At 47.1% G+C, this 129,479-nt stretch overlaps 13 protein-coding genes, 1 long non-coding RNA gene and 1 other non-coding gene across 25 annotated transcripts in view; 9 read left to right on the forward strand and 6 right to left on the reverse strand.

The window, feature by feature from the left end:
- The window catches only part of trib3 (tribbles pseudokinase 3), an 8,795-nt gene extending 6,465 nt beyond the window's left edge, over nucleotides 1-2,330 (forward strand). Inside the window, exon 4 of the mRNA XM_066702181.1 lies at nucleotides 1-2,330. This exon is cut by the window's left edge and continues 80 nt beyond it. Within this exon, the coding sequence (XP_066558278.1) occupies nucleotides 1-392 (392 nt within the window). The 3' untranslated portion in view covers nucleotides 393-2,330.
- Nucleotides 2,331-4,727: 2,397 nt separating this feature from the next.
- maf1a (MAF1 homolog, negative regulator of RNA polymerase III a) lies at nucleotides 4,728-11,406 on the reverse strand. The gene is made up of 7 exons (XM_066702185.1): nucleotides 10,600-11,406; nucleotides 10,067-10,195; nucleotides 9,666-9,834; nucleotides 9,193-9,314; nucleotides 8,606-8,725; nucleotides 7,959-8,057; nucleotides 4,728-7,622 (listed from the first exon to the last, which is right to left on the reverse strand). Exons 1-7 carry the CDS (start codon nucleotides 10,680-10,682, stop codon nucleotides 7,601-7,603), a joined length of 744 nt encoding a protein of 247 aa, XP_066558282.1. The 5' UTR covers nucleotides 10,683-11,406; the 3' UTR covers nucleotides 4,728-7,600.
- A 689-nt stretch (nucleotides 11,407-12,095) lies between these two features.
- Nucleotides 12,096-21,337, forward strand: rbck1 (RanBP-type and C3HC4-type zinc finger containing 1). The gene is made up of 13 exons (XM_066702182.1): nucleotides 12,096-12,407; nucleotides 13,687-13,751; nucleotides 14,281-14,425; nucleotides 15,120-15,216; nucleotides 15,411-15,609; nucleotides 16,241-16,395; nucleotides 16,892-17,065; nucleotides 17,239-17,399; nucleotides 17,521-17,632; nucleotides 18,320-18,499; nucleotides 19,155-19,253; nucleotides 19,432-19,575; nucleotides 19,702-21,337. Exons 2-13 carry the CDS (start codon nucleotides 13,709-13,711, stop codon nucleotides 19,780-19,782), a joined length of 1,590 nt encoding a protein of 529 aa, XP_066558279.1. The 5' UTR covers nucleotides 12,096-12,407; nucleotides 13,687-13,708; the 3' UTR covers nucleotides 19,783-21,337.
- Nucleotides 21,338-21,702: 365 nt separating this feature from the next.
- tbc1d20 (TBC1 domain family, member 20) lies at nucleotides 21,703-29,134 on the reverse strand. Its single transcript, XM_066702184.1, has 8 exons — nucleotides 28,671-29,134; nucleotides 26,797-26,982; nucleotides 26,503-26,583; nucleotides 25,729-25,915; nucleotides 25,026-25,127; nucleotides 24,649-24,790; nucleotides 24,259-24,443; nucleotides 21,703-24,115 (listed from the first exon to the last, which is right to left on the reverse strand). The coding sequence occupies exons 1-8, from the start codon at nucleotides 28,732-28,734 to the stop codon at nucleotides 23,848-23,850; spliced, it is 1,215 nt and encodes a 404-aa protein (XP_066558281.1). The 5' UTR covers nucleotides 28,735-29,134; the 3' UTR covers nucleotides 21,703-23,847.
- A 5,701-nt stretch (nucleotides 29,135-34,835) lies between these two features.
- LOC136748452 (E3 ubiquitin-protein ligase RNF182) lies at nucleotides 34,836-44,325 on the forward strand. The gene is made up of 2 exons (XM_066702186.1): nucleotides 34,836-34,936; nucleotides 41,122-44,325. Exon 2 carries the CDS (start codon nucleotides 42,590-42,592, stop codon nucleotides 43,373-43,375), a length of 786 nt encoding a protein of 261 aa, XP_066558283.1. The 5' UTR covers nucleotides 34,836-34,936; nucleotides 41,122-42,589; the 3' UTR covers nucleotides 43,376-44,325.
- Nucleotides 44,326-50,576: 6,251 nt separating this feature from the next.
- LOC136748898 (regulator of G-protein signaling 9-binding protein) lies at nucleotides 50,577-52,887 on the forward strand. Its single transcript, XM_066702916.1, has 3 exons — nucleotides 50,577-50,756; nucleotides 51,432-51,690; nucleotides 52,168-52,887. The coding sequence occupies exons 2-3, from the start codon at nucleotides 51,483-51,485 to the stop codon at nucleotides 52,701-52,703; spliced, it is 744 nt and encodes a 247-aa protein (XP_066559013.1). The 5' UTR covers nucleotides 50,577-50,756; nucleotides 51,432-51,482; the 3' UTR covers nucleotides 52,704-52,887.
- Nucleotides 52,888-53,536: 649 nt separating this feature from the next.
- Nucleotides 53,537-57,129, reverse strand: ube2c (ubiquitin-conjugating enzyme E2C). Its single transcript, XM_066702187.1, has 7 exons — nucleotides 56,974-57,129; nucleotides 56,068-56,264; nucleotides 55,501-55,528; nucleotides 55,311-55,397; nucleotides 54,315-54,519; nucleotides 54,076-54,135; nucleotides 53,537-53,882 (listed from the first exon to the last, which is right to left on the reverse strand). Exons 2-7 carry the CDS (start codon nucleotides 56,166-56,168, stop codon nucleotides 53,845-53,847), a joined length of 519 nt encoding a protein of 172 aa, XP_066558284.1. The 5' UTR covers nucleotides 56,169-56,264; nucleotides 56,974-57,129; the 3' UTR covers nucleotides 53,537-53,844.
- Nucleotides 57,130-58,430: 1,301 nt separating this feature from the next.
- Nucleotides 58,431-65,188, reverse strand: LOC136748454 (deoxynucleotidyltransferase terminal-interacting protein 1). The gene is made up of 13 exons (XM_066702188.1): nucleotides 64,780-65,188; nucleotides 64,361-64,431; nucleotides 63,831-63,927; nucleotides 63,338-63,436; nucleotides 62,938-63,006; nucleotides 62,734-62,790; nucleotides 62,506-62,564; nucleotides 62,356-62,401; nucleotides 62,172-62,230; nucleotides 61,548-61,608; nucleotides 61,041-61,112; nucleotides 60,693-60,748; nucleotides 58,431-60,182 (listed from the first exon to the last, which is right to left on the reverse strand). Exons 1-13 carry the CDS (start codon nucleotides 64,849-64,851, stop codon nucleotides 60,074-60,076), a joined length of 927 nt encoding a protein of 308 aa, XP_066558285.1. The 5' UTR covers nucleotides 64,852-65,188; the 3' UTR covers nucleotides 58,431-60,073.
- A 138-nt stretch (nucleotides 65,189-65,326) lies between these two features.
- trnat-ugu (transfer RNA threonine (anticodon UGU)) lies at nucleotides 65,327-65,399 on the forward strand. The gene has a single exon. It is a non-coding gene; the product is annotated as a tRNA-Thr (tRNA).
- Nucleotides 65,400-66,058: 659 nt separating this feature from the next.
- pcif1 (phosphorylated CTD interacting factor 1) lies at nucleotides 66,059-80,116 on the reverse strand. Its single transcript, XM_066702189.1, has 16 exons — nucleotides 80,031-80,116; nucleotides 78,085-78,223; nucleotides 77,635-77,759; nucleotides 77,064-77,210; nucleotides 76,367-76,509; nucleotides 75,979-76,133; nucleotides 75,584-75,731; nucleotides 75,328-75,411; nucleotides 75,122-75,221; nucleotides 74,754-74,916; nucleotides 72,929-73,101; nucleotides 72,354-72,440; nucleotides 72,018-72,202; nucleotides 71,728-71,821; nucleotides 71,298-71,473; nucleotides 66,059-70,079 (listed from the first exon to the last, which is right to left on the reverse strand). Exons 2-16 carry the CDS (start codon nucleotides 78,206-78,208, stop codon nucleotides 69,761-69,763), a joined length of 2,223 nt encoding a protein of 740 aa, XP_066558286.1. The 5' UTR covers nucleotides 78,209-78,223; nucleotides 80,031-80,116; the 3' UTR covers nucleotides 66,059-69,760.
- LOC136748456 (uncharacterized) lies at nucleotides 80,104-81,145 on the forward strand. The gene is made up of 2 exons (XR_010816586.1): nucleotides 80,104-80,484; nucleotides 80,722-81,145. It is a non-coding gene; the product is annotated as an uncharacterized LOC136748456 (long non-coding RNA).
- Nucleotides 81,146-85,637: 4,492 nt separating this feature from the next.
- Nucleotides 85,638-96,179, forward strand: pltp (phospholipid transfer protein). Of its 3 annotated transcripts, none has more exons than XM_066702199.1 (16): nucleotides 85,638-85,854; nucleotides 89,259-89,382; nucleotides 89,477-89,576; nucleotides 89,843-89,971; nucleotides 90,352-90,507; nucleotides 90,757-90,820; nucleotides 90,927-90,990; nucleotides 91,245-91,336; nucleotides 91,461-91,637; nucleotides 92,094-92,153; nucleotides 92,250-92,414; nucleotides 92,603-92,670; nucleotides 92,872-92,914; nucleotides 94,162-94,225; nucleotides 94,446-94,522; nucleotides 94,906-96,179. In XM_066702199.1, exons 2-16 carry the CDS (start codon nucleotides 89,274-89,276, stop codon nucleotides 95,005-95,007), a joined length of 1,470 nt encoding a protein of 489 aa, XP_066558296.1. In that variant the 5' UTR covers nucleotides 85,638-85,854; nucleotides 89,259-89,273; the 3' UTR covers nucleotides 95,008-96,179. The 3 variants fall into 3 exon arrangements, with proteins under 3 accessions (XP_066558296.1, XP_066558298.1, XP_066558297.1); XM_066702201.1 differs by lacking the exon at nucleotides 85,638-85,854 and adding an exon at nucleotides 85,957-86,057; XM_066702200.1 differs by lacking the exon at nucleotides 85,638-85,854 and adding an exon at nucleotides 87,996-88,269.
- A 186-nt stretch (nucleotides 96,180-96,365) lies between these two features.
- ctsa (cathepsin A) lies at nucleotides 96,366-106,549 on the reverse strand. Of its 2 annotated transcripts, XM_066702202.1 has the most exons (15): nucleotides 106,404-106,549; nucleotides 105,209-105,369; nucleotides 104,178-104,289; nucleotides 103,699-103,749; nucleotides 102,135-102,221; nucleotides 101,754-101,909; nucleotides 101,191-101,282; nucleotides 100,800-100,884; nucleotides 100,181-100,272; nucleotides 99,870-99,948; nucleotides 98,942-99,090; nucleotides 98,577-98,652; nucleotides 98,260-98,349; nucleotides 97,958-98,059; nucleotides 96,366-97,610 (listed from the first exon to the last, which is right to left on the reverse strand). In XM_066702202.1, exons 2-15 carry the CDS (start codon nucleotides 105,367-105,369, stop codon nucleotides 97,527-97,529), a joined length of 1,416 nt encoding a protein of 471 aa, XP_066558299.1. In that variant the 5' UTR covers nucleotides 106,404-106,549; the 3' UTR covers nucleotides 96,366-97,526. The 2 variants fall into 2 exon arrangements, with proteins under 2 accessions (XP_066558299.1, XP_066558300.1); XM_066702203.1 differs by lacking the exon at nucleotides 106,404-106,549 and having other exon boundaries at nucleotides 104,178-104,342; nucleotides 105,209-105,349.
- A 4-nt stretch (nucleotides 106,550-106,553) lies between these two features.
- neurl2 (neuralized E3 ubiquitin protein ligase 2) lies at nucleotides 106,554-109,889 on the forward strand. Its single transcript, XM_066702204.1, has 2 exons — nucleotides 106,554-108,642; nucleotides 108,969-109,889. Exons 1-2 carry the CDS (start codon nucleotides 107,865-107,867, stop codon nucleotides 109,082-109,084), a joined length of 894 nt encoding a protein of 297 aa, XP_066558301.1. The 5' UTR covers nucleotides 106,554-107,864; the 3' UTR covers nucleotides 109,085-109,889.
- Nucleotides 109,890-110,426: 537 nt separating this feature from the next.
- ncoa5 (nuclear receptor coactivator 5) lies at nucleotides 110,427-121,178 on the forward strand. Of its 8 annotated transcripts, none has more exons than XM_066702191.1 (11): nucleotides 110,427-110,551; nucleotides 112,656-112,932; nucleotides 113,876-113,983; nucleotides 116,018-116,081; nucleotides 117,751-118,002; nucleotides 118,261-118,370; nucleotides 118,546-118,681; nucleotides 119,001-119,203; nucleotides 119,328-119,532; nucleotides 119,618-119,709; nucleotides 119,828-121,178. In XM_066702191.1, exons 2-11 carry the CDS (start codon nucleotides 112,770-112,772, stop codon nucleotides 120,592-120,594), a joined length of 2,100 nt encoding a protein of 699 aa, XP_066558288.1. In that variant the 5' UTR covers nucleotides 110,427-110,551; nucleotides 112,656-112,769; the 3' UTR covers nucleotides 120,595-121,178. The 8 variants fall into 8 exon arrangements, with proteins under 8 accessions (XP_066558288.1, XP_066558290.1, XP_066558291.1 ...); XM_066702193.1 differs by having other exon boundaries at nucleotides 119,004-119,203; XM_066702194.1 differs by having other exon boundaries at nucleotides 118,549-118,681.
- The last annotated feature ends 8,301 nt before the right edge of the window (nucleotides 121,179-129,479 follow it).

Raw genomic sequence — 129,479 nt, forward strand, 5'->3', positions numbered from 1 at the left:
GCCCGGCCTACGTGGGGCCCGAGATCCTGAACTCGCGGCACTCTTACTCTGGCAAGGCGGCGGACATCTGGAGCCTGGGGGTGGTGCTGTACACCATGCTGGTGGGGCGCTATCCCTTCCAGGACGTGGAGCCTGCCGCCCTCTTCAGCAAGATCCGCCGGGGCATGTTCTCCGTGCCCGAGTTCCTGTCCCCCAGGGCCAAGTGTCTGGTGCGCTGCATGCTGCGCAAGTCCCCTACTGAACGGCTGGAGGCCTCCGAGCTCCTGCTACACCCCTGGCTCACTTGTGGGGGGGCACCTCCTGCCACCCCCTCCGCAGGCCCCACGGACAGGAGCGGCTCCGACCAGGTGGTGCCGGACTTCGACAAAAGTGAAGATGCTGACTGTTTATAATTCTTTCTTTTTAAAGGATAAGATAATAAACAGACAGACATATAAAATGAACAAGAAAACATGGCAGGGCTGCACCCGGACTACACTCCGCTCTCCCCTTCTCTCTGTTGCCGGTGGCAGTGTTCTCGGAGAAGGCCGATGCAGAGAGAGGAGAGAGAGGGAGCGTCGTGCAGGGCCAGGCCAGGGGACACCGGACCAAGACTCGGCACCGTCCCGGGCCACTGAGCCCCGCAGAGAGGTGCTGCGGCGCGGACAGCGATCTGCCGAGAACTGAAATCTGTAGCAGTTACACTAGTGGATAACGTCGCTGCGGGACTGTGTGTGAGACTGACAGACTTTTCAGAGGTACAATCTGAGGTTGTGAAAGGCCTTGAAGGTGCCTGACATAGCGACATACAATTTTGTTCATGTCCTTAACGCATTGAACATGGTAGCAAACGCGTGTCCAGCAGGAGATGACAGGACTGCGGTGTACACTGCACCAGGAGGCCGGTGATGAAGACACAGTAGAGACTAAGCCAAGCCAGGGCCATTGTGTTACATAGGCATACAAATATCTATGAAACAAATATTTTAAAATCAAAATTAGTTTTGTACAGAAGCTGGTGGACACAGTGGAACAGTGGACAGACCCTGTTGTTGTTTTTTTCTTTTTCTTAAAGAACATTGCCTGGTTTAAGATAACGATGACTTGCTTGCTGGCATTAAGTTCAGGTGGAAGCTGAGAAGCATCCTTCAGCACAATTCAGAATGATAGTATTTGTTTTATTCGTACGCATTACTGTCCTGGACACCGCTGACCGGTCGCTTCCTCCTCCTGTGTGGTCAACGGGCTGCGTACGTCAGCTGCGGCCCGCCGGTGCCTCGTGCGGTCATGGCACCGCCTGTACATAGCCGTGATTCATTACCAGTATTCCCCTTTGCATAAAGCTACATTTGTGACGAGCACAGCAGTGTGAAGAGAGCGCGACAATACGCGAGACGGTCGGGGGGAGCCTCGCCGAGGACAGGGAAATCGGCGTAGCATTACTGACGTCAGATACCTCCGAAACTGAATCGAATCCTGGAACACTTGAAGCACAATATGTTTAGTGTGCCTTTTGTCTTTGTGCTGTTTACATATTATTTGTAGTGGAACCCCGGGCCCAATCTTTTGAAGTGCCTTTATTACAGCGGGTGGGGGGCGGCGGGACTCCCAGATTCTGTTTTCCACTCCTCCTCCTCCCCCCTGCTCTTCTATTTCCTCCCTTCCGCCCCCATCCTGAACCACATCCATTAAGGAGTTTTGTACCAAAGAGTCTTTCTGCAGCCCCTCCCGTCTGCACCGCACATCCGGACCCTTTTTTCTTTCCCCTCATTAAAAGGTCAGCAGTGAATATTTTTCCGCCCTTAGCATTAGCATTGCAGACGCATCCCCCCCCACAAGTCTCACCCTTTCCAAGGTGCATCGTTCCTGTTAATGCAAAGGACGACGGATCATATAATTGGAAACGGGAAGGTGGTTGTCGGAAAGGTTAGACGGGGCAACAGCTTGTGTGTGAGTGTGTGTGGAGGGTGGTGGATAGAGATAGTTGGATAGAGACTGAAGAAGATACCAGATTCTTGTTTGCTTAGATCTACAAGAATCCCCATATAAGGGCAAGATGGCATTAAAATCCTGTCGACCTATGGAACAAGCACGAGGCATTGTGCAGAGCCGACCCAATGGCCCCTTCGCGTGGCCCCCGTGCCACTGAGCGTCTGTGCTGCACGTAAACTCATTTGTGAATTTGTAAATATGGTTTTGTAATTTTTGCAAGAAATGCACACACTACATTGTTTTGTTTTTTGGGGAGGGGGGGGGTTATTTTATTTTTTGTTTATGCAAGAGAAGTGATTGTATTTTTGTTGTTGCCAATACAAAATAAAACCATAATAAAAAAAAATTAAAAATACAAATGTCCTGGATTTTAATTTTAATGTGTGCACATCTTCAGTTTCAAAACGAGTGCAGGTCTACAAAAACAAAAGCCATCTTTATTTTTCTTCTGGAGTAGTTTAAACAGGCTTAACAACTACTGTAGCGGAGGTCTAGCGCAGTCTGTTGACTCGTTCCAGATGCGGATTTCAGATTTCATTATTCCAGTTGCTGGACTCCTCACACCATCCTCGAGCACAACAGCACCCATGCAGCTGGCTTTAATCGCTTGCGTTTCTTGGCCCACATCAGTCATTCTGTTAATGTATGAAACTATTGCCTTTTGAGTCTGAGCTGCATTTGGAAGGAACTCCATGAATTTCCTAGAAACGTGACACCCTGTGGCAGTTCTGCTTCCAATTAGTTAGAAACGCAGACCAACAAGGCTGCCTGGCATGCTGCACTGTTACGCGCCGGAGGAAGGCTGTGCTTTGTATTGTTTTAATGCAAAAACTACTGTCCCACTCGTCACCAGCCTCGGATTGGGTTCGGCTGGGCGGCAGAGAGGACGGTGGTACCTGAATTGGCAGCTCGAGAAGTGTGCGCTGACTCATTAGCTTTTCATCCTTTTAATTTAGGAAATTGATGACGGATCTGCAGCAGAAGAACATCAGTGCAATTAAATATAAATAAAAAAACAGAAAAAGCCTCTTGAGATTATGCAATAACATTAAAACCATGTGGAAGGAGTCATCCGCTAAGCATTCGGTTTTTCAAACGCTCAATCATTCGCTCAAATTTCAGGTTTTCTGTTCCCAGAGGTCTGATGGTGCCACGAAAAGGAACTGTCAGACCCTGGACAGAAGGCCAGTTCATCACAAAACATATACACATGAGTGCAGGGCAATCAACCTAAGCACCCTGTCTTTGGGATGTGGGACTAAACCTGGACATGGGGAGAACAGACCTACTCCACACTGGCAGAAACCCTAGACCTGGACTCAAACCCAGGTCCCAAGAACTGTGAGTCGGCAGCGCTAATCACTGGACCCCCGTGCTACCCGTTATTTAAGTCACAACTTTTGGATTCACTTTTATGATTCATGAATGTGTGGCCAATTTAAAAATAATCCAGTAGCAACCTTGTTTATAAGAAACGGTTCAAGAATTCATCACAGACTCGTACTCGTACTGTATACTCTGCTCCAACCTGGCACGATTTCCCCTGCGCTCGAGTTTACTTAAGACATGCATGTCTGACAGAATGAACCACAGGAGAGCCCTGGGACGAGCAGAGGTTCCACTCCAATTTAAACATTGCCAGGACCTCCCTACAGCCACCCCTCCCAACTCCTTCACAGCACAGAGGCACAGCACTTTCAGTTTCTAAGGGGGGGCTCTCAGACACAACAGGGCCGCTCTCGAAGTGAACACGCCTGGGCAGGAAATGTGTTTAACAAGAAAAAGAAACTGAACAAATAAAAGCCTAACACTGCTTGCTCAATATTGGGAATGAGGAGTGAACTGTGGCCCAGAGGGACTGTTTGAAGCACATATCGGAGAGGAAAACTCCACATGCACATATATTGTGCAACAGAAATATGAAAGGGGGATTTTTGTGCTTTTCTTTTTTGAAATCTCAGCACACAGGTGGGTCACAGGCTGGTCAATGGTGCTGCTTCAGGCGGGAGGGGAAACGAAAGCACTAGCCGCTAACGGGGACTGACGGGAAATGCCACAGTGACCGCCGGGTTTTCTGGCATGGGAGATGGAAAGTCAGTTCTCTCTGATAGAGTGGTGACCCCCCACCCCCACTCCCACAGTAGCTGAAGAGTGTTCACTGCCGCCATTTGATCCCTGCAACCAAGGAAAGCAACGGAAAGTTAATTCATTCTTGTATTCATTCACTATTGGCGTCGCAGGCTTCATAGGCCCTGACCTCAACTGGCAACAATCCCGCACACATCGGCGACACCAGAACCCTCGTATGGCGTTCCCGACGCCCTGAAAGCAAATCGGCGTGGACCCAGCTGGAGGGCAGACGGGCATACGGAGTTAAATCCCCCCCAGCAGCCAACTCCGTCGTCTCCACAGGTGTGTTTCGGGAGGGTCACATGCCAAACCTCAATCTAGGTTCCTGGTTATTTGTTTCCAGATGTGAAAATAGGAAGTGGACTCCAATCACTGTCAAAAGGGGCAAATGTGGACTTGACTGATTTCTCTGGAAACCCCCCGAAACCAGATCCATTCCCCCCCCCCTCCCCAGTCTTGTGACTCAAGAATCACATCTTAACTTCCTGTTGCGCTGCTATGTGGCAGCGGCCGAAACACCCGAGACAGAAACCACTAATTGCAGATTTTTAATTATCAGCTGCAGCCAAATCAATTCTTAACTGTAGGGTCTCCTCATTTTACCAACACAATAAACATCCACTTCACAGGTTTTTCAGACGTTTATTAAATTCACAGATGTGACAGAAACCGCCTCCATTAAAACCTTTTATTGATTAATTTTATTTAACGAACAAATAACAGTAACCTTAGCCAACGGATACTTCCACATGAGCCGCCTTGAGAGGAGAAAGAAAATGAAAGGACATAAAAACAACATCTCCACACGTCTGGAATCCACCGATTTTGAAACAGAAAAAAAGTGCCCCTCGGGGGAAAGAAAGAGAAAAAAAACGATAATCAAGAAGCTGGATTATGTGGAATGCAGTCTTGCAACGATGATATGCACATGGTGTACATGCGTTTACTATCCGGATGATCTGCACTTAAGTCACCTCTGACAAAGCGAGATAAGATTAGCTGCTGGAACCGCAGCCTGGCACCGACGGCTCTTCATTTTCCTTGTGCATTCAAGCTGTGACTCAACAAGGCTTATTTGTGACAGAGATAAGCAGACACATCAAACCAGGGCTTCTGATGGCAAATCTGACGACAGCTCCGCACATCAGAATCAGCCCCAAACTCAAATGCACAACCAGAGACCTCTTTATTGAGTAGGGGGGTTGTTTTCATGCAAGCCTTGCTAAAACAAGAGGCTGGTTCACCACAAGGTTATGCTAAGTCACATGCTTTTAGATCTGTGCTGTTTTAGCCCAGACTTCATTACTGGTCATAAAGAAAACAAAAAGAAAAAGAAAAAAGAAAATACAACTGAGTCTGGCTTCAGGAATCCAGCCACCTCAGATATTTTATTATCATTATTAATAAGACGACGACTTTTGTAATCTGTAGTTTAGCTGAATCAGTAATAACATCACCACATTTTCCCCCTGTACTGGGTAATCCAGCGCCACCAGTCTCATCCCAGACCCCCCACCTGGTACACATGTCCATGCCTGGCGTCAGACCAGAAAGCAACCTCCGAAGACAGCGCGGAGCTGCGTTCGGGTCTGGAGGCCGACTACCTAGTCAAGTTGTACAACTTAATGCCGAACTGATGCAAGAATGCTGAAATACAAACATCTCGCGATGAAAGAACTTCACATTTAGATGAGTTCACTGATAATCACAGCTGACTGGAGCGTATTAGGCGAGCACCACACAACAACTGTGCGCGTCAACTCGGCTCCACTACTGGTCTACACACGAACACCTGAAGGTACAGAAACACGTTATCAGGCGCACTTTGATGTTCACATACAGATGGCTTTTCAGTGTGCGTTTTTCCACTATAGATCACCACAGCTCCATCTCTGGCATCGGACTCCAAGACGTTCCACTGCGTCACAACTTTGCTTAGCAGGACGACAGGGGGACTGAACTCTGAATAAAACTTCGCATTTCCACAGAGCCCTTCCAATTAAAAACGAGCACCCCCTCCACCCTCCCCAATCAGGCTCTAGGCAATGCACAAGGCCGGGTTACCCATGAAGGCTGCATTCGAGCCTGCTCTGTTTTGTGCTGGGTGTTGTGTCCCAGCTTCCTCTCTGTCGAGGATGTTCTATAGCCGAGACTCCGCTGTTTAACTGCAACTCTCTCTTTGTGGGGCTACCGTCTCCTGTCTTTCACACTCCCACCACCCAAACACTCAGCTACTGAATTAGTCTACTAATGTGACTGGTTAATTGGACACATTTAACACTAGTTTTCCCCCCAAAAAACAAATACAAAAAATACAACAAAAAACACACGCTCCTCTCGCAAACTATCAGAAAAACTGGTTATAAAGAATTGCCCTCTCTTACAGCAGAGCCTGTTATACCTCCTCTCCTGCGCTCCCTGTGACCTGGAAGGAAAGCCGGGACTTTCCTCGTCTCGTTCGCATTCCTCTTCAGGAATGTTTCTGGAAACCGACTCTAAGGAGCGAGAAACATGGAATTCTAAAGCGTGCGCAACTTCAGCCAACCCCGAAATTCACAGTAAAATCAGAGCTCTTCAACAATAGTAATCGCCCTTCGAGTCCACACAGATGTAAGGAATATAAAAAACGTAGCTGCTGCCTGAATATTAAACAACACTGGTGTGGAAGTTTGCTGACTCCTAGTGTCCAGATCGTTGGAACTACACCCTCTTATTTTTTTTGTCTCTTGCTCTCCCCCCTTACCGAGATAAATCTTAACTGCTTTTCAATTTGATCATGGCCAAAAACAGGAATCAAAATCAAAATTAAAAAAAAAAAAATGATGAAAATACTTTCACGTAGGAATCTGTGTGCAACCTGAACACAAGGGTTTGGAATAATAAAGCTGGTGAAACAAACAAAAACTAAAAAACACTGGAAAATATAAACACTCCCACAAAGTCACACAACATGGACATTGAAACACAATGACATGAGCACTTCAACCCCCTACACACACACTCCTTTAGTCAGAAAGTGAATACATTTCTGAATGAAGCATTTTGAGCTAGACTACACTCATAAAGCATCAGTGGAATTTGTAATCTAAGCTTATTGAACACAGCTGGCCTCCCCCGAACGGGCACTGGAGGACCTTGTTGTGTTTCTATGTTTCGCTTTGCTAAGCCAGTTACCCAATGCTCATAAACACATGGCTCTCAAACATCAAATATACAGCTCTGGAGGAACTCAAGCCAAAAAGTGTAGAAACCACAAAATAAAATTAAAAATTTCAGAATATTGCAAGAAGTGATGAGGTTTCAACCCGGAGCTGCTGCTAGCTTTAGTAATGTGACAGTCGTGCATTTCTGCATGCAAAGGTAAGCTCTGCCCACAGATGCCAAAATATAAAACGAAATTGCAAGTTAAATGAAATGCTGGTGACCTATAGCTCTAGCTGCAGTTATCTCAAACTCTTCACTCCTCCGGGATGTATGGCGATCTCTCCACACATCTGCTTCACGCACACAGTGCACCGTACCTACAGAGAGCCAGAGAGAGTGTGAGGGATAGATAGAGAAAGAAAAAAAACAGCAATTGCAACATTGTGGCTTCTCAAGATATACTCAGTCAATATCATATTTATAGTATAATTCGATAATCATACAAACACACAGCAGCAGCTATAATCAGGTGCCTTGTTTTTTAAATAGGCAGCTGTGTGTTTGTCTAGGCCAGACCGCTGTGCAATGATTACTGCTCTTTCGAAGGTGACCAATTGACCAGCTGATGATTTCTCCACCAGTATCGCGTGAGGCCCAAGGACCAGGCTTGAGTTACAGGCCACTGGCCAGCCTGTCCCCCCGGCTCAGCTCACCTCTCCTCGTCCATGTTCTCCTCCTCTTCGTAGCTGCCCTCCTCCAGGTCCAAATCCAGCTCGTTGCCCAGGCCCGAGTCCCGGGGCGCCATGAACACACTGCACACAGAAAGGGCAGGAGTCAGACACACGGACGCACACAGACACAGAGAGAGAAACAGACAAAAAGCACAAAAAAATATTCATACACAACCAAGACCAAACACAGACAAATGTATACATGGGGCACACACGCACAAGCACACACACTCAGCACATGATCCTCCACCGAGCGTTTTGTATCAGTACAGTCCTGAAAGGGCTACTTTGTTAAGACTGGTCAATTGATCATTCATGACAGGATTAAATCTGAGGCAGCATTTTAAATCACACAGAAGGGGCGGGGGGGCAGACAATCTATCTGTATCGGCTGCAGATTGTAATCTTTCATCCTTCGGTTCGTGGGGAACCAAACGAGCCAAGACTTAACACCCAGCGCCGACAGGCCCAACAAACACATCGCAGATATCTGGCAGTAATGCGACATCTCCTGTCTGAATTGGCAGCAAACAAGGAGCTTTACATTACGTTCAATTTATATGTCTGCTGGCAAGCGTCCTGCGCTCTTTAACAGCTCGCTCTGAAGCAGCCCGGGGACGCAGCATCACCTGACTGAGCGGCACGTGAAGAACACAATCCTCTTCAGCCTCTTGTTGTAGAAGAAGTAGTTAAACGACCACAGGTTGCCTTCCTCCCCGTACGGGTCGGAGTCAAGGTCCGGGTTGTAGCTGCGGAAAAATCAAAGAAAGGCGGGATTGTGTTACGCAAAACCTGCTGATCCCAGAAACTGAAAAAACAGTTTCACGTCTGAGGCAACTTAGGAACTCGACTACAAGGGACATATTGTACATTCTTACACAGTGCACCACTTATGTAGTGCAGCACAGATCATTAGATTAGTTCTATAAAAGAGAGAGGGAAGGGGAAGTGAAAGATTAACAATGAATGGAGAACTGGGGAGGGTACAGAGCGATTGTCGGACAGGGTATAATTCACATCCTGTCTGCCCTGCAGTGTCACACAAGGTCTCTCTCCCCAGCTCCTTGACTAAACCAAAACACAATTCGGGGGCAAATCCACAACCTGGTGACAAAACCGCAGGGGCGACACACAGCACCCTGGGGTCTCATGAGCGAGATCGAAAGGAGGGACAGCGTTCTCATTCTTCCGCCTTATCTGGCAGGTGTTGGGATACCTGTAGATGTCGCACTCTGACAGGCAGATCTCGTCGTCGATGGCCTGCCACAGCTGCGGCTGCAGGCGGCTGAACTCCCCCCCCGCGGCGGAGGACAGGCTGCTGTTCACAGCGTTCAACACCTGGATGGGATACACACACACACACACACACGTCAATAACTACACAATCAGAAGTTTTTAGGAGGGCACAGCAATTTATTTTATGCGACCCGCTGAACAAGATAAGTATCTTCTCGACCAGAAGAATATGAACCTCGGCTTGTTATAAAGAGGTAAACTCCTGCACTTCATTCCTCCCCGCGCAAGGTAGCCATGTAGTCTGCTTAATTAAACCACTTATGATTATGGATTAATAATGTCAATTAATCTTTTTGCATGGACATCTAGGACATAGCAGTTGAATTACAAATGGAAAAAGCAAGGTTGGGCTCCTGCCCTCTCTACACATTTGGCCCGAAGGTGCCCTCTTACCCAGTTCAGGCTGGGCTCTCTGCTGAAGTCATGGCTCTTGGCGCGACTGAAGTCGTAGTCGGGCCGGAAGGAGGCGTTGAGCGTGGCGATCAGGTAGAACAGCGTCTTGCGGCTGCACTTGTCCGAGAGCGGCCCCTCGCCCTCGTCTCCGCTCTGGCTCTGACTCAGCCTGGGGGGCACACACACACACACACACACACACACACACACACACGTCAGGCTCTGTCGCAGCTATTGGATTATACTGGATTGCACTGCACTGATTACAGCAACAGATTTAGAAGATATGGTTGCTCTTGTTCAGCACCGGCACACACATCCCTTAACTACACCAGATGTTCACGTCAGGCCAGTGGTTCCAGCCGAGACCGTCCCGGCTGGAGGAGAGATGCGGGTCTTACTTGTTGGGGCTGACTCCGGTGGTCTGGGGGGGGGACAGAGCCTCCAGCACGTGGGGCAGCCCCTCCTGGCAGAACTGCTTGAACATCTGCTTGTCCTCCCCAGCCATCTTGCACGAGTAGCTCTCGATCCTGCAGACAGAGACACAACAACAGACGTGAGACAGATCCGCCCAGTTCTGTGGCCCCTGTTAGTTAATACTGTCTTTATATGCACAAGAATATACCTTTATTGATTCTTGCAACTTCATTTCCGCACTGTTGCACAAGCATGTTTTTATTGAGTATGCACTACATTCAAATGATGCCCCATTCAGAAGTGTCAGACATAGTTTAAATTGCACTCTGTGTATTGCAAGCAACGCTAGTTTGTTTTGCTGTTTGCCTTCACTCTGATCGCGCTTGAAATACAACACTGGCTAGTGGGCATAAGTATCATAATACAGCAATATGCAAAATACCCCACAGGCTGCAAGCGTGTCCTCTGTTGTCAGTGTAGCGCCGGGTGCCGTGTGTCTGTTTTGTGTCTAACTCACCGTCCTATGATCTGGCAGTCCCCCGTCTCTATGGTCAGCTGGCTGTTTATCGCCTCGAAACTGGAATTCTCCAAAAGTTTCATCTCGTCCAGTTATTGATCAGGAACAATTTAACACAAAAATAGTCGTTGTTTACTAGTTCACCACCTTAAAACGAGCCGAGGTTCATATTCGTCTCGTCGAGAATATACTTATCTTGTTTACATTCATTTTGTTGAGTTTTTTGAACATCAGTCGATTCCCAATAATCCTTAAAAAAAAAAAAAACACGAATTGATTTAGTTATCCCTCAGCTTGTTTTTATAAGTCCTGGACTTTAATTCTCGTATTTTGAACCGCTGCAACTTCTGGGCCTTCTGTCCTCCCGAAGCCGCCTGCTAGATTTTTACGCCCGCCGAGTTCAAGGCTCTCTCTGGCCGATACAGCGTCTGCGTAACAACCGCTCTTTTCTCAACAGCAATACAAAAGATAAGGCTGGCCGCCTGCAGTAACAAAAACAAAAACAGCAACAAAATACCAGTTTATGGACGCGGACACGATCTCTGTCGAAGGCTTAAGACACTTCTGTGTCTAATAAAAATGTCTTCCTTTTTACTGTGAAATTTCCAATACCTGCCATTAAATAAACTGAAATTGGACACAGAAAGACACATCCCAGCTCTTTAGACGGGATCCGAACTCAAATCCCCGGCTTCTCGGAGCCCCTGGCCTGCGGTAAACAACCTTTTGATGTTGTTATTGTGATTCTGCTACCTCTGATCTAAACCGACGTCCTTTCCAATAACCTCCTCTGGCTTTTGCCTATTTCCTTTCTTCTTACTGATCCTGCTAAGTACAAGTTCTGCCTCTACCACAAGATGGCGACCACGACTAGCAATATTATATTTTTTATCAAGTTATTGCATTTCTATTCAATCTCCCGTTATGAAACCAATTTTCTTCTCTCCATATTAAGAGGGACATGTACTCTAGCACTGCTTCAGGTATGAGCAGCTGTTCCAGACGCCCCACGTATAGTTTTCATATTAAGCATTTTGCTGTAATACAATCAATACAAAACACAATAAGCATAGGCCAACATCCTATACAAATGAGCTAATAAGTGCAGACGTAGGTATGTGCTAAGGCTGGGGCATCCCTGTTTTTTCAGTAGAGGGCCACCTGATCAGAAAAACATATGTGTGCGGGCCACATTCATATTTTTATTGATAACAATGGTGAAGTATAGCCTGATAGCTATTCCAAAATATGTCGGGTTTGTTTAGCAGTAATACAAAAGCTTTATTCATAAAAGTAGTGCACAGTTAAAGGCCTAGTGCTAGTCGATGAGAGTGCTGGTATTGAACAGACTGGTCTATTCTCGATAACTGGAGTGGAGTGCAGCCAGGGAACAATTCAAATCAATTAAAATCGTGATGGGAAAGCACAAAGTCTTGACTAATTGGTGATTTCAGAGTGAACTATAAGCTCTGATCGATAGAGGCCGGAGCCCCTGTTGCATTGCGTCTGTGTTATAGTGTCTTGCGTTACAAAGTTGCGCTGGATCGGTTTCAGTGCGCAGCGGGAGACAATATAGCGCCCTGTCATCACAGGCAGATTTCCCTTGTTAACCTCACGTAGGCTTCGGTCTGTTCTTCTTTAAACAATGACTTCCTGGACTTAAGTTTCGTTTCGCTTTCAATTTCATATCTCTGCCTGACTGGCAGTGCTGGGAGGTCCACCCGACACACACATACGATTCATAGCAAGAGTAGGATCGATGCATTCTCTGGACTAACATTTGCGTGATGGTTTGATCCAAGAATAAGGTAAGTGTGGGCACATTCATCTGGAGGCGGAAGTAATAATCGTGCTAAACGCAAGGCGGGCGTGTGGTCCGGTCCGTGTGAGCCGCTGCAGTGCCGCAGTGCCGTCTGTCCCGTCTGTCCCGTCTGCGCAGCCGAACTCTGCGGCACCAACGTTCGCATTCGATTCATTCTCAAGACCGCGAGGAACAACGCAGATTGTCTGGTTTCTCGGCTGAATTGGCGAACACACATTTGCTCCCAATAGTTGTTTTTACTCACAGTTTCGCCTTGAATCGAAAGTATCACTCTGTAATATTGTTTTGCTAATAGTTGATCCGATTACCATTGTCGTGAATGTTTATAATAAACCACTTCTTCCCTGTCACTGTCCACTAAATATGTGTGTGTGAGTGATCACTCTCATCAAACCGCTTGTAGAGGGCTGTGGATAGCTCTCCATATATATATTCTCAAAGTGTCCTTTTCAAAATCACCACCAGAACTACGTGGGACACTGCACGTTTATGCAAAGTAATGCAAACCTGGTTTTATGTAGTTTTCTATGTATTTAAATGTTTAATTCCTTGTGCAATCATTACACATGAGCTGGCCAACAGTTTGTACACGTATAGATTCCTTTGGGGACTTTCCATTTATGCTGTTTGTTGTCGTTTTTTAATAAGTGCTGGTGCATAATAACACACAAACTATGGTATGTTACAAATTATGTAATATTACGGATATGACCCTAGGGGGGTTTATTTACTTGTTTTTACGTTGCCATTGTTCCGCGTGTTACACATTTTGCCTGTAGATCACGAGGGCAGGATTCCCAGCATAATGTTTTGATGACGTCACTCTTAAAACGGAGTCCTTACTGGATGTGTTTATACGGTATTCTGTGCGGTTGGTCAGTTTTTTTCCTGCAAACGAATGGCTGTTTATTATGCATCTGGATGTCTGAAATTTCTTTCTATTTATGTATAATAGGTGGTTTTATTTAATTTAAATATTGTATACCAAACATGTCACACACACACACACACACACACACATTTCTGCATGGTTCCTGCAAATGAACCCCTTCAGGGACAGGAAGGAATCTAGTGGGATTTTCTTTATATGCATTAAAGTTGCTGTCTAACCAACAGTATCATTATATTAACCCTGCATGATAAGGAATGATGCATTGGCCTAGTTTTTTTTTTGGATATGCTGTGGTCAGGGTTATGAGCCTTCAAAATGTCCATATAGTCCGTCAGACTGCATCATTCATTAAAATGTGACTGCATCTTTTTAGGAGAGGTAATCCGTAAATTAAAATGGCCACTCCTGACCCATCTGGATTAAAGACATTGGAAGAAGGTAAGGAGACAAATATTAATAATAAAAGGGTCAGAAACTGCTCTGACACCTTCACCTTTACATATTATATTTAACTTCAGGAACAGTTCACTGCACAACAGGACAGAACATAACCCTGTTCCTTCTAGTACTGTAATGCTATGGCCTGCATGTCATCTGAGGGGAATCACGGTCTCCGCTGGTTCACTGAAAACATCTGCATGGCCTGTCCGCTGCTCCAGGGGTGTCCATACATGCGTGCACACAACCCCCTGTCTCTTCAGGAGACTCCAGGAGTCTCAATAGTGCAGGGCGGGGTGTTGACTGTCAGTGAGCATGGCCTGAGGTTAATTAATGATAGTAGCTGGGGAAACGGAAAGTAGATTCCCTGGGCTGGAATGGCAGCAGAACCAGCAGGATCTGGGGGAAGGGTTCCTCTAAATGTATAGTTTATAATAGAATATAGGACAGATAAAAACCATTTCAATAGTAAACGCTAATATAAACAATGGCATGTTGACCACGCTCTTTGCTGCTTGCCCCCCGGCAGCGGAGGAGCTAGCCCAGTGCCTGAGCGTGGCCCTCAGCGGCGGGGACCAGGAAGAGGCCCAGCGCTGCGCGAGGGAGCTGGCCAGGCAGCAGCTTCCAGTCAGCGTCAGGATCTGCCCAGAGGCCTACCCCGAGGGAGAGATCCGGTGAGCCAGCCAGTCGAGAGGGACGGGCACACAGCCCAAGTCTGAGAGACTGGATTTGGTGGTGGTGGTGGTGGTGGTAGTGGGGGTGGGGTGGGGTGGGGTGGGGGGGGGTGTCAGTCGGTCCTGGAGAGAGGTGGGGGATGGAGTTAGGTGGACCATTTAGTGTTTAGTGCATGTTTGAAACCTTATTTGAAAACTCATCAAGGCTCTGACACGTTAGTGGATTTCTTAGGGTTCTGTCCCTGGGAGGTTAAGTGGTGTTTAAAAGTGGAGAGCTAGTGGTACCAGATGCCAGGATGTGGGCACACAAGAGGGCAGAGAATTCATACCTGCTTCATCCCCACGTTGAAGGGTGATGGCCTGGCCCCTGTGTAAGATACTACTGACATACAGGGTGAGGTCAGGTGTCTGTTGTTGGATTCCCATCCACAGCAACCGCACGCTCAGTGAGTCAGTGCTGCTCTGCTGCTCTGGGCCAGCTGACCAGCAGGGGTGAGAGTTAGCTGGCACAAAACGTCACTGCCTGGCACACATTGGGAGAGGCAAAAAGCATTTCTGTGTTTATTGTTCCTGTTTCCCTGTTCCTGACCAATGCTGTCAATGCTTTCACAGCACAAGTAGTCATGCCAATAAAGGTTTTCAGGATTTGAATTTGAAAGTTCTGACTGGCGTGTGTCTGATCTCGGTCCTGCAGCTTCAAGGTGGGGGTTGAAGATGCCCAGTCTGAGTCCTCCATTCCCATTGCCATCATAGTGACCTCTGATATGACCGTGGCAAACCTTAAAGAAAAGGTAAGAGACGTGTTCTTAACTCTCTCCCAATTGATTGATGACGGGTCAGAACGACAATATTTATCACTTAGTTTAGTTTTTTTTCCATGTTTAAATGTGGCCTTGTTTTTCTCTTCTCAATTTTTTGGGAACCACTGCCTTATGTGATTTCTCCACTGGTTCTGAGACCCATTCTCCTCCCTCTGGCCCCACAGGTGAACAGAGACTACGGGTTCCACCCCTCCCTGCAGACCTGGGTGATTGGGAAGCGGCTGGCGAAGGATGCCGACACGCTGTACAGCCACGGGGTGCGGAAGGACGGGGACCCCGGCTTCCTGTACATCAAGTCGGCCCAGCAAGCCCAGCTGACCCGCGAACAGCTGCAGCACGACCAGGAGGAACGCAGGCTGTACGGTGAGAGCTGACCCCTGACCCCTGCACAGGGTTCTAGAATCCGAGGACCACAATAAAACTCCAGTGGCCAGTTGCCCTGTATACCTTCACTATTAAAAACCCACCAACTTTTCCCCTTAATTAAGTGTATTGAGTGTTTGGAAATACTTTGCTCACCCCCCTTAAAGGGAAAGTTCAATTTAAAGGAGGCAGTAACTTTGTTTGGCCAGTGGCATAAAACACCTTGAGCAAACACTGATAGGCTGTCGTTCTGTGCCTCCTGACCTGTACCCGGTTGCGGAAATCTAAACATCAAGAGCTTCATTACTCTTTGTTCCCTGAACTCTGTGCCGAATGTCTGAACATGGAAAAGTACTCCCAACACACTACTTATGTGCTGGGTGTGTTTATCTGGCTCATAACTTACTTTTCAAACACTGAAGCACCAGTCCCCGCCGCGTGGACTTAGATATAAAAATCACAGCATCAACAGTGCCTCAGTTTCCTTTCCCCCTGTGCTACAGACTCGTGCACACACCACAATTTTGAGAACATTTTCTTTGTGTTCTGTTTAGTTTTGTGAATGGAAAAAAGTTATTCGCTGCCAGGGCCCTTATGCTGCGTGTCTTGGTATCACTTCTCTTCCTTGTAGATATCTTGAGCCTTCTGGAGCCCAGGGGGATAGTGGACCCTTCCTGCCTGAATAAGAAGAAGGAAGAGTTGCTCAGGAGGCCCAAGAACCCCCCACCCCCACTGCCACCAAAACATGTTCTACCGATGCCTCCCCCACCCCCACCAAAGCCAAAGGTAGGGTGGGAGTACCTGCTGTTCGGGACAGCTGCTGTGGAGAATATCCTGTTTCGTCATGGGGATGTGGGAGGGGGCATTGATTGGGATTGTTCATTATTAAGGGTGCACTTTTGGTATTCAAATCCCCACCCCCAACCCCCCTGACACACGCAGTGCCGACCGTTCAATAATAAAAACTGTTGAGATCAATAAAACAAGAACTGTTACTACCATTGAAAAATGCAAGCGCAGGAGAGTAACCTAAGCCATCCTAATGCGAGTGGGCCTGGTAGAAGAAGGCTAGTAGCAGTACTTTTTAAGAGAAAGAATAAAGTAGTAGTAGTAGAGTAGCAGTGGTAGTAGGAGACGGCATTCATTGTAGGACCAACACAACAGTAGTACTGGTGCTGTTAGACAGGACCGAATTAGTAAGTGTCTTGTTTGTGTGTGGCTAAGAAATGTGTCCGTGGTGCGTCGCTGTGGGTGATGCCCCTGTGTGTCTCTCTGCCTCCAGCTGGGCTGGGATTGTCCCGAGTGCACCTTCCACAACAAGCCCACGCGGCCGGGCTGTGAGATGTGCAGCGCAGCCCGGCCTGCTGCCTACCAGGTGCCACCCATCTACCAGCCCGATGAAGACGAGGCCCGGTGGCTGCAGCAGGAGCAGGCGGCCTGTCTGCAGTTCCAGCAGGTATGTCCGTCAGGCCTCCAACCAGTTTGCTTTCCAGAATCTACAACCTCGCGTGGCCTTGCTCTTGGTGTCCCCTTTCTGGTCAGGCATTGCACAGTTTGTAATTTGAGGTGCCTTGCCGTGATAATGCTCCAGTAGTGTGGAATTGAAAGAGGTTTCTCTTTCGCTGGCAGGCCCTGGAGAAGGAGCGCACCACGAACTTCCAGGAGCTCCTGCAGACGGACCAGCACAGCCTGGTGGCCAACTCCCAGCTGCTGGACTGCCCCATCTGCTTCGGCAGAATTGAGCCGGGGGAGGGGGCCACACTGCGCGAGTGTCTGCACAGCTTCTGCAAGTAAGAAAGCAATGTTTATACAGAAGGAAATTATTCTTTAAGCGGCCCGTGGACGGTTCACTTCACTGTTCTCTGCTCTGTACGTCAAAGGCAGTCTAACAGGCCTATGTCCCCCACACAGAGAGTGCCTAAAGGGAACCATAACCAACAGCATGGATGCGGAGGTGGCCTGCCCCTACTCGGACGAGGACTATGCATGCAACTCCAAACTGCAAGACCGGGAGATCCGAACCGTAAGTCCTCCTCCGCTAATCCCGTGGGCTGTGTCTCCTGACAGCCCAAGCCACGCTGGAAGCTGTAAGATGGCACTGAATGTGTTTGCAATTCCAATCCCCAAGCTCAGAACAGAGTAAACCCTAGCTACGCAGTAAGCAGCGTTTTGGCTCTCATGTTTCCTGAGAGGTGTGACCCATGGGAAGATTTTTAACCCACAGAGCATTGAGCTGATCTGTGACAAATTTCCACCCTGTTTGAGGAAGCTGGTGTTCATATAGAAAATGTATTCTTAAATCCACTCCTCTAGGTACCAATACATTCCCGGTTTTCATTCCACCTGAGCTCTTTAATTAGTTAATTGAACTTGGTGGAATTTAGGACTAGACCAAATCAAAACTTTGATCAGTACCCTATCACGGTTTAATTTGTTAGAGACCACTATTTATAAATCAAAAGGTAATGAGATACAGTTTGCACTTAATGTTAGAGGGTGGGTACATTTTGTGATTTGGCCTAGCCCTTAATCTGAATATATTTCATGCAGTTGGTCATTTGAAGAGCGCTATAAAACCTGCCGGATCGTGGCCCTAGAGATCAGGGTTTGAGGAATGTCAACACGGCACATTACATGACAAACGCACTGCAGGGTCAGGTCCTTCCACCCCAACCCTCTTGGTGGTTTCTCTTTCCATCTTTCCCTGCAGCTGCTGTCAGAGGACGAGTACCAAAGGTTCCTGGAGCTGCGTCTGAGCATCGCCGAGAACCGCAGCGCCAACAGTTACCACTGCAAGACCCCCGACTGCGCGGGCTGGTGCATCTTCGAGGACGAGGTCAACGAGTTCCTTTGCCCCCTCTGCCAGAAGACCAACTGCCTGCTCTGCAAGGTCTCCCACCTCCTCTCCTGCTCTTCTCTCTCATCAATAGACTCGTCTTGTGCCCATTACAATATTGTTATGATTACTATATTTCTTTATCCAGGGCGACTACCAATCGTTACAACACATGACATTATTTTTATACAATGACCTATTTATACAGCTGGGTTTGTACTGGAGCAATCTATGTACAGTACCTTGCTCAAGGGTACAACAGCAGTGTCACACAGCTGGGATTGGGAGCCTCCACTCAGAGTCCAGAGCCAGGACCACAACTCCACTTGTTGGCCAGATGCACCCAGATGTAGCAACCATGGTTTGTCAGCCAAGCGAATGTGACACACAGGCTTGCAACATTTCGACTTGTTTAATGTTTCATAACACAATCGCTCAAATGGGAGTCATGTCTCGTGTTGAGCCCATTGGGCAATGCATGATGGGATTTCCACATGGCTGGGTTATGAAACTCAAAGCAGATGGCAGTGTGGTTCCCTGAGCAGCACTCATGGTGTCCTGGTGTGTCTTGAAGCACCCAATCAGCCTATCGGCAACAAACCTGAAGAATGCACATCACTATTGGTGTGACCCAGTTGTTTTCTGTTTGAAAAGCTGATCTGTCGGGCTTAGGGTCAACAAGGTCATTGCTGCCCTGTCTGTGTTCCAGGCCATTCATGAAGGGATGAACTGTAAGGAGTACCAGGACGACCTCCGCATCAGGGCTGAGAACGACGTTGCCGCCAAGCAGACCACCGACATGCTGAAGGTAAAGGTGCCGGGGCCAGAGCAGTGCAGTCTGGGATACGTGCACGTCACCAACCACTTCCCTAAAGAGGGTATTGCCTCACAACTGTCACCTGCTGCAGTCGTGCTCGCTCTAGCAACAGTGACTCTCTGTAGTTATAGCAATGCGCTCTCTCTCTCCACTGTGTGCCCCCCTGCAGGAGATGGTGGCCAAAGGCGAGGCCATGTACTGCCCGCAGTGTCAGGTCATCGTGCAGAAGAAGGACGGCTGTGACTGGATCTGTTGCCTGATGTGCAAGACTGAGATCTGCTGGGTGACCAGGGGCCCACGCTGGGGGCCAAAGGCAAGACTCCGGCTTATCCCTCTCTTCTCCTCGATTCATTCCATAGTTCCTTGGCTTGATAAATACATTGAATATGATAAACCCCCACCTAGGCTGCCCACGTGACACTGTGCTGTTTCTCTGCAGGGTCGTGGGGACACCTCGGGCGGCTGTGGCTGCAGACTGAACGTGGCACCCTGCCATCCCAACTGCCAGAACTGCCACTGACACCCCCCCACACCCAGCATGAAGGATCAGACGCCACCGCACATGCCTACAGCACACTGAACTCAGGCCTGGACGAGGCCATCACACACTACAAGAGGGACATGCCACACGGATCATCCCAGGACGAGGTCCCCCATCTCCCTGAAGCTGACCCTCCAGTCAGTGTGCCCACACCCTGGTCTGTAGCCTCCCTGTGCCGCTTGGCTCACACTGCGGGTCAGGGGTCTCCCACCCTGGAGCCCAAAGAGCAACCCTACGTCTTCACCGTGATCTCTAATAAGACGCTGCAAGCTCTCCAGGAAAGGGTTAAAGATGCCTACTGCAGGGGCAACCAGGTGTCCCTCTGTGGATCTGCAACCAGGCCGCCCGATTCACTACATATTTTTTCAGTCCTGTAGGAGCCCTGGCCCTCTCCTCTCCGGCCTTGAAGCAGCACATTTTAATACGATGTCTCTGCATGGAAATATGGGGGATGCAATTTGTCGTGATTCCTCTGAGGACGGGTGATCTCCACTACAGGAAGCAGAGATCCCCCATCGCGGCTTCTTCGTGGCACTCTCGCAAGGTGGTGCGATTCTCGTTCTCGCCAGGCACAATGCCAGCCCCCACCACCATCGTCTCTGCGTCCCTGGGTCTCTGAATCCCGTGTTCAAAAGGCGGTGCACCGCTTGTAAAAGTAGCAAATGCAAATATGGATGATAGGATGTCACTTGTGTGAATCTAATTCCTGGAATGTATTTTCCCCATTTAGAAGACTGCATATGAGGGGAAATGCAAAGTTTGTAGTAAGATGCAGAAGTGGAAGAAAAGCCCCAGATTGAATAACTTAATCTAACTTCACAATTCTGCACTACGCCGTTTCTCTTGCTCATGCTTTGTGACACACCGATTTTGGGGATGTTTACCAATTTAAAAAAGTAAGAACAAAGCATATTTCAGGTATGGAAATATATACGTTTTTAATTTGCTATATGATGAAGGGCCGGTAAATGAGCATTAATATATAGATGACCTTTTGTAGCAGAGCATATATAGGCCTATATAGTTTTGTATTTAAAATTGCACATCTGATCTCCTCTGCCCTGGCAGACTGGACTTCTCTTTATTTCCTATCTAGCTATGCTGCAATTAAGGGTAATTATCTCCCCAAAGACCTCTTCTACTTTACTACTACCAGCATTAACTGCAACCCTGTGTTGGTTGGATAATTTTTTCCTAGATGCTATTTATTTACCCATCATGCCTTGTACACCACAGTGATGCAGACAGGGTTGTGGAATTATTGCAGTGTTTCTTTTCTTTCCCAAAATTAGTTTGTTTTTTCACACCCGATATCGCTATGCTTTGCTAGCCCTTCTGTCATTGTCATTTCCGTCAAGTCTCATTTCCTTTCCCCTGTGCCCAGCGACCCCTACTGGGAAGATGTTTACAAGTTACTCTTGCTTAATCTGGTTTGTAATAACTTGACAAGATTACAACGATGGGGATAACACTCTACTTCTGGGTGAGATTTGATTCAACAGATCAAAAATAAAGTTTTTATTTTTATTTTTGACGGCATAGAACTGTCTGTTTTGATTTCACCATGCCTGGAACAACACAAGTGTCTCTCAGCTCCTCTCAACACAAATCAGCCTGGTCAACATCTGCACACTGAACCACCCTTCCTGCCCAGCCTATATTTATGCTTTTAAATATAAATACTGTGTAAAGTCCCACTACACTCTCTCTTAAAAAACATAAAAACAAAGTGAGAGGAGAGGCGATGGTGGATTAAATGTGAACTGGCTCTGGACCAGAGCTGAAAGTTTCTTCATAGAACTGATCTGCCCCACCCACACCCCCCAGCCCAGCCTGGAAATGCTGGCTCTGGGTGTGACGTAATCCATGTACAAAGAAAATAAGCCCCTTTCTGTACGGTTTATTTTAGTGGTTTTTAATGTGATTTTCACGGAAGAGCAAAATATCAGAAAGAGAAGATGACAGATTAGATTTACAAAGGTCCCTTGATTAGTCACAAATCACGGTTCAGAGACACGGGAGTGTCAGTCTGGGACACCGTAAAACAACTTTTTTCTAGTGTGTGTGAGAGAGAGAGAGAAAGAGAAAGTGTGTGTGTGTGTGTGTGTGTGTGTGTGGAAGTACTATTTAAAATCGTTTTCTTTTTCCCTGTAAAAATCACTGCCAAGCAAAAAGCAGCCTTGAGTAAGTGAGTGTTAACAGTACGTGCTCTATAATTGTAGTAGTAAATTGATATGAATCCACTGTTAAACATAACTGAACCAGAGGAGAACCTAAACTAACTTCCATAGGAAATACTGCCAAGGGCCACGCCTGGTGAAGGATATGGCGGATGTGTAGCGTCGGCTGTCTTGGGGTAAACCCTGCAGCACAACCCGCTGCAGTCCAAACCAAAGGTCAAGTATGAAGTAGCCTCGAAGAATTGGCCACCTGCTGGTTTCAGACACTGCCCTGCCATGACACGGCCTCCATGATCCAGAGAATCAGTTATTTTTAGTAGGTTAGTGCTGTGAAAAGGTTGACACAGTCTCTTTTTCTGAAATACTCTTTTAGAGGTAGATTAATAATCCTCTGCCCAGTCTTAGTTTCTGTTGTAACAGCACACACACACGGAGAAATGAGAGACACAATCCACGTTTACATCATAGACTCCTTTTGGAATCACGGACATAGTGACTCAACTCGACCTCTACTGTACACCGAGCACCTACCCTTTTCATAATATACATACACCTACATGGTATAATTTATGTCAGTCATAACCAGGCCAGCGAAATTAGCAGATCGCCATGGCCTTCAATGTAACCGTAGGGAGAATCTGTTGAACCGAAACAAAAACGGGTTTGTTTTACTTTACCCATGGTGCACTTGCAGCAGCAGGGGGCGATGCGTCCGGTGCAGAACGCAGCCCAGCAAGCCCAGGAGAGCGACTGTACTGGACTGAGGGCTGAGAATCTGTGATGGGCGTGGGGGGGGGCAATGGAAAGTCCCTTAAGTGCCCTGAGACCACTTACTCAAAAAGGCAGAAGTGCTGTGGAAACACAGGCCATTAGTGTAAAAGGAACGATCTATATCTTAATGCTTGGCTCTGTTTTGAAATCATTATATAACCAAAATAAGTGCAATTAAAAAAAAAAAAACATAAAACGAACTTTAATAATGCATGAGACCGAGGGAGAGGGAGGTGTTTTTGGTGGTGGGGGGGTTGGATGAGTGCAAAGAGCAAATGAAAATAAAACAAAAACCTTTCTGCAAAATAAACCTTATTGGCTAAATATACAAATATTTACTTTATTCATGTATTCATTTGGTCTCAGTGTGTAGAAAGCTCAGGGAGATAATAGGAGTTCAATAATGTAGTTGGCATTAGTTTGCTTGGCTAAATATCACTGCTGCTCCAGAGTGCAAAATCCACACTTCTCCGGAAAGGCACAGGGACCCAGGAGAGGCAGGCGCTGTCAGTGCAGACGGAAGAACTTCATTTCAGTAGAGGAGAGAGTCCAGCTGTGCTCTGTCCTGATACCGTCACGCGGTCAGGCAGAACCCGGGTCTGAGCCACTGGGACCGACACGCCCCCCCGTGCCCGAGCCACATAGCGCAAACTGGCAATTAATCCTCTGTACAGGATAGCTACTGCAGAGCACGCCCCCGGCCCCCATTTGGACTAAGAGGATGGGCTCTTCTATAGCCAGCAGGGCCCCTTATCCTGCTGGCAGCTCCTTCAACCAATTGCCAGATCTTAAAGAGAGCCACCAGCTTTTTATATATAAAACCCGCACACCACATCTTTAATTGATCTGTGTGGTGGACATGATCATTATTTTCTTAATTAAACATAAAAAAAAAAAAAAAGAAAAAATGTCCTGGGGTCAAGATTTGTTTTTACCGCCGAAAAGAAAATATATATATTTAGGTTTCCATCTTCCCCCAAGAAACCTGGTACTTTTTCTATTTAAAGTGTCTAAGCCACAAAAGAAAAAAAAAAATAACATCCTTCCTTTTCATTTTTTCCACCCTTCTCTCCTCTATGGTGCTTTCCAGGGCTCAGGGGAAAAGCTGCAGGTCGATTTTGGGCGCCCACTCCAGCGCAGTGTTCACGACAGCCAGCGCGGCCGCCCCTAGAGCCACGGTCAGTCCCATCACAGCCAGCCTGACGAAGCGCTTGGCCCGCGGCTGGACCGCCACGGCGTTGCTCTTCACCACCGCCGTCGCCGCCGCCCTCGCCTGCTCCCGCCGCCGCCTCCGGAGCACCGCGTCGGGCCGTTGCTGCGCCGAGACCAGCTCGAAGTCCTTGAACGTGGAGGCGGCTGTCCTACAGGGACACGGAGCACAGACAGCGCCGTTACCAACAGAGGGAGAGAGAGCGAGAGAGGGACAGCTATACGAGCAGTTAGAGATGGAGGGAGAGAGGAAGAGAGATACAGACGACGGAGATGCAGGGAGGAGAAGTCTTACTGCTGGCTGTGCTGCTGCGTGGCCTCTCGGGCAAGCTCCGAGGGCGGGAACTGCACGAACAGGTCCCCGGCACGGCTGATCAGCAGCTCGTACGGCAGGTCCTGCGGGATCTGGGACAGGAGGTGGTGCACCGAGGCCATGTCACACTCGCACTCCAGCACCTCCTCCTCGCGGTGCAGCACGATCTGAGCACACAGCACACAGCGTCAGTGTCCGCACACTAGCATTGTTCATAGTTGCAAGCATCTGCGGCCCCAGTGCCCACCAGGACAGAAGCCCAGTGAGAGGATTCACAGAAGACAGACAACATCTTTCACACCCTTAAAAAGTACAGGAAGCTGGCAACGTCAGCTACGCAGATGCTGGGTTAGAGAGGTGGCCAGGCCTTACCACAGCAGCAAAGTAGATGGGCATCAGGGGGTGGCAGGCCAGGAAGAAATCGTACAACCGCACCACATGGCGGAAGTCTGACAGCACATGGCCAAACCAGGTGATGAGCCAGCTGAGGGCGAAAATGGTGCCCACCTCTGCCCTGGGGAGGGAAAGAGCAGAGCCGTCACCACACACACGTCCTGCAGAACTGGGCCAGGGTTGAGTATGTTCATTTGTTCATGCACTACTCTGCTGTGTATTGATGAACAGAATACAAAGTTGCCAACTGTTCAGAAACAGCGGAGTCTGAGCTGCTGGCTAAATCCAGAAAGAAAATCCAAGAAAGATAGAAAGATCATTCACAGGCTCTCTACTACAGCAGGTCCATCCTTTACCTCTGCATGAAATCGTGCACCTCTGGATTGACTCTCTCTATGATGGGCATCAGATAGTTCAGAATGTGTTTTGTGTTGTCCATGGTGGGGTCCATGAAATCCCTGCAGAGGAGAGGAGAGGCCGTCAAAGACACTGAAGACCTGGTCAAGGGCAAAGAGCCTGTGGTTTGATGCATTAATAAATTCATACATCATATTCTGATTACATACACACTGACCCAATGAATGCATACTGGTACACTGAAAAAGAAAGGAAGACAAGGAAAGAAAGCAAGGAAATAGAAAGATGCCCAGATCATCAGCTCAGCAGCCAGCCGTCTTCATAAACACTCTTCTGACTCCAGTGAAACAGCCCTAAAGGCCTGGCTCTGTAGCCAACCCCTCTGGGACCGCAGCTGAGTGGGTCACAAGAGCACTACGGGGAGAGGAAATCCCTCCTGCACATCACCACTGAACCACTTCCGTTCTGGTCACAAGTTCAAGGTTGAAAAGCTTCTAAGTGGCACAAGAGGACCTACAGAGTCCCTCATAATCATGCGAGACTTGTGCTGAAAGAGTCAATTTATCTATTTAATGATGTGCAGCTGCAATGCAAACAAAGCAAATGAATATGGCATATCAAAAACACATCTATATATTCAAGAGTATTTGCAATCTGTATTTTATTTTAATAAGACTGGCTGCAGACCCCAGGACCTCCTACCTGAGATGGTGGGTGGAGAGCTTCTCCACCAGTGCGGTGGCCAGCTGCTCTCCCAGCACCAGCAGGAAGGTGACCACGATGTCATGGTAGCCCTGGTAGTAGTGCAGCTGCGGGTTGTTGTGCAGCACCTGCAGGATGATGTTGATGAGCTCCTCCTGCAGCCCCTCACGCTGCTCGTCCGGCATCCCTGCGCACAGCACGGGCGGGGGGGAGGTCAGCGCCAGCTCTCGACACGACACACAGATTACCACAAACCGCCCAGCACAACACACGCATCTGGTGGCTATTTATAGATTATTTCTCAATTTCTTCCCTTTAAAAACAAAAAAGACTTTCCATGTCAAGCAGCGTGAAGAGTACCAGGGATTCACACACCCCCACACCACATAAGGACAGAAATCTAAAAATAAAACCTCTTATCTACTCATTCCCCATATATAGCCTAGCCATCCAGAACCAAAAATAACAAACTGAATATATAACCATTTACATTATGTAAATACACATGCTGAAGGCACCACCATCAACAAAACAAGTCATGCAGATACTGAGCAAAATATCAGATGACCTACAGTTTACAATACACCATACCTACATTCCCCAAATACACTGTTACAACATGAAAGATACATTATCACAACACAAATGTCATTTCAGTGCTGCTTTTCCAATACAGACGAGCATTTCTACACTGCACTCTTCATGAGCGAGTGCAAACACTGGAGTCCGACTGCATTCAGATAGTGGACAACCTTTGACCCCAGAGACACTCACCGGGGGGGAACCTCCGCAGCGAGCGCCGCACATCCAGCAGGACCTGATGGTAATCCTTGTTGTTTTCACGCAGCGCCTCACCTGTTCGAGGCAGGAAGAGAAATGTTCTGCTGGATGCGTCTGGCTCAATCGGCAGCAATCGCACAGTTGAGAAAAACATGTATATACATACATACATACAAGTTGTGTGAACGATGTGTTAATATATGTGCTGGCTTCTCTTGTTCGTGGGAAAGGTTTTGTAACCCATGCGCAATGACTTCCCGGGTGAGCGCTAGGTAGGGTTCGGGTTACCTGGCTTCTCGGGCAGCCGGTCGGTCTGCACGTTCAGCAGTTTGGGCCAGACTTTGCAGCGGATCTCGTCCGTCAGCAGCCCCCCCTCGCCGATGGCCATCCTGCGCAGCACGGCCACGTCCACCGGACTCGCGCTCAGCGCCTGGGAGATCTCCAGCACCTTCCTCTTCCGCTTCGGATCAAAATCTGAGGACATCACAAAAAGAAAAGCACGGTCAGGCTACTAAGGCTCACAGTGCAGTACAGCTCTCTCGTTTAAAAAAAAAAAACGTTTTAAAATAAAGAAAAATTAATAAATAATAATAAAAAATAAAAAAAAGCCCAATCGCTACAAGAGAGGATTGGCCACTCTCTGGGAATAAGTCTTAACCTTTTACCTCAATTTAATGAAGCAACTGCTGGATTTGGGGCCGGATTTGGCAGCTCCACACAGCACTGGGCACCGAAACCCTGTGCAGACTGGCAGCAGCTCAGATCTGGCACACAGACTGGCAGAGCAGCCCCAAAGCAGTGGGGATTGGGAAAGATGGGACATTCTCCGCAAAATTCCAGCCGTGGCCCTGGACAGGAACAGCAGCTGACTTGTCCTGGGGCTTGGCCTTTATGATACAACAGGTATAGGTCTTATCCTGTAGCGGCCACTTAGAAAAGATCTGTGGTTATATGCTAGATGATGTCACATCCACAGGTGCTCGAGCTGAGGCTTTGCTTTGCATAGCACCTTATAGTGCCTAAACAAATAGAGCGGCAGAGCACAAAAAAAAAGTGGTTTGTTAATGCCGAGCCATCAGCTGGGGGGCATTTTAGCATGGTCAGGGGGTGTGTGTTCAGACAACTGAACATTACATCACCTGTCCAGGGGCTGTTGTCCTGCTATCTCAGAACTTCCACCCCCCCCACCACAACACAATACAATGACTGTGTCTAAATCACAGCATCACCGACAAAACCCACAGCTCTGCTGCCCCTGAACTAAGCAGAGTATCAGTCTCTGGCAGCAGGGGGATCACAAGACATGAGGGAGGAATCGAGAGGCACTTTCAGTCTTTCATTGGAAACTGCAGCAGGAAGGTTTCTGGGCAAATGATATAGCTGAACAAGCATTTGCACTGCACTGCATTGCATATGACACTTGAAGCAGCTGACTAAAATAAAAGTCACATGAAGGTGTTTGGTCAGGATAATGTGTATAAATCGTGCTGATGCTTTAATATAAAAGATAACCGACTTAACCCCCACAGGCGTCTCCACACTGAGCAATTAGGTCAGCTACCATAACACAGTCAGACATGATCACTCCATCTTTTAGTTTTACTGAGCACTGAACCCAACACTGTTCAATAACCTGAACCCTGCAGACTAACCTACACAGCAAACCCACCTCGGTGCCTCCACTGTACTGTACTGGACACAGGCTCGACGTCAAGAAGCGAGATTCCCTACAGAGAAATAGTCCATCTGTATATAATATATAGGCGATACACCCAACAGCAGGCTGGCAGGCAAAACCACCTCCAATCCACCCCCTGACTGCCTCCATGGCTTCATCCGACACACCCACCCCTCTTGCCGTGCTCGACAGGCAGGGAAAGCAAAAGTAAAACACGATTTCAAATACAAATCAATGCATTTCACACTTAACCAGAAACACTGGCCCACGCCCGCCACCGGCCAGGGCCCCCGCTATCGGGACGTGTGGCACAGCGACATTTCCACAGCAGCAGGGCTGCGGCTCTGGCACAGTGCACCCAGCGGTGTTGCCACTCTCTCCTGAAGATGAGCACGCAACGTCATTTCCACGTAAGGTAGAAGCTAATTGATGATAATGATAATAATAGGGTCACAGCTGAGGCGAACAGATGACACCAGCTCACCTTGCCTGCCGATCCCATTTAAGGGGGAAGAGGCGCCGACACCGGGGGCTTTTTTCACATCCATCTTCCTGTGGCTCGGCTCATCGCGGGCCGCGTCGCGAAACTCTCTCCCCGCCGCCTGCGTTTTGCACTGACATTAGGAAACCAAATAATGGCGACACTACATCTGAACCCACGCTGTCCCGCAGGCCAACTGCTCGCCTGTCAGTATGAACAGCAGTGCGACGCTGACATCCCCTCTCGGTCTCTCTCTCCCTGGACAGGCCGACGTCGCCGCCGGTCAAAAACATTCACTACAGGCGCTACGTCATCGCGTCACGCCGGAGCGACCTCTGACGCCGGCCGCCCCAAACTTCGTCTAAACAGATTGATTTCAAACCCGAAAAGCGCTGTGGCAATTATACGCGTGTGTGCGCGCTTAGGATGTCGTATTTGAACCCACGTCTTGCTTACACGGTTTGTTTCCAATGTGTCGCACGTTTACTAGAAGGCGACGTGGCTTGCGTCACGTTTGCAGCTGATCGACTGTTGTCAAGAGCCGCAGTGCCTCCTGGGACTTGTAGTTCCGACACCGGCGGGTGTAACGTTAGACCGGTTTATTCATTAGTATGTTTTTATTTATGTAAATCATTCATTACTTTAATTACTTCAGTGCCTTCGCTGCTTGCTGTGATGCTGCCAGCCTTTCCTCTCCGTGCTTAATAAGAGATATGTCGTTAATCGTATTTATCTCAGTTGCTCACCTAGGGCGCTCATGTAGTTAGTAAGAGTGGCCGCGGTGGGGAGGCAGAGCTACACCATCGCAAACTGACAGCGACAGGAGAAACACGTCCACGTTTGGCCAGCAGATGTCGCGCAGAAGCCCTTGCATGTTAGCCCATCACCGGTCAGCTGTAGATATGCAATCACACAGTAAGAAGAAAAAGAAAACTCACACATACAACTGACCAGAGCCTTCCAACCTTGCACACCTGCACAGCTTACATTATATATACATATATAGGCATACACACAACTAAGGCCTACCTACATGCATGCATGCATTCATTCATACATACATAGGCCTACATACAGTGAGGGAAAAAAGTATTTGATCCCCTGCTGATTTTGTACGTTTGCCCACTGACAAAGAAATGATCAGTCTATAATTTTAATGGTAGGTGTATTTTAACAGTGAGAGACAGAATAACAACAAAAAAATCCAGAAAAACGCATTTCAAAAAAGTTATAAATTGATTTGCATGTTAATGAGGGAAATAAGTATTTGATCCCCTATCAATCAGCAAGATTTCTGGCTCCCAGGTGTCTTTTATACAGGTAACGAGCTGAGATTAGGAGCACTCTCTTAAAGGGACTGCTCCTAATCTCAGCTCGTTACCTGTATAAAAGACACCTGTCCACAGAAGCAATCAATCAGATTCCAAACTCTCCACCATGGCCAAGACCAAAGAGCTGTCCAAGGATGTCAGGGACAAGACTGTAGACCTACACAAGGCTGGAATGGGCTACAAGACCATCGCCAAGCAGCTTGGTGAGAAGGTGACAACAGTTGGTGTGATTATTCGCAAATGGAAGAAACACAAAATAACTGTCAGTCTCCCTCGGTCTGGGGCTCCATGCAAGATCTCACCTCGTGGAGTTTCAATGATCATGAGAACGGTGAGGAATCAGCCCAGAACTACACGGGAGGATCTTGTTAATGATCTCAAGACAGCTGGGACCATAGTCACCAAGAAAACAATTGGTAGCACACTACGCCGTGAAGGACTGAAATCCTGCAGCGCCCGCAAGGTCCCCCTGCTCAAGAAAGCACATGTACAGGCCCGTCTGAAGTTTGCCAATGAACATCTGAATGATTCAGAGGAGAACTGGGTGAAAGTGTTGTGGTCAGATGAGACCAAAATCAAGCTCTTTGGCATCAACTCCACTCGCCGTGTTTGGAGGAGGAGGAATGACCCCAAGAACACCATCCCCACCATCAAACATGGAGGTGGAAACCTTATGCTTTGGGGGTGTTTTTCTGCTAAGGGGACAGGACAACTGCACCGCATCAAAGGGACGATGGACGGGGCCATGTACCGTCAAATCTTGGGTGAGAACCTCCTTCCCTCAGCCAGGGCATTGAAAATGGGTCGTGGATGGGTATTCCAGCATGACAATGACCCAAAACACACAGCCAAGGCCACAAAGGAGTGGCTCAAGAAGAAGCACATTAAGGTCCTGGAGTGGCCTAGCCAGTCTCCAGACCTTAATCCCATAGAAAATCTGTGGAGGGAGCTGAAGGTTCGAGTTGCCAAACGTCAGCCTCGAAACCTTAATGACTTGGAGAGGATCTGCAAAGAGGAGTGGGACAAAATCCCTCCTGAGATGTGTGCAAACCTGGTGGCCAACTACAAGAAACGTCTGACCTCTGTGATTGCCAACAAGGGTTTTGCCACCAAGTACTAAGTCGAAGGGGTCAAATACTTATTTCCCTCATTAACATGCAAATCAATGTATAACTTTCTTGAAATGTGTTTTTTTTCTGGATTTTTTTGTTGTTATTCTGTCTCTCACTGCTAAAATACACCTACATTATAGACTGATCATTTCTTTGTCAGTGGGCAAACGTACAAAATCAGCAGAGGATCAAATACTTTTTTCCCCCACTGTACATAGGCAGAGTATGGAGCTTCAGACAGCACATTAATAGAGTCTACTCCATAAATTAAGAGAGTCTACTCTGTATCGCTTGCTTTTAACTATAATTCGAGATAACTGAAAGAACATGTCCTGTGGCCTGGTGCTTCTTATCATCATCATTATGTTGATTCAATTAAACAATTAAGATCTCGGCTGGAACACAGCGCAGAAGTATCTGGTGACACCGGAGACTCAGCAGCAGCAGCCCTGGATACCAAGCGAGGTGCAGCTGCGTGTCATCGGTGCGGCGTGACGCAGGGCTGCACAGGTGCTGAGGTCAGCCTGCAAAACAGCATAATAAGTCAACCAGCCTGGATTCATTCTCCTGTTCGGAATAAATGCCATTGTATTTTGGATTCAAAACCAAACCTACGCCTACATAAATATACCCAAATGCGAGTTTTGTGGAGTTGTATAATAATCACAGTGTTTAACCACATAGTGCGTGTGATTGAGTGCCGGTTTGCTTTGGGAAAGGCATTATTTGAAGTTTACATCGATTATAAATCAATAGTTTTTGATGATAATAGCGGTAAAAGCTCATGCAACCGATTGTATATGAGGCAGAATCATATTGGCATGATATTCATGACATGCATGGAAAATGTACACGTTATCTACCGATAATTGACTTGAATACTGCACAACCCGAGGTTAAATAAATGCGATAATCAGCACCCACCAATAAAGTTATTGCAGATTAATATAAAAGCATGGAAGACTTTTTACATTTTACGACTTTTATTCAATGTCCCACCAGGAGGGGGCAACCCTGTAACGTGTCCATTTTGAAGTTGACCACCTGGAATCATGCAATTCTCCCTCATAAAAAATATTCAAGCCAAACAAATGTATAGTAACCCACCCAGACCAGCCACTGTTGAATATGTATTAATATTATATAGTCCCAATCCCCCCTCTCTCCCTGCCAAATTAAAAGTGTGTCAGTGTTAGTGGCGCTGCCCAGGGACGGTGGCAGATGGCGATGCGGTGCCTCCTAGGCCCGGTCAGGCGCACAGCTCTGCGCTCCACTTGCAGCTCATCCCGGGAACACTACTTTTGGCTTGACCTGCGATATAAAAATAGGACTTCTTCTTTTTCTTTTCGTTTTTTTGAGCCCCTGAGCAACAGAGAGCTGTATCATCAGTCACGGATGTAGCACTGTCTTAACCCAGCTCTACTGTTTCACATTCCTGTCTGTGGTCTATTGAGTATGCAAGGAAATGTCCACAGTCATGTTTTAATAAACATATCCATTCTTGTAGAAGATAAAGTCAGAGAGTCCCAATGCCCCCTCTGCTGTGCCTCATCCTGCATCTTTTCAGACGAGGAGCATGATGAGTAGGCCTGTGGGGACTTTAGCTTTTACAGCATACAAAACAAAACAAAAAACATTATGCCGGTTAGTTTTTTACGGTGGAAAGATTGTTTGTCTGTTGTTTGTTTGTCCTCTGGTGCCAGAAGACTAACTCTGCCTCCTCTCCACTCCCCTTCCTCCAGAGCCGCTCCTTCTCATCTCTGGCCCCTGGTGGTGGAACGACCTTCCTATTGAAGTCAAAAGAGCAGAGTCCCTGACCTCCTTCCGGCGCTTACTCAAGACACATATACAGTACTTGTAATTTAGTCATTTACTCTCCTGTAAGAGTGCACTTATACAACGTTTTATCATACTAATTGCCTTGCGTTACTAGTACTCATATTGTTCTTTTGATTCTCCTATGCTCCCCTTCCCTCGGCCCTCGACTGTGACCTAACATCTTGTCCGCTCTCAGCTTCCAGGATGTAAGACCTCAAATATTGTATACACTTGTCTAAATTGGAATTTGTGAAATGTATTATGGTTTGAATTGTTTTGTATTATGTACATTTGTATTTGTAATGTTTTATGCCTTGAACTGCACTGTATTTTTACACATTGTATTGCGCTTATATCTTGTAAGTTGCCCAGGATAAGGTCGTCTGCCAAGAAATAAATAAATAAATAATGGGCCAAAAAGTACAGTTTACAGTTGTACAAGCATACGTGTTTCTGTCACCCCTTAGTTGCAAAGGGTAGTTGCAATGCATACGTCAAAATTAAAAGAATATTGCAAAACTGCCCTGCCTTCACACAGTAAGGTTCAATAGGTCTGGTGTTTGAGTGCTAGCTGAGTGCTAACTCAATGAACAGACTCATGTAAAGTCCATTCTTTAAACAAGCGACGTTCTGTGTCATTATTGTGTGTTGTGTATAGTTAGCCTGTAGATATGCGTTATGTTTTTTGTGAAAATGCTGTCAAAGCAGTTAGTAATATATAGCCCTCGGAATACAAGGCATGACGCTCTATTAAAACACTTGTATTGAACATCAGATAATGAAACCGAAATGTGTATATATGTGTGTGTGCGTGAGTGTGTGTGTGTTTGAGTGTGTGTGTGTGTGTTTGAGTGTGTGTGCGTGAGTGCGTGTGCTTGTGAGTGTGTGAGTGTGTGTGCATGAGTGTGTGTGCATGAGTGTGTGTGCGTGAGTGTGTGTGCTTGTGAGTGTGTGAGTGTGTGTGCGTGAGTGTGTGTGCATGAGTGTGTGTGCGTGAGTGCGTGTGCATGAGTGTGTGTGCGTGAGTGCGTGTGCTTGTGAGTGTGTGAGTGTGTGTGCGTGAGTGTGTGTGTTTGTGAGTGTGTGAGTGCGTGTGTGTGTGTGCATGAGTGTGTGTGCATGAGTGTGTGTGCGTGAGTGTGTGTGCGTGAGTGTGTGTGCATGAGTGTGTGTGCGTGAGTGCGTGTGTTTGTGAGTGTGTGAGTGTGTGTGCGTGAGTGTGTGTGCATGAGTGTTTGTGCGTGAGTGCGTGTGCATGAGTGTGTGTGCGTGAGTGCGTGTGTTTGTGAGTGTGTGAGTGCGTGTGTGTGTGTGAGTGTATGAGTGAGTGTGTGTGTTTGTGTGAGTGTGTGTGTGAGTGTGTGAGTGAGTGTGTGTGTGAGTGTATGAGTGAGTGTGTGAGTGTGTGTGAGTCGCATATAGCTGTGTGCACTGTGCAGTCTTGTGATGTTCAACAGGGGAGTGTTGCTCTGTAACGGAAACTACAACAACAACATACAGAAAGACAGCAAACGGGAGAGAGAGAGAGAGAGAGAGAGAGAGAGAGAGAGAGAGGGAGGGAGGGAGAGAGAGAGGGAGGGAGAGAGAGGGAGGGAGGGAGAGAGAGAGAGGGAGGGAGAGACAGAGAGAGGGAGAGAGAGAGAGGGAGGGAGGGAGAGAGAGAGGGAGGGAGAGAGAGGGAGGGAGGGAGAGAGAGAGAGGGAGGGAGAGACAGAGAGAGGGAGAGAGAGAGAGAGAGAGAGAGAGAGGGAGAGAGACAGAGACAGAGAGAGGGAGGGAGGGACAGGCACAGACGGAGGGAGGAGAGGGTGCAGAGCGGATAGATACAGTGTGTCAGTGCGCCTCAGCGCTGTTGCCACAGTGACGGCGGGGGGCGCAGTGACTCACGCACCGGGAGCCACAGAGAGGCGGCGGGGGGCGGCGGGCCGGGCCGGGGTCGGGTTCTCTGCCGGGGCTCTGTGCCGTTCCGCAGCGCTGGGCGAGCATCCTTCAGCCAAAGACAAACCGGGTGAGTCCGAAATCGGTTCTACAGCCGAGCAACAACCCTAATGATCATCCCAGCCATCTGAGTAGATCATCATGTGCCAGTAATGCTATTTAGTGGTCCTTGCAGTCATCTATTTCCAGCTCATCTCATGTTGTACAATATGGACGTGTCTATTCATCTAAATGTCACTGACCCATCAATTGAATCAATGCGGTCAAACAGACAGAAGCAATGGGGCATTCGCCGCGTTTCCAGTATAGACGGGTCCTGCAATCATCGTCTTCATCAAACGACAACAACATGCCCGCGTCGGGTGCTGTGTACTGCCAGTCATAACCAGCTGCGCTTCACTGGGTTTACTGGAGCAACACATGGGGGCCGTGTTTATGGGGAGCATCACTGTCGTCTGCGCTTTCATCTGCTTAATCCAAACCGGGGGGAAAGTGCACAACCTCATTCACTTTGACGTGGCAATATTTTAATCAAAACTCCGGTTTTAGGCGACAGTGGGTGATTTATACATAAAACACGTAAACATGGCTTGTTTTCTGGTGATGATGGTGATGGTGTGTTTCATTTTTAAGCCATTTTAAATGTGTGTGAAAGATTGTGAGAGAGAGAGAGATGCGTTGTGCGCAACCTACAAATCATCTGCTGTTCTTGTTAATGCACGGCAGTCCTATAGACTGCTGCTATTGTGAAATCATAGTATTACACTATCACTAAAACACAGACACATCTAAACCGTTTACAAGATCATCTCTCTGTTGTCATTATTATTATTATTATTATTATTATTATTATTATTATTATTATTATTATTATTTACTGTGTTTAACTTATCAGGGTGCTATATTGTATAACTGAGATAACTTGAACAAGCTATAATGTTGTTGACAATTTGCTTTGAAAATAACACTCTCTGAAAGACTGTTTTCTCCAGTTACTGTTGAGGATAGAAATATTTACTTTATTTCACATTCATGCGGTTTGCTGTGCCCAGTAAGTTTTCATTTTACGTCACATATTCATAGCATGTAGCACAGGCGTAACATGTACAGTTTAATATACAGGTCTACTGCTATTATTAATACTTACTTCTATTATGAATGAATCATTTACAATTCAAATGGTATAATAATACTAATAATAATAATAATAATAATAATAATAATAATAATAATAATTAGTATCATTAAACAGGCTTGAATGGGTCTGCTACTGCAGTATGGGAGACACGCAGCAGCTGGCACAGAAAAGCCGGGCAAAGCAGTCCGGCACCCCCTGGCAGCAGCGCCCCAGAGCCGGGGACAGACACCTGCTGCGGCCGGGCTGCGCCTGCGTTCACAGGATGGCTTTGCTGGCCCCCCGCCACGGTGCCGCTCCACGCAGCAGTGTGTCAGAAGCAGCCATTTATTAAAATTAAAAACAGTCGATAGTGATTATCCAGAGCCAGAGGCAGAGTGCTCTGTCCTTAAGCCCGTCTCACTGGGAGCTGGGGGAGGGGGGGTACTTGAAAGTCACTTTACATTTCATTCTTGATGTAAAGTATAAACTATTTCTATTTATGAATTTTGAATGGAAAGTGCTTTGGGAGGACAAGGCCTGTATAAAACACATTTAATTGATTGATTGATGAATCATTCCTCCTTGTGCATTTACAATATGTAGGCCTATATTATTGCCTTTTTTTCCCACAATTCAATAGGCAATGTTGCTGATAGGGGCTGTATGTCAGGGCAGGAGCCCCCCAGCCCTTCCAGCATGCCGTGCGCTAAAGGTCTTGCTTGTTTATCCTGGCAACAGTCACTGGCAACAGTTTGCATCTTGCGCTCATCTGTGGGGGCCGCGTACTTTCACAAGCACACACTGACGCCTGAGAGCCACTTACACCTGATGAATCGAGCTGCACGCGCTGACAATTTCTACGGAAACAGTCCAGTAAATCAGCTCTAAAATAAGCATTAGACATGTAGTTTCAGGCAGGATCAGAGCTGTCTGTCTCTCTTACGTCCCGTGGCTCTCTTGCATGGCTGCGTTCTGCATCTCTCCATCTTTCTCCTACATTGCAACAGTGGCTGTAGTAACTCAGCATATCGGCTCACATCCCTCTGGAGAAAAAGGAAAAGCTGTTTTTTGATTCCAAATCTCCCACTGTGTTTCAGCGTCGAAGGCTGATTCGACGTGTGTGTGTGTGAGAGAGAGAAAGTGTGTGTATGTGTGTTCACATGCTTGGATGTGTTTTTTCTTTCTTCTTCTGATGATCATTTTATGAGGAAGAGTTTTTAAATGACAGACACAGTGTGATAACCATGAGGCTCGTGGAAATTGAGAAAATACAAAAATGTTTTAAAAGAAAGATGAAAAAAAGTCTGAATCATGAGAACACAGGAATGGACAGGAAACCTAGCAAAAATAATATACACAAGCAACACAGTCAAATATAATACAATAGTGTCACATAAACAGGCGCGGTGGATAAAGGATGGACATGGACAGTTTTTTCTGTATCTCAAAACTGACCTGTCTTTAGGAGAGAGCCGCACATGAGATCCTGGGAGAGTAGAGTCCGACTGCAGGCTGCCAGTGCTCTCCCCGGCCTTGAGAGGCTGCCCATGGCGTGAGGGATGGCAGAGGGCAGGGTGACAGGTGGTGTTTGTTTGTGTTCCTGCCACCCTTCTTCCCCCCTGCCCCACCCACCTCTCTGCACATGCCCTGTACCTGCGCCACACACACCTGCCCGAGGACAGTGAGAGACAATCTGCTGCCCAGCACGGCCTCATCAGTAGCACAAGACACCAGAGCAACCCCCGGCATCCCGCTCAGACAGCAAATGTTTCCAAATGTATAAATAACCCTAAGATGTGTTCAACACACACACAACATGAAAAGCACACATGGGTCACCCAAACCGAATGACCACAGTAGCCACGTTCAGGACAATGGGGTGGGGAAGGGTGTCAGAGAGCAACAGCTGCATTAGATGCTTGAGAGAGAGAGAGAGTGAGGCATGTGGGGATTTTGAAGGAGAGTGAGGGCATGGGGGGAGTGAGGAGGCAAGGGAGAGGGGCAATGAAGGGCAAACAGGCACTTCAGACTCCAGGAGTGAACAGCAGGACATGTGGTGGAGGTGTCACTGCAGAGAGCGAGAGAGAGAGAGAGAGAGAGAATGAACACAAACCTAATTGATGTTCTGACCTGCAAACAGATAAGAGAGTCCATGAGAGCGAGAGAGATAGAGAGAGGGGTGGTGGTGGGGGGGTGTGTGAGAGAAAGCGAGGCCAGGGGAAAGGGGAGGGCTGGCTAGTGTAGCGAGAGTCTGAGACAGGTGGACAGGTGGTGGGCGGGCAGACGCTGGCGGATAGACAGATACCCCTGTTATCTTGAGCAGCATGCAGCTGGTTGTGTGAGTAATGCGTTCTCTTACAAGGTCACTATTCAACAGCACTTTTGTGTTCTGAGAGTAACCTAACTTCATTCTCCACAGCAGCGGCTAGCTTGCTGGTGGATAAACAGTGATCCGAATCCCCACACTTGTTTACCGAATGTTTTAGGTTAACCTTTTGCGACAAAATGGGCGGTTTTGTTTGCGGGGGCTGACTGGATCCTACAGCCCCCCAATGTCCTGTGTTGAGGGGCACCAGTGTGTTGGTTTTTTGTGTGTGTGTGGAGGAAGAGGAATAGAAAATCAGTTGCCATATCTATGTTTGAAATATAAGTTTGAATTAAACACAATAATAACAACAATAATAATGACAATCACAACAATAGCAGGAAGCAGATTAGCAATTTTGAACTGGGAAGCACTTGCAGTCCCAGACAATTTGCACGTGAGCTCTGCATTGACGAATCTGGGGGAGGGACGCAAGTTGACGGTGCTGAATGAAGAGAAGGCCATGGGGCGGGAGGGGGAGTGGAGGAGGGTTGGGCTGGGATGGAGAGGGGTGCCTGTCGGCCATAATGAGATTTCGCCAAATAACCGCACGGTCATCGGCGCAAACACGGCCGTCTCCCTGTTATTTATATAAGCCTCTCCTCGCGCTCCCCACCAGCGGAGAGGCAGAGAGAGACGGCCTGACACAGCTCTAGACCATAGGCAGCTATCGGAGGGGGTGGGGGGGTGGTTATATAAAAGACACTGTCCATCCTCCAGCTACACATCCTGCTATTTATAGAACCATTTCATATTTTAACAGCCTGACTTCAAAACAGATACACTGTTGCATAACCAGGGCAGGGAAAGGAAAGGAAAAGTGAAGGAAAAGGCAAGGGGAAAAAAAAAACGATCATGGGAGATTGACAAATGTGTTCAAATGTTTGCGCTCGGGGAGAGAGGCAGCAGAGGAATAAATGCTGTTGAAATATTTTACCTCGCGTTTGTATGGTGTATCGGATTACTTGCCACTCTGGCAGGCATTTAAGTGGCATTCAGCATGCGTGTGTATGTGTGTCTGTTTATGTAATGGAGGAATAAGAAAAAGGAATATGATCTTCGTCAGGAAGTCATTTAATTTATTCTGTTCGTAGAGGCAACGTTAATATTGCATTTCTGACTGTCGTATAAACAAACAGCAAAGGAACAGTCCATGTATGAGGGGATACTGTGCAACACGCCTGACATTTCAGTTAAGTCTCGTCTCTGCCCTCCCCTGTCTCCCCTATTCCTGCCCGTGGTCCCAGGCTGTAACACATCATGGGCAAGGGACCACCTTGGATCGCCTCCATTTGCTCAGTGTAGTGGTAGCCCCTCCAGCCCCCAGGTATCAATTGTAGACCCTCTTCCCCACAGACTACCTCCCTGCCCCCCAACCCCCCCCATTGCATCTCCCAGCCTCCCAGGACAGCCCCCTGCCTCTGTGCAAACATCCTCCGGCTTCCTCAGCTCAGTAGGATATAGGGGGGCGCATTCATTTCAGCGACAGAGGGGAGTGGCCATAAATAATGTGAAAATGACACAGTGCGTCTGCTGGGAACGTGCCTGGAATGGGTGTGCTGTGTGTGTACTGTCTATGACGTGTGTTGTGTGTATACTGTGTGTTTGTGCAACATGCATCAATTTCTAGGGTTGTATTGAGTTACACTTCATATGAGGAAATCAGTCAATGGAAATAAATTAATTAGGCCCTTAATCTATGGATTTCAAGTCTCACGTTTTGAGGGAGCATATGACTGGCAGTGCTGACTGCAGGTCAAGGACGACGAGCCGCAGATGAGCTTCCCTGAGACGGTTTCATCAGCTGTCTGGGGGGCTGGTCTCAGGTCCTGAGCTGGCTGGTTTGTAGTTGTGAGGCAGGTTGGACGTGCTACCAATTTCTCTAAAATGACGATTGGAGGTGGCTTATGGTAAAGAAATTAAGATTCAGTTCTCTGGAAGCAGCTCCGGTGGACATTCCTGCAGTCAGCATGGCAATTGCACGCGCCCTCAAAACCTGAGACATCTGTGGCATTGTGTGTGTGACAAAACTGCACACTTTAAAGTAGTGGCCTTTCATTGACCCCAGCACAAGGTGCACCTGTGTCATGATCATGCTGTTTAATCATCTTCTTGATATGCCACACCTGTCAGGTGGATGGATTATCTTGGCAAAGTAGAAATGCTGACTAACACGAATGCAAACAAATGTGTGCACACAATTTGAGAGAAATATCCTTTTTGTGCGAATGGAAAACGTATGGGATCTTTCATTTCAGCTCATGAAACTTTACATGTTGCGTTTGTAATTTTGTCCAATATATGTGCTGTATGCTGTGTGTGTATGCATGTTTGTACACTCTAGACTTAGCACCCCAGACCTGAGTCCGTGTTTCTCCCCCCGGGGTGACAGACATCCTTCAGGTTCAGGGCAGGTGTGTTTTGCAGTAGGAATGCAAAAGAGTCTGATGCAGAGAGAGACTAGCAGATTATGTCTCTTACATGGGCAGCATAGAAATGTGACAGAGTGCAGCTCAGGTTTGTGGAGGTGTGAAGCGGATACAAATTATGGATAGTCGATGTGGTCAGTCTATATTTCCGATTTCTGAGGTTTTTGTGAGATCAAAAATTAGACCAAGAAATAAAGGCAGAGCTAGGGATTGGAATGGATACGTTGTGATTGATTCCCCTGTGCTGGAGAATGGCGCTGCTCTTGCCTCACCTCTCCCTGCTTCCCTGACTGGGGTGTTGGCGGCCATGTCAGACTGTGTTCTGTGTCTTGCTGTCATTGCAGAGGAGAGGCTGCCAGCTGCGTGGGACCCTGGGACGGACGCCGTGTCCTCTCTCACTCATTCTCTCCTACTGTCCCTGCCATCTGGGGGGCAGCTCTGCAGTCTTCACAGTGGGAGTGAAGCCAGCTGACTGGGCTAGTGTCTGCTCTGGGTAGTGAAAACCGCCTCCCCCACAAACGCAGCTCCATCTCCGCTTTGCTGCTCCCCCAACACTCCCCCATCCACTCCACGCTCACGGACACGGGCCTTCCACAATACCTCCTATTGTTGCTTCTGTTTGGCTTTTTCTTCTCCCTGCCCGTGTGGACAAAGACCTACTGCAGGAAGCTCACCTCACAAGAAGAGCTGTGGGAGGAGAGACAAGTCTTCATTTGTTCTTTCTGATGTTTGTTTTAGTTTCTTTTAATCATCAGCAAGAGGAACGACCAGATTTCATCCAGGGAAAGCATCTAGTATTTATAATATATATATATATATATATATATATTTGTTTGTTTGTTTGTTTGTTTTTATTTCAAGCAAAATACCCCCAAACGTCCCTCCTTTCCAGTTTTGCACTTCAAGCCTGCACAGTGAGTGTGAAGAATAAGAGACACTGTTTCTGCCCCTGGCTCGGCTCCTGTTTTGCTCCTGGAGCAGTGCAAGCATGAGTGCTGAGAGCGGCTGGCCAAGCACTGGCTGTAGGTGCCACTCTGCTCCTATCGGGGCAACAGACCCTGGGGCTCTCAGCTCCTGTCCCAGGCCACAGTCAGGATACACACTATACTGACTCTCATCGTAAGTCTCTATTAACCCAGTGTGGCGTTTATCATGCTTCGTGCAGCAACATCAGAATGAATCCACAGGGAGAGGACTAAAGCGGAACAGAATCTATTAAAATAGCCACATTTAAAATAAATACCAGCTGTGATAAGAAAACAAACAGTTTGCATATCCTTTTCAGGTACAACAATGCAGTCTTAAGACTTGAAATTTGGAAAACCAGGAAGAACAAAAAAAAAAGAAACAAAGTCACAGATTTTGTTTCTAAGTCAGGTTAAGCTTCAGCTGAAAAGACCCACTTTGGGCTGGCTTATTGTCTGTTTGTGTGCGTGTTTGTTTCATGCGTGTGTGTGTGCTTTTGTGTGGTTTAACTACAGGTTCCTGTCTGTGGAACAAACACAGTGTTCAACGGGCGTTTGTGCCAAGAAGTGGGCTGTTAACCAGCTTGTGGCTTTTCTGTGTGTTTTGCAGTCTCTGTCACAACTGATCGCACTGTCTGTGCCGTACAAATACAATACATTTAAACACAAGTGTGCCAAACTAAAAAGAGAGAAAGAAGGAAAACAGAAATAATAACAATAAAAAAACAACAAGAACATCTGAAAGAGAGACAGTAAGGAGCCCCGTGTCCAGCCCCCCACGTGTGTGCGTGAACGTGTGTCACCCTCCACATTTCCTGCTTTGTGCCTCCCCCCCCCCACTCCCAGGATGAGTCTGAAGACGGACTCGGAGGGCGAGAGCTCCCAGCCACTCGTGTACACCCTGGAGGAGCTGGAGTGCAAGATCTGCTACAACCGCTACGACTCCCGCACGCGCAAGCCCAAGGTGCTGAGCTGCCTGCACCGCGTCTGCGCCAAATGCCTGAAAAAAATGGTGGATGTGGGTGACTCCTCCCCCAGCATCATCAGCTGCCCCTTCTGCCGCCACGAGACGCAGGTTCCCGATGAGGAGATCTGGCTGCTGCAGGACGACAGCAATATCCTGGCCATCCTCACCTACCAGGACCGGGCACGCAAGAGCGGCTCCACCACCCCAGGCGAGGTGGTACTGACGCCCAACAGCCTGGGCGGGGGGGGCGGGGGAGGCGGGGTGGGCGTGGGGGGCACCTCAGGGGAGCAGTCGCACAGCTCCTCGGACTGCCTGGTCATCACCATCATGGAGATGCCGGGCGACACCCCGTCCTCCTCAGAGACCATGAGCATGCTGAACATGGTGCGTCTGTACCGGCCGCCCAGCCTGGACTCGCTGCCCTGCCACCTGCCCATGCAGAAGTGCAGGGCCTGGACCTCGCGCACCTTCCCTCGCTTCCTCATCGGCGTGCTCTGCCTCATCTACTTCAGCTCCCTGCCGCTGGGCATCTACCTGCTGATGATCCAGCACCTCACGCTGGGCGTCATCCTGGTCAGCCTGGTGCCCTCCACCCTCGTCCTGTGCGTCTTCTACGGCTTCTGCCAGTGCCTGTGCCACGAGATCATGGAATCCATCGCCACATGACCCCGGGGGGAAGGAGGCAGGAGTGTGGGAGGGGTGGTGGGTGAGGTTTGGGGTTCTCCTGCAGTAGACCCAACTAGACTGGACTAGTGGGAAAATCCAGCAGCCAGTGCATCGTCAACCCCTTACGTCGGCCTTGCTTTGTCCCCCGGGGCCGATTCTCTCCACGCGCCGGCAGCTCCAGTAACCCCACCTCTCCTCTGTTTCCCATCCTCTGCCTCCTCCCCCTGTTGTTTTGCTGCCCCCGGCCGGACACAGATCTGGAACTTTAGCGGAGTGAGGCGAGCCGAACCATACCCGGCCGTGCCCTGCCGTTGCCAAGCTGTGGTGGCATGTGCTGCGTCCGGGCCTGGGGCCTCTTAGAGCCCACCACAGAACCACAGCTGCGCTCACTGTGCATGCAGACAGCTCCAAGGTTGCTATCAGGAGCTTCCCCCTGCAACGGGGACACGGCTCCCCATTGTCATCCAGTCCAGTGTGGAGAAAAGCGACGGCTGGGGTGTGATTGGCGTGTGCTTATCTCTGGAAAAAGTCCTTAAATACAAAGGTGAATTAAGAAATTCAAAATGAATCAAGATTTTGTAGTATTCCGTTCTCAGACCAAAAAGGGCCTAAATCCCCATCATGATCATTCAGCTGTGATGTTAGATAATACTATGAAATTATCCATCTTGCCTTCTGCCACGTAAAACTGCATACATGGGGTGCAGAGCTCTGGGTGGAATTGGAAGAGTGGCTTAATATCAACCCAGCGGGCACACAGCGTCCGTCTGCACATCTGTACATGTATGGTGTTAATGTACTTTCTGGAGGTTTAAATCTGTCGGCATGTCTGCACCATGGTTTTGAGCAGAACAGCAACGTCTGCCTTTCTCTTTGCTGAGCAAGACTAGAGTGACACCCAGAACCGCCAAACTGTTATCAAACCCATTTCAATAAAGAACCAGAACACATTGCTGGGGTACTTGGTGTTTTTTTTAATCTTCGTGAATGAGTGGTTAACTTCCAAGCAGTGTGTGAGAAGGCTTCCTTTACGTGTTTGATAGTTCATGTAAATCCTGAGATACTGGCCTACTCGCCCAGTTCACTGCTCTTCTCAAAGCAGGCGGAGTGCTTTTAAAGCAGAGTTATGGAACAGAGCACACTGGAACCCGGGACTCAAACCACTGCAGGGCACACAACACAACAGCAACGCCAAGAATCGGCACACAAAGCAAGGGAGATCAAAGGACCACATGTCCTTAAAGTCAGTGCTGTGGCTCAGGTTGTCCATCTGTCACATTAAACCTCCCCAGGGCTGTGGCACCCATAGGCGGTACACACATACAGTAGGATTAGGGTGAGTGTTATGCCTGGGTTGAGAGGCACAGTTGCACAGATACTCAAGTTATGGATGCTCAGTAATATAAGCAGATGAGTGGGGTCAGACTTGGGCCCAGGCGGCCATCCCAGCCAGGGAGCCATTAACCCTCCTGAGTCAGGTGCCCCTGCAGTGCCCTGCCTGGTCCTCCTCCCACAAGGCGGGCACTGCGCACAGTTCATGACGGAATAGAAAACCCACCAAGCCGGACTAATGCCACCGACCATCCCACATTCTCCAACTTAATCCATAACCCCACACCGCTAGACTACCACCGAAAGGTGAAGCAATACAGAAATGTTGCCAGAACTTCAACTCCTTTGGGGACCCACTGGGTTTGACCTCAATTTAGCTGTTGCTGCACAGAGGGGCCACAGCAATAATACATTAAAATGGCTCCTGCCACTTCAAGTCTTAATGCAGTCCGTGCTTGGCCTGTGGATGAGAAAAAAAGTGCGACTTAGCCAACAGTTCCTGGTTTGTTAAACGCACTTATTTTTATATCCCTGAGAAGCTTTATTTGTTTTTTGCTGCATCACAAGATTTGTCTAGTTTTTTCCGGAAGACATTACAATGTATAGGAGGAAAAGAGGAGCAAATTGTATATTCTGGGTTAAAGCCCCAGGGGCAAGATGAGGAATTAAGTAGAAAGAAAGTGGCAAATCTCGTATAATTATATTGTGTCATATACATATATAATGCACTGGACATTAAACGTGTGTGTGTAGGGGGGGCGTGTTGGTGCAGAGAGTACAGACACTCTTACTGCAGTATTTGTAACAGGAGGGTGATGGATTATGTTTACAATTGACTTGGTAAAGCAGAGTGGACAGGGAAACAACTAATAAAAAACTGTTAACTTAATCAGCCTTAAAATATAACCACAGCACAAATATACCACAGAAACTAGAGACCAACTGACCGACTGACAGAGACAGACAGACAGACAGACAGACGATAGGTAGAAAAAGGAACAGAATACAAAAATTCGGCGGAGTCCCTGCTGCACTTGAGACGAGTTCTGAATATTGATCTGAATCTGTGCTGGAATGAGCCTTCCCTCCAAAACGCAACCGTTAACGTGTGGTTTATGCGCGCACTTTGGTCAATGAATATCAAGTGAAAGTACTATGCATAATTTAGAAAGGTAGGCTTTATTAATTCATTACTGAATATATAATAGATGTTAACCGGGGGTTTACTGACAATTAGCAGCCCTGCTGGGGGCACAAGGAGGGATTGTGTTGCGCTGTTCAGCACAGATCTCAAGCACAATAAACTAGCCTGTTGTCAGTTAATTAAAGATCTATGAGCTGAGGATGCTTTAAATATTAATTGTGAGGGGTAGCCACTGCTGCCATCCACAGGTGCTGCTATTAATAAGCAGAGAATGAGAGGGAGGGAGTGAAAGCAGAGGTATGTTTCTCTGTCAGTTTTCACCATCCCTTCCTCCTGACACAGACAGAGGGAGGAGATGGACTGAGCAGGAAGGAGAGAGGGAAACAGTTAAAGATGGTTTGAGAGAGAGAGGGAGAGATGGGAGGTAGATTGAGGAGAGAGAGAGAGAGAGAGAGAGAGAGAGAGGTGAATGGAAAGAGACTGTGATGCTGGCTGTAACTTGTACCCAGCTCTGGGCAGTGCCAGCCTCTCCCTCTCCCTCACCCCTATGCCAGTCTGTCTCCGTGTCTCAGGAGCAGGCACAGTGCTGGAATGGTAAGGGATGTCAGAGCGGAGGCTGTGAGCAGCGATCTCCCTGCTGCCTCCTGCACCCTTGGGCCCTGTCTCTCACACGGAGGCGCATGGGTGGGCAGACAGCTTTGACTGGGGAAGAAAGACAACGAGCGAAGCGCAGAGACAAGGAGGGGAACACTGAGAGAGTTAGCAGAACATCAGGGCCCTGGGTAGAACACTGGAACAGGGCCACTCTATCTTCGTAGACTGAGCCACTGGCCTAATGCCTGGAAATTCAACTGCATCCTCTTTATAAATGAGTTATTAACCACAAAGTCCGTTAAACAATATTCATGACAGGTCCAGATTGAAGATGGGGATGGCAGAGCCTCAAGTTAATGTCTGAAGGATGCCCCTGAGATCCTGAATGCCTTTAAGTGGCACATCACCAAATAGGGCCCTGACCCGGTCCATCAATCAGTAAGCACGAGGAATAAAGTCTTACAGTTATGACTCCCTCCTAGCCTCGGCCACTGTAGGGTCTTTCAAGATTGGTCGGTTCCTCCAGCGAAGAGCCAATCAGCCCAGCTTGTCCGTGTGTGACTAATGAGGTTGGACGCCTGTGACCTCTCTCCCCATGGGGTCAGATCCTTTCTGTTTACATCACCGTGATGTCACCGCGACTTCGCTGACGTCGCGGGAGACAGGATTCATTACGGCGCATCTTGAGGGATGACAGTCTTTGTGGACGGGAGCGATATGTCAGCCGCGAAAGTCTGTATTCTTGCCATTATGTATATGTACCGTATACATCTGTGAAGGCATTGCACAGGGACATGGGGTGCTATATTTAGGATTACAGCAACAGCTGCAGCTCTCACGGCAGGAGGGAACGGAAGGGATGGGGGGGTTGGGTGACTCCTCCAGAGCCTAGAGCAAAGGAATGAAGCTTTTTTTTTTTCTCTCTTTTTTTATCTGTCGGGCTCTCGCACAGCACACACAGCTGAGGAAGAGGCTTAAATATTTCAGCAGGAGACTGGGATGAAGGGGTTCGCACGTATTGATTGCATCTAGATATCTGATGGATACAGTTGTTTTTTCGGCAGCGTCGGCACACATCTGGTTTCTGTGCGTGTGCGCGTACATGCGTGTGTGTGTGTGTGTGTGTGTGTGTGTGTGGCGAGGGGGTGGGGGGGGTGGCTGTCACTTGGAATCCTGTGCTGCATCTTCACATCACTGCATTAATCTGTTCTGCTCCAGAGCTGACTTACATAATGAATGAGGGAGAGAGGAGAGAGGAGAGAGGAGAGAGGAGCGAGGAGGAGGGGGCAGGCTCGGTCCTCTCTGCTGGGCCAGGCAGCGTCCATCTTCCAACAAGCATCTGTACGGCATGCCAAGCCCCACCCCCTGACCCCTGCTGGGAGGGGTTTGGCGTGAAAGCATCGGGCAACAGGACCGCGAGAGTCCCGTCACTCAGAAAAGCACCGTGAAAGAAAGGTGCATCTGGTGGGAAGGGCCTCCTGGAAAGAAAACAATAGTGTGATGAAATGGGTGTGATAACTGTGCAAGTTTTCTGAGGTATTTCATTTTTTTATTTCCAAGGGTAGCGTTGTCCCCCTGCTCTGCATCCCCAAGGAGCCTCTGTGTGCGTTTCTGCACCAGCTGTGCCAGGAGAAACTGGGGCAACTCCAGGGAAGGGCAGCGGGGACCGAGAAGCTGCAGATAACATGACGATTTGTGGGTTTAGAAAAAGTGCGCAGTCAGTAGTAAATATTACCACGCAGACATATTTATTGGTAACTGCAGGTCCTATCGGCATCAGAGCCTCGGGAGAGGAAACTGAGATCAGCCACTTTCAGGACTGGAAACGACAGGATCTGTTTTGTTTTCGTTTTTTTTACACAAAGAGTTGTGAGACTGGGCCTGGCAGTTGTTGCTGACTCTCTGGGTTGCTTTCAATGGGTTTTGCGGTCGATTACACACTGGCAGCCAACTGATAGAGATCAGCTGAATATCTCGTAACCTTTGTGACGTTCTTGTGTTCTGATTGAGGCAGGGAGCCACTCAAGGGGTTAAGGTTACTGGAAGAGCTCAGAAGGGCCCAACACCAGATCTGAAGACACAGAGCACTGGCCCCACACACCACACACTCTCTCACACTCAATCACACCAACATGCTCCCTCACACTCACACTCACTCACAGGGCTGGCGGCCTCAGCTGCTCTCCTCACCTAGTGACAATTTACTCACTTCAATCAAGATTAACAGGCTCCCTTCGCAGCGCTCAGCCCCTCTAATTATAACGAAGGGCCTGTCTGTGAAGTAAAGTGGTAATTATCATTGACCTGGCCGGCCCCAGGCCCGCTCTGGCCAGATGTCATGTTCATTTGATGGGAATAATAAAGGCCCAGATTAAATCACAACATTGAACCGCCCACTTAACGGCAAATAATAATCTAGCTGCGTCACAGTGGCCTCACACTGTGAGGAGGCGAGAAATACTGAGCTGTGTGTGACGGGATACTGGCTGGGTTTTGCTTTCTGTTTAATCCAGGCATTAGTCTTCAAAGGTTTCATTTCCTTTTCTTTCTACTTAGAAAGCCTGCACGGAGCCTTCAAACACAACTTCCTTTTCATCGACACAAATCTCCAGCTTCCTTCTTATTACCTTGTAATTTTACAAATGCACAAGAACAATGAGAAGGAATCACACATTCGAAACAAGATATTAAAGTGTTTAACCCAGCACAGAGAGACCCACAGAGCAGGCATCCTGTGCACCGGCCTGCTGAACTGGAATGCCCCCTGGTGGACAGTAAGTGGACCATGCTGTTGAGACCTTGAAAACGTACAGCTCTGCAGTTGCTTTAAGATTGGAGAGACAATGGGATTCCCTAAATTGGTGGCAGAGCGTGAAAATGTGCCGATGTCAGGAGGCTGAAGAATAAGCAAGGGTTAGGGCCGTGGAAGATGAACGCTTTTAAGATACAGCTTCCCGACAGCAGCGTGCTACTGCAACACCAACAGAGTGAGCCTGTGTTGGGATTTAGGATTCCTACTGCATTATAAACCCCGAAGCCCAGCTCTAGCCCGCAACACAATTTGCACCTAGCAAACATCAGCTGTAAACCAAGCCCAGAGCCACACTGTGTGTGTGTGTTAAGTGGACAGATGTGTTTTGTTTAGATCTTCCTCCCATTGAATCATTTTTATGAATGGTAACGGAGGGGGCTGTGACAAGGGAACAGGCTGGAAGCGAGGGATAGAGGGGTCGAGTGCAGGTCACCTCCGTTCACAAGTTCAGCCCTGGCTGGCAGGTAATTGTTTTGCTCGCTCGCCGGGCTAATTTTAGCTGTAGTTGCTGCGGAGACCAGGCACGGAGGAGCCGTCTCTTACATGACCTCTCGCCGCTCTCCCCGGGGCTCTCAGGAAATCAGCCTGGCCGCCCGGGGACGGCGCGGGGCCCCAGGTGCACCCGGGTGGTCCCAGCGCTGCGCACACTCGGCAGGTAATTAATTAAAGCGGCACGCTAGCACACAAGCCTGGGGAACCAAAACACCATAAAGGTCAAATCAGAATCACACTTGAGTTGTTTGTTTTCTTTTTCCCACACAATGCCCCAGCCCAACCCACCTCATATTAGAGGCTTAACTAAGCTGTGCATCTTCTGGTTTTACTCAATGTGACTTGAGACCAACACGGTATAAAGTCAGTGGTGGGGTCTCTGGGAAGTTAACTGGTGCAGAAGCAAGCAGAGGGGATACACATCTTAAATCTGTAAAAGAATACGTTACACAGAGAAATAAGGGAAATGACTGCCAGCAGAGATGAGAACACCCTCATATACACACACACAAGATGAACACACTCACTGACGCATACACACCCAGACTCACTCTCTCACACATTCTCTCTCTCTCACTCACACACACACACACACACCCTGCCTCCCTCTCTGTGAGGCTCGAGCACAGTACCCACACGGCCTGGAGCCGCACAGCCCTGGGCCGCAGCCGTCAGCCTGGGTAATTGAGAAGCAGTGGGTCTCTGGAGGAGAGCAATACAACAATGATGTAATAATGAGCGGTACGGTTGGGATGTGGGATGGGAGGCGGGAGGAGGACTGCATGGGCGGGGACGGGGGAGTTTGTAAACCGACAGAGAGTCATTGGGCCCTTAGAGTAGACAGCTGAGCCACCGGCGCGGAGCCAGGAGGACACCGCTGAGAGAGAGGAGAGGAGAGCGGAGACCATTCACGGAGACGGCAGCACAGAGCCACCCCAGCTCCAGCTCCTCAGCCATACCAGGCACCGGCCCAGCATGGAAGCCCACCGGACCAGCTAAAGAAACAGGTACAACTATCCATACTTTGAGTCTTAAGATGAGCAACCTGCAGGGAGTCTGTGGCAGCTGTGAGCTGTTCCAGATAAGGGCTGGTCCTCTCTCTGGTTGTGACACTGGTTTCGATGATAAATGTTGGCTGAGACGTGAGGGAGACAGGCGTGTGGGGCGGAGAGGATTTTGGAAACTCTCCTGTTCGAGCTGGCCTGACTCAGCAGCAGCTCTTCCGAGGGAGTTTGGCTGTGAGGAGCCCAGGGATGCCGAGACTGGAGAGTGTGATATAAGAGCCATACTGCTTTACATCGCATTGCAATTTTATCATCTGATATGCTAGCGATGGTTTATATTTAAAAGAAGAAAAAAACGTTTTATAATTGTGCAATTTAGATTGTGTCCTAGATTGAGGTTTAGATGCACAAATGACACTTTTGCAAAAACAGGAGGGGTCTCTGAATCTGTGCTTGGATATGGCCTTTCCATTAGAACAGGCAAAGGACCCGAGTGCTAAATATATCACTGTCACAGCGCAATTAAGAAAACTACTCTGGTGTCGATGCAGATCTCTAATCGCTCTCGGCCACCGGGAGGCTGTGGAGCGTCTCCCATAGGGGAGGTAGTTACTGCTCTGAGTCTACAGCAGCTGGAACGGGCAGAGCAAATGGGTTTTAACACTTTTCTCCCTCAAGGGATTTTCAAATTGCCTTTTAAAGACGGCAGCGTCCTGTGTGTGACCAGGAATGGCGAAGAGCCTATGGCATCGGACAGTGGGGGAGATCACGGCCGCCCGGGGATCTGTTGGGGAGTGCCAGAAGGCCCAGGCTGCCCTGACCCGAGTGACGGCGTGTTTCCAGCAGCTGGCGGTGGGCGTGGGGAGCAGCACGGACTGCAGCCACCTGAGGGAGGAGCTGGAGGAGACGCGCGCCCGGGCTCACCACATCTGCACAGGTACGCACATGCGTCTGGACTGGGAGGGGACCCGGGAACTGCATGATCTCCATGCAGAAACTTACGGTCCTGATGAAGTTACCGAGCGCTGTTTTTAAAAGATGAATGAACATCTAATGGTATTTGTTTGGTTTGTTTCTTGATAGTGAAGCATTTAGTTCACTTTTGCTGACTGACAGTAACGAGACTTTCCCAGGTCCTTCACGTGCGTCTCATTTGGAAGAACAGGTGTGAACACAGCTGCAGTCTTGTGAACACGGCTTTGCAGCTGTTAGACAGGGTTGTTTCAATCGGTTATCTTTTTAGAGTAAAATCATATATACAGTGCCTATAGAAAGTCTACACCCCCTTGAACTTTTGTCATGGTTGTGCCAGTGCCTCAGAGTGCATTTCATTGAGGATTTGTTCCATTTACCTACACACTGTACTTCATCCGGTTTAGGCTGCGTTTTACCTGTGTGCGTCTCCCCTGGCCAGGTCTGCGTCGCCGGCTGATGGCCATACTGACGTGCTCTGAGCTGGGGTCTGAGGAGAGGGAGAAGGCGGAGCGGCTGTGGGTGCTCTTCCTGTCCGGGATCGACTTCTTCCTGCAGGAGCTACACAAGATCGCCGCCCTGCAGGCGCTGTTCCCCCTGGCCCAGCAACGTGACCACCGGGCCCTGGTCAGCACCGGGGCGGTGGGCCGGGGGGTGGAGGTGGCTGCCCGGGCGGCGACGGCACAGTTGCCCTGGGCGGAGGGGGCGGGCGAGGAGCCCCCGGACCTGCGGGTCCACATCGCCCAGCTGGAGATCATGGCCCAGGAGATGGTGCAGCGGGTCAATGTGCCCATCTGGTCAGTGGAGCCCATGCAGGAGGCCTGGGGAGAGGGCAGCGGGGGCGAGCTGGAGCTGGAGGACAGGGTGACGTCCGAGGAGCTGCTGACCGTAGAGGAGCTGCCACAGGGGGAGCACCGCACCGGCTGCTGCCACGCCCGAGGCTGCCGGTGGGGTGGGGCCCTCTGCCTGGTGACCTGAAGAGGGAGCGTAGCCACAGACGCGCTTACACACATAAGAGTGCCATTGCTCTTGCACTTTTTCGCCCCACCCTCCCCTAAACTCTAGCCAGAGACTTGCATTGCGCATGACTTGGACTTTGAACCCAATTGTCCATTCCCCTGTACCTCCACCTCCATACGCTTCCTAAATAAACGCAAGTAAGCAAAACCTCTTACAATGGATCCAAGATCTCTGCGGTTTTCTGCCTGAAGGCCAGCACTGGTTTTATTAGGGTGTATAGCAGTGGTTGCCAAGGCGGTACTGGGGGACCCCTTCCCTGCTGGTTTTTGTTCCAACCGAGCTCTCAATTACTTAATTGAACCCTTAATTGAACTAATTTCCTAAATCAGAGACTTACTTTAAACAGTAAGGGTTTTAAGTATAGAATTATATTTAAAAAACATTGAACAAACAACTATTTTCTCACAATTTAAAAAGTAAAATCTAAGCAGAGCGTTACTTCAATTAAGTAATCGAGAGCTCGGTTGGAACAAAAACCAGCAGGGTAGGGGGTTTGGGAACCACTGGTGTATAGGGTAGCGCAGCAAGAGACTACACATCCATCTCACCCAGGGGTCTCTCACAATCCCCTGGGCCATGCGTGTGGCAGTTTTCGTTACAACGGAGTCCTCAATTATGTAATTGGTATAATTGTTTAATTAGCTAGATAAGTTTAAACACCTATGAACACATACACAGGAATTGAGTTGGAGACCCCCCCCATCCAACCCTTCAGTGCAGATGCTGCTGCCCACGTCACACCAGTAAGGTCCAGTTTAGTTTAGAGAACTGAAGCACTCATGTACAAAAGGTAACAAAGGCAACTCAATTTATTCCATGTCCAAAACCACATGCACACAGAGGGCTCTGGTAATAATGCATTTCAATTAACCACACCATTCTGCTAAGTGCACGATTCTCCATGAACAGAATCTATATAATGAGCACAGCTTAAATGCACTTTACAAGAAATCTCTTTATTCACATAAGTTAATAAAAATAAAGACAAAAAGTATATTAAATCGACACTGATAATTTACATAATTGTGAGAAAGTGGAGACAGTAAAAGACATTGAAAAATGAGACGCACAGAAGACGGGGCAGGGCGAATCCCAGGGGTCAGTTCTTGTAGGTCGCGTGCAAATGGGTCTTGTAAGCTAAGAAAGAGAGAAACAATTAGACTGGAATAAAACTGCAGGAATACCATGAGATAATCTGGATCAAGATCACACCCGCCTGGAATTCTCCTCTACACAACCAGTGAAGACCGAGCTGCTTTGGTACCCCCGGCCTCGTTTCCGGCCACACGGAGCGCATTTCTGAAGAAATGGGGTGGCGGAACAAACTCACCTTCTTGGTTTGCCCACAGCTCGGCTGCGCCGGTGTTCATGGGGCTCTCGTTATTGGGTTCTGCAAACAAGACAGCCAGTTAGAGGAGGAAGAGATTCAGGTTTTGGGGGGGGGCACAGTACATCTATTGCTGGAACAGTCAAAGCAGGGAACACAACACAAGATTAGGAATTCTTTAAAATTAGGAACAAGGGGGCTGGGGTACACTACTAGGGTTCAGGACTGGACGGACTGCTCACCTCCTAGCAGACTCTGGATAGACAGCAGTATGGAGCGCACGTCGTACAGCGCCGACCACTTCTCCTTCAGGATGTCCAGGCAGATGAAGCCCTGCTCGTCCACATTGGGGTGGTAGCAGGGCGTGATGAACTTCACACGGGGCGCCTGGTAGGGGTAGCCGCTGGGGAACTCCATGGAGAGCTTGTACCTCAGCCCTTCATACACCTGGCAGCGCAGAGAACACCACGATGGCAAAGTTAAACACTCCCTCACAAAACGCACAGCCCTTGACCACTGAAGTGTTTATTGGCTTTGTGTAGCAGAACGATATAAACCCTGGTTGTGAGGATCCTTTTCAACTCACTTTTGGATGCAATGAACCATATCCTGAGCAAAGACTTCCCCCTTATGACAACACTTCAAAGCTTGAAGATCAACAGTAGCAGGCAATTAAACCTGGTGGATATTCTCATCACATTGGGTCAGCAAACGTCATCTTCTTCCTCTGGTCCGAGTCTCTATCCTCCAAAGCTCTGGGACTACCATGCCGCAACAAGCAAACCCCCACATCATGGACTATGATCAAGTCATAAATGGCCCCTATCAAGACCGCGCAGCTGTTGAGTGACTGACCCCCTGTGTAGCAGCTGCCCAACCCTGGGAATAACTGCCCCAGACAGCTGGACTGTTCCAACAGGTGGCAATGCAGGGTGGCTGTAGAATAGCACAACTTTCTCCTCAGCAAGGAGGCATAAGATCACTAACTTGTTAGGTTGTGGATTCATTTAAAATAAATCTGCTTTAGCATCCTTACATGGTCCAATAAAATGAGAACATGACAACTGTAGACTATAAATAGAAACTCCAAACTGACCGCATCTGGACTACACTGGGGTGATGGGTGGTGGCCACAATGCCATTTTACGTCGGGAGGAGATGGTTTCAATGCATGGTGTCGTGGTTACACAAGCATTTAGACATCAGTACCGGAAACCAGGGCAGCTCCGAGCACTCACCGTTCCCTGAGCGCCGTCTATGGTGCCGATCCACTTAAAGAGATTGTCCGACTCTGGGAAAGCAGAGATGCCCTTGTCCCCAGACATCTGGGAGGGAGAGAACGAGAGATCAGGATGGCAACTGGACCAAAATCAGACCATTTGTCCTTTGTGATTGCCAAGACCAGAGTGGACAGAATTCAGTACTTACCATTAGGGTCATCAACTCCTGTTGCAATCTGGGTAATACGTTATGGGAAGAGAGAGGGGGGGGGATTAAAAAAAAAAAATTAGTCCCAATGAAGTGTTAATTTGAAGGTAAATTAAAATGTTGGTCCTCCCAGTATATGACTTTCTGTAAAGATCAGGCCTCACCTATAAATTTAGTCATTCATTATCGCCCATGGATTTACACAATAGCAGCTATACGGCCAGGAATTCACTTAAATACACGTAAGGAAGATATCGACTCTGCAAGGGTTAAACTGCCGTGTAGAACAGGCGTTCTCCGTTTATTTCATTATTAATTAACAAAATACACAATCAAACCACAATTTTCCAGATGCCCAAGTTATTTTCACATCTGATATCCCGGACCGATTCCTTTAAAAGATCGGGTTTTCTGCACAGCAGTGTTATCGACTGGGCCTGATGTGTTGCATGCACACACACAAAAAACAAATGCATTACAGCATGCATTATATAAAAATAAGTAAAGAGGGATGATAAAAACCCAGTTCTCCCCAGCACCCACGCCTGGACCCGGCTCTGCACTCACCGTTTGGACACCGAGCCCTTGGCTGCGCTGCCGCCGGACTCGCTGCCTTTCAGAGCGGCGGCGGGGGTCGCAGCTGCCGGGTCCATATTCTGAGAAGCCATGATTTGGGTTGGGTTTGGTTTCTAGTAAACTCTTCCACAAAGATAAAAAAATCAACGGTCGTCTGGCGGTTGGAAAGGAGACTAACAAACCAAAACCTAGAGAGAAATGGTATAGATTAAAAGTGATGAAACAACACGTAATGCAGCGCAGGCGGGACTCCGCAGCTCGGTCTGACTGGAGAGAAAAGCGATTTTGCAAATTGGGATAAAAACCCCGTCGTTTGTGCACAAAATACTTCAAAATGACACGATGTCGATGTAGCCACACCACCCCCCAATGCTCCGTGCAAACCACTGCATTTTACCACCAGGACCAACGGCGATTGCAATAGTCTGTGGGATTACCTCGGACATGTATTTATGCATTTATTTTAGCAGATGTAGCTAGAGAAACATGCATACAACTAAAACAATAAAAACGCATCGGACTTTTTCTGCAAGCGTACAGTACTATAATCAATGAATACTATAGTTGACACATCGAAAGTATCGCGATATCTCCTTTCGCTCGGCAGTGTATACGATTATATACAGAAAACATTAAACGCAAGTCTAAACTACTGATAACAGCAATAATAAAATACACCAGTTATAACCGCTACTAATTAAAGAATAGTTACGGTGTTTCGCACTGATGAAACCCGTAAGACAAACTTTGTTCCCTGGCTATGACCCTATTTGTAATTACACGGATGAATCGCAGGGCTACTCTACATGCCTGCGTTAATAAACTATACAGTCGCCGCCCTTATTGAAACTATCCCCACTAGAAGTGCAGTTTTGAGCTACAAACAGCGGACATTACCAGTGTTGCGGGCTGCGCTGCGCTCGCCGGCTCGCCTGTGTTATTCTGTCATTCAGATTCCGGCCGAAGGCCCGATTTCAACCTTTATCCCGCCCCTCAGTTCAAATTTTTTGAAATCCGTTTCCATTCAGCCAATCACCGCCCACAGATCGTCCTGTTTAACCAATCGCCGCCCACACTGGCCTCCCGCGGGCCAATCAGCAGACAGAGTTTGAAAACAAAAGGTTCAACAAACGTCTTGGAAACCGTCTCCAACAATGATGCACTGCAGCCAGGACTTCAATCTGATTGGACGGGACTTCAATCCGATTGGGCGGGACTTCAATCCGATTGGACGGGACTTCTATCCGATTGGGCGGGACTTCAATCCGATTGAACGGAACTTCAATCCGATTGGACGGGACTTCAATCTGATTGGACGCGACGGGTTTCATTTATCGGTAGTTAAACGTTTGTTGTCGCTTCCGGGAAGATAGAAGCAATAAGTACGGGTACAATCAAATCGTGTTGCTGTCTATTTTAATAGTTAGCTGGATACGTGTATTTTTAACTCGTATTTGACCAGTTCTGCAGAGCTATAATAATGACAATGACACACATAGCAGGCTGCTGTAGCCGCGGTTTCTGATGGTGGGAGCGTGTGGTGCAGTGGTCACAATAGGCGGGTGTGTAATGGCTGCAACAGTTGTATCCCCAAGGACAGTGGTGCTCAATCCTGCTCCTGGGGACGCCTGCCCGGCTCTTTCTGCGCTCACAATTACCTAATTACTAGTAGGTTACTTAATTGAACCACACTTTAACTAATAATTATCCTAATCTGAGATTTTAAATCATCTTAAACAGTGGTAGATTTCATATTAAGTATGAAACTGTAAACAGTGAACTTTAAATCACCAAGTGTTAATAAGCTACACAATTTTATTTGTTAAATTGAGGGTTCAATTAAGTAATTAAGACCTCAGTTGGAACAAAACCCACTAGGGCAGGGGGTACTCCAGGACCACTTTAATGACTGATACACTAACAGACTGTAACCTACATACACTTTTACTCCCGACTGTACTATCACCACTTAAGAGATACAGGCAGCAGGGACACTAACCTATCTGCTACTACACTCCTCCTGCACATGTACACCTCACCCCACTTGTGTATTTTGATTTTATTCATGGTAACATCAAATGATAAAACTTGTTGGCCTGCGTTACCACACTTATTCCTTATTGGACTCATATTTCCATCTGATAATGAATCTTATGATGTAAAAACAACTTAATAAAATGTTGGCTACATATACATTATAAGTAACATATAAATATACATTACATGTATGTAAAGTGCACATTACCAGAACATATTGCATATTCAGTAATATCTTGGGGAAAAAGTACTCGGATCCAAAATGATCTGACACTGCCTTAATAAACAACTTCAATGTAAAATAACAACACACAACCTAAACAAACACACTTTATTGTAAAATACTGTTACTAATATGTACAGGATCAAATCAAGTTGCATTATGTATTTCAATACATGTCAGGAATTTAGAAAGTAATTCTTCCACTGCTTAAAATAACATGTTTTCAGAGCCTTCTCGATGCTCATGACTTTGAGGGTTCAGTAACTGGGCGTTTTAACAGCGTTATCAAAAAACATAAAACCAAGTCTAAAATCTGACTACAAAAAAATGATGACATAAATATATGTATATATAAAAATAAAACTGGTTGAAAATGTCTTCCTAGCAGGTGGTCCTATTTCAAACAATATCCCACAAGAAAACAAAAATAAATCCCACAATAAAGGTATATCATTTAAATAGTGATCACACCCACTAAAATGATTTATAAGTATACCTATTTTCAAGGCCAGCACTGCAAAAATAAAGCAGTGTTAAATAGGATTGGATATTATGTTTAATGTTAACCCTACCTAAATCACACTTTCCTGAAGCAAATTATGTATCCCTGTGGGATTGTGTATAGATTTGTGTACTGTGGGTGTTATGCTGTGGGATTCCACCTTAGATGATATACCAGGTGATCATACATTGCTTGAATCATATCTCCATAATACACATAAAATAAAAACACACCGGGTTTAGGAACATACAAGTTTGATCCTATTTCTCTCATTTAAAAATAAAAACAATTCTCAGGCATTGAATTACTGTAAGTCTTCTTTTTCTTTTGTAGTACCGGTTAGTTTTCCCCTTGAGGAAAATGACACAGAGTAGGATGGGAAAGTGACAGGCTGAGATCCAGAAACCGCTGGATTTTAAAGATCTCTCTGAATTATGAACTCTTTTCAGATCAGAGAAGCATTAAACCTAACACAAGTAGTAATTTACAGCAGTGAAGTAACCGAAAGCTGTAACTGTAAATGTAGATGATCGACCAAGGCGTATTGCCCCAGATCATCAGTTGGCTGTCATCAGTTACAGTTATTCCTAAATGGGAAAAACAAACAAACAGGAAACACAACAGGGTGTCAGTCTCTCTTACGTGAAGGAAGGGATGGCCAGGCAAAATGTAAACACGGTTTACATTCACAGAAGGATCACCACAGCGAAGACAGCTATTCAAACAAAGGGGGGGGAAAGATTTGAACAGCAGAATTTTCCATCTCCTCCTTTTACATGTTATTAACATGATGTTCACATTAACTGCCTTCAATTTGTAACTATTATCAGGTCACACTGCGACATCTCACTGGCTGGCCATCCACGAGTCTGAGAATAAAAGCAAGCACAAGAAGCCAGCGCAGAACTGTGCGTTAACGTACCGAGCGACTACCAACCCATTCAACCAGCATGTGGCAGTATATAGGACTTTTCCCTGCATAGTCAGGAGGTTTGTAATGTGGTCGGGGCCCGTGAATCTTCAGACAGACAGGAAACGCAAGAAACAAAATGTCAACCAAAAAAAAAGAAAGCTTGGAATTGAGTTTTTGGCGTCAGTCTCAGTGGGCAGGCAGAGGCTCATCTGTGAGAGGCAAGTCTAGGCTGGTGTGAAGAGCGCTCCTCCCCACCTCCCGGTCTGAGGAATTCAGGGAGAGCCCCTCCGTGCAGCCGCTAGCCCCTGCTCCCCCTGCTGTCCTACTCCCTCTCGGAGCGCTGCACCTCCATGGCCTTCTGCATCTTCTCGATCATCCAGGACGGCACGGCGAAGGGCTTCAGCTCGTCCAGTTTCAGCTCAGGGGAGTCTCTGTGAGTGAGCAGAAGACACAGTGAGGTGCGTCACTCCGCAGAGCCAAACTCTGTGCGTCAGGAACGAAACTGGATAGCTGCTCGGGGCCGCTTGGGCCACGGCGAACTGCACCAACAGTGGCCCACTATTGACTGGCGTGTGGCACAGGAACACACTGTCTGGGCAACGGCCAACACTCTGAACCCCATCTGCCCCTCAAGACTTAAGCCTCTGCAGAGGGAGTGCTGCAGAACACCACAGGGTTCTAGAAGGTTCATCTTGTGATGCACAAACCTGAGGTGAAAGAATCGTTCAGGTTTTATCTGCCCCCCCAACCCCCCAAATGCCACCGTAAACACAGTTTATACTATATAGATTGAAATTTGGATTGGATTAGGCCACTCAACGTAAGGGCTAAACATCAGCTTCAGGGAAACCGTAATTGATTTTTTCTGTTATTGGCCAAAACCAGTCTGAGAGCGCCCCCCCACACTGCTAAAGACAGCAGAGTCTCTCAGCCTGGGTTACCTGTAGTCCTCGCTCTGGGCCAGGTCCTGCACGTCCTCTTCTATAAGGAGATATGCCTGAAACATACGGGGAGAAAAACACAGGTTCAGACTGATGTAAAACACAGTTCAAATTCAAACGCGTGAATGCAGCACTGTGCAGTGACCCATCATGTTATTTTTGGAAAGCCAGTCTTTGTTGATTTGATTTTATTCCCAGCTTGTGAGGTAAGGACACATGAAGAATAGTCAGCGATAAGTGTGATCACTTTGGAGGCAAGCGTGAGAAACACACAACTATAGCTTGCATGATAACAAGGCAATAAAAATAACACCCCACAGAAGATCATCTTTGTAGTACTAGTCTCACCATCTTTCCTCCTGTTGCTCTCATGTGTTGTCTCTCAGCCAGCCAGTGCTTATCCTGGGGGTCTGCCGCGTACTGGAACACAAACACACATGTAGATGAGTGAGTGAGCTGGGCAGCCCTAGCAGAGCCAATCGAGTGGGAGGATGAGGGTGGCACTGTGGCGGGCATCACATTGTGCAAATCCACTCAGGAGGGCTAACAAGAAGATCTGAACAGAGATGGACAGCTAAGCCTTTTCTGCAGATTTGCATTTCGCTGGCATCTTTATCCAAGCTGATCAAAACCACCCAACACAACCACAACTCACACGCACGGGGGGACTGTCAAAAGGGCATTGCTGCCGGAGCTGGCAGTCTCTGGAGGAGGGAGATAAAAGCGCGACAGAGTGCGCTGTTGACTTCGTTATGTAGCGAGTCATTTATTGACCGAACGGTTATGCCAACTCTGATGACGAGAACGAAGGCCCTGTTCTGCCGGGGTGAGCGTGTGTGAGCCGGCCTGTCCTACCTTGAAGAGGTCCGCGTGTTTGATGTAAATCCTCCCCCGGGTGCCGCCCATCCCCAGAGCTCTGCAACGACAGCAGCAGTTCAGAGACGGCAAGAGAGAGAGACGCGGACACATAGAAAGACATGCCAAGAGGCGGATATGCAGGGACAAAGGCACCCGTATAGGACACCTCATCATCTTTATCCCTGACTGAAAAGTTTTTAAAATCACAGCAATTGTCTTTAACATGCAAATATTCCATTGTTACTAGTTCAACTATAAGCCAGTCTACGATGTAAATCCAGTGTGTATAAATCACCTAACATGCGGCTCCCAAAAGCAATCTATTTTCTTGCCAACATACATTTAGTTAGTTGTTTTTTGTTGTCTTTTCATTTTGACCCGTAATCAGATGTCAGGGATGGGTTTAACACTAGAAGCACCGACATTTCACATTAGGCTACCTAGTACAAGTACCAAAACCAGTCAAATGGACCAAAAGCCTATATTAAATGTTAATACAAAAAAAAATGTAAAAGCCAACGCACGCACGATGTAAATAATAATGTAAACAGAGCGCACACGCACACACACACTCACTCAAACACACACACACACACACGCACAGCCCCACCCCTCACTCACTTGTTGGCCCGAGAGCCCAGGACAAAGGTACTGCTTTCATTCAGCCTGGAGGGGTCCCACTGTAGAACGACATGACACTGATTTACACTACAGCGCATTACAACACCTGTGAGGAACAGAGACAAAGCACCAAGGGATCGGACACGAGGCGAACACATCAGGTACTGTCCCTGGCCTGCCTTACCTTTGGGCCCTCGCGTTTTATGGGCTCCGACGGCTTCATTTTGGACCTGCAAGAGCGAGAAAGCAAACAGGCGGTTGGTATTTGTGGTCTGGGTCAACCCATAACAGACATTTTGTGTGTGCGTGTGTGCGTGCGTGTGCATGTACTCACTGGACACTGGACACAGGTCGGTCATACTGAATGACAGAACCAGGGGGACGTCCCTTCCGCTGCATGAAACAAAACCAAATTAACTCCTCCAGAAACCAGGAGAGGCCCTTCCTTGTGAACCGAGTTTGCATACTAAAGCCCCCACCACTCAGCACGGTGGGCGCCATCTTCCATGCTTTACGACTCAAGAGTAGACACTGCGGGTCAGAGACGGGGAGCGAACTTTACCTTTTTAGAAACAGGGCTGCCTCTGTGCACAGATTCGTCCTCCATCTGTCTTCCCCGCTGCAGGGGGGCAGAGGGATGTCGGGAAAAATGGTTATTGAAGAGCAAACTAGACCCCCCAGGTGACGGTGCACCGTGAGTCAAAAAAACAGGTTAAGCCATCAAAATAAAAACAACAACATGTTAAAACGAAGTTATATGTCTCACCTTGGTGGCTGGCTGGTCCAGCGTTGTCCTTGGGACGGTCTTCTCCCCATCCGAGAACAGCTGCTTGGCCTGCAGGGAGCAGACAGCGGTTACACTGTTATCATAAACTCAGCATCCGTGTAGTGAGGCTTTGCAAAACTTGTATGTTTTCATGAGGAAAGCAAAACACAACAGTGTTCCCTCTAATAAATGAATGAATGTGATTGAAATATCGACAACTTGATGAAGATCAGTGGCTACACATCTTCAAAAACAGGAATTATTTTAAATTTTCCTCTGTACTGAAAACAAATGCCTAATAAAAGCGAGAATTCCTGATACTACTACCATCCCGGAAGGGTACGTTCTGCGGCATTGCCCGTGTGGGCCCCCTGCCCTGCACACGTGCCGCCCAGCTCACCTGCTCCAGGCAGTTGCGACAGGCCTCCCGGATCAGCTGCTCCATCTGCACATCGTCGCCCACGTTCTCCCTCACGTTACTCGCTGCCTTCTGGAAGAACTGCGACACACCGGGGGGGTAAGAGAGATGACCCAGCGGGAGAGCACCAGCCCACTACCAACTGTGAACACTGAAGCGTGCACCAAATACCCAAGAGGGTGCCCTGCGGTGCCACGCATTCTAGAACTACACCTGCACCGCAAAGAAGTTCTCCTTCCTATCCTGTGCAACAGAGCTCTCCGCCAAGAGGCACAGAAACGGGCAGGGCTGTGGCTGCATTTGCTCATTGCTCACCACTCCTCTGCAAACCTCCACCCGTCACACACTGCAACATGCAAAACGCAGCAACTCACTTCCCACAGAGAATGAGGCACGAGGCGGGGCTTGCAAGGTGCACCTAGTAGATGCAACTGCGCAGGGGACAGCGAGGGCCCGGCCCACAGAGAGCGCTCACCTTCATGTACTTGTTGAAGACGGCCAGGATGTCGTCGTTGAAGCTGGGCTGCAGCACGGCACGCAGCAGGTCCATGGAGAGCACGGGGTCGGTGTAACTGCAAACACGGCCACAACACAGTCAGCACCAGCAATACACAGACTGCACAGTGCATGTAAGTATGCGACACGTGTCAAGAGTGCATGCTCTGAAAACAATGTCCGATGGGTCAAATGAAGGGAAGACTGTACTCATTGTATTGACCAATAGCGGTAATGGTTTCAGAGAGCACTACTCTAGTTGTGTCCTGAAGGTGTAGCAGGCCGAAAAGCACGGTTTCAGAAATGTATGTGCTTACAGTCTGAAGGAACCTATAGTGAACTGCAATTTCAGGGGGGTTGTTTTCCAAAAGGGTTAAACCAGACATTCTCATAAGTTGTGTTCAGAGTCCATTAAAACAAACAGGTTCAAATCGAGACAGGAAGTGAAGATTTTGCAGCAAAAGTGCGTTAGTGCATGACGTGCATTAACATAAGAAAGCACTGCCTTACCTGACTGTCATCTGCGAGCGCCGGCCTCTGCGATGGACCTGCCTGTGTTTGATCATGATGTTCCAGGGGTTCTGCAACACAGCGGGAACAGACACGTCGCACCAGTGAAGAGAGCACATCACGATGGCCGTGGATTTCTGTCCGTGTCGCATTAAGCTTCGTGCCGGACAGAGACAATGCGATGGACGTGGGTCTGAGTGTAACTGCACGTTCTGCTAATGACGTCAACCGTTTACACGTGAATGAAGTGTTTCAACTTTAACTGAATGAATACTAACAAGGTAAACACGTCAAAGCCTGTGCCCTTGCTGTTTTGAATGCACAGGCTCTACACCTTTAGCAGCCATGCCATGGAAGTGTACTTGTATAGCAAACTTAAAACAGGACTTAACACGGTTAGAAACGGACTGGATCCTCACCACGGGAGCCGGTTGCTCCGCCGGGTCCTGCTGCAGCCATTCCCTCCGCCCCTCGCTTCGGTGAGCGCCCATCTCGCCCGTCGAGAGACTCCGACGACTCGTCTTGATTTCCTTTCTTGCTCCGGAGACCCGTGCGCTACTCTATCCCTCAAGATCGCATGCACACAAACAGCGGTTCAGACGCCAGACGGAAGGTTCACTGCATGTCGTACCACAGACCTCTTGCGTTGTCTCTCCCTTGTGGCACGGGTTCAGGAAGTCCTGCTTGTGTTGTTCTGTATGTCTCCGTTTAGGCGTGCAATGCAATAACCTACACCTCCGAGTGTCTTTATGAGTCACAGAATATGATTTTAGTGCGCACTGCTACTGTCTCCCACGGCAAACAGGATGCGCTCGCCACTTCCGCGAATTCTGCCGCTACGCCCCGCGCACGCTTGCGTCAGTGCGACGTCACGGCGGCCATCATTGTGAGGGGCAAATACACCAGCATGCAATTCCATACCACCTCCATTTTTTGATTCTGCACTGGCAATGCATTACCAGCTGCGGCTCCATAGCTCAGGGGTTAGAGCACTGGTCTTGTAAACCAGGGGTCGCGAGTTCAAATCTCGCTGGGGCCTGGCAAATACATTTTCATTTTTTAAATGTGTTATCAATCGAAATCGAATATTTAGCATCATGTCATTTACACTGCAATACAAACACGAATGATACGCATTTCCTCCAACGCTGTAACTGATACAGGCATACTCTCGTTAGAAACAATGATGTGTGCTAACTGAATAATACTGATGTTTAAACTATCCGTATTTAAGTTTTATTTGTTCGAAGTGTATTGGACACTGAATCATCCTGGCACGCAAGCAGGCGAGCAGTAAATACTTCGTGTGACTGGACTGACACATCCGTATCTCCACTACACCTACAGATGTGGCGTCATACTGGTATAACAGCGCCCCCTGCAGCCCTGCCAGCAGAGCCCAACATCTGGGCCAAAGAGCTTGTGTGAGGCAGATGTGGGCTGGTGTGTGGAGGCGCCAGGTACATAGGGAAGCTAATGCCAACTATTAGGTTGCAGCTGCAGAGCAGAGCTGTAGCTCCTCAATTTAAAAAGGCCAAATGGTAGCCTCCATTTTAGTTTTTTTTCTTTTCTTCTTAAATTGAGGAGCAACAGAGCAAAATAACAGCTCAACACAAAACTAACGAACAGAGGACAACAGAGCCAAGAGGGGAGGGACTGAGATGAAATGCTACAGAAGAAAAGACTGAGACACGCATCTAGTTTTCATGAAACGATTCAGCTTCCTTTACTGCAGGATGGATATCAAACTCAACACAATGACATTCGTCCATATTCTTTTAAAACTCTTCATGACCCCCTTCTTTAAATGACAACAGATTTCCAATGTGAATACACTGTATAAAGGCTTACAAAAAAATACACACAAAATAGGAACAAAAACAAACAAAACATTTACACTATTTTAAAACACTTTATATGAACTGTACAATGGTATAGATATTTCTACAGATTTTAGTAAAAAAAAAAAACGTATACATTAACTTAATGAACACCCCCCGGCCCACCCCACCACATCGTCTTCTACCAACAGAGAAAACAATCAAAAAAATATGCGAGACAAAATGTAACAACAAATGTTGTTGAAATTGTCTACAAAAATAAAGTCCAAGAAATGCTTGAACTACCTGCATATGAAAACCAAAGTTGAATCTGCACACAATGCGACTAATAAAACAACACAATTCTGCAGTCAGCTGTTAAGTAGGTTGTTTATAAAAATGACAAGACTATGGTCTCGGGGGAGAACAGGGACAAGTGCAGGTAAGGACTCACTGGGAAGCGGTGAAAGCTTAATATACATGCAAAGAACAAGAGAAAAGTAAGTTTAGCAAGGAGCAGAACAAGGGGATCAATCTGCACTGAACAAATGGGATGCTGAGGTTTAAGGCTATTTCTTCATTAGCATTATATACATGTGTGTGTGTGTGTGTGGTTGCTGAATAAACAGATGTATTGTATGAATTGGCTAATTTCTACTTTCCCTGCAGTGCCTCGGCACCTGACAAGTCTGCGGCTGCCAGGACCCTGGACCAGCAAACACAAGGCAGCCCCACCCAGCTGATCGGTGCACAGCGCGCACCGACTCTAGCACAGGGAAAATCAGCAGACAATCACACTGCTGCTCCCTTAGTGTCTTGAGAAGGCAGTCCCGTTTTGTTCCATAAGCATCGTTTACAAATTCCGCTTCCTGTAATGTAGGTATTTTAGGAAGATTTGATTGTTTTTCTTCCAAAGTGTGCCAAGACACTAGGAAGCATTTCAAAACGTCACCACTGTTAAAATGCACCAAGGCCAGGAAGTGCATAATAAATATATATTATTGTACTTCTCTTAATGCACGGGAATAATAATAATAATAATAATAATAATACAAATCTAATGTAAATCATGTTGCAGAGACAACAACACAAATGTTAATACAACAAATGCAGCACTTGGGGCCGACAGATCCACAATAATATGAACTCAAACAGTTTAAATAGTTAGAAGATTCCACTATTGAGAGAGTTGTTGTCTGTTTGATTAATTTTTATTATTTTTGCGCTGCTGATACTTGGCAAAGTGTCCAGGCTTCCCTGGGTCTGTGAGAACTACAGAGCTCAGAGACACCATGTTCTAAATACGTTCTAGGTAAGTGCTAGAACAGGAGACAACCACAGGTCAGTGAACCTGCCACGACCCTGACACCAAGCTCAGCTGCCTGCACTCAGCTCAGCACTCCTGTCCAATATACACAGTTCTGTCCCGACTCTCGTATGTCCTTTAGCAAAGTCTCGATGCACACAATATGAAAATAGTATTTATAGCAAGTATACTTTATCCACAGTACAATGTAAAGGGGCTACAGAAAGGGACATTACAGAGAGCAATTATTTTCAACCTGCAGAAGCTCCATATCATTTATATAAAACACACACTTCTGTATGAAGACTGAATAATCTGTAAAAGTAACAGCTACTGATAAACTATAAACTAATCTTGATGAAGGTTATTTATATATTTATATGTAAATTTATATACATTTTCTTTATTGTATTTTACGTTGAGTGAGTTAAAAAGATCTGATCATGCAATTTAATTTCCAAATAGGAAATAACATTCACTAGCAGAAAGGAATTAGAAGAAAGGATTAGAAAAATCAGATATGCACAGGTGGGGGGGATGCTGGTTTGACTGCATGTCACAATACCATTCATTCCTAATCTTGGTCTTTCAAACATAAAGGTTTTTCTTTTGCATTTTTTTCCTCTTTTCTTAACACTTTGGTTGAGTTTAAAACATTTCCTATTCCATGTAATTGTAGAATTCATAAAAGATCAGTAAAAGAAATTTTGTTTCATTTGTTTTAGTAAAAAAAATAGTTATGTTAAATAAAATTAAAGACTGCATCTGAAAATATTAAAACATTAAAAAAAAAAAAAAAAAAAGCAACAGTACGAATAGAAAAAACCTTCATAGACAAAAAGACAACATTCAATTCATTTCCCTAAACAGCAGAGAAATAATGTTATAAGAACACACCGTATTCACACAGATCTCTGTACATTATCTACACATCGTTGCTGGTGACAGATACGCACTGGTGTCAGACTGGGCTCCACAACACCAGTGGGGTCTCCTCTGCCGCTGGACTGGGGCCAAATCCCACCCACTGGATACTCAAAAGTGTCAGACACTACTTTGATAAAATAATAATAGTAATAATAACAACCTAGCCTTTCACACCCTAGGTTTTCTTTTGCAGTCCTTGTAATGAAATATAAAAATACTTGGATTAAATTGCCAATATATACAAACAGGACAGAGGAGGGAGGGATGGATGGGGAGAGAGGGAGAGAGAGAGAGAGAGAGCCTCTACAATTGAAAGTCAAGCACTCTGGTTGACTGGACAGTCCTCTCTCTCCACTCAGACATGAAGAGTCAGCTGGTGTACAAAAAAAATATTATACAGATAAAAAATTCTCAGACATCTCCTCCAGTGAGAAGGCATTCCCCATTCATCGTACACCCTACACTACAAACTACGGTGTCAACTGCTGTACATCCTGCACAGTGCGTGTGGAGTTTCATCTCCCTCAGTAACTTTTCATGTTTTTTTTTTTCCTTTTTAAATGTTACAGTTCTATTAAAATATATATACACATTCATAACGCTGCTCCTTAGATCTCAGGACTCACGTACCGATTTATACATGTATACATAACCCTGTCCCCCCCACTTCCCCAGCAAGATACTGATTTCTTATAATTGAAGACAAAGATAGACTAAACATTAAAGGCAGCGAGGGACACATCTGGCCAGACTGCCAGAGAGCAGACAGTCTCTGGACTACAGCCCCCCCCGCCGTCAGTGTTGAGAGAGGGGCGGGGGGGCTGGCACTCAGGGGACAGAGGGAGACTGGACTGACGGTTCACACACATAGCTGCCTCATCCGAACACCTTGCTCCACCTGGGATTGCATGGGAAAGGATGGGAGCACGAGCATGAGAAGATCGGCACGGCCAACCAGAGGGGTTCCCCGGGTTTTCTTTTTGTTGTTGTTCTGATAGGGGCTAAAAGGGGCTGGAATAGCAGGGGGGTAAAATTAGTTTACAGCTTTCTCTCTCTCTCTCTCTCTCTCATGTTCTGTCTTTTGTTGTGTTTTTCTTTTTTTTGTTGACCACTAAATAAAAATAAAAATTACCTTCGGTTAAAACCAAATGACAATAACCAGATTAATAACAATTACAATAATGATAATCATATCAACAGTAATAATAAAAATAAAATCAGTTGAACGAATATTAAATAGAAGTCCAGGCAGAGCGAATGGGCAAGGGCAGAGGCCTCTCCTACAACACCCTCCCAGTGCCTGACTGAGCCGCCCCCCTGGCCTCTTCCCTGCCCTCCCTCCCCAGATTAAACGCCGCCGCTGTCCGGGCTGCCCGTCGTCACGCCGGCCGGGGTGCTGTCCTGGCCCTCAGCGCTTCTCTGATCTCGTCCCGCCGGAGAATCCTTGTCCCCCGTGCCGGAGGAGGAGGGGGCGGGGGTGGAGGCGGTGGCGGAGGAGGAGGAGGCGGATGCCGGGCCAGGGGAGGCCAGGCCTCGGCCCGAGACTTTGTAAGCAGCCAGCAGCTCCTGGATGCGCTCCGAGTTCGGCTCCCACTTGGCAAAGCCAGCCGCGTTCTGCAGGAAGAGCACCGCCGTGCCGTGGACTGCCTTGTAGTACAGCTCCTCCCTGAGAGAGAGAGAGAGAGAGAGAGAGAGAGAGAGAGAGAGAGAGAGCGAGGTCAGGGTGTGTGTGAGAGAGAGAGAGAGAAGAGGGAGGGAGGGAGAGAGATGTCAGGGTATGCGAGAGAGAGAGAGGTCAGGGTGTGTGAGAGAGAGACAGAGAGAGGGAGAGAGGTCAGGGTGTGTGAGAGAGAGAGAGAGATCAGGGTGTGTGAGAGAGAGAGAAGAGGGAGGGAGGGAGAGAGATGTCAGGGTATGCGAGAGAGAGAGAGGTCAGGGTGTGTGAGACAGAGACAGAGAGAGGGAGAGAGAGAGAGAGAGAGAGGTCAGGGTGTGTGAGAGAGAGAGAGAGAAGAGGGAGGGAGGGAGAGAGATGTCTGGCGTGTGCGAGAGAGGGGGCCCTGAAGCTCACGGCACTGACCCCCGCTAATACTGCGAACAGAGACCAGCTTCTGGTCAGCACTGTGTACCTGCCCCCAATCAGAGTCAACCAAATCATAAAGATAACCAAAACCTCCTATCTGGAACATTGGAACAATGAAACCAAATCCCAAAGTAAACTGGATTGCTATCGGGCCCTAAACAGAGAATACACCCTGGCAGAGTATCTCTTCACTGTCAGAGATATGAAGCAGAGACGCATCCTGACCAAGTACAGGCTCAGTGACCACAGCCTGGCCATAGAGACGGGCCGACACAGGCAGACCCGGCTGCCCAGAGAGGAGTGGCGCTGTGGTCACTGCGAGACAGGAGAGGTCGAGACAGAGATGCACTTCCTCCTCCACTGCAATAAATATGCCAAATTAAGGGACACATTCTTTAATAAATTCATAAATATTATAAAATCATTTTCTGAATTGATAAAATAAAAAATAAAAAATAGCTATCCTTCTGGGGGAGGGGGACACAGCCCCCCTGGCCGCCCAATATGTAGCCGCCTGCCACAACCTGAGGGGCTCACTGTGAAAACATACATGAGCACCAGCTGTAACCTGATAACTATAAATAAAGTAAATGTACATGTCTTAAGATTTTATTTATAAATTATATTGTACGGTTTCAAATTTTTTTTTTCTCCTTTTTCTTACCTTTTATTATTTTTCAATGTATGTATATAATATCAACTGCTTTGGCAACACTACGAAACTGTTTGTTATGCCAATAAAGCACCCTTGAATTGAATTGAATTGAGAGAGAGAGAGCGCACTAGTCCTAGCCCCCTCACCTCTTGCAGATGTGCTGCGAGCCGCTGCGGTACTCGTGCTCGAAGGCCGTCACGGTCAGCTGGTGTCGTTTGAAGCGGCTGCTCTCCATGCGGGTGAGCGCTGGCGTCGGGGGGTCACGCCACTCCGGCACAAAGACGATGAAGGACAGGGGCTCGGTGGAGCGCTCCAGCAGGTCCTGCAGGGGCAGCGGGCACAAGAAACAGCTCTGAGTCACCTTTACTGCATTTCCCCCTGCCACAGTTTGAGAGCGGTGAAGGCAAGGCAGATAAAAGGCATCAGGCCAGCTAGTCAGTAGTGATGCTACTGTAGTAATTATGATGACACCTGGGAAGGAGCGAACGTTGCTTTTCTGTTTTGAGTGCTAAGAAACAAACTAAAAAAAACAAGATTTCAATCCACTTTCAGTAACAACAACCCCACCCTCCCCACCTCGAAGTGCGTCACCATGGCATCCATCAGCTCCTCACAGAAGGGGGGGTTGGCCTCGAACGAGCCGCTGACCGGAGAGAAATTCAGGAATGGCCTGGAGAGAGAGAGAGAGAGAGAGAGAGAAAAAACACACACGGACCGTTAAAAAGGACACAGACACTATGGACATTTTGATACATTAAAATGATTAGTTAATTAACTACTGACAGACGCATGACACGAGAAACCACGTGCCACCCCTGGTCACCTACAACACCTGCCCACCTCTAGGCCTGTCTGGGTGGACTCACCCGCGAGAGCCGAAGAAGCCGTCCGTGTCGGGGAAGGCCGAGCAGAACTGTTTGAAGTAGCAGTTGAGCGGCGATGCAAAGCACTCGAAACTCACACCGAAATGCTGGTGCAGGGCCTCGAACACCGGCACGGGCAAGGCGCCCTGCAGACCCGTCCCCTCGTGGACTCCCGAGCCGAACATCACCTGGGAGGGTTAATTCACTCACGTAAATTTTCTTTGTTTTCAGAAATGGCTCCGATACGAATACTGCCCAGGTAAATCAGGCCTGTACAGCGCCTTGGGATTGGAATATGGGGGAGGGCTACGGGGCGTGTCGGGGGGCAGAGGGGGGTACCTGGTATCTCTTTATAAGGCACCACACCCGGGACAGGAACTTCTCGAAGCGCTGGTCGTCTATGCAGCTGTACCTGTACAGCAGCTCCTGAAACGACAGCGGTGTGAGAGGCGGGAAGGACACACGACACACACGACCCCACACACACGTGCTGCATTGCCAACACACAGCCACTGAGGGCACATCCGAAAACAAATCAATAAAACATGATTTTACTCAACCATTGAGAAGTGGGGGGGGCGACGACTAAAAAGAAGTTGGTAGCTAACAAAGTTTTCAACTGTCATCTTGATTAAGTGTCACCAGAGGCAGAGAATAAAGGAAGCAGTCTGGCTTATTGTCAGCAGTTGTGCTCTCTGGGGATACAGAGACTGAAGTGATGCACAAAGGCAGAGAAAGAGAGCGAGAAGAGTTTAAAACTAAATAAGCAAGGAAGAAAATTAGTAATGATAAATGCAGAGAGGGGGGAAATGGAGTGAGAATTTAGTGACTGTGTGAGAGAGCAAAGCGGGGCTGAACAGCACGAGGCTTGAGGGAGAAGCACAGGGACCCGCAGGGACGGTGGTGGGCCTCACCAGCTTGGTGAAGTAGTTGCGGTTGACCTTCACCATCTCCCCCTTGAAGCGCAGGCAGGCGATGTCGTTCTCGAAGTGCAGCTCCACACGCGGCTGGGGGGGTGAGGGCACGGCGAGCCGTACTGGGAAACAGTACACCAGCCGCTCTGATGCCTCCGTGCTCTCCACAGCCTCTGAGAGGGGGAGAGGATCGCCTTATTCTCAGAACTCTGTACTTATCACAGCCCCACAAATACAGTACTGTGCAAACGTTTTAGGCAGGTGTGAAAAAATTATTGATTATATTTATCAATTAACTAAATGCAAAGTGAGTGAACACAAGAAAAATCTACATCAAATCAGTATTTGGTGTGACCACCCTTTGCCTTCAAAACAGCATCAGTTTTTCTAGGTACACTTGCACAGTTTTTGAAGGAACTCGGCAGGTAGGTTGGCCCAAACATCTTGGTGAACTAACCACAGCTCTTCTGTGGATTTAGGCAGCCTCAGCTGCTCCTCTCTCTTCATGTCATCCCAGACAGACTCGATGATGTTGAGATCAGGGCTCTGTGGAGGCCATACCATCACTTCCAGGACTCCTTGTTCTTCTTTGACGATTGTTCTTAATGACTGTCGCTGTATGTTTGGGGTCGTTGTCATGCTGCAGGATAAATTTGGGACCAATCAGATGCCTCCCTGATGGTACTGCATGATGGATAAGTATCTGACTGTACTTCTCAGCATTGAAGAGACCATTCATTCTGCCCTTCGGCAAACAAACTGCCTTCTGCTATAGTCAAATATTTCACATTTTGACTCATCAGTCTAGAGCACCTGCTGCCATTTTTCTTCACCCCAGTTCCTGTGTTTTCATGCATAGTTGAGACGTTTGGCCCTGTTGCCACGTCGGAGGTATGGCTTTTTGGCCGCAAGTCCTCTTTGAAGGCCACTTCTGACAGTAGATGGGTGTACCAGGGTCCCACTGTTTTCTGCCAACTCTGAACTGATGGCACTGCTGGACATCTTCTGATTGCGAAGGGAAGTAAGCATGATGTGTCTTTCATCTGCTGCAGTAAGTTTCCTTGGCCGACCACTGTGTCTACGGTCCTCAGCGTTGCCCGTAACTTTGTGCTTCTTCGAAAGAGCTTGGACAGCACATCTGTAAAGCCCTGTCTGCCTTGAAATGTCTGCCTGGGAGAGACTTTGCTGATGCAGTAGAACTACCTCGTGTCTTGTTGCTGTGCTCAGTCTTGCCATGGTGTTTGACTTTTGACAGTAAATTGTCTTCAGCAACCTCACCTTGTTAGCTGAGTTTGGCTGTTCCTCACCCAGTTTTATTCCTCCTACACAGCTGTTTCTGTTTCAGTTAATGATTGTGTTTCAACCTACATATTGAATTGATGATCATTAGCACCAGTCTGGTATAATTGTTTAATCATACACCCGACTATAATGCCTACAAAATCCCTGACTTGTGCAAGTGTACCTAGAAGAATTGATGCTGTTTTGAGGGCAAAGGATGGTCACACCAAATATGGATTGATTTAGATTTTTCTTCTGTTCACTCACTTTAGTTAATTATTTAGTGCATTTAGTTAATTGATAATCTATTAACATGTCTATTATTGAAAGCATTCTTACTTTACAGCATTTATTCACACATACCTAAAACTTTTGCACAGTACTGTATATAAACCACACAGTCCCACCTTATAAAAGTCCAGACACAGAGCACAGTTCACACCCATCTACTACAACCAACTTTCTGCCTTTTGAAACCTCATACGAGAGCGAGTACGAGAGAGAGCGAGAGGAAAGGGTACGAGAGAGAGAGGGAGGGAGTTACCCAAGATGTTGCAGTCCTTGAGCAGGGCGCAGTGGGTCTGCCGGATGCGCCGGACATACTCAACAGAGATGTGGTAGATCTTGCTGCAGATTCCCTCCACTGAGTCTCGTGCCACGGCTGCCACGTGGGGTCCGCACTGCTTCCGCAGGTGATCCAGACGGTCCTGGGGACAGAGTGAGAGGTGGGGAGAGGGAATTAGGTTCTCTATATTCATAAGCATGTGGAAGGCACCACAGTGGCTCAACTCAAGAGTGCCATCAACACTTCTATGGAGTTCTTCACGTCTAAATGAAGTTCCATAGACCGTTCTAAGTGTAGTTCCGGTTCTAGTGTGCAGTTGTCAGTTAAAGCTCCAGTCTGTCTCGCACCATGTAGTCCTCCTTGCTGGCGGAGTGGTCTTTCCTCAGCCAGTTGATGGTGTCCTCCACGTTCCACTTCACCACCTTCCTGCTGTCCGGGGTGGCGTTCCTAAGATGACAGCAACAGCACATCACCCACAGCTCCCGTGCCACCCACAGCACTCACGGCTGACCACAATCTAAAAACACCAGGGGAGCCACCCTTGGACCCTTACCTGGATTCTATCATTTTTTTCGCTGCTTCAGCGTATTTAAACAGCAGCTTCCGGGCCTCCTCCTTGTACTTTATGCGGGATAACCTGCATAAAATGAACAAATGCAGCCCGATAAATAAACAAACAAGAATCTACGGAGGCCGACGACGGCTGCGTGCGATGGACCGAGACAAGGACGGAAACAGGAGGGTCAGGTAACCGAACAGAGTCGTGAGGGAAGGAGGGTGGAGTAGCGAGGCCTGGGAGATCCGAGTACCTGATCGGGATGTCGTTCATGACCTCGCGGAACATGGAGGGTGAGACGATGGGGTCGCACTCGCTGGGCAGCAGGGGGTCGGTGCCCTTGTCCAGGACCTTGCGCTCCAGCAGCCAGCGGTTGAAGGACTCCCTGGGGGGCTCGATACCTGGAGGGGGGGTACAGAGTCAGTCTCGCCCACACACGACTCACTGCCTCTCTCCCTAAGGATCAGAGGCTACTGCTCACAGTCGCACCAGACAGCAGCCCAACATCTGCACCAGAGAACACCACAGGGTTCTGCATGCATGACATCACAAGGTCGTAACTACCCTTGCAATTGTGCTGCACATCCTGCAACAGACTACTGCTGTTTCTGGGGGCCGTTAGGGCTCTAAGCCTGCCCGGTTGCTCACCCTCGCGCTGGTAGCAGAGCTCGTGGTAGTGCTGGCGCAGCTTGGAGGTGAGCTGGGCGCGCAGCAGCTCGATCTCAGGGTGGGGGGGCAGGAAGTCGGACGGGGCGCGCTCCCGGATCACCGCGTTAGTCTGGATGTCCAGGTCCCAGTACACCCTGCAACGGCACCGTGCGCACACGGGTCAGACACGGGCCAAGCGCACAGCACGGATACTCAAGAGACCTCACACACACACAAGTCAGATGGAAGCACACAACTCAAAGAGACCTAAAACACAGAGACACACACACACACACACACACACACACACACACAATTCACAGACCCAGATTTAAACTGACAGACAAATACACGGGGGAGGGGAGTGCGTGCGTTTCGGTACACTCACGCAGTGGGCCTGTACGGTGCCGGGGCGGGCGAGGGTGGCTGGGCCTGCTTGTCCTCGCTGCCAGCACTCCAGGGCTTGGCACCGGGGGTGCTGGGAGAAATGGGAACAGTTGGGGTCGTAGGTGTCACCGGCACGTGCTCCACCTAAGCAGGAACAGAAAACAGAGAGTCCAGGGTGAGAACCACAGAGAGAACCAACAGGAGAGAGAGCGCGATTTGAATTAATCGGATGCCCGACTCTGCGAAGGAAGAAGACAGAGCTACCAGTACAGTGAGACCAGTCAGAGCCCTGCCAGCGGTGCAGCCTACATCCCAACTGGCTGAACCTGATGCAAACAGACGGTATAACATTGTGGAGATCAGTCTCTATGGTTGATTTGTTTAGTGTAAAGACTTGACAGAGAGATCAGGCGTGACGAATTCAAAGTAGGATTCTAATTAGGAACTCACCCAATCCAGAATTATCTTGGAACACGGAGATTTTTACCGATATGTTTACAGGTGCGTTATCCTTCCCACTCCGCAGGCTGGCCTCACTAGCTGTGGTTGCCAGGGTAACCCAGGACCTCACGCAGCCCGAGACGCTCGTCTGGCCCCAGCATTGATCAGGTGACACGCCCACTTAATCTCCCCGCAGGAGCCTGACTCATCCCTCCCCTCTCCCGGGAAATGAAACTGAAAGTGTCAGGCCTGCTCACCTTAGGCCTCTTGAAGCTGTTGGTGGGTCCTTGCGGGGTTTCCTCCGACAAGCGCCTCTTGCGCTGCCCGTTCCCCAGGCTGGGATCCGTGGGTGGCGCTCCCCCATCCGCCGAAGCCGGAGCTGCGTTCAAACCCAGAGGATCCGACTGCGGACACAGGAGAGAATGGTGTGCTCACACCTGCAGCTCTCCACTACACAGGCCTCAGGCCAACACAGCTGCAGCCCTGTTATCACTTCCTCGCCATCTGGCCACACACACACACACACACACACACACATATACGTACACAGTCAACGCATTATAACAGTCAATATTATACAACTTCAGAGCTTCAAAGATTCCAGGAACAGTGAGGATTCAAGAGCTGCCAACTTTTGTTCTGCTACACAGAACTTCCAGTCAATTCATACATCAATTAATCAATTACCACTTAATTACTTAACTGACCTTGCTGCGGAAGATCACTTGCAATAAACAAATGAAGGAAAAAGAGTTGGGACGCTGGCTTGAACTAGAACACATGCAAAGGGATGGAAGGCAGTCTCCCCTGTGCCCAAGCTGGACTCACAATTACATCATGCTGCCCCAGCACCGGCATCTCCCACAGGGACTGGTTGGTGAAGCGGTTGAAGTAGTAGGGCCGGTTCTCCCGCTTGCTCCAGCACTTGGACCAGCCAGCCTGGATCAGCTCGTCTGCGCAAACACACACCACCACGATGTAAGTATTGAGGTTTCACTGATTAAAACCTGTGGTCTGGCTGGAGCCCCTTATCTTCAGTGCCAGGATAGTGTGCCACAGTGTGCCTAGGCAAAACCCTCACCTCCCAACCAAGCCAACATTTTAAGGATTTATCAAGCAGTAGCCCACAACTTATCCTACTCCACTGCTCTATGATTAACAATCATTTCAATTATACAATTAAGGAGCTGGCTGCACCAAATCCCTGCCATGCAGCACAAGGTCTGCGATTTTGCGCTGTACTCTCCCCCCGGGCTTTAAAGTGCTGAAGCAACGCACCTGGCAGCTCCTGGGGGGGTTTGTTGCCGGAGGGAGACAGGGGCTGCCCCCCAGCAGAGGAGCTGGGGGGAGACATCACCAGTGCCGGGTCCGCCCTCACTGTTGTGTGGTTCTCGCTCGCCATCTCTCTTCATCTGTCCTGCACAGCGAGAGAAACAAACAAACAAACAATAAGGAGAGAGGGAGAGAAGAGTTAATGTTAAAAGGAAATAGTGCAAGGGTTAATGACAAGCAACTAGTGTTAAGAGACACTGCTGATATTCAGCAGTGATATTAGCAGATGGAAAGCCCTGTGTCTTCTCAGGATACAGTAAGGAACCCGAGTGTCTCTTTGAGTGGCTGCTGCTTTCCTAATAATAGTAGAATAGCAGGAGAGACACTCTTGCAACTTCTCTGAGTGCTTCTGACAGTCTTGGACTAGCTTCTTGTCCTTTGACTCAATGGAGGGGCTCCTGAGCATGATTTGCATTGCATGTCTGTCATGCTGTAGTCCTGAGGCTGTGAACAAACTAGCACTCAAACCAACTCCTCCATTCATTATCACGCATTTCTATACTGTGTAACTGCAAGTTACGGACACCCTCGAACAATGACCTGGTTAAAACACATTGTATTCACTTCTAAGGGTGCACCACAGGAAATTCAATACAAACATGCGATTTACATTGTAATATCTATCAAAAGAAGCAAGTCTTCGTCATACATCGCTGGTAAATTTAACATTACGCATGGATAGATGTTTTTAGGAGGGAAAATATATTTTGAATGAATGTGTGCAAGGTTGGCGCTTGATTGATTTGGTTTGCTTGTTTGTGTCGACCAATCCGTACTGTAATGAATTGAGTGGGGTGCTGTAATTGAAGAGAGCTCCGGCTGGTCTGTTTACAGGACCGTGAATGGAGGAGGGTTGTCATTCAGTCTGTGCCGATGCACGGAAGCTCAAATTGCGAGTGCAATGCATGCAATAAAGAACTCGCTAAAAATAACTTCACATACAATAAATCAAGATAAAACAGACCATAGTTGCAAAACAATTGTTGGCCAATGCCTTTAGAAGAAACACAAATGCGTATCAAGAAAAACAAAACGGATCAACGTCACATTTTAGTGCAGCTACTTTTTATTATTACCAGTTTATACTGAACAGATAGACGTTTGATTAGGACGCGTTCATACTGAAGGGGTGGCTCGTTTTAAAACCAAACCAGTGTCGCTGCAGAGTGCAGTCCATTGACAACACGACCAGCAGTGTCGACCGACCGAGCCCAGGCAATTGCATTAAAACCAGCGCTTGTGAACATGTTTAATATGTAGAAGAGCAAAGTAGGCGTGTGCAGGCACGGATGGCTTTATTGCGACTGCAGGTAGATGTGTATTCAGTAAATAAGCAGCTTCTGCCGCCATCATATCCCCCAAAAAAACAGCCACTTCCAGAGCCGGAGAGCGGTACGCATGCGCCTGACGTGCCGCCCACCCCAGCGCTCCAGCCGCCCGAGCAGCGCGGAGAAGAAGGAGGTGACGGCCAGGCTGCGCAACAAAGGGCGACAGCGGCGCCGCCGGAGCCAGGTCGGGGGAGCCGGGCGAAGAGAGGCAAAACACGGCCGGAATGGGGCTCGAATCGGGGCGAAAGCGGCATGGCGCGGAGGAGAATCGACGCCGGCAGCCGGGCGAGCCGTCAAAACGAGGAACCGAGCCGAGCCTGTGCCCGACCGCCCTCTTTTTCGAAAGCCGTACGATTTAGGCGCGCAGTTCAGTCGGGGGGGGAGCTGTAAACAAGATGGCGAGGGCGCCCGGGCTGGAGCCGCTGCGCTCTCCGCGGCTCGTATTGGCTGGTTTTACGGCGCGCCGACGAGGCAGGTGCAGTTGCGCCGGACAGGCGGGTACCCGGTGCGTTCCGCCGCCTGCCCGTGCCCTTGTTGCCCCGCGGAAGGGGGCAATTCCCTTACCTTTGAGAGGATTGCTGGGAATCCGGTATAGGCTTCGCTCAGCTCAATCCAGACCCGCCTCCGCCTCTCCCTCCCCACCGTCTCCGCCATCTTGTATTGGGGACCCGGCCCTGGACACTGCGCATGCGCTAGCTTCTTAGGGGCACGAATGGTTCAGTGTCATGACCGGTGGCCATGTTTGGTGTGGCACAGAGGTGTGAGATTTAGCAGGTGGAACGGGAGACATTTGGAGACCGTGCAATAAGCAGCGATGTCTGTATTTGAAAATGGATGAAGATAACGCTGCTTACGTTGCTTTGGTGATTGGCTGAGATGTAGAAGTGTCGATTACGTTCATGTTTTTATTGCAATAGTTTATCACCTTGATAAAGAGTGTCTTTAACACCTAAATGCACCGCCTGCAGGTTGATCTCGGCTCATAACCTGTTAAGTAATGGGACGAGAAGAGCCCATGGTAAGTAGAAGTTTGCATACATGTGAATGTTGTACTTGGAGTGACGTGTTCAGTGATCCCTGCACAGGTCTATTTCACTGCCTTTTCTACAGAAATAACGGTTTATTGGTGAGCATTTGCTTGCCTGTGAGAATGAACCAGCTTGTTAAACCTCTGCATTGAGCACAGTTGGAATATGCAAAGGTCTCTATTGATGTGCATTGTATTTAATGTGTTTGTTTTATTGCTCTTGAAAAGGTGAGATCAGGAATTTGGTGACGGAGGAGAGTGACCTATTCACTGAAGCTGAGAGGGATTGTCTCGCCTCATTCATACCTAGGGCTCTGTAACAGGGATGCCCAGACCTGAAGGTGTATCGCATGGGTAACAACAGGGATGGGAGCAGGACTCCGGTTGCACAGCGATTTGACCCATTTCAGGTTTTCCCAGCTTGATGGGTATCGAGTTGTGGGATGATTTTCCACTGGGACTGTTCAATTCTGAAATGATTTGCTTTTCTCACATCGTTGGGTATCATTTGTGCAAGAGCTGGACACTGCCTGAAATAAGGAAACAGTCAATGCAGTTGGGGAGCCTTATTCCTGGACTGCTTGAGTATGCAAGTATGTCTGACTTGTGGTTTGCTGTTAAAGTGATTTATTAATAAAAATATTAAAATATGGTTGAGCGTGTGTGTGTTTTAATCTCCTCTCCTCAGATATGTTAGAAATTTAATAAAGACATTTAGCAATCACCTTTAACACACCCATTTTACTCTTGCAATAACAAGCTCCTCGTAGTGGTTTCCCTCAACTACAGAGATTATTCTTCAATTACAGAACATCCTGATGCTTGCATGTTGCACAAGATTGCGAGTAAGGGGGTCCTGAATGCTGAATCAGTGATGCACAATACAATTCAGCATTTCAGTGATGCACAATATATTTTGAGTGTGAAGCTGTGAATGCAAATCTGACCACTAAACCCTGGGATTAAAGCAAACTGGTATAATGACCAGCCATGGCACTGTCCTCCTCCTCAGAGACAGCAGATTAGACAGTGTGGTATTTTGTATGTTGTTTAGCTGAGTAATTCACGGGGAATAAACAATGACTGCTGCCAAAATAAACCACCTCTACACAGCCTCATACATGTGGAACGTAAGTGATGTGTGTGTGTATAAATATACACTGAGGTACTTTCACTTACTGGTATGTATTTTAAAGCAAATCATACATTTCCTGCACTGGAATAAAAGCTAGTGGCTGCTTTTGGTTAGTGGCTTACATCAGAACAGGACCATTTACAAAGCTGTGATTTGAAATACTGCGGAGAAAAATAATACTATTGCATTGCATTAAAATAAGTGTTTACTCTGCATTATCAAAACTTTCAACGGTAGAGCAGTAGGTGTGCAGTGTAACGCCACACCTATCATGGTCGCTGTCTTTCCGAGTCTCAGAATGGATTTTACCGCAGCGGGACACGGCAGCGCGGCGCTAATTGGTTGGGGGACCGGTTCAAACCGCCGCTTCCCATTGGCTTACATGAAAATAAACAGACCCCGTTCCTGAGTTCCCATTGGCTGCGAGGCTGCAGCACAACAAACGCCGTGATTGGCGCACGGCGCGCACAGGACTTGTTTATCTCAACGCTCATTGGCTGGGCAGGTGCGCGCAGAATACAGAGACTGTCCTGCATCCGTGCCATCGCTCAGTGGAAATGAGGAAGACAAGGCTAGTGGGAGTGAAACGCTGGGACACGGTTTTCATACTGTTTATAACTTAAAGCGTCAGCTACCACGATGCCAGGGTGATTGGGTCGATATATGCACTTTTTCATGAACACAGATCAGTAAACATATACTAGCACATCATTAAAAGCATGCATCAATGAGAACTGCGGTTATCAGAGTGAATTACGTCATCCACTGCATGTTGCACGATAAAACACTTGATATATAATAAAATCACATTTAAGTAGTTTATGCTCTGACCACAAGAAGGAGCTCCGAGGCGCAGCACTCTGTCTAATAAGAATATAGCTCATTCATTTTGATTATCATTTTACTGTAGCTCTTTTTTTTTTTTACACGACATGCATTATGGTTTTGTCCTTGTATTTAACAAACGCCAGAGATACTCCCATGGTTTAATAATGTGTTTTTTGAATATATTTAGTCACATTTTGTTTTTATTCAGGAGCCTGCAGGTACGCATAAACAGTACTTTTCCTTCACAGCACATTCCTGCCCCTGCCCTCTGCCCCTCTGGTTTAACCAAAGATCTGAAATTACCCAGTGATACAGAGCTGCGAAATCTGATGAGTGTGTGTGTGAGGGGAGTTCAGTTGGTGTCTACACACTCTCTCTCTCTCTTTATTTTTTTGGTCTCACCTGCTTTGTGAACAAAAGAGCATAATTGCAGAGCCCTTGGTGAGTCAGTGCGGTCTGTAATTCTAGGTATCTGTAAGCGTTGGGAGCTCAGGTTAGCCTGACAAAAGGGCTGTATGTATCCGTGGACAGGAGCCAGGCTTTAACTCAAGTGGACTCTTAGTTCCCAGTGCCACAGGTCATGGGGGCATCCAACACAGTTTGTGTCCAAGCAACTGACTGTGGGGGTGAACAAGTTGATTAAATATTGCACTTGCATGGCACTGCAGTGGGGGCTGGGGCACTATGTGGCATGGCTCTCCAGAGCAGTGGCACGCAGTGTCTGTCCCCACCTTCTGTGTGTCCTATAGGTCTTGAGTTTCAGAAGCAAGTTTACCCACCATTGCACCCTCACTCTGACGCGCGGCAGCGGCTGTGTAAGCTCAGCAGGTTTTGTGGTTAACCTCTGTCCCGGCAGCCAACCTCACCTCGTGTGTAGAGCCTGGCGTTCCTATCCCTGTAGTCATCCTCTGTGTTGCCACAACCCTCCAATTAGGGCAGCCCTGTCTGCACAATGCGCTGGCTTCTTCTGGGCAGAGACCAGGAGCGGGAGAGACTCTGTGCCTCCTGCGGGTCTCTCACAGCCCCTGCTCTGTTTAACAGCCCTCTCTCCCCCAGCAGGACACGGCAGGGAGGTAGGAGTGTGTGCCACTCCGCTGCAGCTGCTGTACCCGAGTCCTGCTCTTAGCCCAGGCCTGCTGGGTTGTGTCTGTCTGCTCCTAACAAAGCTCACCGATCAGCAGGACAGGGTAATGGTGTTTTATGACATAGCTGTCTACCCTGAAAGGTGTAAAGATATTTTATTTATTTAAAATCATCATCTCTTTGCCTCACGGTTCTCATGAAACTAAACTACAATTAGAAAACAATAGACAGAGAAAGACAGACAAATGAAATAAAATGTATGCATTCAGCTTCTCAAGGGGATGTACAATTTACAGAATAAAATAAAACGGGAAATATGGCTACACTAAAGGCACATTCAGGGTTAAGGTTTTGGACCACTTCTCTCTGTCTGGGATATTTATGGTGCCAAAGGGAATCTCATGATGTCACTGTAACACTTACAGTAAATATCTGTATATCCTATTTTTAGTATTATGTTCAAGGAGAATGTCTGCTGTTAAAGCCACAAAACAAGACTGAGGGGTACGGGAAGCAATGACAGTCTTCTGCACTTTTCACAGTAACTTGCGCAGGGTTCACAAAGTCGGGCCCTGCTTCCACAGTACAAAGTTATGGAAATCCACCTGTAAGGGTTTAAACTCCCAGAGGTAATAAATAAAACATAAAACAGCAAATTGACACGACCAGAGAAGCTGAAATAAATCGAGAGCATGTGGGACTATGATTAGAATAAGTACTGTGGTCTGTGATTGCGTGGGTGGGTCTCTCTGGCAAGGAAAACTAGGGCTTTAGGCAGCTTCTGATGATGCAGGATCTGTCTGCTGCTGAGTGGGAAGCTAGCGTGTGTCCAGTGTAGCACTGAGGACAGGCAAGACAAACACCTTAATGTATCTGCAGAGTGTGAAACAGGCTGTTGTCTCTATCGGTCCTCCCTCTCTCCCTCCTGTTACTGGAGTGCCGACCCTCTAACAACGAAACAAGAGCGCCTGCTTTAATTGAGAGCAATGGCGATTTCCCACAGACCCAGGGAGGGAGCAGCCACAGGCCCATCTCCAGGGAGCCATTCAGGGCGGGTCGTGCTGTATGTGGCTTCACCACTTGTCCCCTTCATCTCCCTCCATCTCCCTCTCCATCTCTTTCTCTCTCTTTCTCTCTTCCTCTCCCCGCCAGGCCCTCCCTGCTGTACTGCTATTCTGGGAGGGTGGCAATAAATTAAGTGGCAGCTTCAAAGCTCTGGCCCGGGGGACTTCTGGTGGCAGCCAGCTCCCTCGTCTCAGCCTCGAGGTTCCTGTCTTCAATTTCCCATAAAGCGCTGGTAAATGGGATGGGCTTGGTCCACCGCAAGAGGCCTTTAGCACAGCCACCCATTTGTCTTGTGTGCAGTTTTGCAGAGAACGTTTTTGGTGGTCTCCATAACGTGACATAAGCAGATGACCCAAAGCATTAGCCTGAGTCATGAGACTGTGCAGCGTTGCCTAACAGAAAGGCTTGATGCTGTGCACCATTGCATTACACCCACTGCGATCCTCATCCCATTAGAAATCTATTTGCAAACCCAAAGCCCCAACCCAACTTGCAGGACATCAGGAGTCCACAGACCACACAATGTGAAAACCTCTGATCTGAAGCACAGTGAACTATTCAACACACTGGATGTCCTCTTTCTAAAATTGTTAAAAAACACAACACTTTCTGCCAATTGAGTTCTACAAGTTCCTGACCGGATGACAACCAGTCTCTATATATAGCCTGCCTCTGAACTCCTAATTCGCCTTCTATGAAGCAATTTCTGAATAATGGAGGCTGAGGAGGCATCACTATCTCAGTTAGCCAGCGGTTCACAGTTGGGAACTGGTCACTTCTTGAATGATTCAGCACATCATGACATGGGATTGTGTTTTTGTGTGTGTGTGTGTGTGTGTGTGTGTGTGTGTGTGTGTGTGTGTGTGTGTGTGAGGGAGGGAGAGAGGTAGAGGAGGGCTGAAAGGAGAACTGGAACTGAGCCAGGGGTTTATGTATGTGAAATGAATTACAGTCTTTACAGTGACCACACAGGCTCACAGCTCATGCCCACACCCCACACACCGCCCAGCCTGCCTATATAAACACTGTGGAGGACCCAGACACACACACACACACAGCAGGGGATCAGATCAGAGCTGGAGAGTTAAACTACTTCTACCATTTCATCTTTCCCAGCCAGAGATCCCTCAACGCAGATCAGAGTGAGAGAGAGAGACAAATGAAATCACAGTGAAGTCCACTCAACGCATTCAACTCCAGCAAGAGTTTCATCAGAGCTGCAAAGTCTTGCCTGCCAACAATCACTTGCTGTAAGTATTCAAGTCTGTTGTGTAACACTACTGGGCAAAAAGGCCAACAAATATGAAGGGTGGGGGGGAATAAAATTAATTTACGAGACGCTGAAACAATTCTGCACAGAGGTGACATAGTTCAGAATGGGCAGCAGATTCGGAGGTATACAACGCGGACTACAGCTGTTTTCCGGGCCAGCTCCACAATGGCACAGGCAAAGGTAAGTTCTTCTGTTGTTTGTGCGTCTGCCCTGGCCGAACACTGGCTCAGTGTTCCCGGTTTTTTTTTTCTTCCTCCCGTCCAAAGTCTGTGTTGTCATGGCACTGAGGGGGATGAATAGAGGTCACAGCCAGACTCTCGGCGAGCCCCAATCAAAGCCACGGGAAGACAAGCTTTTGAAGGGAGGGATGAATTGCTGCACTGTGTAAAAGCTTTGATAGGGGGTTTCGTTTTTTCTTTTCTTCTGCGGACTCTGGAGAATGAACTGAGAGAGAGGGAAGGAAAAGAAAGACAAAGAAAGCCAGGAAGAGAAAGAAAGGCAGAAAGAAAGAAGCAGATGAGTGGGACTCTCAGAAAAAGCATCTGAGTGACTAATGTTCATTCTGAGTTGAACCGCACTGGCTCAATGCTCGCTGATGGGAAACTGATTTAACATTTGAGGCAGGATATTGTTTCTGCTGGTTCCTGCCGCCTGGGTGAGTGGCAGCGCTCCCTCCCTGGACAGAAGGTGCTTATAAAGATGAGCAGATACCTCAAACTCCAGGAAAAAAACAAACGCAAGACACAGAAAATGTAAGTGCGTTGGAGGAAAGCTCTCAAACAACTCAGAACATGACGTTAAACATCTGTCTCTCCCGGGTGGGTCAATGCCATTAAAGATACCATTGAATATAAATATTTATTGCATTTTTATAGGACAAAACTGCAAACTACCCACGGAAAACACATTCAGACGCAGAAGGACGCTGACCATTACAGTCAGGCTGCACTATGCTGTGTCACTCCGACCTCAGCTGGTGGGGCGGGGGTGGGGGGTGGTAGGATGGGGGATGTTTGGCTTGGAGGGGAGATGGCAGCACCTCCCTCCCCCCCATATTTATATGATTATTCTGCTATTCTGCACACTGACCCTGGGATGGCTGCTGTGTTGATGAACTTGTACACAAACACATATTTTAGTGTTGCTCAATGCCAGTTGTCGTCAATGCGAATCAGCGCTGGGATTGGCCTCTTAGCGCATCTGTGATGGTTTCCAAATGCACATTTAAAGTTATAAAACGCACCACAACATACCATTTGAATACAGTTCCAGTGGGCAGAGGTGTGAAATTATCTATTTTGTGTGTGTGTGTGTGTGTGTGTGTGTGTGTGTATACAAATTGCTCAAGCGTAAAAAATGCTGCAGGTTTGTGTGTGGGTTTTGGTGAACCCCTACACTGATTTCAACACCCCTTCACTGTGCTTTACCACACTGGACCATGGGAATACCCTGGTATGCCAATGTGAAATATGTCTAAGGCAGATGTCACAGGGTTCATTCATGGGGCATTGTAGTAAAGCACAGTGTAGGCATGTTTGAAAGGACGGGAGACCACTGGGAAAACGACGGTACAGCCGTGTTAAGCCATTGCGCACTGGATAACTGTCTATGCCCCGAAACGCACGCCGATTCCTGGAAAGCAAGCCGTACGGCATGTCCCGTCCTCGAGGATGGTTAGAGACGTTCTTGTCCCGGCTGGGATGAGGTTGTTGATCCTCCAGGCATTGGCCCCATCGTGACCTCATCACTAAGCAACGCTGGGGTCTTTGTCAGCTGTCACTGCTGCTCCTGATGACGACTGTCGCTTGTGAAGCCCTGAACAGCTGCCTCCTATCCCACCACTCCCCCCATCTCCACTCTTGTTGTTTACACTGCAAGGGACACCCCCTGCAGCTTTATACCAGGAGAGCAGTTGTCTAAGTTTGGGGGTGGGAACGGCAAGGGAGGGAGTGGAGGGGGATGGAGGTGGAAACTCTGAGAGAGGGGCACTAGAAGGAGGCAGGAGTGGGGTTGGGAGGAAGGGGGATTGGGAGGGGAGTTATGAGTCAGTCTCCCTGGGGCCAGTCACATGGTGTGGGGAGGGAGAGGGAGAGGGAGAGGGAGAGGGGTGGCTGGGTCACTCACTGTGGAGAGCATCTGGGTCACTGAGCAAATCCCCCTCAGCCAGTGCTACTTAGCTGTTTTCTCAACAACTGCTGCTGCTGTTCCTGCTGCCTCAGACAAAGAGAGCTGCGCAGTGAAGAGAGAGAGCCGGTCCCCCACTCACTCACACCGCCAGGCAGAGCGCGCAGGGAGACACTGCCCGGGGAAGCTCCAGGAACCCCCGAGATACTCTGCGGCTTCTAAACAAACAGACACACAAACAAACAAAAAGACACACACACAAGACAAGGTTTGTTTGCTGTTTTATCTGCACGATGGAAGCAAGTGACAGTTGCTCTGCTGAGTGTACAGAAGCTGCAGCACAGGTTTTTGCTGCAGGATTGTAGACTCAGCTGCAGAATCTAAAGTGTGTTGCTCTCTCTCTCTCTCTCTCACTATAAGGGGTATAGAGAGATAAAGAGAGAGAGAGAGAGAGAGAGAGAGGGGGGGGGAGAAACTACGGTGCCATACCATTAGGGCCGGAACCGTACCTTGTATGATCACACAGTTAATGCTCTGAACGGGGTATTTTGGATAGAAACTGCTAGTACCTGCGGAGTGTTTAGAGCTCTCATTAAGTGTGTCGTGCATGTCATGTCATGATAATCTTCCTCTGCGCAGAGTCTGGTGCGATATAGCAAGAGGCTGTGTGTGCTGCTGTGCGTCCATGTGATGAGCAGGGATGTCGTGCAGGCTTTGGTGACTGCGGGGAGTCTGTGTTCACCATAAGGGCGCCGACTCGGTCACAAATCTCCAGGTCATCTCGAAAGGGTTGTGAGTGCTCTCTCACCAAGTGCCGGGAAGTGGTTCAGAGGGCTGGCGGATTTGTTTTCTTTGTGTGGAGTGTGCGTTGGTATTCTGTGGCAGGTTTGAGGGAATAAGCCCTGTCAAAAATCATGAGACACAGGCTCCGAAAACTCTGCGCGGGGTGGGGGTCTGGGTGAGTGTTTTGGTGCCTTTCTCGCAGCCTTTCACTGACCCTGCATCGCCAGGGCAGGGAGGCATGGGGACTGTGAGCGAAGTTCGCAGCCAGGGCGGTTATCACACTGCACAGGTGAAGGTGTGCGATGCTGCATCGCATCACAGAGTGTGAGTGCGCAATCTGCGTGTGAGCGTGTCGAGCAATGAGGTGCAGAGAGACGTGTTTGTCCTGTGGCTGATTTGCGGTTGTGTGACTAAGATTAACCTGACCTGGCTTGGCTCCGTCTTTCTGTCTGTCTGTCTGTCTGTCTGTCTCAGGCCCCGTGAGACATCATGGCCTCCTGCAGAGCTGCCATCCTCCTGTTACTCCCCCTTGTCATCATGGCCACAGGAGAACCACCCAGCTGCAAGATACGCATCACCGCCAGGGGCCTTGAGATGTGTAAGAGCATTCAAGTTATTATTGTGTGTGTCCTGCATCCGTGTCCTCACTTACTGTGTGCTGTCTAACCTGTCGCTGTCCCCGTGTCCTCCAGTGAGATACGAGACGCTGAAGTTTGTGGAGGAAGAGCTGGAGAACATCACCATCCCAGACCTGGAGGGGAAGGAGGGTCGCTTCCAGTACACCATCAAAGAGTGAGTCTATACACACGCACACACAGACACACACACTGACACATACAAAACAAAATGCTGTCAGTTGCTGCACTATACTCAAGCATACATACTGATGTTGTATCTCCTTCGTCTGGTCAACGTTCCGCTCGGATGGAACACAACACCTGGTTCCTCTTCCGGCTGTGATCAATAGTTGATATGGTAGCAGTGTGTAAACGATTGAGAAGAACTGCATTGCACAATCCAACAGAATGCTAACCCCCCCCCCCCCACCCCCCACCCAGTGTGAAGATCACAGAGCTGAACCTGACGTCCTCAGACCTGCGGTTCCAGCCCGACTATGGCCTGCTGTTCGAGGTGCACAACTCCTCCATCACCCTCAACTTCAAGAGAAAAATCCTCTACTGGTTCTTGTGAGTCCCTGTTTGTTTGTTTCATTGAATTACTCCTTGTCCTTGTTATTATTATTACATTAGTTATGTATTGATTTATTTCTCTGCAAAAGAAAAGCACTTCCTCACCCAGGGTGAAATGCAGGCGCCACACATTACACACGTGGCAAGAAACCAAACAAAACACTAAAACAGATTGTATTTATGTTTATGGTTTATGTTGTGTGTTCTGAGCAGTTATACCTGCATTTGAGCGTGACTGGATCAATACTCCAGCTGTGATGCAGCCCCAGTGATTGTGGCAGCTGTGCCTGCTCTGCACTGGGCCGTTGTGCCAGGCCATGACTCTACATGGTGCTGACCAAGCCCCGGTGCTGTGTGCTCGTGCCTCTCTCCCGCAGCCACGACGTGGGCTCCATCAACGCGTCAGCCGAGGGCGTGAACATCCACACCGCGCTGCAGCTGACCCGCGACGACGTCGGCCGCCTCAAGATCTCCAACATCTCCTGCGACGCCGCCGTGGGCAAAATGCGCGCCAAGTTCACCGGCACTCTGGGGTAACTCTCTCTCCTCTGCTCACTGACCGACCGGCCGATCCACTGACTGACTGAAGGAGCTGATGATTGGCTGAGAGACTGAGCAACCAACCAATCAACTGACTGACTGAGCGACTGACTGAGCGAGTGAGTGACTGACAGGGTGGTAGTGAGGGGGATTTACACTATCTATATGTTCTGTGATTACCATGTATTAACTGTGATTACAGTGATGTGCTAACCTTGTTTACTGTGCTATGATCTGTGCAGGAAGGTGTATGACTTCCTGGCGACCTTCATCACCACAGGAATGCGTTTCCTGTTGAACCAGCAGGTACTCGTTTACTCAACTTCTTAGAGAGTAGAAACCACTGAGCAATGGCAGTTCATATTTTTAAACCTGTAATCTCTACGCCTGTCTGTCTGTCTGTCCCTCTCAGATCTGCCCAGTGCTGAACCATGCAGGGATGGTCCTGATGAATTCTTTACTGGACACAGTGCCCGGTGAGAACTGTGTTTACTGCACCTTACACCTCACTGTACTGAACACACTGCCCACTCTGTCACATGGGCCATCAGCTCAGACCGTGAAGCACATTTTCTGTTTAGTCTTAGAAGGAGATTAGTTTTGTGTAACCTGATCATGATAAAAATAAAAATAACGTTTGTGTACGAGCCCGTGGCCTGAGCCCCCTGCCGTGTGCGTATCTCCGTGAGTGTGTATCACAGGGCTGTTGTTGTCTGTGTTTCCTTTGTAGTGCGCACACCAGTGGACAACCTTGTGGGGATTGACTACTCTCTCCTGAATGACCCCGTGGTGACCTCGAGCAACCTTGACATGAACTTCAGGGTGAGTGTGACGTGACACTGCAGATGACATCACTCCTAGACAACCATAACGCGGTAATAAGTCAGATATTGAAAAGAGGGAAATGCGTCTGATGGCCCTTTCTCTGTCTCTTTGCCCCCTGCAGGGGATGTTCTATGGCCTCCACAATGAGAACGACACCATTGTGAACTATGCACCGGAGCCAGTGGTCCGGGAGTTCGGCCGCATGGTGTACCTGGGTCTGTCTGAGTTCTTCTTTGACAGCGGCATGTATGCCTACTTCAAGGCAGACTCATTCAAGCTGCAGATTGCTGATGAACGGGTAGGCACTGCTCACACTAACACTCTCAAATCCACACACAATCTCTCTCTGTCTCACACACACACACCCTGCCCTGGCCCAAACAGAGCAGAGCAACTCCCATCCACAGACATTGACATACAGACCCATTATTATAAAGGTTTCTCCCTCAAGATAAGTTAATACCTGTTCTCTCCAAAGAGGGAGGAAAGTGTCACATGAACTCCTTTATGTTAAGAAAAGTCAAGGAAATGCTTCTTTTTATGTTATTTATTTTGCACCCCGGGTCACAATGTTCTAGAACGCTTGATTCTCTAATTCTGTAATCATTCTTCTAAGGTAGATTGTAACAGATGTTGTCGATGCATAAGTCAGGTATCGTCTTTGTGTTTTTTGGTTATTTTTTCCCCCCAAAATAAGAAGAAACATACTTTTCCAACAGGCTTCTGTAAATTACAGTTGGGTCTTTTTTTTCAGATGCCCAAAGATCTGGAGATGCTCCTGAGGACGACCTATTTCGGCACAATCATGATGATGGTGAGAACTGTTTGATTCAGCATTTAGAGAGGATGTACCTGTGTGTGTGATCTGTTTCCAAACTGTCCGGATACCTTCCCTCTCCATGTGCTGCAGAACCCGGCCCTGGTGGAGGCCCCGATCACACTGGACCTGGGGGTCACCGAGGCGCCCCGCTGCGTCATCAAGCCCTCGGGGGCGACCGTGTCTGTCACTGCCGTCGTCAGCGTCATGGTTCGACCTCCTGGCCAGCCACCCATCCAGCTCAGCAGCATGACCATGGTGAGGTAACAAGCCATGGGAGCCACAGCCAATCAGGCCAATTCATCCTCTTGGCAGCAACAAAAAAAACACATTATCTCTCATGATCTTAGCCTGCCCTATTCTGCACTTCACCTTTATCTAGTTTTGTCACAGCCTAGACCTCCTGAGCACTGTCTCACAGTCTCCCCTCCCTCTCCTCTCTGCAGGAGTCCAAGCTCTCCAGCAAAGTATCCATGAAGGGCAAGAGACTGGCCATCCACATGGACCTGAGAAGGTAAGCGTCCTTTAGCCCAGCCAAGTGCATCGGGCAGGGCCTAATACAGAGTCTCCTGCACAACTTCTCATATTCAGACCACTGATATTGCAGAGCTGGGCAGGTGTAATAAAGGTGGGATTGTCACTGCACTTTCAAAGCATTTGCCTTGGCTTTGGTGCATGTGATGTTTAATCATATTTTTATTGCTCTTTATTACAGATTTAAGATCTACTCCAACCAGTCTGCACTGGAATCCTTAGCGGTGAGTGACAGCTCCTTGGGCAGCATTCTGCTCTCATATATACTACCGGTCAAAAGTTTTAGATCACCACCATTTTGCCAGTTTTTATTGAAATGTAAGCAGTAAGTCCAGTGCACAACCTGAAATGGTACAAAGGTAAGCAGTAAACTGCCAGAGGTTAAAAGAGTTATATACTGTGTTACTACACCCTCTTAAGCACTGTTTGGCTACCAGCGCGTTTCATTATCAAACACATCCGATGTACAGTTTCCACATCACCCACCATCATTCAGAGCCCGGGGGGGAAACGCGCAGTCTGCTCCGGGGGGGTCTCATTCAGACAGTTTTGATCGGATTTCTTTGCAAATAGGCATGTTTTGTTCAGAACAACCTAATGATTACTCCAGTATATATTATTTGATGTTCTATCAAACACAGAGAAGTTCAGATCCAATTATGTAAACTCATTGTGTATTAGTACACTGTAAACAGTTTTCCTTCTTGACATTTTGAGCTCTATGGGTGTGTGTTGCTTCTACCAAAACGTGGATGGTCTTGTTTTGATCAGTAGACTGTCTGGTTCCAGAAAATGTGATCATTGTCAATATTTTGTGAGATTTTGTATTCCTACTCAGACCAAGTATCCCCCCACCCCCCATTTCAGAATGCAGGGGGGGGCATAAATGCAGAGAATGCTTCATATCATTAGAAAGCTTTTGTGGGATACCAAACACTTGTCAAACAACACGACAGTGAAGAGTACACATGGATTTGGTGCCCTTATAAGGCTACCAGGGGGGTTTGTCATTTTGTTAAACAAAACGATTCCATGATTTATTTTCATCTCCATTTGTTTATTTGTTCTGTGCTTTAATCAGAGTACATCAAGACATTAAACTGCATACATTTCAGTGAAAACTGGAAAAATGTAGGTGTTCTAAAACTTTTGACTAGTAGTGCATACCTCTGTCCCTGTCTCTCTTAATCATGTGACCACTGCACTTGTCTTCTGTAATATTTCAGCATATGTGATGCAGAAGAAATCAGTGATATAATCCATCTAGAATTCTAGAGTGTTCTAGTGTTGGAACCTCAGTGTTCAGTGAGAAAGAGGAAGGCAGTTGGTCAGAGCAGACTGAGCATTTACAGCCGAAGCAAGAACTGTTTGAAGACAGGGACCGCAGTGAGCGTTAAATGAATAGCGTAGCCTTTGGAGTGACCGAGACCTGTGTGTGACCTGACCTTCAATTCCCCTCCTGTCCGTCCAGCTGATTCCTCTGCAGGGGCCACTGAAGACTCTGCTACAGCTGGTTATCATGCCTTTAATCAATGGTGAGTTGTTGCGTTTACAAAGTAATGTCTCCCCACACATACCCTCAGGCCTGTTGACCATGATGGTATCTAGATGCATGAATGAACCAGCAGATTGTTTTTATATCGAATACCATCTATTCAGTTGTAAATCATACTTCTCGTCTGTAACATGCACTCAATTTATAACCCTTCTGTTTAAACCCGCTGCGTCTGTCTGTCCGTGCATCTCTTATTGCAGAGCGCACCAAGAAAGGTGTGCAGATCCCACTGCCAGAGGGGATGGACTTCACAGAGGAGGTGGTGGAGTACCACACGGTGAGCCTGCGCCACACACACCGCCTGCCCATCGGCAACACAACTGCACAGGGCGGCACAGAAACAACCACATTCAGTACAATAATGTGTTTTATAACCCACCTGTGCTAGGCAGAGTGCACAGAACCTTTTCAGCAGTTTTCAGGGATTAGAATCCAGTTGAACCCAACAGCATCGCACTTTAATCATGAGCTTCTTCGGTCAGACATGAAGGCCTGGAACGAATCACACGAAGGCCTACGTCTTTGTTAAACTCCTTTTTCTTGTCAAATTCATTTTTTTCATACCTGTCCTACACTCGGTCTTCTGGAATCCTTTTGATATTTTTTTCTGTGTTTCTCCCTCTCTCTGTCTCAACACCCCCTCTCCCTGTTAATCCCCAGGGCTTCATAATCATCGGAGCCAACCTACACTTCAGCAAGGGTCTGAGAGAGGTCATCGAGAAGAATCGCTCCCCAGTCAAGACCAACAGCACCCTGGACTGAAGCGCAGACACCCCAGCCTGCCAGCCGCCTCTCCTGTCTTCCCAGTACCACTCAGTCCTTCACTGCCCTGCACGGGCCAAACCACACCATCCACAAGACACTTTTTTTTTTTTTATATTGCTTTTTTTTTTTCACGTAAAAAATTGTAACAATGTTATTCAGTTTTGCTTTTTCCAAAGGTCCCAGGCAGTGTGATCGCAGGGTGGCACCTTCAGCTGGTGTGTTGGAGGTGGCCCTGATGTATGTATGTGTGTGTGTGTGTGTGTGTGTGAGAGAGAGAGAGAGAGTGAGTCTAACCCTTCAGGTCTCATGGAAAAAGCACAGTGCTTTCCTTTCACGTTTGTGTTGCCTTGCGGTCAGCGTCTGGGTTCAGAAGAATATATATGCGAATATGGACACAAACAAGCATGATGGGTCGAATGGCCTCCTCTCGTTTGTAAACTTTGTTTCTTAAGTACCGTCTCTTACCCCCCACCGCTGCCCCCTCTGTCCAAATATGAAGTCCCAGATTCTCCAGGAATCTTTGACTAGTCAGCAAAACATCTTTTTTTATTTTCTTGGTTTCATTCTTAGTGAATAGTCACTGCATACATGATTGTTTTTTCAAGCACTGCACGAGACATGCAGGAGAGATCGCCTTCTGTTGTAGAATTCATCATAAAAGTGTCAATCTTAAAATAGATATATTTTTGAGGTTGAAATAGAAAATTTACTATTTATTTTGATTTTGTTACTCCTTGTTGCATTTAACAATTACTGTGCATCATACAATAAATACATTTATGAATAAGTCAATGTATAAATATGTCCTGCAGCTGGAGCTCCAGGTCAATATATAACACACAGCTGTTTTTTTTGTTAAAAAGAAACAAACAGATTATTTCATTAATACTATCAAAGAGAAATTCTTATCATTAAAAATAAATACATCCTGTACTTTTCTGTTAATTTCCTGTGTACAGTCACCATTTATTTGATATACTGTGGTATATGTTAACTGTCTGGTTATGTGTATATTGATGTTAGAACTATGTGGCATACTGTTGATGGACACGTGCCGCAAGGCGAAGTCTTTCACATGTGGACGAGATGATCTAATGGTCCGCTAGACAAATCAGCACAGATTTACTAACATTATAACCAAGATATTACAATAAACCATTTAAAACTGGTTTGATACTTGTGGAAGGGTATTTTCCTACGAGAGGGCTTCGAATATGCAGCAACCACTGTATTGTCTTAACCTAATTGGTACAGAAGACATGTTATTAAATTAGCAAACGAACTAAGAGAAGTCTTTCAAACAAAGTAATGAGTTTTCCATCCAATCTCAATCAGTCGAGAAAACAAATCAGATGTTGGGGGAAAAATAAAAAAAAGTTTATTAAAAATCTGCTGAAACTAAAGCACATCCAGTGACTTGATTCCCTTTTGCTCACGGCATCCACAGACCCTCTCCCCAACTCAACCATCGACTCTGGTGGCATGTATGCACGACTGCGTTCTGCTAGCCCCGGTCTGCAAGCGCTCACGCTCCCAGCACAGTACGACTGACACCCGAAATAAAAAAAAATAAAAGTCAGTTTTCATGTTCCACATCCTTTCATCTTCAGAATTGTCTTACTGGAGAACAAGGTGCTCAACACCATCACAGAGAGGACTGGTCCTGTGACAACATTAACTGTGATTATTGAAGTTCAATGATTTACACAAGGCAGAAATGCTATATGTATAACAGGAAAAAAACCAAAACTATATATATATATATATATATATACTCTGTTTTGAACCCCTTCACACCTCTCAGGCAGAAAGTACTTGATTTCATATATCATACAATCAATCTGGTACCCATAAGTGGTTAAATGCTTGATATCAGAGGCTGCGCTGAGATCTTGGATTAGCAAGGCTGGGAGTGGATTTAAAAACTGTGCTGAGATCTCGTGTCTAACACAGCGAATCACAACAGCACACCTCCTCCGAATGCAGGTGCCCCACTATGACACGGACAGTGCATCTCAGACAGGCACAGAGAAACGCCAGTCTTAATTACAGCAGGTTCCAGGGAGGTCCCGGACCGGACGCCCTGAGCAGAGAGGAGACGGCGACCCGTTTAATTTGTTTGGAAAGCTGACCTGACACAGGTGAATAACAAGAGCACAACAATTAACAGGCACAAACACTTTTAACTTAGAAGCAGATCAGTGTGGGGGGACGGCAAATGCGTGCAAATCTGCGTTCTGCACCCTCCCGAGTGCAGATTAGCTAGAGCCACCGAAGGTCCTGCACAGTGTGAATGGAATGAACAGGAGAGTCGCAGCTGATCGCAGAGAGAAGAGAGACGACATGGAATGGGCTCTGATCCGCACTCGCAGCAGGAAGATGAGTGCGCATGTGTGTGTGTATGTGTGTGGGCCATGGGGAGGTCAGCCCCGCTCGGCCCTGAGATGCATTGTTATTCAGGAATGAGAGGGGCAGGGGTTGGGGTGGGCAGGGGCAGGTGTCCGTCCTGCTCGGCTTCAGTAAGGCTTCTTCAGCAGGAAGCGGCTGAACATCTGGAAGGCAGCGATTGGCTTGTCAGTCGGGACCATGTGACCTGAGCCCTGTGTGTGGAAGGGGGTAAAAAAGGTGAATTAGGCATTTATTTTATATTGCATGGCGTCCAAGGACTGAAACACACTATTGCCATCGTTGCAGCCAAACCCCACCCTGCAACGTTCTCTATACAGCAGAGATGCCAAGAAACAGCCTGCACTGGTCCTCCCTCATTGTGTACATCGCTCAGAAAGGCTGTGGGCCTGTGTAGCAGCTGCAGAGGACAATCCTGTAAGTACCCACTGAGCAGCACTGCCCCGTTTAAACTCCACAAGCTAGGTACTGGTTAAATGAGCTGCTCGCTCCCTCCCTCCCCCCTAGTCGTCTCTCTTCTGCCCCCTGCCCACGCTCTGACCTTGATGGTGAGGAAGGCCAGGTTGGAGAACTCCTTGACAAAGCCGCCCACTTGCTGGCCCTCATCGCTCTCGTACAGCCAGGGCCTGCGGTTTACCTGCACCTGCACGACACAGCGTCTCAAGGTCAGGATGTTACGATCGTGGCAGCACAACACAGCTTGCAAAAGGAATGCGAGACTCACACCCACTGTGTGGCCTCCCGGACTCCAATGAGGAGAAAAGCGGTGACCTTGCTGCATAAGACCATGACATCATAATCACACATGGATGCAAAACTATAATCAATTATATTAAGTCTTACTTGTTGCTGAAGAGACTCCACAAACCACTCATCCCCCATGAAGTTACAGGCCATGTCCACATCTCCATTGTACACCAGTACACGGTACTTCTACAGGAAGGAAAAGAGCAGCAACCGGTCAGAAGCGCCCTCCCCATGATCAGGCAATTCCTGTGGCCATGCCAGTCCCTCATCAGAGGCTGGCATAACCTTAAATTTACTCTTCACCCTCAGGGTCATTCTCGCACGCAGACGCCGCCTCCCCCCCCCACACACTCAGCCTTTCCTCCCCACGTTGTCGGGGCCGCCCAGTGTCCCAGTAACGCCTCGGCACTCACCAGAGCTCCCAGCACCTTCAGGTACTGCTTCGTCACGTCCATGTAGAGACGGTTGTAGTTGAGGTTCACCACCGCACTGCAACGACACAGACGCAAAGCACACTACACAATCAGGCACAAGAACTACAAACTAATATTTTACATGGTGTCCTTTGAGTAGGAGCGCTGCACAGAGTATGAAGAGAGCCAGGGTCGGGTCACTATGATTATTAGAGTTAGTTTGTCTCTCCAGCCTATTTACTACGCCATTTTTTATCTATTTTTATCCCACTGGTTACATTATGGACCTGAATTTGCACATGACTCTGCGTTCTAACAAACCGTCGCCCACGGAAGCAAGTGAACAGTGTCCACGTAGTTTAGACCTGCAGATCTCCCAGTTGGGGACCTCGGGGGGGATGTGCAGCGCCGTGCGGACATAGTGATCGTTCAGGTAGGTATAGGAGGGGGTGGAGTTGGTGCAGGGAGGGTCCATGGTCACAGATTTGTGCAGAGAGGCCAGACCACGGAGTTTCTGCAAGGACAGAAAACAGATAAGACACGGGTATGAATTCTCCTGCTCTCACCCTCGGTCAGCAGTCACAGCCTGAACACGAGTGCCTAGGACAGGATGGAAAACACGATCCCACAAGAAGCCCAGGTCAAGATACGGACAGCAAGCAGCACCCACACCCTCTCCTCGCACACATCTCTGCAGTCTTTACAGTCTAAAATAAGACTCTCTCCAAATCTCAATTGCTCATTTGGTGTGTCGTATCACTTTGTTGATTTTCTTTTTAAAATGTATCAAGAGCTTAAAAAAAAAACCTCCAGTGATATTTCTCAGTGTGGTTTGACAATTATATCTGGCAGAAGGAGAGCTTTCTAAACATAGACACTTTCATTACAGCAGCGACCAGTAATCACAAAGCAGAAAAATTAAATCTGTCCTTTTCTGCCAAGCCCCTCTTTGTGCTCCACATGCGTTCCAACATTTAATAAACATAAAATTATAAAAAGTACAGTTATTTTCAGTTGTCGTTTGTTTTTCCCCACCCAGGTTTTTGATTCTTCATCTCACAAACCACGCTCCACAGATACTCCATTAAATAACCAGAATGTACTCAACTGGTCAAAATGGGAACAACATCTCCGTGGGGCACAGCCACCACGAGGAGTTCAACAGGTATTTTATGTATATTTATTTTTGCCTGCATCATATTCACAGAATATCTCAGGGTGGAAAAAAAAAAAAAAAAAGAACTGACAAGACAGGAAATACGATAAAAACACAAGATGCGGGCTCGGACGCACCTCATTCCACATGACGTTCCAGGGATGGAGAATGAAGCTGTTCCCCAAGTCATGGACAACCAGGTGACCTTTCTTGTAGCTGCACACAAAAACAATCCATAAGATGTGATCTACAAAGCCACACAAGACCGCCAACATGCACTGTACACACAGGGACAGGGAGGCCACGTGACGTTGCTCAGCACTGCATCACTGACTGCATGCAGAACCGGCCGCTGAATCTGCTGTGAAAAGTAGCCCCCCTGCCTCTGGCCGCCTCCCCATCCCTCTCGCTGCGGGAGACACTATGCTGCTCTGCCCAGGGGCCTCACCTGACTTTCTGGGGCACGCCTCCAGCGCAGGGGGCATACAGGTTGTACATGTTCAGGCCGGAGCTGAAGACAATCTTCTGCACCTCTGCCACCTGCAGAGCAGCACAGGAATGAGCGCAGTGGAGGGTGAACACAACCCAGACTGTGCACCATGCCTTACATCCCTGAACAGTGTTTCATGTCTCTCGACACCGCTGGAGAGAGTACACTGCTCTACACAGGAACCGCACTGCTAGGAGAAGGATTTACACTCTACTGAGGACGTCAGAAACCTGTGCGAGTGACAGTTCAGTGGCAGGTATCTGTGAATTAACCTGTAATGTATGAATCTGCTGGAGAATACATAAACACACACGACAATTTCATTGATTTCCGACTCAATGAAACTGTGTTGCCTTAAGTGCACCTGTAACACTTTCTCCATCCTACTGAAAGACTGCCATCTGGAGGCTCCCAAGCACATTGCAAAGAGATGAAATTGAGCTGGGTTTTTCAGTCATGCAGGGAACTCCTTAAAACCGCAAGGTTGGCCTATATGTACATCTAAACAAAATCTAGTCAAATGTAATTGACAAGAGTTCAGATGCCCCCTGGGTTACAGGGCCAGAGAAATACTCACGTTGGTGGTGCAGTTCGGGTTCTGGTTGTTGTAAAAGTTGCACATCCCCTTTGAGCAGCAGTACTGCTGTAGCCCCATCCACAGCCTGGGAAGAATAAGAATGAGAATGGGAATTAGAATGAGAATAAGAATGGGATGGAGTTTTCGAAGATAACGGGCCCGTTCTGAGTTCTGACCCTCCACAGTCTGGCTGGTGTGGAGCTCCAGCCCTGGGGTTTGGGTGCGTCTCGATTACCTCCTCCACCTGCACACTTACACAGTCCATCCAATTGTCTATTTATTGTTTATTTTTTCACCCCACAGGGATTTTTCTTTTCAAACCACAAATCCTACACTTCTAGTTCATCAGTTTTTTACAATACTGTTATTTAAAATGAAGCGGCCTTCTTACTGTGAGCCAATGAGACCATGATAGTAAGCGAAATAGACCAGCGAGTTGTCATTCATCTCATAGCTGGACATCCCATTCCCGACCGCCATTCCCTGGGAGAGAGACAGGTGAAAGTCAGATTATATCGTCTTTCCTCCTGCAAGCCATGGCTCCTCCTCCCCTCGTCATATTTGATTCACAAAATCTCAGTCAATATGCACGAAAAACTCAAAATCGAATGAATGTATCACATTTCACAAATTGATTTCTTGATTGAATATATGGAGTAAAGGATGGGACAAAAAAATAAGACTCTTGATAATGTACGAAAACTAAACCAGCTAATGCAAATTATGTTTATAGCTTTAAGGCAGCAACAAGGGTCTGCATTCTGCGACTCTAAATGTCATCAAATCCTGGGCCCAGCAGTGCTCTGGTACAAAGCCACAGGTTGTTAAATTGCGACCGGTAAAGGAGGTTTGGAACTCTGTTACATGACCGGTGGAATGCAGGGAACCGAGCCACACCGCAGTCCGTCAGTCATTTAGTATGTCCGCCGGTCAGATGGTCTTCCGGTCCCCTACCTTCAGGTTGAGGCTGGGGTCCTCCATCACCCTCTCGGCCAGTGTGGGGATGTAGATGCCCCCGTAGCTCTCCCCTGTGAGGTAGAGCTCGTTCTTGCTGTACTCTGGGAAGAGCTGGAAAAAGACCTTCAGGGCCAGGTAGTTATTCATGGACACCTGGGGAGAAGGGGGCGGGACGGGTGATCACACACAGGTCGTCACTCACCGGTCCAATTGTATGATCGCTATATCCAATTACAGAGGGACGCACACATGGACACAGACTTGTGTAGAACGCCAGCATTCATTGAAGTTGTCAGTCAGGGGGTCACTTGTAAAACCCATGACATGCATTTTGAGATTACACACGTTCAACACCCCCCCACCCCCAGGCCTACTCACCTCGGTGTCATTGGTCACGTAGTTCTTGTCATCAGAGTATGAGAACCCGACCCCTGCTGGCGACTCCAGGTACAGCATGTTGGCAATCTGGGGATGACAGAAGCAGCCCAGTGAGGCTCCCGTTCCTGACTAGGATTAGGTTTGGATTTCTCATAAAATCTAGGCCTGCACTACAGTTAGACTTGTTTTTCTACTAAATTCACGTTAGATGTAGGGTGTAGTTTTGTATGGGCCTAGCTTGACATTTTGGTGTGGGCTGTTTAGCTTTCTAATGAAGCAGGTAGCCTACTGATGTAATACAGGCGAGTTACCTCCACTCAACACTGAAGAATCGCAGTTCTGAAAAAAATCAGAATCTTCTTTTAAGGAGCTTGGCTTATGACTTGCCATAACTGTTTGTAAGGAAGATTTGACAGTTGAAGAATTTAATGTGTAATTTTCAATTTCTTCTATTTATTCAATTTGAACATTTGCCTGTGATAAATTTAACTTATGGTTGCAGTATTAATGGTCTGCAGGTAACAGTTGTTTTTGTTGTTTTGCCTAATGTTGTTGCTATCTCTTTGATTGGTTTGTTTTGATTTCTAAGGCAAAACTGAAGGCAAAACACCCCATAACAAGCAGGAAAAGACAGCTGCAGTGCAGGCCTGGCAGAGCATCACCAGGGAAGAAACCCAGCATCTGCTGATGTCTATGGGCTCCAGACTTCAGGCAGTCATTGACTGCAAAGGATTTGCAACCAAGTATTGAAACTCACAATTTAATTCATGATTATGTTCGTTAGTCCACTTAATTTTGGGCCCCTAAAATTGGGGCGACCACATATAATAATGGGTGTAATTCCTACACCGTTCACCCAGTTTGGATGCAACTACCCTCAAATTAAAGATGAGACTCTACACTTAAAGAACATCTTGATTGTTTCCTTTCAAAACCATTGTAGTGGTGTACAGAGCTAAAATGATGACAATTGTATCACTGTCCAAATATTTATGAACCTAACGGTATAGGGTGTGTATTTTACAAGTTTCTTCCTTAATCACTTCCTCCGATTCCCCAAGGGTGTAGGGCAGCAGCTTCAGTGTAAACTGCTCCAAGCTCAGTTGAGACAGAGCGTGAGTGCCTGACAGGCAGGGGCAGAGGAAAGGTAACCCGATTCCAGCTGTATCAGTGAGAAGCAACTGTCTGAGGCTTTGTGTGAAAGTTGTTACAGACCGTTCCCAGTTCCTGACAGTTCTACATTTCATTTATTGTCACACAGGAATTGGAGAACTGCAGAGAGCTACTACAACATTGCCCTCAATTTTAAGGAACCAAGAGCTCCTGATTCAGCCAGAAGACAATGCAATCCTCTCACAAACTGTAAGGACAGGTGTGGGTATAACTCTGCAAAGTCTCTTTAGGTAGTGGGCCGAGCGAGTGAGTGAGCGAGTGAGAGAAAGAGAAAGAGGGGAAAAAAGAACAGAATGGAAATGCAGTTAGTGATATGGTCTGACTGGCGATCAGAAAAGCAGATGGGTCAATCGTATTTCACAATAACAGCAGCAGCAGCAGCAAGACATACCATGTTCCAGGAGTAGGGGTTGTACTTCAGTGAGCTGCCATCATCCTGAACCTGAAACAGATTTAATAAAAAAATAAAAAAAAATACAAAATAAAATTCTGTCTCTTACAGTTTTTTCTCTCAGTGTCCATGGCTTCGTTGGGGGTGATGTGAGGCACAAGCTTTAGGATAAGAAGAGTGAGGAACTACGTGTGAAAAACCCTCAAGGTCACAGCGGCACACTGTCTATGCGTTGGGAAATTAATTTATGGCACTAAATTGAAATCGCTACAGTGACTATTTCTGACTTCAAGATGAGTTGCCATTCAAGAGAGTGTCAGAGAGAACTGATCTTCAGAAAAAACCAATATGGATGGGTTTCCACTGCTATAGCTGCCCAAGGATAGGATGAGGTTTGGTATGGGTGTGCAAGGACTATTCTAGCCAGCGGTGATGTCATGTGGTGTTCAGTAGGGTTTTAAAGAGATCCATTCTCTTACCAGGAAGGGGCCGTGTTCAGTGAGCAGCCCGTCCAGGGAGCTGCAGCCGGGACCCCCGTTCAGCCACAGGACCACTGGGCTATTGGCTGGGTCCTTCTGAGACTCCACAAACCTGGGCCACGAGAGGGAGAGGGGAGAGGGGAGCATTGGGACACACGGAGAGGTCTGTGGGTGTGCGGAAGGAGAACGCACAGAAGGGATAAGGTGAGACACATGGGAACAGGAGGTCCCAAACCATGACATACCGGACTGAGAGCGACAGAGCTAATGCACAAGGATGGACAGAGGCTCTAGGGATTGGGGAAATTACAGAGGCTGCAGATAAGAGTGTGACCTTTGGCTTTCAACGCAAAGTACCTTACACAACACTTTTAACACAGCTGGTTTCACCTCAGAAGCTTCCTCTTTAACCAGCTTTTTGCGATTCAGCATAATTTGAAGAATGTGGTAGAAATTATATAGAATCTCCATATACATGAAGATACAGAAATCACTGTTGCACAACAACATAAATATGTATATTAATCAGCACATAATATCTGGCTTTTTCGGTTCCTTGATTCCTCTGTATCACAGTGCACATGATAACCCTGTCTTAGTAGCACTGAACACCAAAACAGTGGATCTTTCTTCCGTTTTGAAACTATTTATTACATCAGTTATGAGGGAGCAAGTGGAAAATAAGGCATTATAAACATATTTGTTTTTTAACCCCCAAATGATCAAACAATTGTTCTACTTTTCCTCTTGACAAACAACCTCATTAATAACCCGATGGAAAAGTTTCAGCTCAGCTTGTGCAGGGTGTCAATACTACTTCCCAGACAGCTGCCATACAAGTCTAGGATGAGGATGTGGTTTAGGGCTGAGGTTAGGATGCGAGAAGAGAGGCAGAGGAAAGGGGGATGGGCTGGAGTTGAAGGAAAGCGAAACGTTAAAGGGAAGGTTTGGGGTTGAGAGGAAGTTTAAGAAAAGGATTAGGTTTGGGGTTGAGGTGAGATATGTTTAGGATTAGCGTTCATCACACTCACCAGTAGTGCAGGTGTTTGTTTCCGGACACATTCAGGTACCCAGAGTACTGCCTGAAGCTGGGCTGTTTGTCGAGGCCAGGGAGGGATTTGATCTCATCGGCATCGGGGGCTCCCTGGACCCTCAGCACTCCCAACAGCAGGCACAGCGCCAACCGAGACATCTGCAAGGACAGCGGCACAAACACAGGTACTCAGGTATGGAAGAATAAGGAAATGGATGCTGCCTGCAGCACAGAACAGCAATAACAACGTGGCAAAAGCTACGCGGTCTGGGAAGTACTGAGAGGTTCAAGAACACCATTATGGAACAGGCAAGAAGAGGCCATTCCATCCAGTCTGGGTCGCTAACCAATTATTGATGCAGGACAGGACAAAGTTCACCCACCAGCAGAGCACTGTGAAGGTGGAGCATTGCTTGTATGCTCTCACAAGTAGTTTGGTGTCCTTTCTGAAGTAACAGCCTCAGAAAAGAGCTCCCCCACCACAATGCCAGCAAATTGAATCAGTAATCCATAATTAATGCATTAAAATCAATAAATGCCGTTAGAAACAACAGCAGCAGCAGCACTAGTAGTAGTGACTTCAGAATAGGGTTCACCTGCAAGATAAATTAGTTTGCATGCAATTATACACAAAAAGTGCATTACCTTATACTTTTTATAATACACTGAATTAATTAGGCACATAAATAATTAAAACCTGCAAATAAACAACCGTGCCAAACATCAAAACAACTATGGGAAAGGGTAACTCTTGTTTTACAACATGAACACTCCTTCTGTGTGTCCTAATCTACTTTTCTGTAATCCTGCAAGATAAACGATTTCGTGTAAAGTGTTCATAATCGCCTGCTATAATCTTGGCGTGTTTCTCGTGATGTGTGAAAAACTACAAGCTTCAAGAGTTTGAGAGGGTAGATAAGTATTTAAAAACCAAACCAAACCGCCCCTCCTTATAGTTAACTTAGACCAACTTCGAATTAATATTACCAAGAAATTAATCCCAGCTACAACCTAGTGTTAAATAAATAACAAGACTTCCCCAAAGTAAAAATGAAACTCAGTAGGCAGGGTGCTGGTAAACCTGCCGGTTAAATAATCAACATTTAATATTGTTTATTATAAATCAACCATAACATTAGGTTGAAAATAAACCCATAACGTCAAATAATAAATATCAGGTTTAACAGCCTCACCGTTTCTTTCCTGGTCCGCTCAGCTCGTACCTCTATATGCCTGCTATTGTCACCAGCGCAGACCGGGGAATAACCGTCATGTGACCAAGTCCGGCTCCCCGCTCGTCACATGACCAGTCAGGTGATCAGCTGACACTCAAGAGGCTGTGTAGTCCGCGCCGATCCGGGGTTGTGGACTGGGACTGTACTTACACGGAGACAGAGGCAGGGCGATTGTACAAAACTGTTCCATATAATATAATGAATGTACTGAACAAAATTATAAATGCAACATGTAAAGTGTTGGTCCCATGTTTCATGCGCTGAAATGAAAGATCCCACACATTTTCCATTCGCACAGAAAGCTGACTTCTCTCACATTTTGTGCACACGTGTTTACATCCGTGTGAGCATTTCTGCTTTGCCAAGATAATCCATCCACCTGACAGGTGTGGCATATCAAGGAGCTGATTATACAGCATGATCATGACACAGGTGCACCTTGAGCTGGGGACAATAAAAGGCCTCTCTAAAATGTGCCGTTTTGTCACACAACACAGTTTTGAGCGTGTGATTAGCTGCTGACTGCAGGAATGTCCACCAGAGCGCCAACATCGTTTTAGGGAATTTGGCTGCACGTCCAACCGGACTCACAACCTCCACATCCATCTTCCCAGACAGGAACTCCACATCCAGCTTCTTCACCTGCAGGATCGTCTGAGACCACCTGCCCGGGCAGCTGATGAAACTGGGGGTTTGCACAGCCGAAGAACTTCTGCACAAACTGTCAGAAAGTGTCTCCAGGAAGCTGATCTGCAGGTCGTCGTACTCACCAGGGTCTTAATGCCCTGACTCTCCCTCAAAACTGAGACTTGAAATCCATAGATTAGGGCATAATGCATTTATTTCAATTGACTGACTTCCGGATATGAACTGTAACTCTGGAAATTCTATGAAATTGTTCCATGTTGTGTTTCTATTTTTGGTCAGTGTAATAAAAAAAATACTGCTACTAATAACAATGAATAAAATGCTACACCAAATTATCTATCATTTGATGATCTATTTTTAATTTAGCAAAATAACTACGAATGCAAGAATTCTGTAATGGCTGCTGTCTTGTCAATGACTTCTCTCTGGCCTTTTATGGACCATTTTTGGACACTTACCATGCCCCTCCTCCTCCTTGTCTCTCCGCTGTCCCTCAGCAACACTTTGCCACCTGTCAGACAGCACTGACAGGACCCACAGTCAGTCAAAAATAGCCCCGCTCTCTCGCACAGCACAGCATAGCACCAGAATCTTCCTTCTCCAGGGCCTGGATCCGAAACATACTTAGGACAGCCTCAGGGCTTCGATCACTGCTTTGCTTACTTTCTGCACCAGCCTTTCCTGTCCTGCCGCCTTGTTCTGGAAGCCTGGAAAGCTTATTTTTTATATATATTTATTTGAAAGAGGAAGGGAGGGCATCGGTTGGAGGTAATGGCAACCACCATGGCAGGCCAGTTCATGGAGTTCCACCCAATCCACGGCAGCAACATCAGGCTGGACCTCTCGGGGACGCGCGCCACACGGGTGGAGAGCTTCGCCGACGGGATCTGCTTCAGCAAGTACCCGCTGGCTCCCGGGGAAATCTTTCTGGTGGAGATCGAGGAAAAGGAGCTGGGCTGGTGCGGACACCTGCGCGTGGGACTGACGGCCCAAGACCCCTGCAGCCTGGCAGCCGTGCCCGAGTACTCCCTGCCGGACCTGGCTGCCCTGGGCGACAGCTGGATATTCGCCATCACACGGAACCACAACAAGGTCCTGTTAGAAGAGGAGGAGGGGGCAGCGGAGGGCAGGGGACATGTACTAGGGAGAGGAGGTGAAGAAAGAGGGGGTGAGGGAGAAGGAGGAGGAGGAGAGGCACAAGACGTGGTCTACAAGAACACCAAGACATTCTTCACTGACACCCATCTGCACATTGAGGGTGTGCGCATCCCCAGGGACAAACTCGTCGGCCGTAGCCGCCCGGGACGCTTCAGCCACATCCTGGACGACCTGTATAAGACCAACGCTCTGCCCCCCACTGCCCGCCGCAGCCGCATAGGCGTGCTGTTTGTGTCCAAGCCACACGGTACGGCCGACATGCACATTGTCATCAACGGCGAGGACATGGGCCCCAGTGCCAGGGGCATCCCAACCCAGCTGCCCCTCTACGCCGTCGTGGACGTCTTCGCTGCCACCAAGAGCGTGCGAGTTGTTCAGGTGGAGTACGGCTGTGAGTAGCTCCGACCCAGAAGACCGTGCTCATGCATGGGTTCATATATACAGGTGCACTCGTACAGTACACACGTCGAGCTAGAAGACACCAGTCATTGAAGAAGGTTTTAACACAAACAGACAGGTGTTAGTTACCAGCATTGTTTTTTGTTTGTGTGCTGTGTTTCTTATGGTTACTATAAAGAATTATATAAATCCAACATTATGCTATGGAAGAAATAACTGTTTTCCAGTGTATGCGACTTCCATCTTAATAGGGCCTTCTCTTTACCAAGGTGAGCATCTCTCTTAATTTCTCTTCCCTCTCCCTGCTTTGTTTCCCAGTCCCCTCTCTGCAGACGCTGTGTCGGATGACCATCCAGAAGCACATTGTCCACAGGATGGCCCTGGAATGGCTGGAGCTGCCAGAACTCCTCAAGCACTACTGCAAGTATGAGTGACTGCTGGGGAGTCGCACGGAGGGGCCGAGGGGCACAGCTTTGCATTGTGGACAGGGTGCAGAAGGAGCTCTTTACCATTCCACTACAGGGAACGGCAGTCCAGCCAACCACCTGCACCTGATCTCTTCTTCAGTCCCTGGGAGTGGGGTCTGGCTTGACTGTTCCTGGAATGCAAGCTTGTCTTTGCATGAGCACTGAAAACCTCATGGCAAAGGAGTCTATCCGATTCACAGAGCACTCCCGAGGTGAATGTGGGTCTGGATCAAAAATAGCAATGCTCCCCCAGGACACCACAATCAAGATTTATACTGAACACTCTGATGACCGGAGAAAACTGGTAAAAAGAGTCAGTGCCTGGATGCTAATATGAATCTACTGCCATTGCTTTTCATGTGGCTTTCGGTGTAAATTAATTTTCTTTTCAGGGTGAAAACTGAAACAAGGCGCTTTCATTTTAAAATCCAAATGATGTTTTATTTTGGATAAAGACTAATGCTAAAAATATAGCAGTTGCAGGTGACTTCAGTGTTAGTTTAAACAAGCTGTTTGTAATTGCCAACTTCATTGGAGTGAATTGAACTGGATTCAAAAGTGGAACTACCTTTTTAGGTGCCAATATAATTACATCTTTAAATCACTATATCACTTCTACTTGAATGTGTATGTCTGAAAATGAGTGACGATGATAAAGATAATGATCAGTTTGTTTAATTGATTCTTCACATATGCTACAGTTTGGCCATACACCAATGAGTTGAAAAAAAAATGTATTTCATTTATAGAAAATAAAATCTGTATACTAGTATTTATTTGCTTCTGTGCGTTCTTCAATAGTTTCAATTCAGAATGCTATTAATGATGTATGCAAAAATATATTATTAATTTGGCAGACATTTATTCAGGATGATGACATTTCTGTTCATACCTATCTCTTAATGCTGTAAGTTGCACTAACACCCAAATAACATAATTCCTAAATAATGAATGGTCAAAACAATCATTGATTTATGTCAGTGTACTTGCAAATTAAAAATGCTGTCATGTTATATCTTGAAGTGACGTCTTTTTGGGAGCCTGTTGGTCACCCTAAAATTAATGAAATTGCCGATACTTGCATTGCATGTCTTGTATCATATTACTTGACTTGACTGAAGCAATACGTTGTTTTCACACTCAATAGGCAACATTTCGTATTATGTATTGTTATATTTCGTGATCTTACTATCACTCAAGATGGCGGCGCTTGGTTGGGGAGCTTCATGTCCATGCCACTTATCACTGTTGCCAGGAGACGCCCGCACGCCACGGTGTACGGGACGTAAAGGGACTCCAACTGTGGGAAAGCGGCGGAGAGAGCCAGCGTCTTTCTTTGTGGACTCCGGCAGACGCCTGCGAGAAAAACCCGGACATTTTCAAGAAGCGAAAACACAGAGAGAAGGCGTGAAATCTGCAGTCAGGCAGCTGACGGTAAGAGCGGATTTTGTTGATATGTTGGTCTGAGACGGTTAAATACATATCTTTTCAAAACAGCTAACAGAAAATAAACCAAACGGACGGAACTGTAAATAGGAAGTGTGGCCTTTACGGGTGTGCAACTCGTTTTATTCGAAACCAAAATGCTAATGATGTGGAGGATCCCTATCCATTATTTGTAACATATTTAAACATTTTGTTGCACAGGTTTTCATTTGCATCTTAACTCCTTGGACTCTTTTTGTTTAAACCGAGCGCATTTCGGGGTTTGCGCCGAGATGTGTCCCTCCTGCGATTGAGCCTCGTTTTGACAAGCCTAGCGGGAAAGCGACTGTTAACAATCACAACCATAATGGCTGTTTCGGTGGGGAAAGTGAAAGCGGGCACCGTAGAAACCCTCCAATGGCCATTTTCACCCCTCTCCTCGCCTTGCGCCGCTTCCTTTCTCTTGCTTGTGGGCCCGGGCACAAAATGGCGGCGGCTCGTCTGTGCGCCGCTGTCCCAGTGTGGCGGAGTTACGGCTGCTGCTGGAGGTTGCACTGAGCACTACAGCCCTGCACGGTGCTGGACACTCATGTTTCTGTGTCGAGTTGGATGCACCCCTTTAATCGCGTACAACACGGCTGCCGTGCTTCGTAAGGTCTAAAATGGTGACGTCGCGTCGAGAGTATATGAATTGAAGAGGAATGAACAAACGATGGTTGAAGCTGGTTGAAGTTTAGCTGGCTGAACCACTCGGAGACGTGGTTTATGCATACAGGTCACTAGCCAGCCCCTTCCCCGTGTTGTTTATTGCCACACTAGGCAGATACTGGTGCGATGCTGGGAGTCATTCACTCGAGTTGCATCCTCCTGCTGCAAAGAACAAATTAACGAAACAAATCCAGCTCACTCCTCTCTCTATTCAAATGAAAGATGCAGTGTAATAATATTGCACACTTGTATTCAGTGCTAGCATGTCATTCTGTACAGTAAGGAGCGAGAGAAATGGTATCGGTCCTCCGTGTCGGTCTAAGGGAGCCGGGCACCTGGCGTCCTCATTGAGCGCAGTACTGCAGAGGTTGATCTACGTGCATCGCCTAATACTCGGTGTGAGAGATACTAGACATCGAGGTCTCTGCTCCTCCCAATAGAGAAGCTCCAGTGCATTGTGGAGTCCGCCTCCTTGATTCAGCAACACGTTTCTTCCCTTCATATGGTGCCCTAGATGGGGAACAGGCATCCATCCATGTGTGACCACCGGTATAAAATAAAAACATGTGATCTGCTTGGGACTACACATGCGTGTTCTTGATTCCTCCGTGCGAAATGAGTCTGATTCTGAAATCGAACAGCTTGTGTTTTTTACCTGTCCTTTTGGGTGGTTATTTTCTGGTTTGTGGTTTAAAAAAAAAAACAGTGCCGGACAGATAAAGCAATTTTGACGCTTTAAATGTCTGGAAAAAAACATTGAGCCTTATTGGTCTTCTTGTTTTGTGCGTTGTGTCGATGTTGAAGCAAAGTGTAATGGGATCTTGAATGGACATCCCAGCTGTATAGTTAGTGAATGTGTGGAATTATCTAGCAAACAAATGACAAGGTACTCCTTACATGTGACTTTTCTTATATAATCGGGGTTGGATAAAATACGTTCCAGTTAAGCAGATCCCAAACCATTAATGTCTAGCTTTCAAACGTTTGCTCAAGAGCTTCCTGTGAGTTTTTATAGCACTCTGATTTTCAGAGTAGCTACTACACCTTATTTCAGGTTTCTATTGCACACATTGCTCTTATGTCTGTTTAGATGCTGCTTTTTAAACTTTCTCTGCCATCTCTTAAATTATATATTTTTCATCAACCTGATGCACCATGCAGAAAAGATGCTCTGCATCCAAAGGTTAAAAAATAAAAAAAATTAACCAATCACTTTGGAATTGGGGGGAAAAAACAACAACAACAACAAAAGAAAATCTTTTAGACGTGTCATTGGGTCCCAATCAGGTTTGTTTTGGCATTCTTTTGAAGAGTGTTTAGTGTAACATTTAAGTGATGTGTATAATTTAAATACGTTATTTATATAGGATTTATGTTTTTCTTCCTTTTGTATTTTGACAAATAGACAATTTTAGGACCTGGAATATTAAGCAAAAAACAAACAAACAAACAAAACGACCAAAAGAGAACAGTCAAGCATTTAAATTTGAGCTGGGTTTATTAGAGCCAGGGGATAGAGATGTCACGCAGACGCAGCCGCAGCGGGAGTCCGTCGCACCACACCACCAACAGCAATGACCCCCGAGACCTGGAGAGGAGGATTTTTGTGGGGAATTTGCCCACCACCCTCATGGACAGGAAGGACTTGGAGGACCTGTTCACCCCATATGGAAAAATCAATGGTTAGTAGTTTAAAGCCCATTTTACAACCTGTAAAATAAGTCTTTGAGCCTGTGCGGTTTCTAGTATCATTATTTAAAAAAAAAAAAAAGTTATATCTATTTTTCTCTACAAATTGCACCATCTATTTCAGCGGCCTCGACTCCACACGCATTGACAAAATACCTTGCGTGTGTCATTTTTGTCTAGGTTTGTTGACTAAATGTAGACTGGTCGCTTTTGGCTCCTGTATGTTCAGATTTCTTTGTCTGACTGCAAAGACAAGAAACTAAAAACAGGCTTTTTTTGCAACTTGCCGAACTGTGATGCCAAACAGTTTCATGCAGGTAACTATCGACCCCCGTCTTGAAGCCAAAGTGTGCCTGTCTCCCTCTTGTGTTTCACAAGTGTGTGTGTGTGTGTGTATATATATATATATATGTGTGTGTGTGTGTATATGTATGTATGTATGTATGTATGTATGTATATATATATATATATATATATATATATAATATAGTGTGTGTATATATATATATATATATATATATATATATATATATATATAATATAGTGTATATATATATATATATATATATATATAATATAGTGTATATATATATTGTTTTTTTAAACATTTTTCTGAACCGCACTTTTGTCTTCTAAACATGTTTGCAGAATGAAGGTTGAGTGAACAGCTTGTTAATTTTTTTAAATTATAACCTATATATAATGGTGAAGAAACATTTAAACATCATTAAGGTTTCGTAAATGTAGTTTCTGAAATGTTTTATTAAAAACAGAGCACGGTGATAATAATAATAAGATAATCTTATTAGTAAAATAGTTTTGACAGGACTTACAGTCCATTCTCCTTTCTCAGGGTGGAAGGTGTTGGCACATAATTCACTTCATACTGTGTTAGGTGTCTATAAAAACGAAACACAAAACTGTTCCTTTTTCCAGCCCTGTCCATGTTCCGTGGGTATGGATTTGTGCAGTTTGAGCGAGCAGAGGAAGCGGAGGCTGCGAAGGCGGGACAAAACGGTCGCATTTATAGAGGTTATAAACTAGGTAAGACTTCACTGGCTCCGAGCTGCTTGCTCGGCAAACAGTCTTCCTTCTAATAGAGATATTGATCACTTGGTGCTGCGGCTCAAATTAAACCGATGCCTGCAACGAGGTATACCTTTCGGGAATGTTTCATTAGATTATCTTATGTCTCGCAAATTCAAAAATTAGCTTTCAGAGAAATTCATGTTTTCTTTGTCATAAAGACGTATATGTATATTCAAAGCAACAGTTAAAATATCCAATTTCGTGCATCTTAATTTTGTTGTAGTGACACATTTTGCAGATTTGCACATCTGTGGCTTTAATGGATTGATCTCGATTTTTATTAAAAAATGAACAAACCCTCTAATTATCCGTGGTCCATATTCCAGTCCTTCCAATCATCCATTAAATGTCTGGGTGTGTCTTATTGTAGAGCATATAGGATCTGAAGAGCAGTAGAATGGGCGTACGCATGTCTGTGCATTGTAGTGTAGTCTACGTTTAGATTTTTTAAGATTACGAACCAATTTCTGAATCAAGTTTTTACCTTTAATTTATGTAATTTATAAATATTCCCTTTTTGTATTTTTATGTAGGGTGTCTAAAATCATTTCTCAGGTAATCCATGTAGAAGTCGTCATGTGGAAACATTTTTTTGAAACTTCCCATTCATAAAATTAAAGAAATGTGTATGGCTATGTCCGCCCCTGTATGAAGATGATCATTCTTGTATTAACAAACTGCAGAAGCTTTGAATCATTGCACTTGACTTAGGTAGTATTGTACACAGACTTGCCTCCTTTCCTGCTTCAGTCTGTTTCTGGTTGCAGGAAACGACTAAAAATAAAAACCACTGCATGTTTGTTCTTCAAAATGAGAACCTTAGTGTTTCCATATTGTACCATTTAATTGTCCTCTGATTCTGGTTAAAATCTCAAAAACTATCTATGCATATTTAATTTGGTATGGTTGTATGCAGATGCAGTTGTTCTTGAACTGGTTGGTCTTATTTTTCATCAGCCACTGATCTGACGTTTCTCCACTGTTCTTCAGACCTGGCCCACGTGGGAGCTGGTTGGCTCTAAATTCAGTACAAAGATTTATCTTCAAATCAATATTTTCAAAAATAGTTTAATAATTTTAATGCTTTTAAAACCGTATTGCTTTACCATTTTCAAAACAGAATAGGAGAGGGAGACATAAGAAACAGGTACATAATCTGTTTTTCCACTTGGTACAAAGTTCGCTGAACACGAGACCACTTTCTGATGTCACCCATGTGACACTAGTGGTTTATTGTGTATAAAATGCTTTCACTTTTAAAATGTTTTTCACTTTTTCTCCACTGGGGCATTCGGTATCGTATGACGGATGATTTCATATTCTTTTTGTATTTTTATGCATTTGTCTAATTTCAGTTTGTGTATCTAAAAGACTGGGATGTGGTGGTAGTCTGCAACAAAACAAAAAAATAAATCCCTCTTCCTTCCCTGCTTACACTCCCTGGGACTCCTGTATTTCAAGTAAATCTTTATTACACAGATACATTTCTGTTACATCTGTACAATGTTTCCAAATGTTCATGCTAAACATTATTACTCAAACTTTTCACTGTGGATTTGAAGCGGTTATGTCCCTTTTCTGGACATGACATGAATAATTAACTGCATAGTGGTTTGAAACTCTATTGTTTTGTATTGTTGTTCAGAAATGTATTTCATATGTCTGCACTAATATAAGCTCACCATATCAATCTGTACTATAAACACAGTTTGTTAACTTAATAATTGTTATATATTTAACTTGATGTCTTTAACACAAAGTACTTTCTGTGCTCCAATTTAAAATTTAAATCACTGTAGGGGGCTTTTCTCAAAACACGTTTTTCTTTTTTTGAAGAAATAAACCTGCTTTAGCTGCATTCTATATAATAAAAGAATATGCGCGGGCTTTTATTCCATGTTGGAATATATATATATTTCTTGCGGCTGATTGAGTTTTTATTTTTTATTTTTATTGATATGTTGAACGTGTGGATTGGTTTATTTTCAGATATAAATATGGCAGCGGAGCGACGACAGAATAAAGCTCAGTCCCGACAGAGTCCACCACGAAGGTAAAGTAATGCTGAGAAGGGAATATCAGAGTGTGAAGAAGTGTCAGCATTTCACCTCCTCTGGTAATCCGTTCTGACCAGTCACGAGCCACTGTCCCTGGGGCCACAGCGCTCCAATAAACATTTTATTTTAATCTGTCATTTCCGAAACAAAAAGGATATTTGTCAAATTCCCGCGATAGTGAAAAGCGTATGGGAAATCACGACTTATCTGCGTTTTCTTTTACTGGGGATTGATTTGATCCACCAAGTGTTATTTGTGTACATTTCAATTTGCTAATGCAGAAAAAGTGAATAAAAATTCTTAAACGAAAAAAGTACTACAGGAATTGTCATTTTCCAACGGGGAAGAGGTTTATTTTCCATCGTTTTTAATTTCACTTGCGACCACCCATTTTTAAAATGTATTTTGATTTTGTTTTCTTTAAAGCGTTTATCTTTTGTTGCACCAGTGGAAAAACGAAGCCACAAATCCAGAACATTGACACCACTGTGTAGGCAAGCTTTTTCATTATAGACTTGTTAATTTAGCAGAATTAAAAAGACCCTGGAAGAACCATTAACATATCCCTGTGCTACTGGATTAAGTCTACCCATCTGTCTGATGTTAAACGCAAAATGTAATGTAATCAGAAAACTGGCTTTGCGGAATCTAAGCGGGATTCTGGATGAGCTGAACACGATTTGAAAGCCAATGTAAAATGTGAAAAATAGGTCCTTTATCAAAACGTCCTTGTCAGAACTTTTTTTCTCTTCTACTGTGCGAGGTATTTTTCCGGCTATATTGGGCTTCTTTCCATCTAACCGCCATTTTCAAAGAAAGTGTTTCCTCTTAACACATCGGACATCATGCCTGATTGTCGTTTCAAAAGCCTGAATCTGCGGTTTCAACATGAAAAGCACTGGAAAGTATTTTTGCAACCTGGAATCGCCTATTGTTTGTTTTGTTTTTGTTAGTTTGTCAAGGAAATACCACTTTACTTAAAAATTGTAGTTTGCTCACTTTTTACTGCACTAAATCCCCAAAATAACAAGTAGGAATTTAGAAATAAACGGTTCTTTTTATAAAGGCTTTTATTTGTTTTTTCGTTGGATTTAATCTTCTTGGGAAGAGCTCCGTAGTTGCATTACTATTTGATTGGGCTACGGAGGGGACCAAGGGAAGCGATGAGCGGTTTTGCCTGAGGAAGACTATGATGCCCTTGCCCGCTATCTGTGGCCCAGTGGAATCTTAGTTCCGAGGAGACTCTTCAGCACATGTTCATTTACATAGCGGCGTTCCTCTGACCGAGGAGGCTACGGGCAGAGCGCTGCTGAAGGCTGAGCAACGGACTTCGTAACGCTTTCATTTTAATTCTTCTCTGCGAGGCGGTTATCCTGAAGCTCCGTGATTGGCCAACCTGGTTCTGGCCGGCTCCATCGACTCTTCACACGGGTCTGGATGCCCTGCTGTGCAGAGGATGACAATTACCCCTTAAAAGTCAACAATGTTTAAAAATAAATAAATCCAAAATAAACATCCTGCCTTCATTCTTCTCGCCCCCTTCCCAAAAAACTAAAAAATAAGTAACTGCTTCCTTGTCTTCTCATTGAATTGTCCAATGCATGTTATCCCAGCCCCAGGAGTTTTCCCCCTGATTGTACTGATGGACCCCTCCCCTCCTTCCAGGGCCCCATATGCCGGCTATGGGGATGGGAGGACGGCACGGAACCGGTCGCGCTCCCCCATGCGTGGCCGCGATGCCCGGGAGCACCGGGAACCTCGGGAGCCCAGGGAGCCAGGCCGCGAACCTCGCAGCAGCCACCCCCGCGATCACGACCCCCACTTCGAAAGGTATCGCACCTCCGAGGGCCGTGAGAAGGACCCCCGAGCGGACCCCAGGGCTGACCCCAGAGCTGACCCCCGGGACCCTGCGTTCAGGTCAGTCTTTCTGCATTCAAGGCCTTATGCTTTATTTAAATACATTCAGCAATGTTTCAGCTAGGGCACGAGAGACCATTTGGGGGGATCGGAAAACAATTCACACACTGCCATGTATCCTGTCCTGCAGATGAGTCCTATAGAAGAGATTATCTGGTCTTAGGTCCACGATTGTTTATTAATTTACATAGCTTTGTGTAATCGTGTGTAGGAGCATCTCGCACACACTCCTCCTAATGCTTATGAATGTGTTCGCAGAGATGAGGGGTATGACCGGTACTACCGTGTGGATGAGTATTACCGCAGGAAGGAGGACCCCTATGCTGAGCGCTACAGGGACCCCTGGAATGGCAGAAGGGAGCCTGAAGGTATGGTATTTTTTGGGGTGGGGCTAATCAGTGGTAAATGTGAAGTTTTATGTGTGATATTCCTGATTGGAAAGCCCAGGTGTGGCTGCGTTGAATGTCTGTTGGGTGGTCAGTGTTGTGTGTGGGAGGCTGGGCTGCAGTGTCTGAGTGAGGGCGTCTCTTGTCCTTGCTCCAGCAGAGGACCGGCCCCCCAGAGAGGAGGAGCGCCGGCGCAACGAGCTGTACCGGCAGTATTACGAGGAGCTGCAGCGGCGCTACGACTCGGAGCGCCCGGTTGACTGCTCTGTCATCGTGGTCAACAAGCAGCAGAAGTGAGTCCCTAAAACACGCCGGGCTAGCGCTGCCCAGATCCACTTGGCACAGAGCAGCCTAGTGGGCGTAGGTGGCAGGATCCACCCAGTGTGTACACATCCTCACGGGATCGCAGTTCCTTACTGTGCCCGCGTCTCCCACTCTGCTAGACCTCTCTGAGCTGTAACAGATCTGTGCCGACCGCTTGCTCTGCTTCCCGTCTTTCTTCTGATGGCTCCGACACCAAATCTCTAGAACGCTTTTAAAGAGCTGTGGACCTTACTTTATTTTTCTCTTTACCCCTCCCCCCGTGGCTTTCCTTTCCATTCGACCTCTCTGCAGGGAGTATGCGGAGACGGTGGGACGGAAGGTGCGTGACCTGGGCATGGTGGTGGACCTGATCTTCCTGAACACAGAGGTGTCTCTGACCCAGGCCCTGGAGGACGTGGGCCGAGCGCACACCCCCTTTGCCATCATCATCACACAGCAGCACCAGGTGCACCGCTCCTGCACGGTCAACATCCTGTTCGGCACCCCCCAGGGTAGGACACTGCTGCTTAACATTTAGGTTTAAATCGAAAATAAATGTAAATCGCCTTCAGTCTGTGGCAAGGTTGTGTTCTGCTACTGTTACTATAATCTGACCGACCTCTCCTGCCTGCCCAGAGCATCGCAACATGCCCATGCAGGATGCCATGGTGCTGGTGGCGCACAACTACGACCTGTTCAAGGTGGAGCACCGGGACAAGGAGCGCGAGGAGATCGCCAGGAAGGCGGCCAAGATGGCGGACGAGGTGCTGATGAGGGAGCATGAGCGGGAGAGCCACCCCATCTCCCTGCAGCCCGTTGTCACGCTGCTGTCGGAGGGCCGGTGAGTGCCAGCCTCTGAGCCGCCGCTGTCACACGGGAGGCTCCGCTCGTGTCTGTGCTCTAACGGCGTTATCGCTTGCTCTCAGGTACCTGACCTTGGAGGAGCTGGACCGGCTCATTGACTACCTGAGAGACAAGCGCGAGAGGCTCGTGCGCAGCACCAGCGATCCCCATCCTGGTGAGCTGGGCTTCCGCCATCTGCGTATCTCACGCCCGTAGAGCAGCCGGTCTCCCTCGCTCTCGGTGTCCAGTGTTAGTTTACCGTGACTCACAGGTTCTCCTCTCTGTCTCCACAGGACCCCACCCCTCGGCCGCTGCCCCGGGCTTGGAGGCCCCCCCACAGCCCACCCAGCCCCTCTCCAACGTCTCCCTCTCCACCCATGCGGTTCACCCCTCCCACCCCTCTCACTCCGCTCACCCCTCGCACCCGCCTCACCCGTCTCACCCCCCCCACTCTGCTCACCCCTCTCACCCCTCTCACCCCTCTCACCCCCCCCACTCCGCTCACCCCGCCCACCCCTCGCACACATCCCACATGGCTCCCCCTCCAGCCGCCAACCCCCCCAGCTCCTCCAACCACCAGCAGGAGCTGCAGGCTAAGATCCTCAGCTTGTTTAACAGCGGCGCCGGGGCCCCCTCCTCCAGCACGGGGGTGCCGCCCCCCTCCCAGGGCTACAGCTCCTCCATGGCCGGCCAGTCCTCCGCTCCCCCGCCGTCCGCCGCCCCCTCGTCCATCCCCAAGATGCCTCCGTCCTCCGCCCAGGGCTCCGGCATGATGAACCCCAGGCCGGCCCTGCGGCCCCCGGTGATGCCTCCCGGCGTGCCCCCCCCTTATGGCCCCCCCCCAGGCCGCATGTCTGCCCCGGCGGGGGCTCAGAGGCCGGCTCCAGGGGGCACTGGGATTAATTTTGACAACCCCAGTGTACAGAAAGCCCTAGACACCCTCATTCAGAGTGGACCCTCCATCAACCACCTGGTGAACCCGGGGAACCCCCCAGTGCTGCGGCCCGGACAGGGCATGGGCCAGGCGCCGCCCATGTCCCACTACCCCCGGCACTACTGAGCCCGGGTCGCCTCAGGACAGAGGGCTGAATGTGGCCCGCCGAGGTCACTCTCCGATTAACTCATTTTATTTTGTTCCAAGAACTTTTTCTTTTATAAATAAGCAAGTAGATCAAACTTGCCTGATCTTTTCCAGTTGCATCGAAGGTGAATAATTTACTTATTTTGGCAATTTTTGTAAATACTTTTAACACCTTATTTTTCTTTTTAAATTGGCATGCGAGTGCATTCATTGTTTTGTTACTCTTTTGGTGACGCTGGAGTCTGAAAGGGCTTTTTCTTCTGTACCTGGAGGCTTTTATTTTCGTTGACTGGTTACGTGGTTGACACTTGCATTCAGGATCCATTTAATGAACATGTTCTCAAAATAACCAGTGCCCCGTTGGGACAGTTTTTAATCGATCTGCATAGGTTTTAACATGCTTGAATGGATCCTAAAGATTTGGTTCATACGTGTTGGTAGTTGGGTGTTTCATTACTGTAAATTTACTGTTGAATTTTATACAACTCCATAATCCATTGTACACTAGCTGATGAACAAGTGTCCTGTAATAAACCTCAGTAACGTACTGGTTTACAGATCGACCTGGACTCCTTTGTGTGTGAATTCTCGTCTCGGTTGTGTCTCAGGACTGAGAGAAACAGTCGCAGTGCAGGGCGTTACACAGGAAACCGGCAGCCACAGGTGTAATAAAATGATTTAAGTTTATTGCATTTTGTGCAGACAATTCTATAAAATGGTACAGGAAAGCCAGAAGCCATTGATATATAAGCATTTGACATGAAAGATTAAAACTACTTTTTTTTTTTTTCCTTTTAAATATATAATCAATGAACACAATAGAGAATACATATTTCTATTTCTTTAAAATATTACAACTTACACTGACACAGAAAATAAACAGCTAAGCACTAACTTTTAAATATTTATTTTATGTACAGATAAGCCCCTCCCACCCTCACTCCCTTCCCTTCAGCACATGGCAGGTGCACACACACACACACACACACCTGCGCGCGCACACGCACCCACACGCACGGAACTGAAACACAAAGGAACACTACAGATCTACTGTCATACTGGTACCTGGAAAAGAACATAAACTCTGGATTAAAGAACATCAGAACACTCCCATTGTGTTTTTCATTTGATGTACATTGATGTCCCTACTGTGAAAACATTCATACAAAATGTGTTCCACTCCTCCCGTGGATTAAAAATAATGTATATACTATATAATACTCAGACCTGGTGACAAGACTGCAGCTCATTTTTCTTGGGTTTCTCAGTCTTGGATGGGAGAGGATTTAAAGCAGTTCATCTTCAATTAAATTCCCCTTTAAACGATAAGCATTTGTAAATCAAAATGGTGGTATACCATACTCCTATGAAACATACACGCACACTGTTTACACAATATATATACTGGAAGTCCGAGGGGGAGGGAAATGGCACGCATTGAGGACGGCACACACATACGGCACACTCGCGCACAGGTTGGGATCATGTGAAGACGTGCGCGAGCTGCACCTTTGAACACCATTCTTGGCGAAAGCAGCACCTGAATTCATACTGGAGTACTAATATGCTGATGAGCTCGGCCTCAACAACAGTCCATAATTTAGAAAAGTCCAAATTGATAAGAAACAAAACTAATGAAAGCCAAGCAATAACTATGTTTGTTTTTTCTTACTACACTGATTTTGTTAATTCAATTAGGGAGTATAACTTAAAGATTAAAACCGAAAAGAGGATGTGTCACCTTTCAATGTAAAGTGCTGTGGCTCGTTGGTGGGTTTCGGCCCAGGGTGAAGGATGGATGTAGACTGAGCGTGTCTGAGTTATAAACAAACTTGTTTATCTGCAGGGTCAAAAGCACAGTTTAGTCAGAGTCTCAAACATTCAGTCTCATACATGCAAAGACTTGCAACCCACACATTGGAATGAACTGACCCTGTGCTCTTATTACCTATATTTCAAAATCAGATGTTTAAATTGTAGTCTGTTAGTTAACAGCAATGCAATGGGTATATATACATTTGAAATGTTGGCATCAACAAAAGGGATAACCTGCTTTTTGCTTGTACCCCCCTACCCCCAGTCGGGTAGGGGCAGTTAGCTGCCTTACTTACTACAGTTCGGTTGTGGAGTGCAACACCTGGGAACTGTTGATTCTGCTGTGTGTGTGTGTGTATGTGTGTTTTTTTCCATATTCACAGTAGTGAAAGAAAATACATTTCTCCTTTTTTTAGCCAATTTTGGCTTCCTCTCCCATCTCCCTCCACTCCCTGTGAAACCCCTGTCTTTTTCCTTGCAGTTGGAGCTCTGGAACTTCAAAAGGGGTTTTAATATATCGAAAGACAAAGCATTTATTCACACTATTAAGCATTCAATTAAAGAGAAGAAAACAACACCTTTTTTTTTTTGGTAATCAGTTTATCTGCAGCTAATGTCAAATGCAACACATGGCATATGAACACAGTGCTGAAACCGTCTGTTTTCAGCATCACGTTTTTGTCCCCTAGTTAAAGATTACAGAATAAACCTTTGATAAACTGATCGATCCTAGAGCTATCATTGATTGACTGGTAAAACGAAAGAAAGAAAGAAAGCAAAAATAAACAACCCCCCCCAAAAAAATGTTATATTAAAAACCCTTGTCTCGGATGATAAGAAAAAAACACACTTCAAAACAAACAAAACAAACCATAAAAAACATCTTGACTAATCAAATACTGGATGCCGATAAAACACTTGATTAGATTAAAGTACTACCTCTGCAGGACAATGTGCATGCGTTGAGTTTTACAAACTAACTGGTCTGGCGCTCTGCTGTCGCTGTGGCAGCAGGCATGACGCAGCGCCCCTCCGTCAGGGTGAACAGGAGAGTGGGATGGGAAAGGTCCTCTGCCCACTGGTGGGTGAACTGATCCAGTTTGTGACCCTGGCATAGTGGGAAACGCTGTATCTGCACCTCGTCACCAGTCATTGGACCAGAGCTGCTGTGGACAGACATGCATCTGCTTCAATGGAAATCATCTGACAGGAATTTGGATAACAGAGGGCAAACTTCCAAAGAATCCAGGGAATTCACACACACACATGCACATATATATATATATATATATATATATATATATATATATATATATAGTTGATCATTTATAATGTTTCAGAGCCCTTTTTTGTTAGTTTTTTTGCATGCAATTTCTGAACAGGGATTCATCAAATGGTTGTATTCAGAAGGAGAAGATGAGGAATACAGTGCTGGCAATGCAGAGAGACACACTGCCTGACTGGACGGCTGCTGTGGTGAATACTGATGCCCCGCGCACACGCAGCTCCGAGCGGCCAGTTTTAAACACAGACACAAAGAGCAACGGCTTGCAAGCGGCGGGGGGGATCTTGCGGTCCGAGCCATGCCGGGCCCGACTCGGGGGGGGTGCAGCGGGGCTGAGCTGCCTGCCTGACACAGTTGTCCAGAGTCCAGACCAGTACTGGAAGCGCTCGTTTATAGTCTTTGATCAATACTCAGAATTACACCACTACCACGTGTACAGTGCTGGGGGAACAGGGGGAGACTCTGCTACTGGGGAGGGAGGGATGGCATGAACAACATGACACCCAGCCAGGGCCGCACATTTTGCACCCCCGCAGCACTGGAGAAAATGCTGGGCTTTACAGGCGATGCTGTAGTGATGCAAAATCTTTGGCCTTCTCTGTACTGAGCTGGGAGGTCGAAGGACCCAGACAAATACAACAGCCCCTACAAAGTGTACCTATGCATAGCAGCTTTTTCATTTTATTTGTATTTCTTTTAGAAGGTCGGCACGTCGTCCTGTTCCCTACGCATCACCGTTCTCGAAAAGCAGTACTTCCAGATTCAGCTAAAGAAAACAAATAAAAATAAAACCTACTTCGAGGTATTTCTAAAAGTGCAATGCCAAGATACACTTTAACAGTCCGTCCGGGGTCAATGCTACGGCTGGCTCAGCTCTGGCTCTAAAGTTGAACAAGTTTGAACAAAACCCACTGCAGCTGCTCAGTAGACCCTGCTGCTTGCTATAGGTTTCACATTGTGTTGGAGAATATCATTCTCTTTGTTGTCCCCTCTTTCCACATTGAACATCAGTTTCACACTCTGTGTTCCCGCCTGAGAGTGTCAGACCATTACAATAACCTCTTCACCAAACCAGCTAAATGCACCTCAACAAGCTGCAATACCATCAGGCTCCACCAGGGAGAGCAATTTTCCCTAAATGACATGCGCTGCAGACACAACTGTGACTCCTAACGAAGCAAAGGTACATTTCACATTATTTTACAAAGTTCACGTTCCCCCTACTTCTACATTAGTATCCTTCAGTACCTTCACATGCCAACATCCAGGGCTAGCCCTGTATAAAGTGCTTTTCTGTGTCTCTCCAGCTGGATGCACACCAGGGATGTTTTCTTCCACTAAGAAACCAAGTTCATGGTTTCAGAGATCAGAGGCAGGACATCAGCACTGAGTCTTGAGACACGTGTGCCGCTGTAGTCTCTGAAAAGTTTTAGGCATCAATACAACAATAAAATCTGATATAATAGATTGTATAATGAGAATATAAAATATAATACTTTAACCTTTGTTCAATAAATTTCTTCTCAAGCAAAGAACGATACAGAATATTGCACTTTTATCCCAAACATCTGCTAGAACAATCAACTTACTTTCCCTGTCTTCCAGTACCACACTAGAACACTACAGAGCAAAGGACAATACTCTGATAGATAGATATATAACTTATACTATTGCTGTGTTAACAAACCCAGATTGCTCACCGGTATCCCAAACCCTCACTGTGTCTCTCTGTGTCTTTATTAATGGATATATGAATACAAAATGAACAACACATTGCCTCTTAACATCACTCTGTGGCTACAGTCATCCCTCATGCCATCTCTCACAAGCCAAGGTGCCCCGTGAGGTCATGTTCCAGTATTCTCTATCTACTACCCTGTGACGTTACATCGCTCACAACCCCTCAGCCAATCAGAACACAGATCCGGAAGGCAGGTTTTTTTTCTTTTTTACATTGTTTTTTCACCCCCATGCAATAATTTCATAGATACAATTCATATCACCACAGAAACCACTGATACACTCACTGCTTCAAACACCAAGCAGAACAGAATCAACTATAAAATAAAGAAAAGATAAGAAAGTGAACCACTCCCCAGCCTACAGGAGGCAGAGATCTGTTGATCTACATGACTGGAAGTCATTCCTGTAGGGAGTTCAGGTTTCTAGGTTGTTTGAGTGATAGGGAACCAGAACAACCTTGATATAAGACGCAGTGCAAAGCTCAGCCTACATAGACAAGGTGCTCTGACAGGGTTTAGTGATACGTGCCTTATAGTTTACATAGGAATTGCTCTGCATTGATCAGCACTGTCGAACTGAATCCATGCAGGTGACTGGCACCTGCTGTGTTCTGATAGGCGCAGATCTACCAATCAACAGCAATTTTTATCCAATGATGTGCCTCAATCCTCAGTGGACCAATCCACACCCTCTAACTCCACCGGCCCTCCCTTCATCGCATCCAACCGGTGGGCTCTGCTGGCGCTGCTCAGAGCTGCTGTTCTGACATGAGATGAGAGAGGAGCTGTTGCTATGACACATGTAGGTCATCACAGCCACAGGCCTTCCCTGGGGGGACGGAGGAGGTGAACAGCAGTCTGGGGGGGTGGAGAGCAGGACCCACAGAGACAAGGCTGCAGAGAAGAGACTTCAGACCGCTCTGCAAGGGCTAAAAGACGCTTCCAGACAACGATGAAAATAATAAACAGAACTAGATAAAGATAAAGAAAAGGAGACAAATAAAATAAGACACGCCTGTTGACTCTCCTAGTCACGCATCTTCTGTCAGCTACCACCCCACTGAAGCTCCTCACAGGTCCTTCCCTGTCCAAGCCCTAGAACCATGACCGTGCCCAGCGCCCATTAAACACATCGCACACAGCCCAGCAGATCTGCCACCCTGTTCTGTTCTGTTTGTTAGCTGGTTTGTTCATGTCTCTCTTTGAGAGACTCACCCGGCCAGGATAGCGCAGGAATATTCGACTGTATTGCTACATGTTAGAACATATCTAGTTGATAGCAATTCAGTGAGATCGTGGAACAGCGTTTATATATACATATATACGTGGGGCACTTCATTCCACCAGACCTTGCCTGCCAACCCCCAGCCCCTAAGTATTGTAAACTGAAAGCCCTGTCTGTTCTCCACATGGGTATTCATCCACACTGATATGTATTTCTCTGAGAGTCGACCCTTTTCTGGTTTTCTTATGTATATATATATGTTTTGTACACTCTTTTAAATTTTTGTACAGTACAAATTAATCTCTATAGATTAGCAGCATTCTCAAATCATAAATATTGAAAAAATCCTGTTATAAGCAACAACATCTCTTACAGACATACTCAAGAAAACATAAACATCGGTTAGCTTTTGTCAACAACGCTATAAACAAATTTTTCTGTTATTTATTAAAAAAAAAAGTGTATTGAAATATATATCTAGATATAATTAATATTCTCCATCTTGATTCTACTACAAGTGACCAAAGAACAGTTTCTATCAGAGTAGAGATGCTAAATTAAATTTCCCACTTGCTAGTCCTTACTGCTAAGTGTTTCTGGAGTCAGCTGAATTCTTTACAGTTATGAAAACTACATATATAAAATATTGTTAATTTTTGTATAAAAATAAATAAATCATATAATGAATGTATGAATCCATATTCCAACCATTGCACATTCCCTTTTAAAAAGTGCCAAACTTATCACATTCCTTCCTGTCCACTTATATAAGTAGGTACAGTATACCAATTTAAATATTCTTTTTGGAAACATAACTTGTATTTTAAAATGAGGGATTCATGACAATTAAATGATTTTGTTGAGATTGTTTTTCTAATATCCCTGCTATCTGTGCCACATGCATAAAGAAATTATATTTTTTTACATTGTTTTTGTACACAGAATTAGCCGAGGGAGGGGCTCACTTTCTACAATTACACAGCATGTTCCTGATGTTGAATTTCTCAGAATGATGTCTAAAAACAGACAGATCTTTCCTCTCTTTCTGGTCGAATTGACAGCGGTCTACACCCTTCACATATATGAGTGCTGACAGCTGTTTGTCCGGCCCTTTGTAATGAACACCTGTACAAAAATGTCCCTATCAAAAATATATTTTCTTTTCATATGGCACCATCAGAAATATTTCTCGGCTACGTATTTGGCAATAGAGCGTGACAGTAGACACTTTCAGAAGCTCTGAAAGGCCCCCAGCCGAACGTATAGTTCAAGCAGCGAAAAGCAAACATTTCACCACAAGTGGTTTTATTTCACTAGCTGTTGCACATCCAGATTTGGCGGAATTTACTCCTGCTGGTCTGATTGGTTCCACTGCACTCTACCCATGACCACTAGCATCGTCGATCGGACACAATACACCGAAAGACTGTGTGCCGTGTGCAGTGATCTGGAGTCTACATTCCTGTAGAGATGCGGGCCAGTGTGTCAGTGGTGTGGACCTGTGGATCATTGCTTTTGGCTGCTAGAAATAAACTCCAGCTGCAACTAGCTGCCCAGTGTCCTTGTGACCCCTCTGTGTCTCCAAATGAGGCTGCCAATCCCTCATGAACAGCCAATGAGAGGGCAAGCCACTCAGCCACCCAGTGGGAGCAGTCCAAGGAATCTGGGTGGCCCATGACAGAACTACAAGTTCAGACTTGCCAATAATCAGGAAAATGGCGCCTTTAAATTATGTTTTTTTGCGTTGATTTTTTGGCAAAAGTCTCAAAGTGAATCAATACCCACAGCACAGATCTAAGCAACTAAGTTTTCATCTTTTCTATTTGTTTGTTGCATGTTACCAAAAATAGAGTTTGATTATGAGAATATTATTCTTGTTTCTCGCTGGATTTATATATATATAGAGAGAGATAAATATGGATAGATAGATAAATAAGAAAATCTAATGTTCTGAACTCATTTTCCAGCTCCAATTCTCATAAACCCTGTGATACAAATGAACCTCTGTACTGCAGATTAGCGTCCAGCCCCTCCATCATTCACTTCCACATTTAAAATGGGTGCTTTTTTTTTTATAAAATCCAAAATCCTGTAACTACAACAACACCACCAATAATCATAATCATAATAATAATAATAATAATAACAAGAAGAAGAAGACTGAAAGCCATCTTGCAGTGTTCTGAGCCAACTGTGTACATGGTAAATACATATCTCTGCTAGAAGCTGTTAGTTAGTCACAAAAAATACTATTACTGATATTTAACGATTCATCAGGATTTGTACACTATTTACAGTATATGTCCATGACCTGCAGAGGGGAGGGCGAACCGTGCTGCATTGGAAAACCTCTCTCTCTGCAAGCGGGGCACAGGAACTGACCAGGGTCAGTTAACGATACACCCTCCTCAGGGGCTACAAAATCGACCTGCTATATCTACTCCCTCACCATCGGGCTTTCTTTGGCACCACTGACAACTGGCACTCAGAAGCTGGTGCCGCCATTTGAATAACCGACAGTGAAAGCGATGATTTCTTCTTCTGTGGAGCTGTTTGAGATGTTGACACGTTGCGCAGGCAGTTCTCAGAGTCAGGTTGTGGTGACACGTACATACACAGGTAATAAATATATATATATCTATAGCGGCTGTAATGCTAACCTCTGAGGCATGTAACACCTCCCCTCCTCTCCCCCAAACAGAATTGCACTCCCTTTCCCTAAAATAGATCCGTGCTGAGGCGGGGGTCTTGGTTCAGCCCAGTGACCTCCGTGCGTGAGAGCAGTCTTCCTCGGTGC

The sequence above is a fragment of the Amia ocellicauda genome, chromosome 4, assembly GCF_036373705.1.
Source record: "Amia ocellicauda isolate fAmiCal2 chromosome 4, fAmiCal2.hap1, whole genome shotgun sequence".
NCBI classification, from domain to species: Eukaryota; Metazoa; Chordata; class Actinopteri; order Amiiformes; family Amiidae; genus Amia; species Amia ocellicauda.

Excerpts from the sequence above, each read along its gene's own strand:
- maf1a (XM_066702185.1), bottom strand. The coding sequence starts at position 10,682 with ATGAAACTTTTGGAGAATTCCAGTTTCGAGGCGATAAACAGCCAGCTG. Across the intron at positions 8,058-8,605 it reads TTCACGTGCCGCTCAGTCAG|TGTGTTCATGGCGCCCCGGG; the intron begins GTGATGCTGCGT and ends TTCTGTGTGCAG. Across the intron at positions 7,623-7,958 it reads GAGAACATGGACGAGGAGAG|GTACGGTGCACTGTGTGCGT; the intron begins GTGAGCTGAGCC and ends GGCTCTCTGTAG.
- LOC136748452 (XM_066702186.1), top strand. The coding sequence starts at position 42,590 with ATGAGTCTGAAGACGGACTCGGAGGGCGAGAGCTCCCAGCCACTCGTG.
- ctsa (XM_066702202.1), bottom strand. The coding sequence starts at position 105,369 with ATGTCTCGGTTGGCGCTGTGCCTGCTGTTGGGAGTGCTGAGGGTCCAG. Across the intron at positions 101,910-102,134 it reads ACGTGACCAATGACACCGAG|GTGTCCATGAATAACTACCT; the intron begins GTGAGTAGGCCT and ends CCTTCTCCCCAG. Across the intron at positions 99,091-99,869 it reads GGAACGTCATGTGGAATGAG|AAACTCCGTGGTCTGGCCTC; the intron begins GTGCGTCCGAGC and ends CTGTCCTTGCAG.
- rbck1 (XM_066702182.1), top strand. The coding sequence starts at position 13,709 with ATGGCCACTCCTGACCCATCTGGATTAAAGACATTGGAAGAAG. Across the intron at positions 16,396-16,891 it reads CACCCCCACCAAAGCCAAAG|CTGGGCTGGGATTGTCCCGA; the intron begins GTAGGGTGGGAG and ends CTCTGCCTCCAG. Across the intron at positions 19,254-19,431 it reads AGACCACCGACATGCTGAAG|GAGATGGTGGCCAAAGGCGA; the intron begins GTAAAGGTGCCG and ends GCCCCCCTGCAG.
- pltp (XM_066702199.1), top strand. The coding sequence starts at position 89,274 with ATGGCCTCCTGCAGAGCTGCCATCCTCCTGTTACTCCCCCTTGTCATC. Across the intron at positions 92,154-92,249 it reads TCGGCACAATCATGATGATG|AACCCGGCCCTGGTGGAGGC; the intron begins GTGAGAACTGTT and ends CATGTGCTGCAG. Across the intron at positions 92,671-92,871 it reads ATCCACATGGACCTGAGAAG|ATTTAAGATCTACTCCAACC; the intron begins GTAAGCGTCCTT and ends TCTTTATTACAG.
- LOC136748898 (XM_066702916.1), top strand. The coding sequence starts at position 51,483 with ATGGCGAAGAGCCTATGGCATCGGACAGTGGGGGAGATCACGGCCGCC. Across the intron at positions 51,691-52,167 it reads GGCTCACCACATCTGCACAG|GTCTGCGTCGCCGGCTGATG; the intron begins GTACGCACATGC and ends TCCCCTGGCCAG.
- ncoa5 (XM_066702191.1), top strand. The coding sequence starts at position 112,770 with ATGTCACGCAGACGCAGCCGCAGCGGGAGTCCGTCGCACCACACCACC. Across the intron at positions 118,371-118,545 it reads TGGCAGAAGGGAGCCTGAAG|CAGAGGACCGGCCCCCCAGA; the intron begins GTATGGTATTTT and ends TCCTTGCTCCAG. Across the intron at positions 118,682-119,000 it reads GTGGTCAACAAGCAGCAGAA|CAGGGAGTATGCGGAGACGG; the intron begins GTGAGTCCCTAA and ends TCGACCTCTCTG.
- pcif1 (XM_066702189.1), bottom strand. The coding sequence starts at position 78,208 with ATGGCGAGCGAGAACCACACAACAGTGAGGGCGGACCCGGCACTGGTG. Across the intron at positions 75,222-75,327 it reads AAAAAAATGATAGAATCCAG|GAACGCCACCCCGGACAGCA; the intron begins GTAAGGGTCCAA and ends CTGTCATCTTAG. Across the intron at positions 71,822-72,017 it reads GGCTTCTTCGGCTCTCGCGG|GCCATTCCTGAATTTCTCTC; the intron begins GTGAGTCCACCC and ends CTCTCTCTCCAG.
- tbc1d20 (XM_066702184.1), bottom strand. The coding sequence starts at position 28,734 with ATGGATGTGAAAAAAGCCCCCGGTGTCGGCGCCTCTTCCCCCTTAAAT. Across the intron at positions 26,584-26,796 it reads CCGGCTGCCCGAGAAGCCAG|GTGAGGCGCTGCGTGAAAAC; the intron begins GTAACCCGAACC and ends TGCCTCGAACAG. Across the intron at positions 25,916-26,502 it reads GCTGCGGAGGTTCCCCCCCG|GGATGCCGGACGAGCAGCGT; the intron begins GTGAGTGTCTCT and ends TGCTGTGCGCAG.
- neurl2 (XM_066702204.1), top strand. The coding sequence starts at position 107,865 with ATGGCAACCACCATGGCAGGCCAGTTCATGGAGTTCCACCCAATCCAC. Across the intron at positions 108,643-108,968 it reads TGTTCAGGTGGAGTACGGCT|TCCCCTCTCTGCAGACGCTG; the intron begins GTGAGTAGCTCC and ends TTTGTTTCCCAG.
- LOC136748454 (XM_066702188.1), bottom strand. The coding sequence starts at position 64,851 with ATGGGCGCTCACCGAAGCGAGGGGCGGAGGGAATGGCTGCAGCAGGAC. Across the intron at positions 63,928-64,360 it reads CGCTCGCAGATGACAGTCAG|TTACACCGACCCCGTGCTCT; the intron begins GTAAGGCAGTGC and ends CCGTGTTTGCAG. Across the intron at positions 62,402-62,505 it reads CGACCTGTGTCCAGTGTCCA|GTCCAAAATGAAGCCGTCGG; the intron begins GTGAGTACATGC and ends TCGCTCTTGCAG.
- ube2c (XM_066702187.1), bottom strand. The coding sequence starts at position 56,168 with ATGGCTTCTCAGAATATGGACCCGGCAGCTGCGACCCCCGCCGCCGCT. Across the intron at positions 55,398-55,500 it reads AGGAGTTGATGACCCTAATG|ATGTCTGGGGACAAGGGCAT; the intron begins GTAAGTACTGAA and ends TCTCCCTCCCAG. Across the intron at positions 54,520-55,310 it reads TAGACGGCGCTCAGGGAACG|GTGTATGAAGGGCTGAGGTA; the intron begins GTGAGTGCTCGG and ends CTGCGCTGCCAG.